Genomic DNA, 121172 nt, shown 5'->3' with positions numbered 1-121172 from the left:
GATAATAAATAATGTACACCAAGTAGATTACGTCCAAGTAGTAGTAGTTTCTACATCATTAGGTTGACATTGGTCCCAAATTACCTATAAAAGAAACAATACATTATTAATGAAAATTAAGAGAGGAGGGTTGATAAGGGCGAAAAATGACTCCTACTTTATGTAAAGTGCTGAAATTGCAAGTATTTAAAAAATAGTACCTACCAACCAAGTGATGCCAGGAATGCAAAATATTTCAACCATGCTGCATGCCGCATGCCATCAATATTTCATCAAGCTACGAACCATGCATTTCAAAGATATGAGTTGATCCTGAAGAACACTTGTAAATGTTTACTCTTAATTCAAAGGTAATGTTATTAACTATAAAAAGGTATTCTTTTAATTAAAGATGCGGATATTTTGTATAAACGGTTGTAACTTTACATTATTACACTAGTATTCAAACCCAAGCAAGGAAATTGGTCGAGATTGCATTTATAATTATTTACTTTTCTTCACGTTTATTCCTAAATTACATTATGCATAGTTTAAAGCTAATGCAATGAATCCTTTTTTAATAAGTGGCTAAACTAGGATTTTTTTAATGCAATTCAATGTACTCTGTGATTTAACGGTGCAAGTGTTATTGAATATTGTTTTGAAATTGTTTTTGTTTACGTTTTGGCGTTTCTGTATTGTTTGACTTTGACCACAGATTATTAACTTATACTTGTATATGATGCTTTTCCAGTTACGATAATAAAATATTTAAATATTTAGATCAATGGTTTCACAATGGTTTTCAATTAGTGTTGTTACACATAGTTCTTGCATCTGAGGGTATCCTCAGATACAGGACCTATTATAGTCAAATAGCTGTAGTATAATAATTTTATAATTATTTTAATTTTTTCATTGATTTATATCAATGGATTTTCATTTAAATTTTCAAGGCCGGCAACACAAATCCTCCGACAGACAGGAGTAGAAAACCGGTTCAAACCAGTATTGGTCATTAAACCCGAATGGAATCATTTCCATTAAGGTTTCGATTCGGTCTTTTAATCGGTTAAACAGAGTAAATCGTTTTTAAGCAGTTGAAATCAACCACATTCCTCAGTCGCCGAAACACAAATATAAGTGTCCTGAGCTGAGGAACAATAGAGTTGCCTCCAGGTCATAGAACCATCAATTGTTACACCTAAGTACTTGGTGCTGGACAGCGTTCAATCGGTTCACACTTTCAATTATAATTGTCATTAAAACAGGAATAGGCACGAATGGTGGTTATAGTCGGGGCTTGGGATGGTGAAGAAGAAGCAAATGATACGAATTTTGTTTTAGAACTTACTATCACAGTTATGACTAACTATACTAACTTTATTTACAGATTAATAGAGATAATACGAAAATATTATCTCACTGTTTGTATCCTCGATTATTCTATTAGGGTTACAGCAAGTCCTGAATCTGAGTCTGTAATATAAAATGTGATAGTGGGTACGCTAAGATAAAAGCAATCCTAGTTAACAGTAAATAAAGACGGCTTTTTGATGAATTCGTAATATAACTGAAGGCCATGGCTATTTTTGCGGAAATACAAAAAATATATAGAAATATCGAACAAATATCAATCGATTAATGGATGTGTCGATACATCGGTGCTTTTTCATAAACCTACGAATGGTACTGACCATTGACATCAGCTGTCAAAATTTCTGTCAGACTAAAAATAAATTTCTTGTTACAAATTATTAATTAATAATTAAAAAAATGAGAAATTATCATAAAAATCGTAAAGAAATTTAGTATGAATATTTCATTGGTTTTTAAAAGTACTGAATGATTAACTTAACGAACCAATTGATAGCAGTTAGAAATTTGAATCATTGCTAAAATTCATTTATTTTGAAAAATGTCCACATCTGTGAAAGATTTTGGTAAAGCATCGTGGGTGGAAGTGTATAACCGTATTATTGGTGCGGTAGTTTTCTTGGATGACTACAGTGCTGAGTGCTTACATTGGGATGGCGGACTCTTCAAACTTCTTAGTGGAGGGGCAGTTGCTGTTAAGCGCTTAGCGTCAGTAGAGGTAACTTTGTGCAAGTAGTTTTATATAGTTTTTTAACTTACTTACTAACTTTAACTGTTTACTTGCAAACTGAAAATTAACTACATACTTTATTTATTTATTTTATTACTCAAACTACTAAAATTAATATTCTTCTCATTCTGAAGCTCATCTTATATCTATTTAGTTTAGAAGTAATATTAATACAATTCCGCACAATACCCAATATCCTTTAACCTTAACCAAACCAAGAGAAACTTATTGGTGGGGTGTATAATTATTACATACTTACTTATGAATAATAATATTAATAAATATAAAAATAATAAACAAATATAAACTACAATATACTATAAATAAGAGTAAGAATAAATAACCTCATGCTTTAATGCTCAAGATTTTACAGCATATTGGAATATGTCTAGTGACATTGACTGTTGTATGCTTATTGTGAGTGCATTCCACAGTTCAGGAGCTTAAACATATGTTAGGTTTATTTCATGGTAATACTTTTTTTAAATGTGTTTTATGTTACTCTGTCACAGTCCCTGAACATGATGGGTAGATCATTTAATAGGCTAGGTAGCAGATAGCAGATCAGAACAAATAAAAAAAATAATACATAGAATTAAAATATATAAATATAGTAAATTGTAAGGAACTTTGTTTAGTTTTATATATATTATTTGAAATCAATAGAATGAGTTCTACAAGTCTTGGTACATTTTTATATATTATCTATTGTAAATCTTGTTTTTACAATGAACATGTAAGTATAACTGTAATATCCAGAGTTTTAGTTTATAACTTTCTTATCTAGATTAAAATATCTTAGTTATGCAAAGGTTAGTTATACTTTTATTTAATGTCACAAGATTTAATTCAATTCAATTCAATTCAATTTTATTTATTTGCTGATACAGGTAAATAGGTGTTACAGGAAAAAAATATATTAAGATCTTAACTGTACCACACCAAATTGGCATGCAAATTGTTTTTAGGGTAGTGTTTAAAATTTTATTTTGTTACTAGGTACAATTAAGATATTGGCAATCACAATTCAAATTCAAATTCAAATTCAAAATTCATTTATTTCAAGTAGGCCTAATATAAGCACTTTTGAAACGTCAAGTCTGTCTGTTTGTAGTGATTCTGCCACCGGTTCGGAAGGCAGTTTCTACCGAGAAGAAGCCGGCAAGAAACTCAGCAGTTGCTCTTTTCCAACATCAACAATTTACATTTTGTATTTTAACATTTATTTTTCTATCTTGTGAGAGCTGAAAGCGGAGCCGGATGCTTCCAAGCAACCTTGTCATTAAAAAATTCATCAATTGGATAGTAACCTCGCTCTAATAAATGTGTTTTAACAAATTCTTTAAACTTGTGCATTGGCAGGTCCAAAATCACCTTAGGAATCATATTATAAAAGCGTATACTCAATCCCACAAATGATCCCTGTACCTTACGCAGACAATATGCAGATGACACTAATTTATGACCATTTCTTGTAAGTCGACTGTTTATGTCCACTTTTTGTTTATAAAGACTAATATGTTGTCTTACAAATACTATATTGTGAAGCTACAGTAAGTATGCCTATTTCTTTAAACTTCTCACGGAGGGATTCGCGTGATTTAAGTTTATATATTGACCGTACAGCTCTTTTCTGCAATATAAATATAGTTTCGATATCAGCTGCTTTACCCCATAACAAGATTCCATAGGACATAACACTATGAAAGTACGCAAAATAAACTAGCCTAGCTATTTCAACGTCAGTAATCTGTCTAATTTTTCTGACTGCGTAGGCAGCCGAGCTTAGTTTACCCGCTAGTGAATCTATATGGGCACCCCACTGTAGCTTATTATCCAAGGTCACGCCCAGAAAAACTGTGGAAGTCTCTATTTTTAGTGATTCACCATTTATCATTATATTTTTATCAATTTTCTTTACATTTGGTAAGATAAATTCGACACACTTTGTTTTTTTTGCATTTAAAAGTAAGTTGTTAACTGTAAACCAGTGCGACACATGCGACATAACACGGTTTACTTCGTCAGAGTTATCTTTACTCCTATCAGTCTTAAAAATTAGAGATGTATCATCTGCAAACAATACAATGTCGCATGTTCCACTGACATGGTACGGTAGATCATTTATATACACTAAAAATAGAAAAGGACCCAAGATCGAGCCTTGTGGGACACCCATTGAGGTATTTGAACCCTGAGACTTTGCATCATTTATGCAAACTCTTTGGGTTCTATTGCTGAGATAAGAGGCAACCAAATTTAGTGCAACGTTTTGGATACCATAGTGGCTTAGCTTAAGAAGCAAGGTTTTATGATCAACACAATCGAAAGCTTTAGATAGATCACAAAAAACACCCATGGCGTTCTGTGAACATTCCCAGGCATCATAAACATGTTTTATAAGTTTAGCGCCTGCGTCCGTTGTGCTACGACCTTTAGTGAAGCCATACTGCTCAGGGTGTAGTAAGTTATTTACATTAAAATGATATAAGAGTTGATTTAATATAATTTTTTCAAATATCTTACTAAGAGCTGGTAAGATTGAGATAGGTCTGTAATTGTTTATATCATTTTTATTACCAGATTTAAATAGAGGAATGAGTTTACTATGTTTCATTAGGTTCGGGAAAGTACCTAAATCAACACATTCATGGAAAATTATGGCTAAAAGAGGAGCAATGACGTCAATAATTTGAGATATTACCTTTACCGACATTCCCCATATATCACCTGTTTTCTTTAATTTTAACAACTTGAAGTTTTTACTGATATCCGATGCATCTATATGTTTGAAATGAAATAAAACTTCGCACTCATTAATGTTGCCTCTTAATAAATTCTGAGCTGCAGTAGGTGAGGAATTTAGTGAATCTGTTAACAAAATAGGAACATTCTGAAAAAAGTTTTCAAAAGTACTAGCAACTTCTGTATCAGTAGTTACCATATTATTATTAATAATTAATTCAAAATTTCCGTCTCGAGATTTAGTTTTCCCAGATTCATTATTAACAATTTTCCAGGTTGTTTGTATTTTGTTTTCAGATTTTACTATCCGATCTTTAATGTATAGCGACTTAGCTTGTCTACAAACATTTTTAAATGTTTTGGAGTAACTTTTTACATATTCAAGGAAAGTTGGAGTCTGATTGTATTGTTTTTCATCATATAGCTCATACAACTTATCCCTGCTTTTGTAAATGCCTATTGTCGCCCAATCACTAAACCTCATTTTTTTATTAGAATCTATGTATTTAAAAGTAAATACTTTATTAAATGCACTTTCTATTTCATTGAAAAGCGTACGATAAAGATTGTCGGGATGACAGTTTTCAAAAAAGAGAGCAGGAATTTTGGCTGATATTTCACCTTCAAATCGCGTCAGTTTACTCTGAGTTATCGGCCTGTACTTAACAATATGTTTATTTCTATTTGTACCAACAACAGTAATTTGTTGGCCACAATGATCTGACCTTAAATTGTTTAATATCGATTTACCTAAGATATCACAGTTAAAAAAAATATTATCTAAACAAGATGCTGAAGTTGCTGTGATTCTAGTAGGTTCATCGAAAGCATTATTCAAATTAAAGCATTTAAATAAGTTTAACAACCTAGTCGTAGTAGTATTATGCAATAAGATATCAACATTGAAATCCCCGCATACTATTACATTTTTAGTAGACATACACAATCGCTTAAGGACATCTTCCATTACATCCTCGAATTGGTTGAAATCACCTGAGGGGGGATGGTACACACACACTATTATAAAACGCTCCAGCTCCACACAAGACAGTTCAATTATGCGCTCTACAGAAAGACTAACTATATCTTTTCGCTCCTTACATGTTATATTATTGCGTACAAAAATTAAGGATCCACCATGAATAGCAGTCTTTCTAAAGAACACACTTGACATTTTGAAGTTATTGATGTTAACTGCTATTTGTGCTCCAGTGAGCCAATGCTCAGTTATACACAATATGTGTATATTGAATTTTTCAACAAACAGTTCTATTTCTAATTCTTTGCCGGAGAAGCTCTGTATGTTTTGATGTACAATGTTCATATTACAGAGCTTCCCCGTTGTCTCAATGTTTATAATCTATATATATAAAAGAAAGTCGTGTTAGTTACTTCACTTATAACTCAAGAACGGCTGAACCGATTTAGCTGAAAATTGGCAGGGAGGTAGTTTAGAGCCAGGAGAAGGACATAGGATACTTTTTATCCCGTTCGACATCATTCCCGTGTGACTTGACATGTAACGTCAGTCACTATAAAACGTGGTATAACAAAAAAGAATCAGACTTGGAATAACAAAATTGACGTATAATGACAGCTATGTAATGACGTATGGATGACTATTTGATATTTGTAAGAAATCAATAATATAACTATTTCTATTAAATAAATAATTAACATTATTGCCCAATTGCCCATTCGTATAAACAGTGAAGTGAACTATAAAACTCGGTATGGTTAAAAATTTAAGTTTTTAGGTGAAGTGAAGTTTAATTAATAATGCCGCGACCAAGACGATCGAATCTTTCCCGACAAAGCCGTGATGCAAGAAGAATACGAAATACTGCAAATGAAAGGACTGAAGAAGAACAAGAAATTGCACGTGAACAGCGCCGCGATAGTATGGCTCGACTTCGTGCTTCTCAATCACGAGAGCAAAGTGAAGCAGCCCGTGAAACAGCTCGGTTGGCAATGCAGAATCGTCGAGCGAACAACAGAGGTCAACAAATAGATAATTTGCGACGCAGAACAAGATATTTATCAAGTGCTGATTTGAATCGAGCAGCGTTTCAATACGATTGCAGCAATGATTACAGCTTGCATCCTAGCGTTTGCATTGGGCAAATGGACGTAGTTTGCGAGTATTGTGGTGCATTAAAGTTTTCCGGAGAAACGCCTGGATTATGCTGCCTTAATGGTAAAGTGAAATTGCCATTGTTGACTCCGCCACCTGAGCCATTGTATTCATTGCTTTGTGGCGAAACACAAGAATCACGCCACTTTCTTGCAAATACTCAAAAATACAATGGTTGTTTCCAGATGACGTCATTTGGGGCAGATATTATCGAAGAACGGGGATTTAATCCGACATTTAAGATATTTATTTTTGTACTTATATAGAATGTAGTTAAAGAATAACTTACTTTATCTATTGGTACCTATGTAGTATATTTGCTAATTCTGAACTCTACTCTCCCACCGAAAAAAGTGTTTATAACCCAGTTAATACTGTCTGGTTTTTATTTTGTAGATACAAGGACAGATTCATCATCGAATTGGATCATTACTACCTTTCGAAGATACACAGAATAAATTTTTACAAATATATTTCATGGGCAACATGGAAGAACAACTTGATCGACGCCTAGAGATCAATGCAGGAATGAAGCGAGCAATTCTTCAAGACTTGCAGTGTCTGCTTCATGAACATCATGCGTTGGTCAGGTTGTTTAAGAGTGCTTTAGAGCGCATGCCAAGTGATGACTATAAAGTTGTTATCAAAGCAGATAAACGACCATCTGGAACACACGAAAGGACATTTAATGCTCCAACAGTAGACGAAGTTGCCATCCTGATTGTTGGTGAACAATTGGAAAAACGCGATATTGTGCTTACACGTCGCGATACTGGGCAACTGCAACAAATATCTGAAACTCATCGATCATATGACACATTGCAATACCCGCTGATGTTTTGGCAAGGAGAAGATGGATATTATTTTAATATTAAAATGAAAAATCCATTGAATGGTGAGTATCAGTATCATAATTTATTTCATTTATTTGTGAAAGACACTGATTTAAAATAATGCTTATTAAAAAAATGGTTAATGTCTGTATTGTTTGCCTTTAAAATTTGCCTTTGAAATGGTTAATTATCAAATTTTTAATTTCAGGTGAAGAAACTACAAAGAAAGTTAGCTCAATGAATTATTACGCATATCGTTTGATGATTCGTCAAAATGCTGACAACTATTTGCTGCGGTTTCGTCGATTGTTTCAGCAGTATTGCGTTGACATGTATGTAAAAATAGAAACGGAACGTTTAACATTCATTAGGTTGAACCAAGCCAAACTGCGTTCTGAGGAGTACATCCATTTACGTGATGCAGTTAATACTGAAGGAAATGCAGCTAATATTGGTCGATTAACTATTCTGCCGGCGACATACATTGGTAGTCCACGTCATATGCATGAATATGCACAAGATGCAATGACATATGTTCGTCATTACGGTCGGCCCGATCTCTTTATTACTTTTACCTGTAATCCAAAATGGATAGAAATTACTCAATTGCTGCTTCCCGGACAAACATCAAGTGATAGACACGACATCACAGCACGTATATTCAGGCAAAAAATTCGGTCCCTGATGAACTTTATTGTTAAACAACGCGTCTTTGGAGATACTCGATGCTGGATGTATTCAATCGAATGGCAAAAGCGAGGCCTGCCGCACGCACACATTCTTATTTGGTTAGTGGAAAGAATTCAGCCTGACCAAATAGATGATATCATATGTGCTGAGATTCCTGATTATGAAGTCGATCCAGACCTACATGATGTTGTTACTACTAATATGATTCATGGACCGTGTGGTGCCATCAATCCCCAATCACCTTGCATGGTCGATGGAAAGTGCTCTAAACGATATCCACGGAAATTAACGGCGGAGACTGTCACTGGCAATGATGGTTATCCGCTGTATCGGCGTCGATCACCAGATGACAACGGTCGAACTGTCACAACGAAAGTGAAAAGAATGGATTTCGTTGTCGACAACAGTTGGATTGTTCCATATTCGCCACTTATTTCTAAATCGTTCAAGACACATTGCAACGTTGAATACTGCAATTCAGTTAAGTCCATAAAATATATTTGCAAATATGTCACGAAAGGCAGTGATATGGCGGTTTTTGGATTGCAATCCTCGAATACCAACGATGAAATTTCACGCTATCAAGTTGGTCGTTATGTGAACTGTAATGAAGCGATTTGGCGTATATTCGCATTTCCCATTCACGAACGTCATCCTACTGTTACGCATTTGGCGGTGCATCTGGAGAATGGTCAACGAGTATATTTCACGGCTTCGAATGCTACGCAACGTGCTGAAACACCTCCAGCAACTACATTGACCAGTTTTTTTGCAATCTGCCAAAGCGATCAGTTTGCACGAACTTTGCTTTACTCGGAGATGCCACGTTATTATACTTGGAATGCTTCATCGAAGAATTTTCAAAGACGGAAGCAAGGCGATGCGGTTCCTGGGTATCCAGATGTGCGTTCTACTGATGCTCTTGGTCGTATGTATACAGTTCATCCAAAGAATAATGAATGTTTCTATTTGCGGTTGTTGCTGGTAAATGTGCGTGGGCCAACGTCATTTGAGTCACTACGAACTGTTAATGGTGTAATATTCCCAACATATCGTGCTGCATGTGAAGAATTGAAGTTATTAGAAAACGATAGTCATTGGGATACGACAATCGCTGAAGCCATTATCTGTGCATCTCCAAGTCAGATACGCACATTATTCGCTATCATAATTTCGACATGTTTTCCATCAAACCCATGTAACCTGTGGCACAAATACAAGGATAATATGTCAGAAGATATTTTACATCAAATTCGTGTCAGTTCCAGAAATCACGATATTGAGATGAATGAGGAGATACATAATCGTGCTTTACTCTTGATCGAAGATATGTGTTACCTCATGTGCGGTAATTTATTAATCAGGTTAGGAATGCCAGCACCATATCGTGAAATGAATGACGCATTTAATCGAGAATTGGAACGGGAACGTGAATATGATCACCAGGAATTAGATTTAGTAGTTCAAACGAATGTACCCCTGTTGAATTACCAACAAAAGAAAGTTTATGATACTTTAATGAAGGCAATCGATGATGAAAATGGTGGTTTATATTTCCTAGATGCCCCTGGTGGAACTGGCAAGACATTCCTCATGTCATTAGTTTTAGCAACTGTTCGGGCGAGATCTAACATAGCGGTTGCAGTTGCTTCTTCTGGAATAGCAGCCACATTGTTAGAAGGATGCCGTACGGCTCATTCAGCATTCAAATTACCGTTAAATCTTCAAACTATTGAAGAACCAACGTGTAATATTGCAAAACACTCAGCAATGGCCAAAGTTTTAGCGGTATCGAAAATCATCATCTGGGACGAATGCACAATGGCGCATAAACGTGCATTAGAAGCACTTAACCGAACATTAAAAGATTTACGCAATGACTCGAGATGTTTTGGAGGAGCAATGATTTTACTTTCTGGTGATTTCCGCCAAATACTGCCAGTAATTCCAAGATCTACGGCTGCCGACGAAATAAACGCTTGCCTCAAATCGTCAAATCTATGGCGCCATGTGAAGAAACTGCAACTGACAACAAACATGAGAGTTGCATTGCTTAATGATACATCTGCTGAAGATTTCTCGGAGCAATTGCTGACTATCGGTAATGGTCAAGTACCTGTCGATGAATCGAGCGGATTAATATCATTTCCAAATAATTTCTGTAATTTTGTCTCATCAAAAGACGAACTTATCAACAATGTATTTCCAGAAATTATTTCTAACTACAAAAATTATGAATGGATGAGTGAGCGAGCAATTTTAGCGGCTAAGAATAAAGATGTAGATGACCTAAACAACATAATTCAAAATAAGATCATTGGAACAATGCATTCATTCAAATCTATTGACTGCGTCACAAATGAAGATGAAGCCACCAACTATCCAATTGAATTTTTAAACTCTTTGGACGTGCCTGGCTTACCACCGCACAATTTACGCCTAAAGGTTGGCTCCGTAGTAATCATGCTTCGAAACATAAACCAACCAAAACTGTGCAACGGTACGCGTTTGGTGGTTAGAAAATTGATGAACAATGTAATTTACGCTACGATAATGATAGGAAAATTCAAAGGTGAGCAAGTTCTCATTCCGAGGATACCGATGATCCCAACCGATATGCCGTTTGAATTTAAAAGACTTCAATTTCCGATACGTCTTGCATTTGCCATGACCATCAACAAATCACAAGGCCAATCCTTAAAAGTTTGTGGTTTAAATCTAGAACATTCATGTTTTTCCCATGGTCAATTATACGTGGCATGTTCACGGGTCGGAAGACCATCTGCGTTGTTTGTTTTTGCGCCTGATAATAAAACAAAAAATGTCGTGTATCACAAGGTACTTAAATGAAGAGCAACCTATGTACTAAAATACAGAAATAATTATGAATGATTGATGTAGAAATTTAATTTTTTTTGTATTTTTTCCAATAAAAAAAAAATCTGCTTATTTATTGACATTAAGGCGGAACAAAGTTCGCCGGGTCAGCTAGTAACACAATAAAATTAATAAAGTAATTAATTACAATTTAGTTTATATGGGCACATGTCAAAGAATACAAAATAAATTAATAATTACTAACAAATGTAATTTTAAATATTCATCAATAGTATAAAAAGAATGTCTATTTAAATATTGAAATAACTTCTCTTTTAAACATTTCATGTCATTTACTAGTGGCTTCATTTCGTCAGGTAATTTATTGAATATTTTTATGGCCATAATATAAAAACTATTGTTATACACAGCGGTTTTATGTGCGGGATATCTTAATCTATTTGTATGACGTTTATTTTCAAATTCGGTAAACATTTTTTTGTTGGCGGCCACAAATAAGACAACCTCATAAATATATAATGATGGAAATGTTAATATGTTAAGCTTTGTAAAATATGGCTTACAACTATCTCGCTTGCACAATTTACAAATAATTCTCACACATCTTTTTTGGGCTGAAAATATATTTTTATTGTTGGTACCGTTTCAATAAAATATTATTCCGTATCACATTAAACTAGTTATTGCACTTATTGTAAGGAAGGCAGTTCAAAAGTTATTTTTTTATATTATATTCAGTTATGTATTCTTAAAACTTAGCTTAAATCTTTCTTAATAGAGTATTATTCTTTTCAGCGTTGTAAGAATGACCAACGAAAAGCAGTTTTCATAACTCAAACAAATCGAGATCAACTAAGAGCTATTGGTGAAATCATACGCAATAGCAATTTCACACATTGCATTCTTGTGTCCTGTGTGAGCTTAGATGTTGTTTACTTGGAGCTAAATGACGGACTTAGAGATGTGACGGATACCTTAGCTGCAGGGAGAGCAGCAGCCGAAGGAGCTCATTTGTTGGAACAGATGCTTCTTTCGTGGAATAATAAAAGGGTAAGCTATCATCTCTAGTATACATTTATTTGATATCTTAAAAAAATGTATTATAGTTCTGTAACATGTTTTATATTATAAAAATACTGATTTAGGTGATGATAGTAAGGCATGCTTTTTGTTCAGTAATGAACTTGTGGTTGATGCCATTTTATGATATTCTAATCTATTCTATGCGAATATCATAAAGGGAATTGTCCACTTAGTATGGGGATTTTGGCCTGAAGTGAACAAAGTCAAAGTCAAAAATATCTTTATTCAAGTAGGCCCATAGGAGGCACTTTTGCGTACATGAAAATTACACGGTAGTGAGATGATAACCATATTCATAAACATAAAACTGAAACTACGAGGGTTCCAAATGCGTCCTGGTCTAAGAAGAAGCCCACAACAAATGTAGCCAGGTGTTTTTTTTTTGTTATCACCATCTCACATTGCCATTTAAAATGATTAGAAGAGCAACCTGGTTAGAGCAATCATTCACACCCAAACTTTTTTATCGATCACATAGTCCTTTATAATATTATAGGACTTTTCTTCTATAAGCTTACTTTTAATACATTGAACTTTTAAACAGTTACTAGGAATCAAAATATTAAATTAAATATACAGCATTAACCAGAACAAATAAAAAATAATAATTCGGTTTTGTGTCCTCACTAGTTTTAAACTTAGCCTTCATGGTTGACTATGGCCTAAACCCTTCTTATTCTTTGAAGATACCTGCACCTTGTATTAAATATAAAAGTGTAACACAGCACCAATTGATCCTTTTAACCTTTTCAGCAATCTGTCATGGAAGTTGTATACATTCCAATATTCACCATAGCACCAACAAACGTTGTATTCCTGACACCGCCATACCAGAAAGTTTACCCCAAGTTTGATAAAAAGCTAACAACAAATATGCCAACTTTAGATTTGTATACTCTAAGCAGCGATGAAAGGTCTCAGATGCGGAGGTTGGCAAGTGCACTGAACACAATGTTTGAATCAATGAATCTGAAGGAAGATATCTTTTATATGGGTCCGTTCAGTTTACTGCTTGCTGGTGTGTTGGAAAATTCTCCTGTCTACATATCTAGGAGAAAGGTAATTAACTTATTATTTAACATCTTTATCTTTTTATCCTAGCAGATTAAGAGATTGATAGGTTATCGGAAAGTTTGCTCAGAAACACCAACATCATAATCAACCTTGTTCCCACTTTACCATCACACTACAATATATTAGCCATGCTTTCATCCCCTCAAACTCGCATAATGCAATTTGCATCTTATCTTACGGCTAGATGGCTTTGAACAGTGCTATAACTTAGAAGTTCAGTGTGTGCTGATTCTTAAAACTTTGATGGTACACATACACACACACACACACACCTTCAAAATATTACTAAATAGGCATTTTCTAGTCAAGCCTATCTCTTCTTAGGCTACATCTACATAGTCTAATGGGTGAGGGCGAGATCAGAGGCGCCTCTATTTCTAATTTAAAAAAGGCCTATTTATATTTTAATAGACAGTCAAAGTCAAAAATATCTTTATTCGAGTATTCCCAAAGATGGCACTTTTGATGCGTATTTTATATAAGAAATGTGTACACGGCATTGAGATGATGACGATAACCATATTCGTCAACTTAAAACAAAATCTACGAGGGTTCCAAACGCGTCCTGGTCTAAGAAGAAGTCAACAACTAACTTAGCCGGGTGTTCTTTTTTGTTATCACCATTTCAAATTGTCATTTAAAATTATTAGAAGAGTAACTTGGTTAGAGCAATAATTCCCACCCAAGCTTTTTTGTCGATTGATATGATATACTCCTTTATACTATAATAGGACTTTTCTTTAAGCTTACTTTGTACTTTACTTTTTAAGAGACAACTCCAAGATATTAGACAATTTCCTTTAAACGAACATTGAATTTCATGTTTTTCACTTTCATAGTAAATAAATATTTTGACTCTGAATTTTATTGTAAATGTTTGTATAGGTTTACTGATAACCTACCAAGTCATAGAAAAATATAGGTGTACCTACTTAACTCAGAAGTTTACTTATCTTTCCAGAACTGTACAAATCCAGTGTCTTTGATCATCGTTGACCGCACTTTGGACCTATGTGGTGTGACCAGCCACTCCATGGAGTCAATTCTTGACAAAGTTTTGGCAGTGCTGCCGAAGTTCCCAGGACATTCCACTGACGTTGCGGTAGATATGTCTCCAATTTGTGAGGCTAACGTGTAAGTTTGGGAGACCTTATATACAACGTGTAACAGAATTACGAAATACTGTTGAAGGCTGCATAAGTATATTTCATAAGGAATAACCCTGTAAAAATATTTAATCAAAAGAAACCTAAAAAAGTGACAGGAGTCACTTGATTTTACTTTAACACTTAATTTTTCGAATATTGAACCTGTTAATTAATGATTTATAAATAATGATATACACTGTCTCTCTCCTACCTCCTGTTAGCTATCAAAATTATCATCCTAGATTAGACAAAGCAATAAGGTACAATAAACAGACTTTTGCAAAGCAATATATTTTTTTTTTAACTACAAATTAGCCCTTGACTGCAATCCCACTTAGGTGATGATGCAGTCTAAGATGGTAGCGGGCTATCATGTTAGGGAGTATGGTCATACCCCTAATCGGTGTCTACACGACATCACAACGGAACACTAAATCGCATAGCGGCACGTCTCTGTCGGTAGGGTGGTAACTAACCACGGCCAAAGCCTCCCCAGACAAAATGATTTTGAGTTAGTTCGTTTTTTTTTTTTTTTTATGTTTATAGACGAGCGCTTGACTGCAATCACACCTGATGGTCAGCCTAAGGTGGAGCGCGCTTGCCTAGAAGATGCCTATTCACTCAAGTGGGGAAAATGAAAGCTGGAAGAGCATTCCAGATCCTAGCGGTGCGGATCAGAAACGAAGATGCGAAGCGCTTCGTACGCGTCCGCGGTATATCGACCACGGAGGGATGCCGATCCTTACGGTACGCGGTTCGAGGGTAAAAAGGCGAGGGGGGAACTAGATCAAATAGTTCAGTTCTTGAGCACACTCTCCAAAATATATCCTATAGAATACCGAAAGGCAGGCAACCTTGCGACGATGTTCCAAACTCTTAAGTATCGTATCGTATTTGTGATCAAACAACTACCATTTCAGTGTTAGTCATCCGGATGATTTGCAACTTAGTCCCGGTTGCCTTTACCATGCTGACGATGAATCGTGCGTGCAGACGTACGACCACATGATCAATAAGTCGCAGAAAGAGGTGATGTTCGATCTTTACAACAAACTGTCCAAACTTGACGTTCAGAAGTCACCGGGGCCGAAGACTCTGTTGAAAGTTACACCTCAGAGCGTTGAGAAAATAATTGCGGCGTCTAAAGGTAAGCGATAAGGCCGCCTTTTTTTATTCCATTTCTACTATATACTGTGTAGATGTAGATGCCCGTGACTCACTCCCAGCGCTACAAGGAATACTCTGCCGTGGGAAATCCGTTATACTGAGTATATCCATATTTTGACGGCCGATTGGCCCAGTTTGCAGCGAGCCTGCTTTCTGAGTCAGTTCACTCAGGTTTAATTCAGTGTTCAAAATGTCTAATCGTATTAAGACAGAGAAAGGATTGCAATGGAGAAACTAATAAGTATTACCTAATAATCCTTCCAGAATAGTCTTAGACATCAACTTTTCTTAATGAACAAAAAGTAGGTTCTGCAAGAAACCCCATGCGATCTTCTACAGCTATACTCTATGGTTAATTTATTTATTTATTTTTTATTTATTTATACACTTTATTTGTACACCACAAATAGTAAAAAAGAACAATGGACACAACAAAAATAAACTTAAAAATTAGGATACAAAGGGCGGCCTTATCGCTTAGTAGCGATCTCTTCCAGGCAACCTTAGGATTAGGAAAACCAATTGCACGGTGCTTGTAAACAACGCAACTTACTGGGTTACATGCACCATGTAAATTACCTCACAGGTAAGCCAGCTTGCGTACAAACACAAATCCTGCCTTTGACATGTGATATTGTTACATTGTTAACAACGCACAAAATGGTATCGCTTCCGCTCGGGTTCGAAGGCTAAAGAGCTCAAAATGACAGATGCTTCTAATCTGTTTATGCTAGAAACATTTATATTGTACTAGCGGACCCCAGCGCCATCTGCCGGTCTGATTTGTGAATCTAAACCATCCAAGGTGCCACCAAAACGCATACCGAAAAATTCATTCAAATCGGTCCAGTCGTTTAGGAGGAGTTCGGTGACATACACACGCACACAAGAAATATATATATAAAGATATGTTATTTAGTAGGGTTGATCTTCAAGGCCGTTCGAAAAACGAGAATCTCTATTAGGATTTTAATAATTTCAGGAAACTATGACGTAATTGCCAATCATCTGGGCGTTTTACAACAAGCTTTGGGTGTCGTGCACGCTCTGAAGTCGCCCAAAGGTGTGCAGTTTGATTTGCTTATGAGTTTGGAGAAACAAGTTATGCAGAGCTTAGCGGCTAGCAGGGAGTCTACTAGTGTGCTCAATCAGGTATTTACTTGTACAAAACTTTAGGTTAATAAAATTAAATAAACAAAAATACCTTGTTACATATAAAATCAAGAGTAAAAAGGCTTTTATGCGGGCGAACCACTTTAATTTTTCGTCGACCTCCCTTGCGTAACGGTTCGCGCTGGGAATTTAAGTAGGAGGTCCCGTGTTTGATTCCCAGCAGAGGCAATTTTGGAATTTATTATTTCTGAAGATTCTCTGGTCTGGTCTGGTGGTGAGTGGCTTTGGCCGTAGCTAGTTACCACCGTACCGACAAAGACGTGCCGCTAAGCGATTTTAAGCGAAACCTTTTAGGGGTATGGTTACCATACTCCCTAACAGGTTAGCCCGCTACCATCTTAGACTGCATCATCACTTACCCCCAGGGGAGATTGCAGTTAAGGGCTAACTTGTAGTGGACAAAAAAAACTTCAGCAGAGATAAAAATTATATGGAGATAAAAATTATATTCTCCGATTATATGGGATGGGATTAAACCTAAATTTACCTGCTAAAGAACGGTAACAGGGAATATTAAAAGTGTACCGCCTTTTATTATTACACTATAACATTTTCACTTGTGCGCCAATGATCGGAGAGTAATAGTCAAAGCTGGTGGGAGTAAAATGTATTTTTCCCACTCTAGTACAGATATAAAATAAGCCGAATCTGTCTTCATTTTCAATTAATTTCAACTAGCTATGACCCGCGAACTTCGTCTGCATTTATTACGGTTGTTTACAAATCCCGGGAGAATTTAGTTAAGCTTAAGTTTTCCTAACGTGACAAAAAAAACCTATTTTACTCGCCGTCCTTTCAACTTTGCCAAAAGTTAAGTTGATTGGTCGCTTAGGTGAAGCGTGAAGAAACGACCAACAAACAAAAATACTTCCGCATTTATAATATTAGTTACAGTGGCGTGCACCTCATACATTCACAAAAGCGCTGCCTACCCTAACATTTTCATATAACTGGCAAAGGAAGAGGATTTTGGCATTATATGTCATTTTACTTCTTTATGCTCACCCTCGTCAAAATTCCTGTGCACGCCACTGATTATTTAGGATTAAGAAAATGCACAAAGATGTTTGGTCCGTCAAACAGTTTGGTCAATCATCATATCCTCAAAATTTAGATAGGCCAACAAGTAAAAAGTTTTTCAGTTTCAAAAAGCCATTAAAAACTAATATAGATTTAATAGAGATATTAAGTGCCATTTTGACATGTATTTTCTGATTTAAAGTTGCTTTATCCGCTTAAAAACACCAAAGAGAGCTTCTTAATTCACCAGAAATGTATGTATTGTGTTAAGTTAATAATTGGATAGAAGCAGGCGTTACTTTGCGGAAATCCATGATATATTATGAAAAGCTTAATTTGTTATAGTCAATGTACCCTCTACGCACGTTACGCTCCAAACATTACATTGCCGAAGATCTGTTTTGTGTGAAGTATATGGATTGAAGAAATTATAACTTACACTATACAGGTTCTCCTGCTTTTCGCGGTCTATAGCAAATTAATATTAATTTTCATAATTTAAGTTAATAACTTTATTTCTTTTACAGTTAAGCCAGCTGATAAGGAAACGTAGAGAACGGAATCTGTCGCTAGAAAGTCTGTTAGCCCTCCTTATACATGTATACTCTTTGTCCGGCTCAGAAGTTGCATTTAACAGTCAGCACGAAGAATATCTACAGCAGGCGCTTTGTGTGGCCATATTTGAAGACCATAATACTTTATCAATCGAGGGCGAATATATTGCATCACCGGAAGTATGTGAACAGAAATCGAAAAATGTAATTTGCCAATTGAAAGAGATTTCGCAAATGAGAAAGGTTCTGCAAAAGTAAGTTAAAGCTGTATCTAGTGTTAGTAATGATTATAGAAATAGTGTAGGAGGATATTCATCTCATATACTTAGAAGTTCTTTAGTCGGGTTTTAAGATAAGTCGATTCTCTTAAAAACTTTGATGGCCGATTGGCGCAGTGGGCAGCGACCCTGCTTTCTGAGCCAAGGCCGTGGGTTCGATTTTCACAACTGGACAATGTTTGTGTGATGAACATGAATTTTTTCAGTGTCTGGGTGTTAATCTATATATAATAAGTATTTATGTATATTATTCATATTATAATTATTCATGAGTCATCTTAGTACCCATAACACAAGCTATGCTTACTTTGGGGCTAGATGGCGATGTGTGTATTGTCGTAGTATATTTATTAAAAAAAAAAAAAAACTTTGCTCTGAGTACGTAACCATGTAATAAAATCAGAAATGGAGAGAAAAAGAACCAGAGTTACCGACAGAGCACTATGAGTCGCGAAGGTGAATTGGCAATGGGCAGGGTATTTATTTATTTATACTATAGCCAAACTCGATGTGGAATTTATGTAGACAAACCAAAAATCACAATACGGCTGTCAAACTTTTAATAATCAAAAATTGTAATTTCAACAACATTTCCAAGTTAAACATTAAAATGGTAAGTTTGTGGTTTGGTTTCTGAAAGCTAATTTAACCAACCGCCCAGTGCGTAATACGTAAGAGAAATAGCTTAAACTAATTTTATTTTTATTTTTTTATTACTACATGTCTTACAACCTTATTAGTATAGTCCAACCATTAGTATAGTCTGTTCAATTTTTTTATGTCAGTACCTGTTTGTTTCATTTTTTTTTTCATTTTATTCATATGGTATTATAATAAATACGAATATAAATAATGAAGGCAAGTTAAAGGAAAATATAAATAAAGATTATGAGTAGATAAACAAAAGCACTCTTTTCACAAGGCAGTGGAATTAGGAACTCGGCAGGGAACTTACTATCATAAACTAATCTGATTTAATATTTCTCTGCTGTAGTATATAAGATATCGTTTTCAGGTACACCTCTGTGCTGAAGCCTTGTGAGACGGGCACCGGCCACGAGTACCGAGGAGTTCTGCAGCAGCTGGTAGATGATCTGGTTAATATGGACAGACCAGAATTGACTGACCTGCGGCACAGGAATGACGGCATCAAGGACTTCTTGAGGACCGGACTGAAGTATGTTATCGAAATATTTATAAAATTTGGGGGTTTTGAATTACTTTTTTATGAGTTTCCATATAAAATTTCATCTGCTAATATTCACAATATATCCCGATCCACCGCGTCGCGTCGCCTAAATGTGCTTTCGCTCAGCTCTTAAATATTACAGCAAGTGATTTACAAACCTATGATCTACAATAAAGACGGTAAACGATAGGTAGTTTCAGAGATTCCTAATAAATAAACTTCCATATTTAACCTCCCCACAGGGCTTAAATGGAATTTTAACAAAAACTGAGACCTTATATGTTAATTAACATCAATCTAAATACCTACCAATTTTTTGTTTTTTTTTTTTTAATTCTTTTTAATTCTACTACAAGTTAGCCCTCGACATGCTATCTCACCTGATGGTAAGCGTGTTAACCTGTTAGGGAGTACAGCAGCTATAAAATTCAAAAAATTCAAAATTCAAAATTCATTTATTTCAAGTAGGCCTAATACAAGCACTTTTGAAACGTCAAGTCTGTCCGTGTGTAGTGACTCTACCACCGGTTCGGAAGGCAGATTCTACCGAGAAGAAGGCGGCAAGAAACTCAGCAGTTGCTCTTTTCCAACATCAAAAATTTACATTTTATATTTTAACATCCATTTTTCTATCTTGTGAGAGATGAAAGCGGAGCCGGATGCTTCCAAGCAACCTTGTCATTAAGAAACTCATCAATTGTATAATAACCTCGCTGTAATAAATGTGTTTTAACACATTCTTTAAACTTATGGATTGGTAGGTCCAAAATTACCTTAGGAATCATATTATAAAAGCGTATACTCAATCCCACAAATGACTTCTGCACCTTTCGCAGACGATATGCAGATGTCACTAATTTATGACCATTTCTTGTAAGTCGACTGTTTATATCCACTTTTTGTTTATAAAGACTAATATGTTGTCTTACAAATACTATATTGTTATAAATGTATTGTGAGGCTACCGTAAGTATACCAATTTCTTTAAATTTTTCACGGAGGGATTCACGTGATTTAAGTTTATATATTGACCGTACAGCTCTTTTCTGCAATATGAATATAGTTTCAATATCAGCAGCTTTGCCCCATAATAAGATCCCGAAAGACATCACACTATGAAAGTACGCGAAGTAAACAAGTCTTGCTGTTTCTACGTCAGTAATCTGTCTAATTTTCCTGACGGCGTAGGCAGCCGAGCTTAGTTTACCTGCTAGTGTATCTATATGGGTACCCCACTGAAGCTTACAATCCAAGGTCATGCCCAGAAAAACTGTGGAATCTTCCATTTTTAGTGATTCTCCATTTATTATTATATTTTTATTAACTTTCTTTACATTTGGTAAAATAAATTCCACACACTTAGTTTTTTTTGCATTTAAAAGTAAATTATTGTCAGTAAACCAGTGCGACACATGCGACATAGCACGGCTTATATCGTCAGAGTTGTCTCTACCTCTATCAGTTTTAAAAATTAGAGATGTATCATCAGCAAACAGTACAATGTCACAGGTTTCACTGTTACTTCACACTTATATTTAACCCATTACCCCTTAATCGGTTTATTATTTTACCAAATGTAAAGAAAGTTAATAAAAATATAATAATAAATGGAGAATCACTAAAAATGGAAGATTCCACAGTTTTTTTTTTCTTCCACAATTTGGATATGCAGTGCTTTTGTGCATGTATGGAGTGCACGCCACTGTTTCTACTGACCAATAATTGTTAGGTATTAGCTTTTTCTTTTAAGAAATTCTCAATACCAGCTGCTCCAATTACAGCTTTGAAATGTCAGCTTTATATCATGTGGCATAAAGTAAGTAAAGGTATGACCACTGACACATAAATATTGTAAAATTTGCTTTAAGTCATATAAAATAAAGCTCACATTCCAATGCTTCTATTTCAGTAGAGTCGAGGTTGAGTTGATATGATGTGTGAAGGTCATTTTACACAATATTATTTTAAATGTTTGCATATATAAGACAAAGTTGTTATATTATATATATAACAAATCTTTCCAGCATCCTAACGAGTAAGAAGAAGGCACCAAAGCATCCATTAGACAACCCAACCGTGATACTATTTGTGGTGGGAGGCATCACAGCAGAAGAGTGCAAACAGCTGCACCGAAGTGTTATCACCAGCGGAGTTGACAATGTGGTTCTGATAGGTTCCACTAAGTTTGTCACCCCTGTCGAAGCCATGAGAGACGCGATAAACTTATAGCGGTGTCGATACCGGGTTGTTGTCCCGCGTGAACAACCCGAGGTTCGACGGTCTTCGCACGCGTAGAATCTTGTTTATGTATTTTTAAGTGTTACAGTACCACTGTTGACAATGTGGTACCTACTTATAAGTTTGGCTAAGTGTCACTACTGTCGAAGCCATGAGAGATGCGATCAACTTAAAGTGGTGTCGATATCGGATTGTTCACCCGCGTGAAAAACTAGAGGTAAGGCGGTCTTTGCACGCGTAGGATCTTGTTTTGTATAAATTTTATAAGGGGCTGAGTTCGATGATTTTAGTATAGTATATATGTATTTATGTATATTTATAGCGATTTCTAGGAAGGTAATTGTTACCTATTACCGCTACACCACTAATGGTTGACATCTTGATAGCTTAGACTGAATAGTATAAATAAACATTTTATTATTAATATTTCTTTGTAAAAATCTAGAAAAGGTTAAGGTAAGGTTAAGGTGAACTGCGCAAAATATATGACTTTAAAAAAAGGTAAATGCTATTCATATAAACAAATAACATTGGTAACATTGTGTACCACTAATTTTAGGATTGGTCCCATGAAATAATAATTATTTTTACTCGTTACATCCGTTAGTAACTGTTATACTATCTGCTAATAGATATTTTGTTTGAACTGTTAATGTCAACCAAAGTTTATAATCGGAAGGTTACACTGTAATTAAAATATCGATAATAAAATAAAACTTATTGTAAAATCGTTTACAATATCGTTTAAGCGTCGAAAGATGCGTAAAGATATGTATGTAACCCTGTCTCATTGTGGGAGGAGACCCGTGCCCCGTAGTGGGCCGAGACCCGTGCCCCGTAGTGGGCCGAGACCCGTGCCCCGTAGTGGGCCGATAATGGTATGATATGATGATGTTATGTACATATGAATTTAGCTTAGTTATTTTATGTATACAAAGAACATATTCATTCTTTGTCGTATAAAAATTGAGGTGTGTTGTTGATATCGTGAACTTCTGGGAATATCACTAAATTTCAAATGTAATTCGTAATTATATTTCATTCCACATCAAATAAATATAAAAAGACGATGAATGAAATTACAATGAATAAATGTTATGTAATTATGGTTTATGATAATTTATAATGCGCAAAATAAATTCTTATTAAAAATGTATTAGATATAGATTTAAGAAATTGTATACTTGTCGCATGAAATGAAGTTAGTTAGTGATATCGAAAATATCCCACGGATATTACATATTCCCAGATGGAATGGGTAGTCTTTCTATTAAAATTAATATTGAATAATATTTAATGAAATTTCAATGAATGAATGTAATTTTATGATGGTTAATTGTACTTTGTTATGATGAAAATAAATTCTGATAAAAAAGAACGTAGATGTAAATGTATTGATTTAATAGATTGTAAATATGTCGTTGAAAATAAAGATATCAGTGATATCGCGATATTAGGAAATTCCAATGCGTAAAATTAAGATTCATTCCATTTCCTCCTACTGGAAAAAAAAATTATGAAATGACAATGGATGAATGTAATGCTTAATTATGTCATTTCATTTTCTCCTACTGAAAAATATGCAAATGTTAAAAGATTGTTTATAATGCTGAAAATATATATGATAAAATAATAGGATGTTGTAGTTATAATTGTAAATATTTTAAAGTTTGTCCTTGTAATATAACTATTTAAAATTTAAATATTGAATTCATTTTACTGAAAGTTGAAAAAGTCTATGGTATAGCTTTCTTTGACCTGTGAGTTTGGCTCGTTTTCTCTAATGCCCTCGGTACCTTTAATCGGTCATATTGTTACGATGCATAGCTTTGACTGCTCACTGCTTGGCTGCCTAGTACATCATTGGTGGAAAAGCAGCCTTAGGAGCCATAGTATTCAAGTATCAATACACCGAAATGCCAGAGTAAAATGGAACTTGTGTGCCTTGTTTTAAAACTCAAATGAATCCATCTTTCTATAGCCAGCGAAACGTTAGTAAAATAATAATCAGTATTATAGATTTCGCTACAAATTCGAGTTTTAAAGTAAGTGGCATCATTAGGTCCATCTCACATTGATGTTACATCTTTTTTTAATCGAGAACTTCGATTGTTATCATGCAATTTCATTGGTGATATCCTAAAATCAACAATTGCGCTATTTCAACTTTCGTGACGCGGTCTGCGATAAGTTAGATTAAGAATGCTATAAGCAGGCGATGCAGAGGGTAGGTTGGTTTTTTAATTTATGTAGTTGTAGACAAAAGCTAATCTATATATACTAAAATCAACGATGAGGATTTTTCAACTTTCGTGACGCGGTCTGCGTTAAGTTAGATTAAGAATGCTATACGCAGGCGATGCAGAGGGTAGGTTGGTTTTGTAATTTATGAAATTATTGTAGACAAAAGCTAGTCGATACATTTAAGAAAAAAACTGCGACTAAGCTCTAAGCTGAATTAACTGACGCTTGGTTTAGTAGTAGTTCATATTTTCATTAGTCCTGTGAATTTATGTCAAAAATATCGTTATTGTGGTTATACGTAAGTAAATAGTATTTAAGTATTAAGGTAAACCCATAAAAAATAAATTTAGGGTTAATGCAATGCCATTACAATGCAATCTATGACCATCGTACATGTAAAGATTTAAAGCCTACTCGTCTTAAATTTTAGCATTGAAATATATTTACAGATCGTCTGAAATAAAGTATAGGCGTCTTAAGCGCGAGCGTGTACGGCGCGTCCATATAGCATGGTACTTACTGGCACAAAAATATTGAAAAGTTGGCTTTCTTTCACTCATCATAAAGCTAACTTTCCAATGCTATAATTCCAGTCGAGCCGTTGTTAAGTCGACATTGTGTGCGATGGTCATATCTACGTAGCGACCGGCGGGGTTATGTTGTATGATTTTTGTTTATTTAGAAACTCGGCGTTGTGACGGCAATTGTCTTCTTTCACAAAAAAAATCGAAAAAGTTGCTTATCATCGCAGCCTGTCATATTGATTTGTGATCTTTCGTTATTGTACTATTGATGATAAGTATACTCTCTAAGATCAATGAATAAAGAAATACCATAAGATAATATAGTGATACTATATACTATAGCTAGAGCGTGCCTATTCGCCATTATAGTATCCCCTGGGTTCCCTAATTTACTGAAATTGTGTACTTCATTGTTGAGCAAGAATAAAAATAGCAATAATAGAATGCGATAGCGTAAGTCGCCATTTTAGTATCGAATGCATACTTAAGATGGGATGGGTCGTGATTTACTTTCCTTAGTCATTGCTTTAGTATCGATCTTAGACAATGACTAAGAAAAGAAAACCGGCACTACCTTGGAGGTTTGTTTGTGTTTGTTTGTTAATGTATTTTTTGTAGTTAATGTGGAGGTGTGAATGAAAGGTTGCGTCTGATTATCAACGAACTTAGCGACGTTGTAAACAAATTCTCAAGTATGGGCTTATGCTTAAGTCAGGCCTTAAGAACCTTTGTACTCATTGTCGGCTTATTAACACGGACCTGAGTCTTGCCCGGTTCGCTTGCGATCGAGTCTTAACAGTTTATTTGCTAAATCTCAAAAAGATACAGCATAACCCCACCGTATGAGTTGATTATGTTATGTGATTATTTATTAATTTTGCTACATTTTTATTTAAATAAAGGCTTTCTTACTGATGTTACAAATATTTTCATTTGCCTACTAATTATAAAGTTTTCGTCACAATCATCAAAAGCGAGTTGGAAACGCAATTGAAATCATCATCATCGTCATATCAACCCATTACCGGCTGGTACCAGTGGTAGGGGTTAAGGTCATAGTCCATCACGATGGCCCAGTGCGGCTTGGTGGACTCCTGACACATTTGAGGACGATATGGAGAGCTCTAAGGCATGCAGGTTTCCTCACGATGTTTTCCGGCACTGTTGAAGCAAGTGGTATTTTAAATCGCACATAACTTAGAAAAGTTAAGAGTTTTGTTCTGGGTTTCGAACTCCCCCCCTAAAGTGAAATAGCTCTCCGATTCCAAATTGAATAAAGAAATATAATAATTTTGATTTTACTTCTAAGAAGGCCCGGTTAACGCCGTGACGTGGTTATTGATAATCCCACATTGCATTGATATATTTAAACTGCTGGACTCACGTTGGTTTCGTCATAGTCCCAAAGATCGCCAACTGGCATTAGAGCAGGATGATAGGTACTATGAAGCCTAGGCTTAGTCATGATGACGACTATCCTTCATAGAAAAGGTAAAATAACCAGAAGGCAAGCTCCATACAACGAGCGAAAACAAGCCTTTGCGTGCATACAGTAATTGCCCGTGAACCCTCGACACAAAATGACGGTGTGATATAAGATTGAGTGTCTGCCGTGTGTTTGCGTGCGTTCATGCGAGCGTGCACGTTGGCGAGCATGCATAACTGCGTGTGTGTGCGTGTGAAAGGGCTGGACTAAACTCTGAAAGTCGAGAGTTTTTTAAGGGTTGGTAAGAATGAAAATAATAGTATAACCTACCTATTATATGAAAACAAGTACATACCTACTTTCTGATATGGGTAGGTTATAACAATAAAATTAAAGTTAATTCGTATTTTCTTTATTTTATTTAAATAAATCTGCTTTCTAAACTAACTGTCCTCTCAGGTATTCACTTTAGATGCGTTCAAAGTTGAGGCAGCTATCGATACCATATAGATACAATTGATGTACCGGACTATCAAAAGACTATCGAAAGACTATCGGCCAGCAGGCCAGCAGCCCTGCTTTAACGCATTCATAATTATTTACCTAACTTAATTAATAACGACATCAAAGGATAGGTAATCCGAATGAAAACTTAAAATAACGTTTTGAATAAACAAAAATTACGGTATGATACGGTATAATAGTTATTCTACGCGCGCAATTTTTGATTCATTCTAGGAAAATAATTGACATCTTTTTTTATAAAAACTTTAAAATTGTACTGTAACTGACGGCAGAAACGAACAAATCACTTTCAGTTGCGACAGGGTCACCGACGGACAGGAGCGAGTGCCAAAGCTCGCAAGGTGACTGAAACCCCGGTGTTGACGTTCTCAGCAAGGCTAGCGTAGGCAGGAGACAAAAATAACCCCCCCGATTATATCCTGACAAGGGATAAAATTAACTTGTCCACCTGCCAAAGCACGGCAACAGGGACTAAGAGAATATAGATAGATAGATACTTACTACTTTATTGCGCACAAATACATTAAAAAAACATCAAAACTAAATTTACTCACACATTGGTATGCAAAGACGGTCTTATTGCTGAAGCCAGACAATTTCCAGACAAACCTTTGGGATCAAATGATAAAGAGTAGGGGCGCAATATACAAAATATACTATAATCATAATATAATTACTACTACTATTATTATTATGTTTAGATATAAATATATATAGTATACATGCACATATTTTTTAAGTATAGGTACTTATATGTTTATATGCATGAGAAGTTTACGCCTCTGTATTATTAAACGTAAGTATATTATTTCCACTCGTGCACCAATTGATAAAGCTGTGGGAGAAGATTAAATTTTTTCCTTTCCCCGGATAGAAAAATGTATCCTGCCCATGCTGGTAATGGAGGACGTCGACTTAGGGGTGCCTCATGTGAGGTGCCTCGGACCTCAGGTTAGGAAGACGTCGTGGATGAATTTGGCTTTTTGGGTTAGAGGTTAATCTGAAGGCCCCCACGACCGTGGTTCGGATGACGTCAGAAATCGGGGCCTCGCTGTGTTTTAGCCGGCGAAGACGAGGGCCCGATTTCTGTTTCTTCCCGACTAAAATATAGGTTTGACAACTGCCTATATCGAAGGATGTAGTCCAGTGGGGCTACGTATGCGCGCCACGAGATAAACTCTACCCGTTACTTGTATTTTTCTTTAGGGATAGACATAACACTCTCGTGGCCCTACACACTAGCCCTACTGGTTGGATTGAACAGTTGGACTTAGGCTAAGCATAATATTCGTAAAACTGTCCAGTGGCATATACTATACGATAAAACACACTATACTACAAATACTATACTATAACATATATTAGAAAATAATTCATGTTTAATGCCAACGTAAATTAACTGACAATAAAAACCCACATAAAATAATTATTTTAATTAAATAAAATTAATATTCTAGTCACGAAAAATACATTAATGCACAAATTCTGTTTTATGTTCTTCATTATTGTCGTTCCTACTCTTTACATTTTTGTCATTACAGTAGATCTATGTTGCTTAAAGTAAGTATAATGCTCTTAATCATTTATTTGTGGTAAACTTTAGTTTTTGCCCACCTTAAAATAATATTTTTAGTCGGCCAGCAAAAAACTTCATGTTAGAGCTGAGAGCATAGATCGTCACATCCTAAGTATATTATGCCCGTTTTCACTTACCAAGGCAATGCTTAAATAAGTAACACCTAATCTAAGATGATTCCTTGGTAGGTATACAACCCTTCAAAAATAGTTACACTTCAGAGTTTTTTCTATAGACATCATTAGGCATCATATTTAGGCAATGCCTGGGTTTAGTGAAAACGGGCATTAGTGGCCTAATAATGGAAGTCGTACTTTTCTTCCACAAGTGCTAAGGAGCTTAGACACTCCTCGCTGCTCCAATGCTAGATGGTGGTCTTTAAAGATGGAAATTGATACTAAGCGGTATTGACGGCTTACAGTATACTCTGTGACAGATAATGTAGGTATGTGCTTTAAATAACTAAGCATTAATAAAATTATGTAAGTTTATAGCACTTCGCAAGCAAGTATTCATAAAAACTTCATTTTCCGTCTTCGTTTCAATTGCAATCCTATATTTACATAGTATTTCATAACATTAACTTCTGGGTTTTGTTACAACGTATACCTAACTAAATAATAACTTTACATATACAAACGTAATATGTGCCTATCTAAGTATTACCGATATAGAATGTTTATGTAATACTTAGGCAGTATTCATGTTTAATATTATATAGATACCTATTGAGAATGTATATTTTTCTCAGTAACTTGTACTGAGGCATTATATAATAATATCGTAAATGGTACATTATTTAACACTTCTGTTTGGGTGAATTAAACAATCGTCTAACACAAAATAAAATTATCGACGGATGAACACATGTTGATATTTAGCATTTACTATGGAATTTTTTAGGAATACCGAAGTATTATAATTTATGACGTGAATCGAGATTCGAATAGTCTTATATATAAAATATATATAATAAAACTTCCATCCTGCATCCATTTATACTAAACTAGTACTACTAGTGGTACACTGGATACGAGCAATAAGCTGTACGTGTGGTGTACACATCAATAAATATAGTTAAAAAAAGTGTCTGCGAAATAAGATGTCGACCACGATTTGGGATCTTATCCTTGATAGTTTCCCAGTTAAATAACCAATGCGAGGTGTGCGAGGCGTTCAAAATAATAATTAAAGTTGCGGAATGTCAGTTTTTAAAATAAGAACTTTTAATTTTATTATTACGTAATTTTGTTTTTTAAACAGGTCGAAGCCGTTTCTATTTTACAAAGACACGCTTTCTTAGCATTATGTAAATTTTGGATGTTGGAAAAGAGCAACTGCTGAGTTTCTTGCCGGCTTCTTCTCGGTAGAATCTGCCTTCCGAACCGGTGGTAGAGTCACTACACACGGACAGACTTGACGTTTCAAAAGTGCCTACTAAGTATTAGGCCTACTTGAAATAAATGAATTTTGAATTTTGAATTAGATAAGTATAATGCTTTATAAGAAGACAGAGAACCAAACTTATTAAAGTAAATTACTACACTTAACCTGTTTACAACTTACAAATTTTATAATAAAATAGTTTTAACTTTAAAGTCAAATAGAATAAGAATGTCAAAACTGAAGTGACGAGAGGGTGGGTAGACCAAACCTCTCTGACATGATTGCGGAAATATAAGTACAATTTAATTCTAAATTAATCTGATGCGAGCTTCATTTATCTAAGATATACAAATCTTAATAACAAGACAGAAATTCCCTTTAACACTTTGAGTATGAAAAATACTTGTCGCCGAACGACGGCTCCCATTGGCCGTACCACTAAAAGTTTGGAGTTAAATTTTTTCAATTCTTTTTTCAAATTTATTTATTTGCTGATACAGCTAAATAGGTGTTACAGGAAAAAAATATATGCAGATCTTAACTGTACTACGCCAAATTGGCATGCAAATTGTTTTGAGTGAAAGTACTACGAGCTAGGAGTCATACATTTCTGTTTTCACAACGGCGTACACTAGTTGTTTTAGAGCGTTGGAGGCAATCTTCCGCTACTTATTAACATCCCATTGCTGAGCAGAGGCCTCGACTCTCAAAGGAGATACGGTTTTTAAGAGCATAGACCTACCACGGTGCTCCAATGCGGTTAGGTGGGCTTTCAAGACTATTACCACAATTAAATGATAATGGCCGGAACCGACGGCTGAACGTGCTCTTTGAGGCACGGGGTTGACGCGGCCAAGAGGCATTGTAGTTAAAAAATTACAATAAAGTCTGTTAGAAAAAACTGTTTATAAATGTTTTTCTAGAAGCAAATAACAATTCGAGTTCCCTGCGTCAGCTCAGTCATGTCTTTTAATATTACTGACATTCACGGATCTTCCACGGCGTCTGGGTCCAGAGCTAACCTTTACGACAGTTGTGCTCATGTGGTATTCGGGAAATGACATTTCTAGTAGGTATCTTATTATTAAGATTTATATGATCGAAGGTTATCACGTTATCACAAATAAATTAGAGCTATATTTTTGAGTCCGGCCCAGAATAAATTCCTTATTTAAAATGTTCTGCAACTTAATCCATCCCAGCTACGTCGCCACCTTTCCTAAAGTCAGCGTTAGCGAAGATGGCGGTTTTGTTCCGGAAGAGTGCGCAAATGATAGAGCCTCTGCCACGATACCGCTCCATACCGTGTCCTTTCGCACGTAAACCTTGTACTATGTCCTGATGAAAAAAAAATCGCATCAAAATCGGTTTATGAGGGTTTCGTGAAAGAGTAAACGGATTAACAGTCGGACTGGAAAGCGATTTTTTTCGAGAAAACTATTCATTTTAAAAATGACAATTAAATCAATAAACTACCTGGCACATTATTCTTACAAATTATACTTAGTTATTAGAAGCCTAATCAGAGCTGAGTTCGAATCCCAGCACGAACTGTTAACTTTTCTAAGTTATGTGCATTTTAAGCAATCAAAATATCACTTGCTTCAAAGAAAAACAGTAGAAAAACAGTGTGAGGAAACCTGCATGCCTGGAAGTTCTCTATAATGGACTATCGTGGTGGACTACGGTCTTAACCCTTCTCATTGTTGGAGACCCGTCCTGTGCCCCCTGTAGAGGGGCGGTTATGGCTTAGTGTGAATATAATGATTTATAAGATAATTTTCACTCTACAAAATTGTACTTATCTGTATCACTTGTGCTCAACCTCAAAATGTAATCTACCTCTTAAGTCACTCAAAATCTGTTCAGCAAAAAGGTAAAAGAAACACAGAGTTACTGTAGAATTGATAATATTGGTTAGTCACGCCACGCACTCTCTGTATGGGAAATACAGCCTGTTGAAAATAATATTGAACTCACCTCAATAATTCCAAACTCATATTGAACGGTCATGGGGAATATCTGATGGTGTATTCGGGCTTCGTCCACGGCCTCCTTGATCGTCTGTCCGAACCACAACTTGCGCATTGTTACCTGGGGACAAGGGTAAGTTAAGCTACTTGGAAATATAGATGCCCACAGCTGGGCATGGGGCTTATTTATTTATTTATTTAATGGACAATCAACAGGTTACAATAACTCTTATAAAACTAAACAAAACATGAAAAAATATATAAATGTAATATTGCAAACCCACTTAGAGACTGCCACCACTTGCGAATAAAAAACTAGATTGTCAGTTAGGAGAAAAAAACGATTAAGAGAGACATGAGAGTATAAGCTGTAAGACTGACTGACTGACTTATGTAGGTATACTAATATAACACGATCTTTTGCCCCGTTTAAACCTAGTCTCCGACGTCGTATGCAGTCTACCAAGGCAACGTTTAAATAATAAAGTACCGAGTACATACGTAACGCCTAATCTAAGGATATTCCTAGAGATCCAACAACTTTACATCAATAGTGAATAGTTATCAACTAAGAGTTGGTGAAACTGAATTATTAGGGATTCGATTTTGGGCTTTTGCTAGGTTTAGTGAAAACGGGCGTAAATGTTTCAAATAAATCACATTTTGTTAAAAGTTGAATTTTGCAAAAGAAATATGGCAATTCAGCCGAAAAATGAAATTGTAATAACAAGCAAATGAGGCTAGGCTATGTTTCATAGACACAGGGCTGCACTTTGTAGTACCAACTTGTTTCTTGCATGCCCTGCGAGTGTTGCTCAGTTTTTTAGGCCATCTGCTTTGTCCGACAATTATGAGTAGCCGCATTTCGGTGAACGCTGTGGTTGTCAGTGGGAGGTCCCGGGTCCGATCCACCCCCACGGCAGGGAAAATTTGGGGATTTATAATTTCTGAACTTTCTAGATACCATTGACCGTACTGACAAAGACGTGCCGAAAAGCGATTAACCAGTCCGGTGCGATACAGCGTAGGAACCGATTAGGGATGTGGATTCAATATATGTGGATTGTATAGTCAGTACATATTTGAAAATTTAATGTACGTTCATAAAAACATTTCTAAATTTAAGAAAAAATGTGACTGCAATAATTTAAACATTAGAAGTAAGAATAAACTTACAGTGCAATATACTAGGTTACATAAAATTCATAATTCGTTTAAAGGAAATTGCATACAATTCTACAATAAACTACCAATTGTCATCTTGGAGATGTCTCTTAAAAAGTTCAAAGTTTGTATTAAACGTAAGCTTATAGAAAAGTCCTATTATAGTATAAAGGACTACGTAAACGATAAAAAAGCTTGGGTGTAAATAATTGCTCTAACCAGGTTGATCTTCTAATAATTTAAAATGACATTGTGAGATGGTGATAACAAAAAAAAAAAAAAAAAAACACCCGGCTAAGTTTGTTGTGGGCTTCTTCTTAGACCAGGACGCGTTTGGAACCCTCGTAGCTTTAGTTTTAAGTTTACGAATGTGGTTATCGCCATCATCTCACTACCGTGTGGTTCTTATGTACGCATCAAAAGTGCCACCTGTGGGCCTACTTGAATAAAGATATTTTTGACTTTGACTTTGACTTTGACTTTATAATTGCCATACCCCTTACACATAAGCCAGTTATCATTTAGAATGCATCGTTACTGGCTGAGGGGATTGCAGACAGACTAAAATTGTGGTGGAATAAAAATAAAACTCACCTGAGCAATAGCTGTAACGATTTTAGTCCCACCCGATGCTCCAATGACAAGCTTCGCGTTGTTATACCTATCAACGATGATGCTTGGACTCATTGAAGACAGTGGCCTCTTCCCTGGCGCGATGAAGTTCGCCGGAGAGGGCTTCAAGCCGAAGGAGTTCGAGAAGCCAGGGGAAGAGAAATCGTCCATCACATTGTTCATGACTATACCCGTGTTGAGTGTTGAGAAGCCTGCACCATAGCTGTGAAGAAATTTCGTTGTTTTAAGTTCCTATGCGATAGTATCTTTCGAGATCCGCAGGAGAACCAAAGTTACTGATATAGTTCAAACTATTAGCTAGATGGAATGGCAATGCGTGTCGTAGATGCGATGGCCGTTGGATCAGAAAAGTTCTAGAGTTGAAACCACGGACAACCAAGCGTAGCGTGGGACGCCCTCCAGCACGATGGACCGACGACATATAAGCCGGTTTTCCACCGTGTAAGGGAACTGATTAGGCGGCACGGGCTCTGTTTAAAAGAAATAGATTTGCATTTCCACTAACACGGAGTTTCGTCTTTTGTTTTCCACCGCAAAAGAGATAAATGAGCGGAGAGAGCTGAACAGAAAATGAGAAATGAAAATTGAAAATTGATCAATTTCCACCGATAGTTAATTCATTTGGTGTTTTAAACTGGTTGCATTTTTTCCACTGCAAAGGGTAAGAAATGAGAGGGGAGAGCTGAATATAAAAAGAGAAATAAAAATTGAAAATTTGATCAATTACCACTGAGAGCGAATTCAGTAGGTGTTTTAAACTAGTTGCCGAGACCTTGACACGAGCGGCCTCTTTTCAAGTAGTTTTTACTCTTCCGATCCACCCCTCTCAGCTCTTTCTCTGTGGAAACACTGCAATGTATTTTGTCATTGCGAGTCTTCTCCGCTCCCTCCCTAGAACTGTGCGAGTTTGTCTCAACTCTTTGGGCTTGCTCAGTCCTTTCCGCTCGACTGTTTATTGGTGGAAACACAAGTATGAAGTTTACTGTTGCGAGTTAAACGGAGTCCCTAATGGGTTCGCTCCGTTCGCGGTGGAAAACCGGCTAAAGAGAGTGACAGGGAGTGGGAGGATGAGGAAGGCTGATGACCGGATGTGGTGGCGCTTCTTGGGAAAGGCATATGTTCAACGATGGACGTCCACAGGCTAAAATGATTATGATGATGAGTATCTTTCGATGCGAAACGAAATTCAAAATAGTGAAATGTGAGTAGATGCAAAAAAAACTATGAAAAATGTCACAATCTCCAGCAACCAAAACATTTGCACTTCTAATTTTTATACTGTCTATAATGATAGATAGATTGGATAAATTCAGTGACGAAACACTAATGTATTAGTAGGAACTTCTGAAATGCCGTACCTATTGCTTAGAATACGACCTTTTTGATGCTTTTACCTACTGTCGCCCTCAATGAGCCCATCGTTAATGTCACAGCACTGCTAGTATGGGCCGGAGACAATTATATCCCTTGGGAAAGGATAAAACATTTTCTTCTCCCACAGATTTATCAACTCTCAGAGCAATGGTGCACAAGTGGAAACACAAATAATATATGTGTAATAATAAACGGGGGTAACTTCTCCTATTCCATGTTCCCCTGCTTTAGCAGACATGTATTAACATGTCTGCTAAAGCACGGGAACATGAAAATTATTTATAAAGAAATTTCTTTAATAAATATACCCCTTAAAATCAAAACATGACTATAAGGCTTAGTAAAAGACAATTTTTTGTTAATAAATTTACAATTTATCCCTTATCAGGAGATATAATGTTTGTCTCCTTCCCGTGCTAGCCCTGCTGCTCTGCCTGAGCGTGACCCGCGCACCCTAGCGTCGTCGGTTGCTGGAACTATTTGTCGCTGTATCGTCACGTATCTAAAGTTCTACGCGCACTTCCATATATTTCTATAGCACTCCACATGGCGACAATAAGTCACAATGAGCGACTTACTGAGTAACTACCATTATAAATATTTTTTTGTACAGCGCCATCTTGTATGCAGCGGCAGAAGGTGTTGTAAGTTACACAAAATATTATGAGTCTTATACTCAGAATAAAGAATATTTATATAAAGTTAGGGCTACGGCCTTGTAAATAAACATATTCTTTTCTATTCTAAGTTAAATAGCTTTCTAACTACTTTATACGTAGTGTTTCACAATGATATAGGTACCTATCCCGTGGAATAGGATAGCATTTTTTAGGCCATACAATTTAGTTAGATAGTATAGATAATTTAGAATTTAAACTATCGTGAGTAAAGTTAATTTTTAACGTGTAATTGATGGCAGAACTTATGTGATTTTTCGTCGGAGTTTGGCCGACTAGTTTGGATTTGGCTCGTACTCGTACCCATTGGGCTCGTAGTTTTGAACTTGTTAACTCTTTAAAATAGTATAGAGATGCGAGTACATCAGTATTCGCACTATTTTTTATTTTTGAAGGAAGGAAAGTACTTACTAAAAGTTAATAGAGCTGGTCATGGAAACCGCGTCGCCATTATCAGCGATGACAGAAATGTGTGCGGTCCCCGAATCCGGCTTGTTGTACTCTGTCGCCCCGTAGTAGTTTGTGTCATTGCTGGTCGAAGAATCGTTGATCCTCAGTCTGATTTGTGCACCATATTCTGGCGCCGTAATATTTTGGAGGAACTGCAATATACAAAAAGATGGTTGAACATTCCTCCCGACATAAAGATTCAGCTTTGCTTTGGGGGAGAGAAGTTTGAAGCCCAGCACGTTTCGTTCACCTATAATTTTTCTAAGTTGCTACGTTTTAAGCAATGAAATTTCGCTTTCTTTAACGGTGCAAAAAAACATCGTGAGGACACCCGCATGCCTGAGAGTTCTCCGTAATGTTCTCAAAGATGAAAAATTCTACTAATCCGCACTTGGCGAACGTGGTGAGCTACGGCCTCAATTCTTCTGATTCTGAGAAGAGACCTGCGTCCTGTAGTCCTAGCTTATTGGTTCAATAAGCAAAGCCTTTCGTAATAAACTAATTATTTTCATTAAAAAAAAAATATTTTTTATATATTTTTATTTTTTTTCTGTTTGACTCCATTCTGTTAAACTACGTTATAGGCTTTTAGTCAAATATGAAAAAAAAAACGTAAGAAAAAAGGACAAATATCGGAAAACTGATTATGTTGTTCGAGCTCCATTCTCGCGTGTGAAACTTAGTTGACTAACCTCATTCAAATCCAAGAAATCAATATCCCCTAACTTAGTCCTCGCCGCGTAAGCATACTTGAAGGCTTCTAAAGTCCTGTGGTACGTCAGTATTTTGTTATCTGTGCTGTTTATGCTGTCCTCATTGAAGTTGTATCCGCTGAGGATGTTCAGAATGTTCACCAGGATAGCGCCACTGCTCGGGGGCGGCGGTGTGTAGAGGATGTCGCCGCTGCTCAACGTTACTGCTATTGGATCTGTGATTTTTGCCCTGAAAATATATTTTTTTTAAAGATACCTGTAAATAAGACGTGCACGGATCATGTGATCGTTGGACTCCGCTGTAAATACGTCTTTTGCAGTGCCGGATTTGGATTAGCTACTTGAACGTATTAATTACGGGTTGGATTATTACGTAAGTAACGAACGAACTGATATCTAATAAGTATTTTAAAGAAATTAAATAACCAGAATACCGCTTATTTTGTTTTCCCTTTAGGGCCTATAGCATAGCATAATTAAACAAAGGCTAGTACGTTGTTTAATTAGTTTACTTTGTCTCTGATCGATAGCTGCCATACCTTTATAAGGTTAGCCCTTTACCATCTTAGGCTGCATCTCCCCTTACCACCGTGAGATGGCAGGTATCAAGGGCTAGGTTTTAGTGGTATAAAAAAAATCTAAGTAAGTAACTAGGTACCTATATTCATTTTATAAGTACAAATATATATTTATTTTTATTTTGTATAAATCAATACTAGTTTTACATAGTAATAACACTATATGTGAAAAGGCCTGAAATATATATATTTTTTTATAATATTTATTTTTATTTTGCTATACTAGTTCAGAACGGTCACAATGATCAGAATGTTTGCAGTTTATGACAATGGTGTTGTTAATGGAAAAATATCTTTATGAGATGGAATGGATCTAATATTATATAATATATCGATTTATCGATACATCGATATTTTTTCAGCAAGCCCCTCGTGATTCAACGTAAGGCAAATATTTCATCATATTTGCTTCAAAACATAAACACACGCTTGTGTTTAATTATATGTAAATGACTCACAATTATTGTTCTTTTTTTCTACTTAATTGCTCAGCTGATACAACATTATCATTCATTGTTGTTTTTCTATGAATATAGTTATTATTTAAACATGTGAAATATTATCAATAAAATGAGTCATTGAAAAATAACCTACTCGTGTCAATTAAAAAAAATATTACTTAATTAATTTCAGGAAATTTAGACAAATAAAATTTGAGTTTTAATTTACCTATCTACAAGGTTTATTATTGAGTGTAGTTTGATTCAAATGTAACTTATTTTTATTCACGAGCGAAACAAGTAATAAAATAAAATGTTATCGGTGAGGAATTTTAATCTAACAAAGGAATACAACGCTCTACATTGTACCTTATGATAAAATAAAAAAATAAAAATAAAAATATTTATTTATGATGTATTAAGACTGTTATACCTATTGAAGCATATCGAAGGGGAACAATCAATTTAAAATAACTTAAAACTTTAAATTTATATTCGACTCACTAGTTTAAAATAACATAATTACATTGCGTGAATTTCTAATTTTCTAATTTCCATTGGTTAGGCGCCATATTGGATTATTGCAACAAAATCTTTTTAGGCATTTAAAAATGATGGTGGAATAAAAAAGCTCACAGACTTTCCATTTGCAAACAAATACACATGAGCCCTGAAACACACTCCATTTTGGGCAGTCGTGTAAATATTGTGAAGCTCCAAGTATAAACAAGTCATGAAAGATATGAGACACATTATTTTTATTTTACGAAGGTTATGACAGATTTCCAATATCAGAAATGATAGACATGTAATTTTAAGGTAAATCTCTAACTAGTGATGAATCTATTTTCCTACTACGTAGGGTTATTTTCAATACATTTTGTTATCAAACGTAAATTGCGGTTTTATACGTAAAATCCCGAACCTGTGCTGAATTTTCTTACTTCCTATTAGTACCTACGGAATTTTCAATCAGGTAATCGCAGTTTCAACAAGATTCGCTTTTATTTTTTAAACATTTTTAGAGCATAGAGCGCAGTGCTTAAAGCACGGCGTTTTAAACGTAAAATCCCGGACCTATGGTGAATCTACGTTCCCACTAGGTAGGTAAGAATTTTACAAACAGGAAATTGCAGTTTTAAAGATTCGCTTTTATGTTAAAATTTTAGTGTAGTGTTGGAAATATGAAAATACAATTATTTTTTAGTTGGTTGACCTTATCAATAAAACAGCGCGCATTAGAACACCTTAGGCAGGCTTCTTCTTCTTCTTCTTCTTCTGGGCAGTTTCCGCACGTAAGCGCTTCGCTTGTTGTACGTGAAATTTCCCAATGTTGCTCGCTACTCCAGCCATCCAAGCTCGTTCCAGAATCCCAGCATGCCGCCCAGGTTGCTGAGGATTTCTGGGATAGTGGCTGGTGATCCCAGGTAGATCTCGCGTTGCTCTGTCACGCCCGTGCACTCCAGCATCACGTGCGTAGGTGTTTCATTCTTCTCCATGCATGCTCTGCAGAGAGGACTGTCGGTGACACCTATAATGGAAAGATGTCTGTTTAAGGAGCTATGTCCTGTTATGAGTCCCACCACCTTCCTAAGTTTGCTTCTATCCAGGCGGAGTAGTTTGTTAGTTAGGTGTTGGTTTAGGTTAGGGAAAGCTATTTTGGTTTATTTGCAATCTTTTGCATTGGCCCAAAGTAGGGAATGCTCCCTATGTGTTTGTTCATGTAGCCATGTTTTGTACTCACTGAACGGAATCGGTACGATCGGTTCTGGTCCTACTACCTTCAGTGTTGTGGCTTGGCGAGCTAGTGAGTCCGCCGCTTCGTTGCCTGGGTTCCCGTCATGCCCTTTGACCCACCTTAGGGTGATGTCATTAGAGGCAGCGAGTGTTTCCAGGGCGTTGTGGCAGTCGTATATGAGATTAGAGGTTGTGCTGCTGCTGGCCAGGGAACGGAGAACCGTTTGGCTGTCAGAGTTTATGATTATTTTATTGTTCATTACCTTTCTGTTTGTCATCGCTATGGCTGCAGTGGTGATGCCGACGCACTCTGCTTGGAAGACAGAATTGTTCTTACCAAGTGGGTAGCTGATCCTCATGTTTAGCTCCGGGCATACTATACCGGATCCTGTGCCTGTTTTGCTTTTGGAACCGTCCGTGTATACTTCGATGGTGTTTTGTTCTGTTTTACTACTTTGTTCTTTTCCTATGTTTATTTTGTATTGCCTGTCTAATATGTAGCGTTTGCTAATTTTGTCGCATTTCCACTCTAGTTGTGGTTGTCTTTTGTACGCCTCTTCCAGGATTTTGGTGTGTGCTGTGCTGGTGTTCTTCCAGAGTCCTGAGGCTTTGAGTCTCAGGGCTGCAAGTGTAGCCTCCTTTTTGATATATAAGTGGAGCGGCGGGATGTCCAGTATGGTTTCAAGCGCCGTTGTTGGTGTCGTGCTCATGCCGCCAGTGATGGCTAGGCACGCTTGTCGTTGAAGTTTTTGTAGTTCTAGCTGGGTGGTTATGAGTTCTGTTCTTGGCCACCATATGAGTGCAGCATATGCCAGAGTACTCCTTACTACTGCTAGGTAAAGCCAGTTCATTATTTTAGGTTTTAGTCCCCAAGTTTTACCTAGCATGCGTTTACATTGGTGTAGTATAATAGTTGCTTTGTTTGTTTTGTCTTCTATGTGTCTTTTCCAGCTGAGCTTACTGTCCAAGGTGACTCCTAGGTATTTTACTTCATTAGACAGGGTGAGGCTCGTGTTGAACAGGGTGGGTAATTTTGGTATGTCCGGTTTCCTTTTGTTAGTGAAGAGAACCAGCTCTGTTTTCTTAGGGTTTACTGAAAGATCGTTTTCCTTACACCATCTTTCAATTAGTCGCAGAGCTCTTTGCATGATTTCGCATAGCGTGCATTCTAGTTTACCGCTGATGAGAATAACAATATCATCTGCGTACCCTATAGTGTAAAATCCACTTGTGTTGAGCCAAGGCAGGCTTATTTTCAATATATTCTATTATCAAACGTAAAACGCGGTTTAAATCACTTTGTTGATAAAACACGAGGACCTACATATTTTGTTGATACTTAATTTAAAGATAAAATTATTATATTTTTTGTGACATAATAATGTAGGGGTTAACCGACCTCAAAAGAAACGCACAACGTGATTACTGAAACTGATTACCTACTTACATTTAGGGCCTGTTTCGCTATCTTAAGATAAGTGTCGGTAGCTTATTAGCACATATTTCGTCCTTGTCACTTGACATAAAGTGGGAAAGTGCCAAAACTTAAGACGTTGACGCTTGTACTTGAAGTCAGGTGGTGAAACAGGCCTTTACATTTTAGACAAGTACAACTGCGGAGGTTAAGATAACCGTTCTAATAATGCTGGCTTTTTTAGTATACCTAATCATATTACGGCCCGTCATTGACACATATTGATGTTTTTTTCAAACTTTCTATATAAACAATTTTTTTTTTTTTATATTAATAGCGGGCAAACGAGCAAGTGGGTCAACTGATGATAAGTGATCACCGCCGCCCATAAACATCTGCAGCACCAGAGGAGCCACCGATGCGTTGCCGGCTTTTAAGGAATTTGTTTATCCGCCCCTTGAATAACCCTAGATTGTATTTTTGAGGAAACACATCAGATGGGAGATTGTTCCATTTGCAAGTGCGCGGTAGAAATGATCTGGTATTTCGAACAGTAGAAGAATACCAGGCATCCAAATGATGAGGGTGGAATTTATTTCTACAGCGTGAGGTGCGGTCAGAGAACAGGGTTGTTTGGAGAGGTTGGTTGGAGAGTTGTTTGCGTTGATACCCCCGTATCAACGCAAACAACTCTTCAGAACATTCTCCAAAAATTATAAACAAATCAAGAGAACGTCCTGCAACATGCCGTCCTGTGTGCATCAACTTGAGGCAATTAGATGCACACAGGGTGTACCTGTAATTACCGGCAACCACGCCCTTCAGAACGGAACACAGCATTGCTGCTTAGCGGCAGAAATATATGTAATTGAGTATTATGTAAGTTTATAACATCATAAATATATATCATAAACATCTATTACAGTATATATAAGTTTATATCGGTATATTTGTTGTTAATATGTAAATAAACTGTAGTACAGGTTTTTACCTAAATCAGGGACAGTAGATTTCAAAATTGCACCATTACATACATTTATTACAGACACACCAATATAAGTTGTGAGGTACGGCATTTGTTTGTATAATTATTGTAATTACTTTACGTTACTTTACTTGTACATGTACATGTATCTACCTATGATAAATAAATAAATTAATGTAGTATAAAAAAAAACTTCAATGAACATTTCATTGAAGTTTTTTTTTTATGGGATAGGTATTTGTAAAAAACATGCAACAGCTAGTCATATTTAGCGTTCCGGAACGATATCGCGTAGAAACCGATTAGGGGTATAGGTGTAATATAACTTCTTTACTCCTTACAGACCAGCCCATTACCATCTTAGACTAGATCATCCTTACCAACCGGTAATATTACAGTCAAGAGCTTGCAGTGGAATAAAACAAATATATAAATATTTAGGATTAGAAATGATAAAAATAGTTCAACTACCTACGAGTCTGCTTTTACTATGTTATAAGAATACTTAATAAGTACATGGAGTTATTAAAGATGAAAATATATCATTTTTATAACCAAGATATGCAGGCTATTATTATACCTAATAGATGTCAGAGGGGTCTAGACGGGGAGATTTCGTAAACAAAACTATTTATCAATGGAAATTAGCATAATCGCAGACCTCCAGTAGCCTCAGCGGCACCGTGGTGGAAGTCCTGGTATCATTTTCGACTCGATTTCAACCGATTGATGTCCACTGTTGGACATAAGTATTTTGTGCTGGGAAGTTCAGAATTCACGGTCCTGGGACGCTTGTTTCCTGCGGTTTCGACTCGACTGATATCATATGTACCTAAACCTCGTTGGTTTTCGACCAACATTTTGTTTACCGGTACCGGGTCGCCATTCCAGCACCTTGGTACTTCAACTTCCATCGGTTCTCCAAGCTATGTGTCTCACTACTATGTGCCAATTCAGCTTCGCGGCTGGTTGAGCTATCTTGGTAGCTCTAGTTCTTCCTCGGAGATCTCCTCCGTAGGAAATCTAGAGTCCTCAACATTTAGTATCAAATAGATAAATTGGCATAACCTTCGTATTCAGAGATATTTCTGACAAGTAGCAAACTGGTCGTATACATACAAACCCCATTATTCGATATAACAGGTGTGTAACCTCTCTTCCTAAAAAAATTTGTATGATGATCAAATTCAGCTACATAACCTACTCTCTGAACAGAGTTATGACGTATCTTCATAAAAACTGATTGGTCCATACATTTATGTGTTTATAAATAAACGTTGATATTAATGTTTTGCAGTAAAAGTAGATAAGAAATTGAAATGTGTTTACAAAACAAAGATATGAATCGCATTTAAATGGTATTTAGATTTATGTACATACGTACCTACTTTATATTTTGTTATCACCTCTAGACTTAGAGATATGTATAAGCCCTATTAAACTTATGTATGGTATGGTATATAACCTTAACACTAGCGGACACGCGCGACTTCGTCCGCGAATGAGTCGACTTAAAAAAATAGTCGTATGTCCAATATATATGATTCCGAGAATCCAATATAAATGAATCATAGCTAGATCGATTTATCGAACCAGAAACCCGCTGTATACAAAATTTCATGAAAATCGTTGGAGCCGATTCCGAGATTCCAATTATATATATATATGTATATACAAGAATTGCTCGTTTAAAGATATAAGATTATCTATGTAGTAGCTACATAGATAATGTTAAGGTGAAATATTAATCTTCCATAACACTATCAATGCAAATTATTAAGTACTGAATTCTAATTACTTAACCATAACACTATCAATGCAAATTATTAAGTACTGAATTCTAATTACTTAACCATAACACTATCAATGCAAATAATTCAAATACTATCAATGCATAACACTATCAATGCAAATAATTCAAATACTTAATTATTTGCATTGATAGTGTTATGGCAGATTAATATTTATAATAAAACTAGCTGTTGCCCGCGACTTCGTCTGCGTTTGATTTTGTTTTTAAAGTATTCAGTATCGCTTAGCCTTAAGTGCGTATTGTAGTATATATATACATATATATACCTATATATAACATGTGACCAATAATTTGCAATAAAATAAAATTGCGACTATAATTGAAGATCTAAGATATCCTATCTCTTAAGTTGGACCAGACTGCTCACGGTGAGCCAATTTTATTTAAAATCGGTTAAGTAGTTTAGGAGTCCATCGCGGACAAACATCGTGACAGGAGATTTATATATATTAAGATAATGAATATACTACGACAATACAAACATCGCCATCTAGCCCCAAAGTAAGCCTAGCTTGTGTTATGGGTGCTAAGATGACTGATGAAAATTTTTATGAATAACGTACATAAATACTTAGAATATAAATTATGAAAATTAAGCTTAATTTGCTATACTCCGCGAACAGCAGTATAATTACTTCAATCCGTATACTCTACACCAAACAGATTTCGGAGCGAAACGTGCGTAGGGGGTACATTGGCGAGGATCTATTTGGTGTGGAGTATACGGATTAAAGTAATTATAAATTACACCATACAGATTCTCCTGCTGCTCGCGGAGTAGGAGCAAATTAAGCTTAATTTTCATAATATATTATGGATTTCCGCAAAGTAACGCCTGCTTCTATCCAATACTTAGAATATACATATAAACACCCACACACTGAAAAACATTCATGCTCATAACACAGACATTTTCCAGTAGTGGGAATCGAACCCACGGCTGCGCCAATCGGCCGTCTAAAATTATGTAATAATTTTAAGTAGTCCTACAGTTTTTTGTGACTGGGCTCATCCGGATGAGTACCTAGACTATCTATTACCGCAAGGAGCCATGTCTACTTCTGCTGCCAAACAGCATTGCTTCAGTGAAGCATTGCTTCAGTGATCCAGTTTTAAAGGTCGTGGTTGCTGGTGCATTTACAGGCGCATGAGGCTTAACACCTACGTCTCAGGTTGATGGAGACGGAGCGGCATTTTGTGTAAGGACATATTCATTGCATGCCCTGCGAAGTGTTGCTCTGGTTATTGGCAATGGTTTTAAAGTTACCATCAGCTGGGTTAGTCCTTGGTACATCTATTCATATAAGAAAGTATGCCATTTAAATCAGTTCAGGCGTCTTCGAGTAATCGGGTAACATACATAAAAAAAGATTGCGACGAATTGAGAACCTCCTCCTTTTTGAAGTCGGTTAAAAAGAGGTACTTACTGGTAGTCCCTAAGGTCTTCAGCCGTGATGATGCTGCCTACACGCTGCAGATCTTCTAAAAAGTCCACAGCAAGGGTTCCGTTATAAAGCACGTCGCCCCCTTTCTCCGCGATGATTCTGAGTGTGTTGCACAAAGCCTCCGAAGGTTTTACTAGAGTACCCGGCTTATGGAACTTGTCCTTCGACGTGTTGTAGTACGTCCTCCTGAAAATAACGGTACTTTTAAAGGAAGCCAGAATAAAACAAGTAAACGATCTGCTTTATCCAAGTGCGCTGACTAAATGGTACGTCATATTGTGTATATATTATGTACCTGCTACAAAAATATTGGTCTGTAGTCGATCTCGTATCGGTCCGAGGAGCCATCTTTTATAGATGTAGATCGCATTTTAAGGCGAAAAATAACATGTCCTTGCAATTGTTATTGTTAGATAGGCATACAATAATAATCACTATCATCCCATAGAAACCCATTATCGGCCCACTAAAGGGCGTAGACCGTAGTCCATTATACCGCGCTGTCCCAGTGAGGATTGGTGGACTCCACACACCTTTGAGAACATTATGGAGAGCTCTCAAGAATGCCGGCTTCCTCACGTATTTTCCTTAACCGTTGAAGCAAGTTATATTTTAATGGCATAAAACGCACACAACTTAGAAAAGTTTGTGGTGCGAGCTGCGATTAAACTCGGCCCCCCGGAAGTAAGGCCGAAGTTCTACCCACTGGAAAATCACCGCGCACACAATCATATGAAAATAACCTACTATACTCTTTGTAGTATTTATTGTATGCATAAAATATTTTTGGAAATTTCGGTAGGATGTATCCTATGTCCTACCGAAATTTCCAAAATTTAAAATAAGTTGTTATTAAATCTTGGGTGCTCGATCGCGTGGTTTGCTCTTAGTGGCACTGCGATCTCGGGCGGTAAGTTTACGTCTATGAGTACTCGGCTCTTTAATTTATAGCATTACCATCCTCCATCGACGTTATGAGACGTACCTTAGTGAACAAGTGAAACCGCTTGTTGTGAATCGATCGATATTTATATTACACCTAGACTCAGTGAGCTTGAAATAGTAACAAATCTAAATCTAAATCAATCTAAATCTAAATCAATATCTGGACTATAACATACTCTAGGTCCTAGATAATATTACTGACACTATATAAAAGTTACCCAGCCTTTGAGTTGCTGTTATATGTGTTTTACAGCCTGTCGGAACCTCTCTGATAGTATTTAAACACAAGCTAAAAAATTTATACCTTAGCTTACAAATTGAAGCAGCAAGATTTGTCTATGCAAAATGAGTACTGTTTGGAATAATTATGTATTTATTTTTTGCTTTTTCTACAATTTAATTTTATTTTCTTTAATTACTTTTATTTACTTACTCGTTTAATTTAAGTTTGTGTTAGTTTTAGTTTTATTGGCTCTCTTTTACAGTTTATTTGGTTTTTTTTTTTTTTATTATTTAAATTTCTTTCTAAAATTTAGTCGGGCGTCGCGGTTGTTTGCTCAGTCTGATACTGGTGCAGACTGAAAATCAGCGCTGAGCATTGTTGCTAATGCACAGCATAAGGCTGAGTTTGCGGCCATTTGCCATATTGTTAATATTTATTGATGATTCTTTTAGTTATTAATCTTGTATTAACAATAGTGTATGGCAATAAAGGATTTTTATTATTATTATTATTATTAAAAAATGCCTAAATGCTACGTATTCTACAGCGAAAAAGGTTTCACCAGATTGATAGGCGCAAATATACAAATATACAAAATATACCCCGACATACAACTTCATTGCATTAGCTCGTATTAGTAGGTATCTATAGATATAAATGAGTCTGTTAAAGTCATTTGCACAACACGGATATGTTTTTTACGTTCATCGTTTTAAAAGTTTATATGTATTTGGTCACCCAACAAGGGAAGTAACGTTTTCCTCTATTATTTCCTGATATCTGAACCAGCTTCAAGTTTAAATACTAACAGTAATATATAAAGCTGAACAGTTGGTTTGTTTGTATACTCGATGATCTCAGGAACAACTCGTTCGATTTGAAAAATTCTGTCAGTGTAACAATATATCATTTTCCTTTTGAGGGCTTCGGCTGCGTGCGCTGCGTAAACGGTTAAAGTTTCGATAAAATCATGTACTTATGACAAAGTTGTTGCCCTTTTTTTAAGGTGGAAGTCGCGAGGGACCGCTAGTAATCAAATAAAGACAGTACTTCAATGTTCTCAATCCATACTAATATTGTGAATGTGTTTGTCGTTTACGTATGTCCAGCCCAACCACTTTGCTATCTTGATCAAAAGCACAAATATAGCTTCCTGGAGATGGACACTTAATACTTTTTATCCTTGAACATAATCAGGATAACGTTCCAGAGGAGGGCATAGTATACGGCGAACTTGAAAAAAAAAACATGGACGAAGTCGAAGGCTACAGCTAACTTTATAATAATACCTATAAGTATAACAATACTAGAAGTTACTATGCTGTACCTATGGCTACAACATTTTTGCACTGTTTGCCAGTTATGTGCTGTTTTATTCGTTGAGATGATCTGTCCCCTATGTTCGAAATTCGAATATCTTGATTGGAGATGATGATAACGTTTTCGATATAAATAAAAGAGATTTCAATGAAAAACTACTGATAAAACGGCTTTAATGTTTTTAAGCATTTTTTTTTCTTAAATAGTTAGCCTGTAAGGGGTATACAATGTAAAATTCATAACATTACCGTTATGTTTATAATAATTTTAAGGCATTGTACATGCCAACGTTGGCTTCCTAAATAAATAAATAAATGTCCTTCATTTAGTTTAATAGATTTTAGCCATTACGTAAAAAGTTTAGACAAAATTTGAGTAAGTATAAATTATTATGGAAGCGTCAACAGTAAGAAGGTAGGTATCTAATTCCAGTTTTAATGTTATACGATTATTTCCAATGAAAAGGTTTATATAAGCGAAAACTGGTGGTCACCTTGAAATCCGACCCAAGTGTTTAGTAAACATTTATATTATGGACAATGTTAACGTGTTTACAATATGTCTAGTTATTATCGCCTCGATACAATGTAAATATCATACAATCCGTATTAATAAACCCATTTTACGTGATCTAAACTAGTGGTCAGAACTATTAAACTGATAAGAATACGATGGCCAGTTTGAAGAATACGATGGCCAGTTTGAAACGCATATATGCCGCAAGTACTCTTGTGATGTCAGAACTACTAAGATCTACAGACTGAAATATTGATGGACTGGATGTTTGGATTGGGTTAGGAGCTTCTGCTGCTAATTGCCTCCGGTTGAGAAATTAGTTTCACCAAGACTCGTACAAAAAACGCCATAGATACTTCTAACGAACCCTACTTGGTTTTCAAAGTATTTTTAAAATTATAAAATATCAACAATTTATGCACGAGACACTAATCATTTTCGTTATGTTTAAATTTATTTAGACAACTAGTTTAAAAAAATAGGTGGAAATGAAAAAGTGTGCGGAGCGACCAAGTTGCTGAATAAACACATGGGTTTCGCCGATCGCCGCTTCGTTGGTCGAATGTCCCGTGGCCAGCTCGCTAGGTCGGGTATTACTTTGCAACGTTCTGAAATCTCTCTTGAGAATACATTTGACTTACTCACTTCAAATGAGGATCATTCTTGACATACGGGGCGGTTTCCAATCCGTCGTGCAAGGCTTTGGACATGATGAACCCGTATTTGCAGAACTCTAACGTGGGTTTCACGAGGCTCTCCCAGGGCAGCTTGCCCCACCGTTTGTGGGCAGCCCACATGCCGCGAAGCTCGCCGGGAACACCAACGGATAGAGGACCTAGAAAAAAAACATGAAAGTCTTAACTGAAGAGTCCTAAATTCATGTTTATTAACACAGTATAACATAAACGACTTACAAGATAAGCTAACTCAAAATCCCCAAAAAATTCAGCTCAAGGCATAATTATTATTTTAATTATATTAAAGCAAAAGTACAATGAATATATACCTACTTATTATAGCATAAAAAAGTACAAAGTAATAATAATTACAAACTAAAATTAATATTCACAATAAATATAAGCCGTCTAACTGTTCACTTATGGGCATGGTACCCAAAATGCTGGCGATATTACCCCTTTGAGTTGCTAGACTTAGCCGTTGGGCTAAATAAGCGCCAGCTCTTGGGTCACCAGACGTCAGGACCAATTTTTGGGACACGATGTTAATTAAATTTTTCGTTCCCGAAGACCATGGGCCCAGAGTCTCAAACGCAAGCGCCGCAAAAACGTAGCCATTACGAATACCGGATTATTTACGACGCAAGTTGTTTTAATAAAAGCTGATAGCTTCTCAGCGCATGCTCCCAACACAGGTAAGAATGACAACCATGAAGTTTGAGTTATCGTGACATTGGTAAATAATTAGTTCGAAAATGTATCTGCTTTCCCCACCGTTTGTGGGCAGCACACATACTCGTATGTGGATTTGTAGTTCTGCCCGCTTAGGCCCATGCAATCCTTTGTCAGCACCCATTATACTCATATGAGAAAAAATATTTTATAAAATATAATAATATGTACAAAATGGATTTAAGGAGATTATTGACGAAGCGGTGTGCGGCTTAAGAATAATTAGGCACATTGAGTTATTTCTTGTTTTTATCAGTTAATTCATTGTCAAGCAAATCCGCCACTGATAGAACACACATTTTCCTATTAGTATGAATTTGCTTGGTTATTGAACTCATGGAAGCATGCTAGCCTAGAAGGGTTATAGCAGTTTATTGAGCTCTCAATGGGTTAACTAAACGGCAACGTACCAGAACGCTTAATCGCTTGGCGATAAGCGTATTGCTGGCGGTAAATACACTTAGTCTTACCAAGTTCATTACCTTATACAAAAATTGAGGGCAATACAGGTCGTTTATCATCATCATGTCTACCAATGGACGTCCACTGGGCATAGTTCTTTTGTAGGGAGTTCCAAATACCACGGTCGTCATTTAGTTATTATCTGTCATGTAATTAACGTCATATATTGTTTTTATTAATTATCTATTGACGGCCGATTGGCGCAGCTTGCAGCGACCCTGCTTTCTGCGTCCAAGGCCGAGGGTTCGATTTCCACTACTGGAAAATGTTTGTGTGATGAGCATGAATGTTTTTCAGTGTCTAGGTGTGTATATGTATATTGCTATTATTTATGTATATTATTCATAAAAATATTCATCAGTCATCTTAGTACCCATAACACAAGCTACGCTTACTTTGGGGCTAGATGGTGATGTGTGCATTGTCGTAGTATATTTATTTATTTATCTATTTCCATTAGCCTTTGTTAAGTTGTCGCCCTCATTCGCATGAAATTGTATTTTAGAAGTTTATTAAATAATTATTTAATTATATACCCACAGAATTTGTAATATACAGAAAACGTGTATATACTGATACTGAAGTATCAAAAACTTTTATAATGTTTCTTGAATAGACGGTTAGTCATTTCACTATATTTAGTAGTTGACAGTAATTATTTTACCTCTAATGTTCGGAACGTTTGCCATAAAATGGGGAAAATGCGAAGTTTGTGAGCTAGCAACATTAGTGTGAAGTGGGACGTGCGCGGGGCGTTTTTACCGACCACACGTTTTATAACCTACCCTGCATTACACTTTTTATATGACATCTATAATACCTATTACTTCGCAAATTAGAAACTACATGGCAACAAGCGTATTGCTTCTGCAGAACCAGATCGGGTGAAAGCTTCGGAGAAATTTCGCTTGAAAGTATTAACAGATACGCGAACTTTTAAAAGCACGTTCGCCGGTAAAATTTTATCCCTGCTTATTTTTTATGAGCGAAAGTATATTTATTGGTTTGTTACTTTGCACTTACTTTATGCAACACAATGGCAATGGATAAAAGTATTTTTTTTAAACGATCATCCTTCAAATAATTGCCGCGCTTTGAAAGCGGCCGCCAGCTCATGCCAACAGTAGATACGTGCGGATTGGTGGACTCCACACGCCTTGGACAGCATTATTGGGAACTCTCAGGCATGCAGGTTTCCTCACGATGTTTTCCTTTACCGTTTAAGCAAGTCATGTTTTAATTGCATAAAACGGACTTAACTTAGAAAAGTTAGTGGTGCGTGCTTAGTAGCGTGCATAGAAGGTATGCACAGGGTATGCAGATGATATAAACGAGTTATAAAACTTAAGGATAGGCTTTCTAAGAGTTATAAAAAGCCTACCTTTAAGTATTTATAACTCGAACCGGAGATTTTCTTCATTTAATAACGAATACGGCGAACTTCGTACAGCGGATAATCTTTTTTTTATGAATATTATATTTTAATGCGTATTATCCTATTTCGGTCTAAGAGGAATCCAAAAAAGCAAATATCATAAAAATTGGTCTAGCCTTTCTTGAGTTATAAATGGTGTAACTAACACAACTTTTATACTTATATATAGATTATCTGCATACCCTGTGCATACCTTCTATGCACACCACTGTGCGTGCCCCCCCCGGAAGTTAGGCTAAAGTCCTAACCAGTAGGTTATCATCGCTTCTTTTTATTTAATCAATAAACAATAGACATTAATTTAGTTATAAATGATCATACACCTGGTAAATTTATTTAATGGCAGTACCTAGGTATCAAACCTACTGTACAAATTATAAGTAAGTCAACCTAAATCCCGGTCAACGGTCTGAAAAACAACTATTGTGTTGTAACTATAATACCTACGTATAAGTTTTGCATTGCTTTGTTTAAAAAGTGCGTTTGCAAAAATTATATTATTGTCGGGTAGGTAACTTCTACCTTACCTATTTACCATAACGGAAATATTTTATACTGAATACAATTATTTTGTAATCCCAACACATTGTTTGACGGCCGATTGGCGTAGTGGGCAGCCACCCTGCTTTCTGCGTCCAAGGCCGTGGGTTCGATTCCCACAACTGGAAAATGTTTGTTTGATAAACATGAATGTGTTTCAGTGTTTGGGTTTTTATATGTATATTATAAGTATTTTTGTATATTATTAAAAAAAAATATTCATCAGTTATCTTAGTACCCATAACACATACGCTCTAGCTTACTTTGGGACTAGATGGCGATGTGTGTATTGTCGTAGTATATTTATTAATTTGTTATTATTTTTAATTTCTTATAATATTATTACAGCGGTAGTGTTTGTTGGTTTATCGCTCCTTGTAAACCTATGCTAATCATAGATATTTTTCCTTGCGAAGGAAACATATCTTTGATGAGCATAGGTTCAGTTAATGGAACAGATTGTGGAATAGGCTACTGTTATTATTTATATAAATTAAGTTTAATTTGCTATACTCCGCGAAAAGCAGGCGAACCAGTATGGTGTAATTTATAATTTCTTCAATCTTTTTACTTTATACTCCACACCAAACGGATCTTCTGCAATGTACCCTCAGAAATTATAAATAACACCTTACTGATTCTCCAGCTTTTCGCGGAATATAGCAAATTAAGCTTATTTTTTTATTATATGTCATGGAATTCCGCAACGTAACGCCTGCTTCTATCCAATATTTAATACTGTTACTTTTTATAATACCAAGAAAAAAAATACTAGGACAACATCGCCCAAAGTAAACGTAGCTTGTGTTATGGGTACTAAGATGACTTATGATTATTTGTATGAATAAAATGCATAAATACTTATAATATACATAAAAACACCCAGGCACTGAAAAACATTCTTGCTCATCACATAATCATTTTCCAGTTGTAGGAATCGACCCCACAGCTTTTGACTCAGAAAGCAGTGTCGCTGCCCACTGCACGAATCGGCCGTCAAAAATAGTAAGCTTCAGAATTCCAAAATTATAACACATCTGCAACAGGTTCGCCTTTGGTATATACTAATATTATTATTATTATTATATACTAATTCATATATCAATTGAACAAATTGATTTATCCTGGCAAACTACTTACATATTGATATATCAAACGTTATATCCTGGCAGAAAAATATCATGCTTCTACTGCAACTTTTTCCGACATGTGTATGCGGGAATCCAATCCAGGACCTTACGATCTATAATAAAGCACGCTAGCCACTAGGCCTATAGGCCGTAATTTACACTAAAAGTATGATATGAAGATATTGAAAATATTTTTATTTTTTTTCCATTACAAATTAAACCTTGTCTGCAGCGGGCTAACCTGTTTGGGAGTATGCTAGTTATATTAGGCCAATAACCCTTTACGGTTTGAACGCGACATCGTACCGGAACGCTAAATCTAGCGGCACGTCTTTGTCTCCCATCAGACAAAAGACAGGTAAGAAAAAAAAAGATCATACACTTTTTGATTTCTTTGATGCAGCACTTAGCTTTATCTCTTCTTTGTACTGTCAAAATAGTTGGTACTTACCTTTAGATGCTCTATCAAAGTTCCCGTTAAACATGTCCTTCGAAGCAGCAGCCGGTGCCTTGTCCCGAGCGTTCACTGTGTAGGCTTTTTCCTCCTCCTTTATGTAGACCGTCATGAAGAACCCCCCACCGAGCCCCATGCTCTGCTGATTATGGAGGCCATTGCAGAACATGGCGGCGATCGTAGCGTCCACCGCTGACCCATTTACGGATAGGATGCGTCTATAAAAGAACAAAATTCAAATTTCAAGTTCATTTATTTCAAGCACTTTTGAAACGTCAAGTCAGTCTGTTTGTAGTGACTCTACCATCGGTTCGGAAGGCAGATTTTAGGATCAGAAAGAGCCCAGAAGAGCCCGATAGTGTAAGAGATGGTACGTGATGATGTTATCTAAGATGGCAGCGGGCTATCATTTTAGGTATGGCAGTTGTATAAAACTCATGGCCCATCGTATCGGAGCGCTAAATCGCTTGGCGATACGCCTATGACGGTAGGGTGCAAGTAGCTAGCCACGGTCAAAGCCCACCAGACCAGACCAGAAATTATACACACTCAAATTGCGCCTGTCGGGAATCAAACCCTTAAAACCACTCGCCTACACTATGTAGTATATAAAACTATGTTACAGACATCAGTTAATCTTCATAACAACATTAGCGGAGTTTATTTTTAAATCATAACGTCAAGGGGAGTCGACATCACGTGCAGGTACATACTACATACTCGACTACATATAACTCACGTGGCGGAACTGTTGAGCTATTATAGATATGTCGTACCTTGTATTAAGCTCAAGTACGTACCTTTATGTAATGCTGCACTGCTAGCATAAACTAGAGACATTTTTCTCTCTGGGAAATGGAAAATTTTATAAACTCTCCAAACATTGGCGCACAAGTAGTAATATACGTGAAACATTAAACGGAGGTAAACTTCTCCTATTCCCAGTTGGCGTGCCAAAGCAGGTAATACGTTAATTTTATCCCCTGTCAGGCTAAATAATCGGGGAATGTAATTTTAGCCTCCAGCACGGCTAGCATGGAAAAGAGACAATTATCTCCACGGGAAAAGGATAAAAATTTATCTTCTCCCGCAGCTTTATCAACTATCAGAGCATTGGCGCACAAGTTGAAATAATATCCATAATCCAAATAATATGTGTATTATCCAAATAATAATAAACGTGGGTAAACTTCTCCTATTCTATCTTCCCGTGTTTTAGCAGGTGGACGCGTTAACCTGTTAACCGTTCCTCTGTCAGGAGATATATTTTTTGTCTCCTGTCTGCGCTAGTTTTACTGCCCTCTTCGGCTAGCGTTCTGAAAAGTACACCTCGATGCATTGGATTCGGTGGATATAGGTGGTAGGAGAACAGCCTTGAGTTTAGTAATTCAGCCCCCCTTACGAGAAGTCTCAGTTCGATCCCGGCACTCACAAACAACTTTTCGGAGTTATGTGCGTTTTTTTAATTTACGCAATAAAATGTCAAAGGAAAACATCGTGCGGAAACCTGCATGCCTTTGAGACTAACTATTTATCTTTCTGTATTTCGGAGGGTGTTCACAAGAACTAATACAAAAACAACCCAGTTCCTCACTCAAATTTTAAACCATTGAAGCATTGGGTATCGGACCGGTAGTAGTATATTTCATGGACACATAGGTACCATTACAATTAAGCGCATTACTTCCTCATGTGTAGAAAGAAGCAGCGCTCATATACGAAACGATTCCGATATACATAATTAAGGTAAAAGGTAACTAGATAGGTACCAATCTATCTACAAGGGTAGTCCAATAAAAGAAATAAAAATCCCTGATCGATTTCGGTCAATCTCCGGAGAAATATTTGAACCACGCGACACATAATACAGTGCACAAGTGTGCGCAAACTCTATTTTCTCAATATTATAATCCGACACGACCATAATGAAGTCAGGCGCAGGCCCGACACTCCTATAGGTACCCCCGAAGCCGCCAAAAAATAATTTTTAGTTGAAAAACCCAATACATTGGCTCGACTAGCTGATCGAACTGAGGACCTCGTGATTTGCAGCCGAACATTCTAACCACTACACCAACGAGGCAGTAGAGTACTTTGTTAAAAAAGAATATAACTGGCCAGCAACGCCGGTTTGTCATATAGACACAAATAATAAACTTACGTACTTATATTTGTTCATAAAAAATCAAAGTGTTTTTATTATTACTTTTTTATTAAGCCTGTGGGCGAAAGTTTAATATTCGATTAAATATAAAAATATCTATATTTTATTTCACTAAGGTATATCAATAACACGAGATATTGTGTACCTACTACCCTTACTGAACTCAAAAAGCGAGTAGGGTCACCATAAAATATTTTAAAAATATATTTAATTAATGATTCCTTTAAAAGATGTATTATAGGTGACCTATATTGTAATATCTATTGACCTATATAGTAAAAGTATTTAACTATTACTTACTAAATTGCACTCAGTTTAGTATCCGATTATTTCAAAAAATGTATTTATGATACCTATATTGTAGAAAACAGATACAAGGAATATACAAACTTCTTAAGTTCTACAAGTTTTATTTAATTAGAAACCTACATAATCATTATAAGACTGATAATCAAAAAAACAATATTCTATGCTGCGTATTTAATATAGACAGGTTGCTGATAAAATTCTGATAAAAAAAATATATCTTGTAACATGCGCAGTTCTGTCAAACAAGTTTTAAAGGTCAGTTATGTAATTCCACGTGATATAAATAAAGTGGTACAATATAATAAAATTGTACATATATTTTCTTTGTTAGATAAAGACGAAACGACGTAATAGTGTTAGCTGATTTAAATAATATACATAATAGATGGTGCTAGAATTCCTTTTTTTTATTCACCCATAAATTAGACCTTGATTTCAATCAGACTCCGTGGTAGATAATGATGCAATCTAAAATGGTAGCGGGCTCACTTGTTATGGGTATGGCAGTTATATTAAACCCTTAACCTTGGTTTCTAATTTGTTAGGGATATATCAGTTACCCTAAATCCTGGTTTCTTTCTACACGGTATAAAATCCAAAAAAATCCAAATTGCCCCTGTGGGAAATCGGAACCACCCTCCATAGCGTTCACCACTGCGCCAGGAAAGTCGTCAGAAATGGGGAAAAATCTTAGAAACTTAAGTATTGTGAGGCACTGAAAATATACGTTAGACGATTTTTAAAATTGATAGTGATTATAATTATTGTGAATCAAAATTATAATAATTCAAATACTAAGTAATAATAAGTAAGTTATTACATGCAATTTTAAATCGTTGAATGAATGAATGAATGAATGAATGAAAGTAAATATAATGTATACTTTTATTGCACACCACAAAAAGTAAATAAAAAAAGAAAAGTATAATCGTTCATAATTATATATTTTTCTTTCTTTTGTCTGGTGGAAGGGTTTGGGCGTAGCTAGTTACCACCCTACCGTCAAAGACGTGCCGCTAAGCAATTTAGTGTTCCGGTGCGTTGTCGCGTAGAAACCTATTAGGGGTATGACTAGGTACCATATTCCCTCACAGGTTAGCCCGCTATCATCTTCGACTGCATCATCACTTACCACCAGGTGAGATTGCAGTCAAGGGCTAAGTTGAAGTTAAATAAAAAAAATGTTGTTTTGAGGTTTAGTATAAATTTTATTAAAAAAAAGGTCTTTAAACTCATGTGATGGTATGTGGCGATGCTGCCTAAGATGGTGGTGTGATAACCTGGAAGAGGTATGGCAGTTTAGTAAACCCCTAACTGACTTTCGACGTTGCATAACAGAACGGCATGACATACCTAACAAAACTAGGAAGTGATGGATGAATTATACATTTTAATTTGATAAAGGCAATAATCAATTGCCTTTATCAAATTAAAATGTATAATTGGTTGTGATAATATAAATTTTTATCGTACAATTCAATCAGAATGTTTATGTTTCTATTACTATCTGATCGATTTATACGAAAAAACTTTATATATTAATACAATGAAGTCTTACAGCGTATCCAAACCGGTAGTAAATCTTATTACGATTACTTAGCGAATGCTGTTAATTCCACCAATGTTATCATTGAAAGGTAATAGATACACCTCTCAATAATACCGTTATGATAGACATACTTACTTTATGATCTTTCAATAATGTCAATAACGGAACACTGTGCGTTCAAATGCACTGTTAAACTTCATAGTAATGTTTGTAAATACATGTAAGTGGTAATAAAACTGCAAAATGGAACAAGAAATAGCGCGGACAAGGTCATACGGCAAGTAAGCCGCAGTCTGCCTCGCCTCAAGGTTGTTTTTGTGTATAAACAACAGTCAAATATTCGTCGCGCGTAGGTGACTACACGCCACCCAAATACCTCTTTAAATTATCATACAAACAATAAAACGATACAACAATTAAATTAAATAACGTTTATTTACCCTCAATTAAATTAATTACAGTCATGAGTACCCCGAAATGATACAATAACGTAATATAATCTACCTAGTAATTAATAACACAGAGATTTGAGCTCTACAACAAGCCCAGAGAGTTGAGATCAGTCATTGGAACGGTGTTGTTTAAAATAGATTTTCATCGGTGTGCACCGGCACGGTTACGAAGCACGCTCCGCCACCTCATTCTTCCATTGTAGTGTCCATAGTAGAATCCTTGCGTGAGCAAAAACCTCCTTGGCTGTTCCACTGATCTCAGTGGCGATCGACCCGTGCGTTCTTCGGGTATCCGCCATAATATCCTCCTTTCGTTTGGCATTAAATCAACGTCCCATTCACAAGCCATAGTCGTCTTTTATTCAAAAACCCATTTAATTCTTATTCACAACCTTCTTGTTAGTTTCAGTATTAACAAACTTCTTAACGATCTTTCTCGAATGGCCGGACGGATCGAAGTGATTAGTGTGCTCGCTCACCTCCTTCTTCGTGCGTTGTTTGCCACTGTGACTGGAGAAAATGTGCTTGTCCTGTTCAAAGTTGTAGTAATCGTACTCGTCAAAGAAAGCCTCAGACATATTTCTGACTAGAATAATGTTTCACAAAGAAAAACACTCTTAATATTTCGCGGTAACGCGTTCACTGATGTATTTTGTTTTACAAAATGTTTCTCTCCACGCTGTGCGCGCCTTATATATAGGCGTTGCGGCTCGCGAGACACGTCAGTGACCGCATGCGCGTAGATATAATTCTCGAATCGTGATTGGTTGGAGCTACAGCTTCGACCCGGTTACGAAGGATGTTGTTTGTATACAGAGGTTCTTTGTGTGAGTCAGCCAGTTTGGGATGCCGTTGTAAAATATTGTTAAACTACGTACTAGAATTTTCGACGTAATTCGAAATGCATTTTATCCGTTGCAACTATTTGGTAGGTAGGTAGGTAGGTATATATGTAAAATTGAACAGGTAGTACCGTAATTTCGCCCTATGAATGAATAATAATACGTTTCCGAGATAACCTTGTAGCACGGTTGCCCTAATTTTTGTCAGAGATATTCATAACATTTATAAACTCAATGTAAGTAAATAGGAATTATATCTAGCAACATTTACTATTAACCTACTATGTATTATACTTCATTTTAAATTAAAAATTGACATCTGTCATTTTTATATGACAGAGGAAATTAGCCAAACTTTTATTAGTGGCACGAAAAAGCAAAAACTTATTATTATTATTTTTGTATCATGGCACGTATTAAATCAAATAAATTACAAATTAAGTTTATGTTATATATATATATATAACAAAAAAAAGAAAATTTTATTGACTACGGTCTATAAAAACTGTGAATCATTTTATGTCCGTCAATTATTTATCCTATTCTTTGAACATAGCATTTTAATTTTCCTATCTGTGTGTCTGTCGTGGCCAATCTCCGGAACTGATTTTGACGTGACTTGATTGTTTAAAAGTTACTTATGTTTTCTTTTAAGTTACGAATCATACTGGGGTAAAATACGATTGAAAGTTTGTACAAAATTAAAATCAGTATAAGATTTATACATCATAAATATAATACCTCTTTTTATGCATAAGGTGAATCTTTTGTGTGAGATTATTTAATTTTTTTTATAAGTAGGAACTAGGAGCGTTGACGGTGGCGCCACTACCGCTTGTTTTTAATAATTAGGTATGATTTGTGCGCAGAATATTTCACATCAACCCATTCAACCCGTGTAGTGGCCCACTACCACAATGAGAAGGTGTTAAGGCCGTAGTCCACCACACTGGCCCAGTGCGGATTGGTGGACTCCATACACCTTTGAGAACATTATAGGCATTCTGGTTTCCTCACGATGTTTTCCTTCACCATCGAAGCAAGTGATATTTTAATTACTTAAAACGCACTAAGAAACTCGGCCCCCCGAAGTGAAGTCAAGTTCCCATCCAAGGCGCTATCACCGCTTCAAAATGGTAATTTCATAAACATGATAACATTGCAGTGACTGTGTAGGTGTGAGCTGTATTTCTTTACACATGTATGTACGTTTGTGTTGAGCTGAAGCCATAACAAAGGTAAAAACATAACACTGTTGATAACGCGATGATTTTTTCTGGTTTTAAAAGAAGATTTACAATAAAATTATTAAAATTGTAGTAGGTAGGTAAAGGTACCTAACTACTAGTTGTCTGGAAGTGGTGGTAGCTTCTACTACTTTTTATTTTTGCACCACCACGTCATTAATATACTTACTCAAAAAAAAACAGTAGCATGAAGAGAGAAGTAGAATACGAAAGGCGGCCTTATCGCTTAATAGCGATCTCTGCTAGCAACCTTAGTGTTGAGAAAACGAAAATGAGGAGAACAGACTGCAGGTGGTACAATCTATTTTAAAAATAATGCGAATACCTACATACTAATACATAAAGTAATTAACAAAAATACATCATAAATATAACTAATAACTTTAAACTAATATATACAATGAAAAACTAATTTAAATTTGAAGACTGTAACATACAATAAATACTAATGGAAGAGTGAATATATACTATAGTGGTGTAGCGGTGATTGCCCAGTGGTTAAGACTCCGGATTTACTTTCGGGCGGCCGAGTTCGAATCCTAGCACGCACCTGTAACTTTTCTTAGTTATGTGCGTTTTAAGTAATTGAAATATTACTTGCTTCAACGGTGAAGGAAAACATCATGAGGAAACCTGCATGCCTGAGAGTTCTTCATAATGTTCTCAAAGGTGTGTGGAGTCCACCAATCCCCACTGGGCCAGCGTGGTGGACTACGGCCATAACCCCTTCTCAGTGAGGGATGAAACCCGTGCTCTGTAGTGGGCCGGTAATGAGCTGATGTGAAGTATTCAGCGCACATATCATGCCTTATTATTAAAAACAAGCGGTTGCTGGCGCTACCGTCAGCGCTCAAACTACCTACTTTATAAAAAAAAAAATCTCAAACAAAAGTTTCACTTTACCGATAAAAAGAGGTGTTATATTTTATGTTGTATAAATCTAATACAGATTTTAATTTTGTACAAACTTTCAATCGTATTTTACCCCCGTATGATTCCTAACTTAAAAAAGTAACATAAGTCACGTATTATATTCAATCAAGTCACGTCATAATCTGTTCAGCAGTTCCTAAGATTGGCCACGATAGACAGACAGATAGGAAAATTAAAAAGCTCAAAGGATAATCGTAGCTTGGTAAAGAAATCATAGGCGGACGTAACACGATTCACAGTTTTTATAGATCGTAGTCAATACAATATTCTTTTTTTGTTTATTATTATTATTATTTTGACGGCCGATTGGCGCAGCGGGCAGCGACCCTGCGTTCTAAGTCCAAGGCCGTGGGTTCGATTCCCACTACTGGAAAATGTTTGTGTGATGAGCATGAATTTTTCAGTGTCTGGGTGTTTATATGACGTATATTATAAGTTTTTATGTATATTATACAAAAAAAATATTCATTAGTCATCTTAGCACCCATAACACAAGCTACGCTTACTTTGGGGCTAGATGGCAATGTGTGTATTGTCGTAGTATATTTATTTATTATTTATTCTGAACAAAAATTTTGGTTTTTTCTCAAAATATCATCGCGGTGGACTAAGCCTTAAACTCTTCTCATTGTCGGAGGAAACCCGTGCCCTGTAATGGTTTGAAATGATGATGATGACAACTAGGTGTCTACCTACTAATTGAAACGTGGCTGAATAATGTACATACACGACTTATGCATAAGATTTATGTGTAGATAAGGTATAAGCCTAATTTAATTATGTAATACTCGTACATAGCTTTAATATGTACCTACTTACCTAATAAGGCTGACCTAAACTACACTTTATATTTTTCTAGTTGTCGTTTACGTGCGTTTCTTTTTTTTTTTAAATTAATGTTTTCGGGGATAGAAATATCCTGTCTGTTTCGAGGTTTCACGCTAAATATAATTTTAATTAAATAACATTAAATTTTTAGCTTTGAAGCCTGATAAATAAATAGTACCTACCTAGAAAAGGCTGTTTTTTTATTGCGTATTGAATTTTTCCCGGGTTTAAAAGTAGGTAGGTATCCCATTACCAGCACCAGGATGCATCATGCAAGCTATAAAAATGCAGTGGTTTGGACGAACCACAGTTTTTAGAACATAAATAATCCTCATTGAGCCATTATTGCAAGCAGTGCAATGTCTTCGTAAAAATAGAGAAAACGCCCCGAGCAGAATCTTGCTGTCTCACAAACTTTTCCCATTTTCCCCACTTTAAGGTAAACATTAGAAGTAAAATAATTACTGTGAACTGCTGAATGAATGAAATGGCTAAACACCTGCAGGGCTAGCACGGGCGGGAGATAAAAATTATATCCCCCGATTATATCCCCTGACGAGGGATATAATTAACGTGACCACCTGCAAAATCACTGGAACATGGAATAGGAGAAGTTTACCCCCGTTTATTTATACACATATATTATTTGGATATTATTTCCACTTGTGCGCCATTGCTCTGAGAGTTCATAAAGCTGTGGGAGGAGGTAATTTTGTATCCTTTCCCCGGGGAAATTGTCTCCTGCCCATGCTAGCCGTGCTGTTCGAGAAAGACTACTAAAGTGGTGTGGTTTTTGATGCTTCAATTTGGTCGTGTACACGGTTTCTGTAGGTTCTTAAATATGTAAGACGAACATAAGCAACGTACTAACAAATGGACTCACTTTCGCATGTTTTATATCATGTATATTTAGTTAATTCATGAGGAGATCGGCAGATACCTATCTTCATAAAGTAGGTATCAGTTTAAATTTTATGTATAGCGAAATCAATAAATAACGACAGAGTTTTGATGTGAAACATCTATAGGCGGAGGGTATCTGAACCTGATTTTTGGCGTGGCGACACAGTCCGTGGCGACGCTTCGCCGCGCTATATGAATGAATTTTTGTATTTCCTATGTAACAATAAAAATGAATAGGTATTAATTTTGTAATAAAAGAATCATTATTAACCGATTTACAAAAAGGAGTGGTTATCCATTTGGTTGTATTTTTTTTTTAATTTGTGGAACAAATTTGTAATGCTTTATCTTTTAATTATGCAATATCTGCAATAACTTACAGGAAACAATTTCGATGTTTCACATCTGCCAGACGTCCCGTGACGGCTCACACGTTTTTTTTAGAAATAAACATCTAAGGAATAACGCCATCTTGTGGGCAATAGTAACATCACGCCCTCGGCCTCATAAAGCGAGGTAAGGCCGAGACCTAACCTCATTAACTCACTTGCCTAAAATGGCTCGAACCACGCTCGAACTTACTCGCCTTTAAAACAAATTAATAACTAATACTCTTTTAACCACTATTAAGATTCTCATCTCTCTCTTGTAGTTTTAAGGATCGGTTCAAGGGGTTGGTTGGAAAAAAACCTTTACTTAATAGGTATTATAAAATCAAAGGTGTTTTTGGTTTTGATTTGGAAAATTTATTTGTTTGTATGTACATCCACGCTTTACGCCGTAGTTAATCAACCAATTAACTTGATTTTTGGCATATAGTTAGTTGAGAGTACGCAGTATTGTATATATTGTGTTTTCTGTCAAAGAATTCTTATTAGGTTCCTACTACCTATGTTGGAGTTACCTGTTAGGCGTCGATATACAGATTTTGCGTTCGGTATGATTCCGTTTAGAAACCGACTAGGGTGCCATGCTACAAACAGATTAGCCCGCAACCATCTTAAACTGCGTCAACACTTACCGCCAGGTAAGTTAGCACTCAAGTAGCAGCTTGTGGCGATATAAATAACATGTTACACCCAGGTTATTATCTCAGCACCTTTTATTTGTTAAAGTCCAAATGGGGGAAGTGAGGAAGTCTAAATATTTAGTACCTCTCTTATTGTGAGAGAGGAAGCCTTCAAGCTCAACAGTGGGATATAAATATGCTGAGGATGATGGTATAGCTAAGCAGCTAGGTTTTCAATATTTGCAAAAAATCATTCGTTTTTGTTTTTAATCACCATCGTCAAATTATCGGTGTCATATTTTGTCAACGGATGCGAAATAAATTATTGCACGAGAAATAATAATAATCTAGTCGTATCTACTGGCGTTATACTTATATGGATAATGAATGACGAAGCGCTATTTCTTTACTAGGAACTCAACATTTTTTGACGTGACAACGTGTTATAATTCGATGGAGCCGGCTGTACGCACGAAAAAACATGACGTATGCGGCGTTACCTCGATCTGAGACGTTCCATTCAAGGCTTGAAGTGTAAGGAAAGCGCGGAACGAGCGACAAAGAGGCACAGTCGGCCTCCACGTTCGACATCTCTCTCCTACTTGAGTGAGCGACGCGTCCGCGTGGACAGCTTCTATACAAGGCAAGGATGAAGTGCAGTGAAAAGTGAATGTGGTGTCAATTGTTTATAGCAAACAAATAAAATTAAAATTTTCTTATGAAAAATGCAACCATTCCATCAGCATTTTCTTACGACGTTGTCACGTTCAACTATCGTCAGTATGCCGACTTTACAGACAACCAATTTTTTTTTTAGTTCAGGTCGTGCTACTTATGGATCTTGGGTGCTTGGGAAAAAACAGGTCATTCCAATTTTAATGAGTTGCAGTTTTTACCTTCAGTTATAACTAAAAACCAAAACCAATGTACATCAGCATCTTTTTCCTGTATAATTGAGGAAGGCTGATTACTGAAACACAGTTTATACCTACTAGTTCAGTAGTCAAGAACAATTGGATTGTTTTACAATTAAACATAGGTATTTTGCGATGTAAATGTACCTACCTAATAACTATCCCTACTAATATTATAAATGTTAATGTAATTTTTTTTTTTACGCTTTCACGCAAAAACTACGTAACCGATCCTCATGAAACTTTGTACACATATTCTTGGAAGTGTTAGAAGTAATAAAGGATACTTTTTATCCCGACATTAAGCTCGGTTCCTTTGGGTGATTGGGATGAGTGTTTGGCGATTTTACACCATAACTCCGACAAATTATAACCGATTTGAATAAATATTTTTGTACTATAGAAGTTATAATATGAGTTTAATTTTGCCCAAACTGTGGTTGGAGATAGAGGACAGAACTCCACAGCGGACAGCAGCAAACCCCTCATTTAAGGCTTAGCGATACTGAATACTTTAAATATTTTTAGATCTACAACTAAATTTAATGCTACATCAAAAAACAAAAACAAACGCAGACGAAGTCGCGGGCAACAGCTAGTAACCTATAAATATTATATATCTGAATAATTTATGAAGTTTTTACAATTTTGTATTTTGTAGTTGCTATGTGAACAATATGTAATTAAATAAATAAATTCATCATCAACCCTTTAGCGGCCCACTACAGGGCACGGGTGTTCTCTCAGAATGGAGACATGGGTTTAAGCTGTAATCCACCACGCTGGCTAAGTGTGGATAGGTGACTTCACACGCCCTTTACATTATGGAGAACTCTCTAGCATGCAGATTTCCTACATCGATGAATTACTTACTTAAAACGCGCATAGCTCCGAAAAGTAAGAGATGGGTGCCGAGGATCGAACATGGTTCGCAGTGGAAAGTTTTTTTTATCATGTCGTCATCATCTTCATCACATTATTAAAAAACGTGGCGTAACGTCTGAATGATTATCCACTGCTTAGTTACACTTCAACCTTCCAAATGCCAGAACATGACCACACAATGCGTACTGCGTAGCTATTCCGACGTTATTCCACGTTAATTTATAAGGGGTTAAGACTATCGATGCTACTTCAATCCGGGCTGGCCTAACTATTCCCCGGAAATGAGTCTTACGATTACGAAAGATTACCACCATTTTGAATAGATCATAAGTACGGACGAAAATAAATCAAGTTGGAATTAAAGTGACTCACATTATTGGTACGGCGTCATACAAGTAATCTAAGAATTCGCGAACGTAATTTGATAACCTGTTTTCAACACATTTACGGGACCACTACACGTTTGCGGAGTTACTGCAAGCGAGTACAAACGTAGAAGTAGCAGCGAGTAAACGTCGGTACCCACTTAGGTGTATTGATAATGTCTTTAAAGGTGGTAAACGTTAAGTTTACATGACTATGAGCACATAAATCAGAGATAATTTTTATTTTTTCACGTGCTGCAGCTTTTTTCCGGGATAACATGTCCTTTATGTGTTTTTTGGAAGCAAGCTATGTCTGTGGCAATTACCGTCACGATCGGTTCAACAGTAGCGCAGTGCATTGTCAACATACAAATTACTAGTACGTTCCTACGATAAGTATATCAAATTCAATCAAGAAACATTTGGTTGAATTTGAAAATGAGCTTGGATAAAACACTTGGTTTATATTTCTATAAAATAAATAAATAAATATACTACGATAATACACACATCGCCATCAAGCCCCGAAGTAAGCGTAGCTTGTGTTGTGGGTACCAAGATAGCATGATGAATATTTTTATGAATATAATACACATAAATACTTATATTATACAGATAAACACCCAGACACTGAAAAACAAACATGTTCATCACACAAACATTTTCCAGTTGTGGGAATCGAACCCACGGCCTAGGACTTAGAAAGTAGGGTAGCTGCCCACTGCGCTAGTCGGCCGTCAATTAATCAAGTAAGACAAAAATTCTTGTTTTTGATTTTGACTTCACCTTAAAACAAATGAGAGCTACCGATGGTTTGTGATGTCTTGTATTAGTATACCGTGATATAATATTATACTCGGTCTGCTCGACCAGCGTGTAGCGGATGCTTTAGAGATTAGAGATCAACATTCATATCGAGGAAATAAAAAACTGAGTGCGACGTTCTCCTGACAAGCACAGTTCCAATTAATTTATATCACTACAATCTGGTTCGGTGCGTCCGTATAACTTTTATATCTAGATAGATCGCATCTCATTACAAATATCTTTTTAAAAAGTCAAAACTATTTCTATTGTTAAAGACTAATAAGGCAATTAAAATGTCTATAGATCGTTCCTTCTTGAGGTATCCTTATAGAAGAAAAAAAGGAAAATCGGTGGAAAACTTAAAAAACTCGGTAGGTGAGTCGCATGCAAGCATCGAATTAAGAACCTTCGAGTTATTGTGGATCTAGTGTGCGATGTGTGCGAAAGTGTTCCCTTGACCCAGCCACTAAGGGCATCAGGCAACGAGTTGAAACGCCGTGGGGATTGGTCGGTATATGCCCGACATAAACACCGTACCTCCCATGGTGCAAAGTTATTCCGACACATATTTTATTAGTCTACCAAAATAATACAAAACAAACTTAGTCCTTATACTACATTTTTAATGAACTTCGTGGGTAGGTTCTAATAAAATGGTCACCAGTATTTTAACTAAGCGAACCCTCAAAAGCAAGTAAGGCAGGTCAGAATCTCTGAGTCATATTATCAAAAGTTCCACCGAATCTTGGCAACGGAATTAGTCACAGTTCGCAATATAAACGAATATTTGGGTCTGCTCTAAATAGTTACACAAACGATAACCTCGTTCGAATTAGTTGCGTTTATTGTTTTACAAAACACGCACATAAAACGTATCTAGGCTTATAGAAAAATGTATCATAACATCAAGGATTAAATGTCGATAAAAAACTGGGTATTGATTGCTTTACCTAACTAGGTTTAGCTTAGTTTGAAGTGGCACTGTGAGATAGTGATACGATAGAAACATTAAATCAACGAAATGATAACAAAATTAAGAATATCTTTATATTCTTTAAAGGCCGTTTTGAACCCTCGTCGCTTTAGTATAAGGTTAAGGAAAATTATGTATGAACATTTACTTATTACTTATTTTAATGAAGAATTTTAGATTTTTGTCAACGGAAAAGAAAGTAAATTAATTACTTACTTTGTGTTTCCTGGTCCAGCTAGACAAAACGTTGTAGGTACATTGATCTCTATGAACTAAACAGATCTATCAGATCTGAGTATAAGGCTATCCTTTTCTAATATTGGTGCTTATTCAGTTACATAAGAGCTTTGTGTACTTTCTTAGTACACAAAGCTCTTAGGTACAAACTAAATAGACTCATACAAAAGTTATACCTTGCCATCCTTGGCATCAATGAACTTAAAATAAAAGGATGGGATTCATCTCTACAAATTGTAGTTTCGGAATTTGTGCACACCGATGTTGACCATAATGATATGCGTTGGCGATTATAACAGTTAGAACTCTTGTATAGCCTAAGAGCGTGTTCATCATCATCCCATCCAATGGACGTAAACTGCTGGACATAGGTCTTTTGTAGGGAATTCCAAATACCACGGTCTTGTGCCGCTTGGGTCCAGCGGCTCCCTGCGACTCGTTTGATGCCATCCGTCCACCTCGTCGGGGGTATACCAACGCTGGGATTACCCATGCGAGGTCGCCATTCCAGCACCTAGAGACCTATATACAGTTTGCTAACGAGTGTGCGTTATTGCTATTAAATAGTTCTAATAGCGTTCAAAGCCTATTGGTCGCGCCGTTGGTTTAATATCTTACTATGCTATGTTACTATGTTTGTGTTGTTTCCAATGAGTTGTAAGTATCTCTTTTTGACAGTCTGCCAGGTGCAATGGTCACCGCTGTGGTCTTATTAGTGCGAGGTCTCGGTGGATCCCAGGCAGAGGCAATTCGGATATTTATAATAACTAGTTTTTCTCTGGTCTGGTCTGATGGAAGGCTTTGGCCATGGCTACTACAGACGTACCGCCAAAGATTTAGTGTTCCGGTACGATGCCACGAAAAAAATACGATTAGGTTCAAATTTCACTGCTATACCCTGCCTGTTAGCCTGCCACCATCACGGACTGCATCATTATTTACCACCAGGTAAGATTGCAGTCAATGGCTAAATTCTAAAGTAATGAAAACGTAAACAAAACTCACCTTCCTATTTCCGAGCATGGAGGGGCGTCTGTGCAGACCGCCGCTCTCTTGAAGACTTGGAGCAACGACGGTGAGGGTTTTAGAGGACTGATTGGGTCCAATGGTTCAGCTAACTTCCACGCATTATAATCTGCTTTGCCGATGAGATATCCGCTTAACGCCGATATTAATATAAGAATGACTAATCCCGATATTATAAGCTTCGTCCTAAATTTGTAGGGCCTGAAACAAACGAAACATCTTTCGTAAGGTTCGGAAAACTTAGATTTTCACAAAATTTATAAAATGAGTATTCGTGGTACGCCATCTAGTATCGAGTAGCAAGCAATGTGCGTTATAATTTTAATATTCTAGTCACAGATAATCCAACGCTTCATAATGTTCCAGTATATTCGACGTTCGCTTACATTAAGGAATAAGTCTAGATTTTTTTTGATATTTTCTTTATTTATTGGCTACTATCTACTAAGAGTAGACTCTACTTATAATAAATTTACATACCTACACTTATATTTATTTACCGACTGTTATATGTCCAATACTCTTCACCATGTACCTACCTACCTATATAAAAAGTTAGGCACTTGTTATCACCTATTTTAAGTAGGTGTTTACTTAGAGTCATAGAGATAGTTTTTATTTATTTGTTTTCATACCTTTCGAATGTCTAGGTGGAACATACGAGTAGTTATCCTAATGGACAAAATATCAACACTGCTACATTCACTTTTGCTAATAAAATCGGTGAGGTGAAATTGAACTGCATTGATATGATTGTGTTCAGCTTCGGATCTGCTACTTACTTTTCAGGATAATTATTCTCATCATTGCTGAAGTGCCCTTGCAATATCGCAAACCTGTTTATCGGAGAAACTAATCGAATGGTATCCATTGGAATGTCATCCACGTGGTTACTAATGAAATGCCGACGATGCAGACCACTGTTTAAAGAATTATCCATGTTTTAATGTTATCACTCCAGTTCCTGACATCGCAACTTGGCAATAACAACATAACCTTTAAACATCTTCAAAAACCGCTTACATAATGTTAATTCATACGTTTAAGAAACCACTGGAAAGTTTAAGCGTTTTGCACTAATATAACGTAATAATAACACTCAAGAACAGCAAATATGTTAAGTTGTGATTGTATGCAGTGAATTTGGTTGCGGGCTTTGGGAAAATCGATATGAAGAACAGCTGTGCATGCCCGTCTACTTAGTACAGTTAGGTTTACTAGCATTTGCGCTAGATGGCGTGGTTCAAACTTTCTTGTTTTGATTTTTTTAAATACACCATATTATAACTTATGATTTTTAGCATCAAATAGCAATATTTTTTATCAACTTCTTTGCTATTAATGTTAGCAGGGTTTTTATAGTCATGACATTTGTGTTCATTTATGAAGAAGGACCTACCTAAAGAGAAGAGAGTACTTATAGAAAAACCATAATAGGTAGTTGGTTTGAAGTGTAGTTTTATAATTTGGTAAATTAATAATTAATTGAACTAAATATGAAGCTTGTTTTTCAGGAAATCAACACAATAACCTATCTAGTAGGTATAGCGCTGATGACCTTTCTCATGATTAGCAAATCAGACGTTTATAGCAAAAGGTGAACACGTTTGTTAATCTCACGGTTATTAAGAAAAGTCTGAGGCCATTTTATAGTATATAACTGATACCATTTCATATGTACAAAACGTTTTTCTATACTGACCATGATCTTGAAGAAACACTTCAGTCTTGATGCTCAAACCTATTCGGTGCCTGGTGTCCGAAGGAATCGCTCCGTAGTCCTTAATGCATTTCGTTCAATGTAGAGTTGATAATAGTATCACCATATAAAAACGTTTTAAAAATCTTCTTCTAGGCGGATTCTAGAGATACTATCTCTAGAATCTAGATAAGTAAATGTGAAAATCATTCCATTTATGATATTTTAGTGGACAACTGTTCAATAAGAGGAGCATAGGCCACGCAAGTTTTGTGTTTGTGACGCTATTTTATATTGGTTTTCGTGCATTGTTTCTACTTACGCATTTGTAGATCCAAAATTACCGTAGGAATCATGTTAAACCTACCTACCTACCTATCTCTCGCACAAGTTTTCCAGATCTCACTTATTTGTAATAGTTTCTTAGAAGTTGATTGTTTTTCTGATAATATAATACTTAAACAATTGTAGAGCTACCAAGCATTCCTATTACTTTAAATGTTAAGTAAGGAAAAAAAAAAGATTAGTGTTTCTAAATTGATCGTTAGAATATATAAGCAGCTTTGCCCATTAACGTATCCTGTACAATATTATACTATGAAGATACGCAAAATAAACAAGCCTTAACAGTTTTAACTTGGGTAAGCTGCCTATTTTTTTTTTATTCCGTTGGAAGCTGAGTTCACGTGCTAGCATCTCTATATTAAGGGCATCACATTGAATCTTACAATCCAAGCTCACCTACCTAGAAAAGCTCCACCTTTAGACGTCGACGTTCTATTTTTAAAAGTCAAAGTCAAAAATATCTTTATTCAAGTAGGCCGTAGGTGTCACTTTTGATGCGTACATAAGAATTACACGGTAGTGAGATGATGGCGATAACCACATTCGTAAACTTAAAACTAAAGCTACGAGGGTTCCAAACGCGTCCTGGTCTAAGAAGAAGCCCACAACAAACTTAGCCGGGTGTTTTTTTTTGTTATCTACATCTCACAATGTCATTTTAAATTATTAGAAGAGCAACCTGGTTAGAGCAATAATTTACACCCAAGCTTTTTTATCGTTTACGTAGTCCTTTATACTATAATAGGATTTATTTATCTTTTTTATATTCAATAACATTAATTTTATTTAAAACACTTAGTTGTTACACTCAGTTTAATACATTCGCTTAAAAGTAGGTTTAGGAACTTATCTTGTCAAATTTTCTTAATTCCTGCCACTCTCAAAAATTTTAGTTGTATTATCTGTTAACGGTAAAATTGGCAATAGTGCCATTGATATGGTGCATTCAAATACACAAAAACACTTGGGCATTAATTTTTAATAGCATTTAAAAACAAAGTGTTCTGATAAAAACTGATCAAGTTATTTTGCTATTAGACAATAATGCATGGATTATTATTATTTACACTTCCGTGTTTTTTTTTTTTCAATTTGAAATATTAAGTGTCTTGATCAAGAAGCGTATATCATTTGCCGGAAAATTTTTGCTACGCTGTAGTTACCTTCACTACGGAACGAAATGTGATTTTAAATGGGTTACGATTAGATTCGTCTTTTCGTTACACTTATTATTGCACACGTAGGTGAAGTTGCTTGTTATCTTTTGTCGAGTGCGGCATAGCACAGTAGCCTTGGTACAAGATTTGCTTCCTCGCAATCCAGGAGTCGTTTTCGAGTATGGAAATACTTGAACATTGGAGTAAAATAGATCTTATTTTAATTGTATTAAAGATCAAACTGTACAGAACGTTTTTAAAAACAAAAATCAGAAGTAGTACTAAGGCTAAAGGCGTAACGCTACAATTCACATCTATTTGACAATTCTCTCCCTTTCATTCTCATTAGATACTTTCAAAAGTAAGGTTATCTATTCAACTTGTTATTATTCGACTAAATTTAAAAAGGTTTATCGTCTATGGTTAGTCCTATTGAAGTATTTTGTAGATCCATTGAATATCTTTTGAGTTGAGGAATGATAAGTATATTATCTAATCATCAGTACAGTGCTTACCTAGTATATACTCACTATTAATACCACAACAAACGATTTTTATTTTATTTTTCTACGTACTAGCTGTTATCCGCGATCTTTATCCGCGTTTTTGAAATTATACTTCTTTAGCGGCGTTAGGAAAAACTCATGGGGAAATTATACGATCTAACGAAATGCGCGCGCACATGGCACATTACGCGATTTTAACAGGGTGAAGGTAGTTGTAAAACTGAGTGAGAGGGGAATATATGCTCCGTCAGCTCACTTTTTACGATGCGCGCGCAAACAGTCACAAAAAACGACACCCTGAATCCACGCTATATTCGACATTTTAGTTTTTCGAAAAAAGGTTTGACAGTGGTCTCTTTTAAAATTGTCAAAGTCTGCGGGCTCATTCCGGTGATTCAATTGATTAAATAGTACAAAAATCTGAAGTTTTAATGTTCAGTGAAACTTGGTGGTCCGATTATGAGATAACTAGATAATGCGTTATAGTAAAACTTTCAATGTATCTACTTATTAAATACCTTTTTTAGAATAAGGCTAATAAATTGTTTGAAAATTTTTTTATCTTGTTACGAAGTATATACTTACTTACTTATTGTATTTTAAAGTATTTAAATATGTAAGTGTTGTTATATATATATATATATAAGTTTATTTTTATATTTATTAATTTATAATATTATGTATTTTAAAAATTTGAACCACCAGCTGTCTATTCTCCTTGAATTCTACTTCTTTATGTTTCTGATTTTATTATATTTTTTATATGTTAATGTTGTGGTATACAAATAAAGAGTTTCATAATAAGTTAACTTCTGCCTCGTCTACATAAGATCACACACATTTTTTTAAAGCACGGTACGAGTTTTTCGCAAATCCCGTGGGAACCGTTTGTTTTCCTGAGCTAAAAAGTAGCCTGTGTTCCTCCCCGTCCTTTCAACTTGCGCGCCAAAAAACCAAGGAGGAGAAAGAAACAAATGCACTTTAGCATTCATATATAAGTAATATGAGTAAGGATAGTAAAAAGTAAGACCTGAATGTAATTTCTTTATCCTTCCGGTTTTGCGTAACTTATTTCCAATATAGATATTATTTAAAGATATTATTTTATCTCAGTGTTGGAAATTAACATCTAAGTGACCACCTGAATTTTTATTTTAATCCTAATAGAAAAGGAATCCAATTGTCGAATTTATCAACTCTCGATTTTTTTCGTTTTTTACTGCTATTTGATACGTGGAACGGATATATATTTACAGATGAATTCGTTTTTCATATTACTTATTTATTTATCTATTTTATCTCATTTTGGTTCGGAAAATATTTTACATAAGTCACTAACCTGTTGCGATCCGAGTCCGGCAGTCGGATCAGGACATGCCGGTTTTTCCGCTTCACACTGTCCGTTCGACCAGGTTTCTTTAAAGAGCTCCCTGGCAATAATTCGCGGTCGCACATCACTATTACACCAAATCACAACGCGGCATATATCTAACCTTCCCTAAAGGAAGTCGGCTTTATAGTGTGGTATATACAAGTCAACAAATCTGCTCAAACGACCTCGCACGTCATCGCATAAGGTCTGTTCATACTTCAAAGTTTATTGATGTTTTCTTATTTATTGTATTACTGTGTCTAAGGTACTTCTGTCCATACGTAACTGACCGAGACTAATGAGTTAATGACGGATGTTAAGGTGAGCCATGGTTTATAGTTGTATCAACTCATGATTTTCTAGATATAACTGGTTCTCGTAATTACTTACAATTAAACGGAACTACGCTTTCGGAGTCCAATCAAGTTTCCGTGTGTCAAGAAATTTATATACCTACTTTAAGGTCTTTGAGACTTCACAGGTATATAATTTCAATATTACCACTACAGCAGGGCGTTCCTAGGGTCTTGAGGTAGAGCAAGCCCAGCTACATATAGGACTCATCGTATGGCCTATACAAGGCAGGCAGTGTTTGTTGTGGCAAATGACAAACATCAACTCATCTTTTAAAAACACTACGATGATGGTCCGAACGCGAATTATGATTAGAAATTTCGATTGATAATTAAAGCCTGGCTTTTCGGCTTCTATGGTAGTACCGACACTGCACTACAGTTACACTATATTACACTTACACTATATTAATATCTTGTCTGCATTAAACCCTATACAATGCCATCTTTTACTCATTTGTGATATAGATATCCATAATAGTTGTTCCATCTAGTTGTGACTCTGCCATACTAACAAGAAAAAAAAAAATATTTAACTAACATGTAAAAAATAAATTAATAAATAATCCAGGTAGGTTCCTTAATTTCTTTTTTGTATAATTTTTTACGGCAGTCATTTTTCAAATATAACTCATGATATAGTATAAGTACCGCACTATAAACCATTGATATCACCTTCCCTTTGATCCTTGCCAGTCTTGTAAATTGTGGGAAGCATCAAAGATGGTAGCGGATATATTCGGTGAATGGAAAACGCCGTACTGTTAATAAACTTTTTCCATAAATTTATATTAATGTTTATTATTTAACACATTATGACCGAGGCCTAAACTTTACCGGCGATGCATATATTTTTAGGATTCCAAACATCATCGTGGAAAATCTAAACCCTTATAGGCTAAATTGCGGTATGTTTGCATGTCTGTCTGTCTGTGTGATGCACTGGTAAGAGCAGAAAGGACGATGTGCCAATACTACAGTAGGGAAGAGAAGTTACGTGGAGGTTATCTGGATTTTGTTAAGGGTAATCTTATTACTAGGAAAAATTAAAATATATAATTTTGCTTTTAGCGCAGGATATCGACCCTGCGAATATGAGCGGCTTTGTAATTTTTTTTTAAAGTAGGTAATTAATTGACAGACCAAGCAAGATGACTCACTATGCTGTTGGAATGCTATCACTTATACACAGAAAGTCACTTTGTAAAGAAGACGTTTTATTTATTTATTATTTATTTTAACTCTTTATTTGTACACCACTATACAGGAAAATAAAGGACGAATAGAGAGAAATACAAAAACTGGAGTAGAATACAAAAGGCAGCCTTATCGCTTAAAAGCGACCTCTGCCAGGCAACCTTAGGATTAGGAGACAACGAGAGCGAGAACAAATGGGTGGTGTAAAATTATTATAAACCTACATTCTAAAAACACAAAATAATAAGTTTTACAAAGTGCCTTGTGCCCATCCACCTGAGGCGTAGGTATTATGTCTATTATGTCTCATGTTCCTGTAATTACACTGGCGACTACACCTTTCAGACTAGAGCGAGGAACAGAAATTAGCATAGCAGTACTACTTCCTCCAGCCAGCTCTGTCATTAAAAGCTTCTTTTGGTATCTTGCCAAGGTGCTTCATTTATGGTAAATTAAGATATGTATTAGTATATTTATTTTTTATATTTTTCAATAGTATTTTTTTATTTGTGTAGTCTGGTTTATGTATTAGTATGTAGATATTCGTATGTATGTACTAAATAGTGTACCCCACCCATTTGTTTTCTTTTTAGTTTTCCTAATCCTAAGGTTGCCTGGCAGAGATCGCTACTTAGCGATAAGGCCGCCTTTTGTATCCTGCTACATTCATGTGTTTGTTCTTTTTTTTTGTCTCGTTTTTCTGAGTGGTGTACAAATAAAGAGTATAAATAAAAAATTTGGAAAATCCAAAAGTGCACGACTCATAATGCTCATTTAATTATCAAATATTGAAAAAAAAAAAAAAAAGTAAAAAAAAAAAAAAACAAAAATTTATACAGCTGTACTAGGAAAGTGATGCACCGGCGCCCCTGGTGGAATAAAATGTACATAATACCTATAGATATAGATATGTATATCACCATCCATGTTTGATGTTAATTTTACATGGATAAATATAGATATACAGTCTTGCAGTTTTCGTTTTTTATTAATTGCAAATAATTAAACTACACTGAATTAATTAATCATTCGCATTCAGTGACCTACAATCGTCGATTAGAATTAAAAAAAAAAAAAAATAACTCAAATAATGGATTTTTTCACAAGTTTTCGGGTTTCACACATGACGGACAGGAAATTTTTTTGACCTATTTTGGTGTTTTTTTCCAATTCTATTGCAGTAAATCATTTTTTTAAAAGTATGGAATTAATCTCCATTAAATTATCTCGACAATAGTATGCAAAATATCTTGATTCCGTGAACTAACAAGGCTATAATAATAAAAATAGCCGCCGAAATGAGGCGAAAAAAATGCACTCTCTGATGCTTCGCATCATGAGTCGTGCAAAAATAAGGTATGGGACACTGGTACAGGGAGGGTGACCTCTTCGTGATTTACAAAGTGGCGGTGTTTAGGTTGTCCTAATTCCTGTGAAGAGCACTACTGTGTAGTTCTCAATGTTTACCTCGATCCTCTGTGAAACGACAAACGACGTGAACGGTTCTGACACTCACTTGGCCGGTTTTTTGTTTTTACTTTATTATGAAGATCCACAATAAACGATTGATTAAAAAAGAGACAATATTGACTGAATACATACAAAGATTATAAAAATATATGAACACAATTGATTATTCAACTTATGCAGGTACCTAAATAGAATGTTTATTTATTAATATATATATATATAAAATGTCGTTTTTTTTTTACACCATCAAGTCACACTTGGTATCAAATAATCAAATTATACCATTTACCTACTGAATTTTTTTCGATTACAGGTGTAACACATGAGACCAATACAAATATTCATTAGTTTGATTATGTAATACGTAGATTCAGATAGAAAAGTAAGGGGAAAACAAAACAAACATAAGGAGTAAGTACTGACATGTATACCAACTTACGTCCGCTGTCCATACCCAATCCATCGGCAATCCGCTGATAAGCCGCTTAGCAATGTTGTTATTTGTTAAAAATTGTAACATTATTGGCGACAATAACAACGTTGCCAAGCAATAAATCTGCAGATTACGGATAGATTGAATACTGAAAATGGAAGTTAAAGAGTTATTACAATAATACATATATTATAATTTTATCACAGGGGTAGTAATACGAGTCTTAAAAGAAGACTTCAGCGATATATTGGCCACCATCACATGCCACTTTGTTTCTTATCGAAATCATTTTTTTTTTATTTATGTATTATGTCTTATATGATTGTATGAAATCTAAAATGAAATATATTAATGCAACATATTGGAGTCTGTCAAAAGCGCAATCGATGTTGGGACCCGTATGTCGGTTGTTTGGGTTTGCATTGATGTGTAATAATCAATCGTCCTACTTTAATGTATCTGTATCAGTGGCGTACACTGGGTTTCTTACCAGGGTATGTATACAGTAGGAAGATTGCAAAAAAACTCCAAAAGTCCCCTTCCTATACGAGTTACATATTAATTTTAGGGTGGGCAGTGTTTTTGTGCATGTATGAAGTGCACGCCACTGATCTGTCTAATATTAAATTAACTGTTAATATAACCATTAGATGTATAGCATAACCACACAAGTTTTTTTTCTTCAATTTCTCGGTTTCTGTCTGTTCTTCAAGCAGCTTAACCAGTTTTGATGAAACACAGACAGGTAGATTAGACATTGCGAGAAGTGATGTCCGTATTTTACCTCGGAAGGATCTCAAAGAGGAATTTTCAAGGAGTGTTCTTTACTACTCCATACCGTGACTAAATCTAGCAAGATAAGTATGAAAAAATTTACTCTAAAGTTATCGTATTTTATTAGGGCAATTATCGCATAGCTTCTAAAATATGTGAAAGAAAACAACTTTAAACACCTCCTTATGTAATTTGAGAAACGGGTTGTTTTATACTGAACGACATTATGATCGAAGGTGACGACACGATATCGATTGACGTGAATAAAGGCTTGTTCCAATATACTATAATATGTGGCTTTATTTAAAAAAAATATGAGTTGTATTAAAAAATGAACAAGTGTGGCTGTGGTAAGACTATAACTAATTACTTTCCAACCTATTTTCCCTCAGTTAATTTACCTATTATTTTAAGGCCTGTCTAAGGTTCTACCAATAGCGGTAGTAAGTCCAACATTATGCCTAATTTTCCACATGGAAGGAGATTCAGATTTCCGGCTTTTTAAGAAAAGTTCAATAGGAGTAATCATCGTCACAGACTCACTAAAATATATAATGAGAAGAGTTTAGGCCGTTTATTCCACAACATTGGCCAATTACGGATTGGTAGATTTCTCTCGATGGATAACTCTTAAGCAAGTTTCGTCACGAGGTTTTCACAACATAACACAAGTTACATACAGTTGTTTAAAACGAACCTACGCCGGGAATCTAACACGGTTCCTCTAAAAGGTAAAGCCCAAGTCCTAACCACTATGCCTTCACCACTGGTAATGATAGCATGTAGGAAAGATTCTCCCATGTAACAACGAGAGTTTATAGAACCTACTGCTAATTTATAGATAGTTTAATATTCGTATTTGAATGTGAGTTGTCAAGCTACCTTATATAGAAAAAATGTTGATATCTAAACATTCCGACTAACTTATTGTTACTGTATCGATATCGTGTAGCAGTCGTTGTTTATAAATTTTACAATTTATGTTGCTAAGTAACAACACGATTGACCGTGAAACCATGAAGATATATTATTCAAGACTATGGAACCTTATATATTTACGTTAAATTCAAAATACTTGCCTTAATTTTTTTTTCTAAATTAATATTTGTGGTTCTACAACTAAATTATTATAGGGTCGATATAAATGACTATTATACACTATTTTCAGTTGGTTTTCATTGTAGGTGCATGGCAAACCTTAAATCTTAAGGCCCTCTTTGATTTTTCTACTTCAATAAAATAACTTGAATTAAATTTCGTTTATATGCCTTTCACATCAGTCTTATAGCGACTGTAGCGTCGTCATGTAGATCAAAACTGCAACGTTTTCTACTAGACGACGCTACAGTCGCTATAAGACTGATGTGAAAGGCATATACTAATTTCGGCATCGACAGTAGGAGAGCCGTAGCTTATTTGGAGAAAGCGCTCAGGCCGCGATTGCCAGAGGGTCGAAGTTTCAAATGATGCATTATTCTGTCGTAGTATAGCCGGTAACAGGTTGTTAAGATATACAAATAAATAATTTGTATATCTTAACAACCTGTTACCGGCTCAATACGGGGCACGGGTCTCCTCACACAGTAAGTAGGGTTTAAACCGTAGTCCACCACGCTGGTCCGTTGCGCATTGATGGGCAACCTCTCAGGCATGCAGGTTTCCAAGTGATATTTTAATTGTTTAAACCGCAAATAGCTTATTTGTTTTTCTTTTTAGTTTTCGTAATCCTAAGGTTGCCTGGTAGAGATCGCTACTTAGCGATAAGGCCGCCTTTTGTATTCTGCTTCATTCTTCATGTGTCTGTTCTTTTTTTTCTCGTTTTTCTGAGTGGTGTACAAATAAAGAGTATAAATAAATAAATAAATAGTTTAGATAAGTTCGAGGTGCGCGCTGGGATTTGAACTCGGCCCCCCGAAAGTGAAGTGAAGTGAAGTCTTACCACTAGGCTGTCACTGTTTCATACTATATCTAAATTATCTCTGATTTGCGATTATGGATAATGTTGTGGTAAAACACAGCAGTCTATTGTATTTAATTCTATAATGTGTATTGAACTGTGAGTAGTTTATTGTTTTAACAGGAATTACGCATTATAATTTTGCATAAATGGAAATTATTTCAAAACAATGTCAATATTTGTTTGTTGTATAGTGGAGCTGTGATAGCTTAGTGGTTTCATTAGGCTGCCATTTCGGGGCCACCGAGTTTGATTGCCGGCACGGACCTGTTACTTTTCGAAGTTTAGTGCGTTGGTGGCGTTCGTTCAAAGCGAATGTTCATGACATATTTTTACTTTTTCGGAAGGTCACTTGCCGATAACCACCTGAGCGCGAGAGCTCTCTCCATGAGAAGAGCCTCAGGGCTCGATGACATCGGGGGGGGGAAGTCATAACATAGAATAATGACGGATATATATACATAAGCGACTAGCTGTAGCCCGTGACTTTGTTGTTTGTAAAGCTCATTTTTCCGTTGTATATTTGTGTTGTGTATATGTTAGTATAGTGTATTCTTGTGAAACAATCTGGTGTAGTTTCTAATTTTTTTAAACTATCGATAACTACAACATTAAATGTAAAATTGCTCCGGGTGTTAACCGTTAGACCAGCGAGCACTCGAATCTTATATCTTTAAACGAGCAATTCTTGTATAATATATATAATTGGAATCTCGGAATCGGCTCCAACGATTTTCATGAAATTTAGTATACAGGGAGTTTCGGGGGCGATAAATCGATCTAGCTAGGATTCATTTTTAGAAAATGTCATGTTATTCGAGTTTTCTGGTAATAACCGATTTGGTGCAGACGAACTTGCACGGGTCAGCTAGTTATCGTTATATCTCGTGGCCAGCACGACTGCTGGGGTGATAAAAATGTAGAGACCACGAACAAACGAGCGTTAGACGGTGGACCGACGACATAAAGAGAGTGACGGGGAGTGGGTGGATGAGGAAGGCTGAGGACCGGGTGTGGTGACGCTTCTTGGGAAATGCCTATGATCAAACAACGGACGTCCGTAGGTAGATGATGATGACGATGGTGAAAATGGTTGGTTTATGAGCAAAACAGAAATAGGCGAGACTCAGGTCAGGTTCTTTCAGAATGGCCGTAGTCCACGCTGGCCTAGTGCGGATTGGTAAAGTTCACACGGTATGGGAACACTCAGGCATACAGGTTGCCGCGCTATATTTCCCTAGCCATGATATTAACGCATGCATTTTTTGACGGCTGATTGGCGCAGTGGGCAGTGACCCCGCTTTCTGAGTCCAAGGCTGTGAGTTCGATTCCCACAACTGTTGAAAATGTTTGTGTGATGAACATGAATGGTTTTCAGTGTCTGGGTGTTTATGTGTATATTACAAGTATTTATGTATATTACTGAATGAATTCTTCCAGAATTTTTGCACTAGTTAAGACGCAAGAAATAATTTGACGTAATAGCAATCATTGCAGGAAAAGATCGATAAATAATTACAAAATTATAGCATACGTAGTAATAATGTAACGAACATCGGTACTATAGGTAGATATAATTGTTAGATACCTACATAGATTTATAACAGGCGGTTATACGAAGATGGTGGTATTGCATCCGTACAAATTGAGTACGTTTGAGAGAAAATTCTGAAATGTAAAAAACATCAGGATATTTCAATGGAAATCAGGCTTTTTCCGGACTTTTTTCAATTTTGCATCGTAGCCCCACATTCTCAAAGGTATCTCGAGAAATAGTAAAAAGTTTAATTAAGAATTTACCCACTTTACAAAACTACTGTAGCATTCCCGATTATCCAAAATTGAGCCTTAGCTTATTGCATAGTTAATCTCAAGGTGATAAATATTGCAGTAGATTAATATATAATACTAGTGTACCCAGCCCGCTTCGCCGGGCTAGATTTTGCTTTATTTTATTTAAACAATAAACTTACAACATTAAATTTTTAATTTAAGTCTCATATTATATTAAATCATTTATTTCTCTCCGTATTCATTCTCTTTTATTCTTTTTTCGAGCGGGTGAAGATCATTATCTATACCCATGTACGCCCAACAATAGAATATCATCATAGTAAATAAAAGCTGTAGATACCTATTTGACAGTTCAAAAATAGGAGTGCTCCGATCGTCACCAAACTTAACAGGATTACTCGCCAGGTCAATCCTGAGATTCCCTGAAAGTTTCATTGAAATCGGTCCAGCCGTTTCGGAGCCTATACGGAACATACCCACATACTTTCTCTTTTATATATATAGATAGATAGACGAGTTGATCATAATCATGCAACCGGCATATGGTTAATTTCGGGATGTTATTAAATTTCGGACATGAACTTGAAGATGATTAATTTCGGGCATACATAACTACGTTTGTTAATTGAATGTTATGATAACATAACATTCAATTTCAGTAATCTACGAATTATTAATGTTGTTTCTAGAAAGTGAAGATTCAGCAATTGGTTTTGGTATTACAATTTTGGTGTTCGGTTATGTTTTTCTTAAGGAAAGTGCAGCAAAGAAACTTAACATAGGTACATAATATTACCACGCTCCCATCGTCGTTAAAAAAAAAAAACATCGTATCGAATACTTTTAAATGGCAATGTGATGGTGATTAAAAAAAAAATAAACAACCGGCTAAGTTTGTTGCGGGCTTATTCTTAGACAAGGGCGCGTTTGGAACCCTCGTAGCTTTAGTTTTAAGTTCACAAATTTTGTTATCACCTACAACTACTTCTATGTACATATTTCACATGTAATGTAAGCCTCAAAAGTACCATCTATGTGCCTATTTGAATAAAAGTAAAACGGAAAAAAAAGTTTAAATTGTTTTCACTATTCTAACCACACTCGGCTGTCGTTTGATGGAGTAGTTGACGATGTATACGTTATTTTTGGATTTAAGTCAATAATATACAATTCATGTCATCATCATAATCAATTCAACCGATTGACGTCTACTGCTGGGCCTTTGGAGGGAGTTCTAAAATCCACGTACCTCAGTCGCTGGTTTCCAGCGTCTTCCAGCAAATAACTTTATGTCGTTTGTCCACCTCGTTGGTGGCCGATCTACGCTACGTTGACTGGTGCGGGGACGCTCGGTTCTCCGAGCTGTTATCCCCGTTTATTGCTACCTCAACTTCGCGACTTGCTGAGCTATGTCGGTAACTCTAGTTCTTCTACGGGTCTCCTCATTTCTGATTTGATCACGTAGAGATGCTCCCAGCATAGCCCGCCCTCTCCATCGCCCGCTGAGTGACTCTAAGCCTTCTTATATAAGGTCATAGTTTAATTCATGTATCACCCACCGCAGAATTGAAAAACATAGGTGTTTTTCAATTTTAGGCAGCATGTTAAATAAATTATAGCCTATGTTTATTCTGATATAACCTTCCGCCTTTCTCGATAGACGAGAAATCAAGCACTGAAATAATTTTTCAAATGGAAGGAAGACAATTATTATTAATCAAATTCAAATTCAAAATTCACATTCGTTCCTGATATCATCGCTAGTAAACAAACAAACTCTTCAGCTTTATATATTAATAATGTTGGTGTGAGAAGTGGTGGCATGCGCAGGGCCGCGCGCGGTACTGGACTAATGTCCAGTACCGCGCGCGGCCCTGCGCATGCTGGAACGTTGCAAAATTACTTTATTTTTCTAGAATAATAGAATTTTTCTACTGCTTATTACATCAACTGCCAATACAAGTCCCATCAAAATCGGTCTAGCGATTTAAGAGATTAGCCGGAACAAACAGACAGACAGAAAAAAAATGTAAAAAAAAAAAATAAAAATTTTGGTTTATCTATTCATATACCTACATGTAGTAAAAAAATGTTTTTTAAATATTACAAACAGACACCAATTTTATTATAGTATGTACAGATATATAAAAAAAAGACTGTTATTAAAAGGATTGGAGAGGTTGTATATGGGAACAGTATGCAATACAAGATGCCGCATGTTTAGATGTTACTCAACTGTGGAGAACGAAAATGCGGATCAGTGTCGCGACTGCTTCGGTGGTCGTCAGTTTGTGCTGACGCCGTAGACGAAATTGTTGTTTACGAATTGGTCTATGCAGTCACAGGAGAAAATGCCTCTGAGACAATGTTTGAATCGTCTCACATAGACTACAAGGCCTGTATGATGAGTTGGTATGTACGCAGGATGTAAAATAATTACATTCATAATGAATGAAAACACGAATCGCTTATGAAGCCAGCTTTATTATTCCATGAGTAACTGAATGTTTCGAATCATTTAGGAAATCTTATCTTAATTTAATCCTGGACTTGCTAGAACGCAAATATGAATTCTGATTATAAAAATATTGAACACTGATGTATTTATTTTTGCGCAAAAGAGAATCAATGGGGAAAGGAAGATATTCGGATGCGTAGGCTTTCGTTACGGCTGACCAGATTTGAATGCAATTTCCGTAGATAAGCTGTGCGTGTAACTGTGTTGTAAGTGTACACCAGTAGCGTGCATAGAGGGAATAAAATGAAAAACCTCCAGTACGAGTTATAAATACTTAAGGGATAGGCTTTTTATAACTCTCACATAGCCTATCCTTAAGTTTTTTATAAATCATAGTGGAGATTTTCTTCATTTTATATCATCTGCATACCCTGTGCATACCCTCTATGCATGCCACTGGAGACATGCTTTATTTTATAAGTACTGTAATTTGCTTTGCGATGTAAAATTTAATTTAGAAGATTTTGCATACATAACATCCTGGTTACATGGCATACTTTTCGCCTGGAAAAATAAACATTTCGGGCAGGATTCTTTTAAATTTTTAAACGCAGCCGAAAGCCGCAACAGTTAGATTGACAAAAATCAGATTTTTAAGATCTTACCCGCATTTTTTTGTGGTGGCTTCGTGGGCGTCCGTCACTGTCATACTGTGAATAGTCATCTTCACATTGGAAACTGCAACAAAATATATAAAACTAACTTCAAAACGCCTATAAAATTTTCAGTGAGTTTTGAAAATATATGGAGCCTTAAAAACTAAAAATTAACGTATTTATTCATCATCATCATCATCTCAACCAATTGACGTCCACTGCTGGACATAGGTCTTTTGTAGGGAGTTCCACAATGCACGGTCCTGGGCCGCTTGCCTCCAACGGCTCCCAGCTACTCTCCTGATGTCATCTGTCCACCTCGTTTGGGGCCGACCTACGCTGCGTTTACCGGTGCGGGGTCGCCATTCCAGCACCTTAAGACCCCAACGTCCATCGGTTCTCCGAGCTATGTGCCCCGCCCATTGCCACTTCAGCTTCGCAACTCGCTGAGCTATGTCGGTAACTCTAGTTCTTCTACGGATCTCCTCATTTCTGATTTGATCACGTAGAGACACTCCTAACATAGCTCTCTCCATCGCCCGCTGAGTGACTCTGAGCCTTCTTATGAGGCCCATAGTTAGCGACCATGTCTCTGATCCGTAAGTCATCACTGACAACACGCACTGTTCGAAGACTTTAGTCTTCAGGCACTGAGGGATTTTGGACGAGAAGATGTCACGAAGTTTCCCGAACGCTGCCCATCCGAGTTGGATTCGGCGGTTTACCTCTTTCTCGAAATTGGACCTACCTAACTGGATCGTGTGTCCTAGGTATATATACTCGTCAACAATTTCGAGTGCAGAGCTCCCAACAGTAATTGGGTGGAGCGGAACATGAGCGTTAGACATAATTTTCGTCTTGCTCATGTTCATACGAAGGCCCACCTGTTGAGAAACTCTGCTGAGGTCATTGAGCATCGCATTAAGGTCTTCCAGAGTCTCTGCCATTATGACTACATCGTCGGCAAACCGAAGTTGCGTGATGTACTCGCCGTTAATGTTGATGCCAAGCCCGTTCCAATCCAGAAGCTTAAAAACGTCCTCCAACGCAGCGGTAAACAGCTTCGGGGAGATAACATCTCCCTGTCGCACTCCTCGCTGCAGTTGGATCGGTTTCGTAGTCTGGTCCTGTATACGGACTGACATAGTGGCGTTTTTGTACAAACACTTCAAAACTTCGATGTACCGGTAGTCAATTCGGCATCTCTGCAGTGGCCTTAATACAGCCCAGGTTTCCACTGAATCAAAGGCTTTCTCATAGTCCACAAACGCTAAGCAAAGTGGCCGGTTATACTCTTGAGTCTTCTGTATAACCTGCCGCAGCGTATGTATGTGGTCTATGGTACTGAAGCCCTTTCGGAAACCGGCTTGTTCAGGAGGCTGGAAGTCGTCGAACCTATTCGCGAGACGATTCGTAATGACTCTTGAGAACAACTTGTAGACATGGCTCAACAGCGAGATAGGTCTGTAGTTCTTCAGCAAGGTATTATCACCTTTTTTGAAGAACAGAACAACCACGCTCCTGTGCCATGCCTCTGGCGTTGTGCCTTGATGAATGACGGAATTGAACAACCGCTGAAGGACTTTAAGTATCGGTTTTCCACCCGCTTTCAGGAGTTCTGCTGTGATTCCGTCATCACCCGGTGCCTTGTTGTTCTTAAGTTGTTTGAGAGCCATACTAATCTCGTAAAGGCTGACGTCCGGGATATCTTCAGTGAAGTGTCGGGTCAATTTGGCTCTAGGGTCTTTAGCCAAACTTTCAACAGGCTTTTGTGTTGAGGTGTATAACTGTCCATAGAATTTCTCAACCTCACTTAGGATCTCTGGTTTAGAAGAAATGAGACTACCATTGTCAGTCTTCAGGCGAGTCAACAGGCTCTGTCCGATAGACAGATCTCTTGCGAACACTTTCGAGCCTTTGTTGCGCTCAATGGCGACTTTAATTTTCTCAGTGTTAAAGTGTCGCAAGTCTTTCGTCTGCAACTTCGAGATCTGTCTATTAATACGCCGATATTCAGACGCATCTTTTGAAGACTCTAGTCTCATTTCTTGTCTCTTCTCCATAAGCCCGAGTGTATGGGCTGAGAACTTTTTGGTTCTATGTTTACGGTGGGTCTTAAAGAACTTGGACCCAACCGTATGGACAGTTTCCACAAGCCTGTTGTTAAGATCGTCCACAGAATCGCAGTCCAGGCAATCAAACCGGTTTTGCAGCTCCAGTTGAAAGCTCTCGGGGTTTTGGATATGAGCACGAGTAGGCCGGAGCGTAGACTTTACCAGTCTGACCCTTTCCAGCTTTACATTTATATTCAATGTGCCTCTTACCATACGGTGATCGCTCCCGGTTTTCACCCTGTTGATCACAGAGACATCATTGAATATATGCCGTTTGGTCGACATGATAAAGTCGATCTCATTTCTCGTCAAACCATCGGGGCTCAGCCAGGTCCATTTCCTGCGCGGCCGCTTTTCGAAGAAGGAGTTCATCATAAAGAGGCCCTCCTTCTCCATAAAGTCGGCCAGCATTTGGCCCCGTTCGTTCCGTTGCCCATATCCAAATTGCCCCACTCTCAGCTCTGCACCGCTTCGCTTGCCCAGCCTCGCGTTGAAATCCCCCATCACAACACTGTAGTAGGTTTTCGAGGCATGTATGGCTTTCGAAATATCCTCATACAATGCCTCTACTTCCTCGTCGGAGTGCGCAGTTGTGGGTGCGTAGACCTGTATAACCTTCAGGGAATACCGTTTGGTTATTCTGAGTACAAGGTACGCTACCCTGCTCGACACGCTTTCGACTCGAACAATGTTGTTGACAAGGGATTTGTGGACGATGAATCCGACACCACCTTGGGACTGTTGTTCGCCCTCCCGGTAGTAGAACAAGTTGCCGGATTTTAGGATTATCGTGTCCTCCCCCTCTCTACGGACTTCAGATAAACCCATGATACTCCAGCGCAACTTGCTCACTGCTTCTTCCAGCTCGACTAACTTCTCATCGGTCCTCAACGTGCGTGCGTTATACGTTGCCAGGTCCAGTCGTCGGGTTTGGCAGCGGAATCTCTTCCGGAGATTCTTGACAGCCCTTGCCCCGCCGTTACTATAACCGCTGCCAGAGCCAGGAATAGCGGGGCTGCCGGGGACTAGGGGCTGTGGCTCTCTTTTCTCCATTTACAAAGATTTGCCCGGTAATGACCACGCTGGGCAGGCGGGTTGGTCATCGCAGGGCTAGACTGATCGCACCGGCATCGCTGCTGCCCGGCACCGGTCTGTGCCATTTATTCAGTCTAGCCAATTTGAAGTAGTTATACCGCCACTTGTCGGTCGCCAGAGCCTCGTCGGTTAGACGGCAGGGTGCACCACGTGCAGGTGAGGTTGGCATTTTGGGAGGCTGACTGGTACTAGCCTCCCCCTTACACCCCCCTTACGTATTTATTATGGTCGCCCAATTCACAAACTTTTCTGACTGTTATCCCTATACAAATTATGCGATGAGTTCACAACTGTTGCTATCAAATTATGCGTTTTGTATTAAGATGGCGAGTTGGTCCTTTTTATCTTAGTGAAGTACATGTTCCTACCTTTTTTACCCTTAAATGAACGAAAAGTGAATTTGTGCCTATTTTATGATTCTTATTTGTATCATATGTGATATTGCGTGCGTGGAAAGTGACGGCCAGAAAATACTCAAAGCCCTTCAATATTATTGAACGTTTGTATGTATGTAGATAGATTATTTTGTAAAGAGCTAACGGTGTTTTATAACTCGTCTCTTGTTGCTGACTCTAGAAGTCAGCGGCTACGCAGGAAGTATTCAATTCACGTCCATTTACTAAATCATTGTTCATCTCTAAATGTTCATCAGTGTACCAACGGGCAATACACAATTTGTTCAAGTTCACCTCCTCTTATTGCAAGGAAATATCCTTTTTAAGCGTATCGTTTATTTCTATTTTATATAATTAATGTCAAAAATAGTTGATCAGTATTTGATTAATTGGGATAAAAATAAAATGTTGCTAAGATTAAAATTACAAAATCACTGTAAGTAGAGCTTGTTATTACGGCATAAATCTCAAAAGATGGTTTTTAAAGTTCACATTTCAATGCAAAAATTTCAGTCAAGTTGCTGTCAACTCGATATTATTCTGCGAAGGCAATAAGTTCCGCCTAAATTCAAATTCAAATTCATTTATTTCAAGTAGGCCTACTTTATAAGCTCTTTTGAAACGTCAAGTATGTATGTTTGTGTGACTCTACCACCGGTTCGGAAAGCGGTTCTACCGAGAAGAGCCGGCAAGAAACTCAGTAGTTGCTCTTTTCCAACATCAACATTTACAATCATTTTGCTATCTTGCGGGAGATGAGAGCGAGGCTGGCTGCTTCCATTCTACCTTGTCATTGAGGAATTCATCAAATGTATAGTAACCTCGCTGTACTAGATGCGTTTTTACACATTTTTTAAATGTATGCATTAGTAGGTCAAGAATTTCCTTAGGAATCATGTTGTAAAAGCGTATACTCAACCCCACAAAGGAGTTCTGCACCTTTCGCAGACGATATGCAAATATCACTAATTTATGACCGTTTCTGGTAAGTCGATTGTTAATTTCAGCTTTTGATTTATAAAGAGTAATATTTTGCCTCACAAAGACTATATTATTATAAATGTATTGCGAAGCTACTGTAAGAATACCTATTTGTTTAAATTTTTCACGAAGCGATTCGCGTGATCCAAGTTTATATATTGATCGTACGGCTCTTTTCTGTAGTATAAATATACTTTCAATATCTGCAGCTTTTGTCTCCACCGCGATCGGATCGGAGAGGTAAGTAGCGGGTCAGAAGTTGGCAATATGTTTTTCTTATTCAAAACGTTTTTAAAATATGAAATTGGCTTTATTTTTACCTTCGCATTTGCTGGAGATAAACCTTTCAGCGATAATCTTGCGATTGCCCGGTGAGGAATGAGGACAGTTGTCATAATAGGAGCTGGCGGCGATTTTGGTGACACAATGATTAATTCTGACGCAGAAACAGGATGAATCCAGATTATTTTATTCCCTTTAGTATTTATTGTTAATAATGCGCAGTTTAAGTTACCTTTCTTAAAATGTATCGCAATATATACCAGGTACGATATTAATGAGACACAGGGTTATCCAGAGAACCAAACCGGATAAAAAAAGTCGAATAAAGGGTTGGCTGTACGAGACTGCCACAGTATTAAAATCTTTTGTCCCTAACCGAGAAACAAGAAACCTGGAGTAGTTTCTATGTTTCCCTCCTCCTGGATGGATTATAGACCAATGCTAACAAGTTTCATCTGCCCGAAATCTTAATATAATTACATTTGAATTTATGTACTCATAACATAAATAAAAGTTTCTGGAAATATTTTATTCCTTTTGTTTCTGTCTCTGAATTTGAGTGGGATAGAACCACACTAGTTTAGACTTCAACTTTTTTGAGCAACATTTACACCCAGTAAACAAACTTTTCGGAACAAAACATTTTAACTGATAATAAAGAAACATTGTTGTTAAATATTTGACGCACAAAACTATTTAAAAATGCATATTTTGTTACTGACCATTCGAGTGCTCTCATCATTTCAATCTCGTGATATATCTTTTTGTATGTCCTTCTTTATTATTACTTCTGATGAAGTTAAAAAGTAACTCAAGTATATACTTGTAACTTATATTGTAAAAATCTACCACCAGTTCTTTAGCTATGTTATTACACTTCTGAAACTATTTATAGCGTGTCAGGAGCAGTTACCTGTCTCAATCTGCGAATAAAAATGTCAGTAGGTATCTATTTGGTTGCAGTTAAGAAGATTCTTTAAGATATCCATACTTATATTATAATTGCAAAAGTGTGTTTGTTTGTTTGTTAGTCGTTACTTTAAGCCCTAATAAATCGGATTGATTCTTGGTGTCAAAGTTAGTTTAAAGGACGGAGAGTAGTTATAGGCTTTTTCTAGCAAAACAAACGGTTCCCACGGGATTTGTACAAAACCGTAATAATGGAGGACGAAAAACGCGGGAAACATCATTATTATATACTGTGTAAAGAAGATAAATATATTTTAAGTCACGTAATATTGAACTAGATACCTAGGTACCTTAACAGTGTAAAGCAACAGTGGAAGTGTTTGTGAAGCTAGCTTTTAAAGAAATCCGGTAAAAACCCGTGTTGTAAATACTGACAAGTCTCTGTGTTTTCATACTACAAAGAACGTAAAGATAACATTAAATCTCCCTCAGACCTTGAAATTGCGCAATGTGCAGTGGTGTTTCGACTTACTTATAACTGATTTTTATCAATTAGTGTTGAAAATTTAGATTTATCACAAAAAATAGTAGTTCATAGTAATACTATTAAACATATTCAAAAGTGGGTAGAAAACTAATCCCATTACGTGGCCTGTCGCTACGAGACCGGAACATCATCCTGGCCAACTATTTCGCCACTTTTAGTACGTGCATCAGTAGCGAGTTTGGTACTACAGCTGCCTTAAATTCGCATAACACCCGGTTCGAATCCTACCAACTACGTGCCGAGATTATTTTCGTTTTTAATTTCATTTTATAATTTCGTTACAACAATGGTTGGTACTTGTGAAGCATGCAAAGAGCACATCAGCGTAACCGTAAAGCGGATAAAATGCAATCTGTGTAGCTGTATGTATCACTCTGACTGCGTTGGATTTACGGGTGACTCGACGCAAGCGAGGACTCAGTGGAAGTGCCCGAACTGCGTTGCTGCAGCACGAAAAGGCGGGGACAACAGTAACACGCCAGTTCGAGTTGACAAATTAAACAAGATCCAGCGCTCGGTTTGTGACGATTCTGATGATGCGTTGTCCAAACGTGACGTCACAAAAGAGTTAACTGATAACTCAAAGTTACTCTGTCGTTTTGAGAACATCTTAGACTCTAAGCTGAAAACAATCAAGTTCGAAATAGTCGAGGAACTTAAAACGACCATTTTTGCGGAAATAAAAAGCGAAATCGCATCTCTGTCGTCAGAATTCTCCCAACTTCAGGCCTCTTACAGTCAGCTCCAGATAGAAAACGATCATCTCAAAAACGACTTACGCGTACTACAGGAGCGCATCGATGCATCTGATGATCAGGTATCGGACCTGCGCGCCCAGTTCGGCAGACAACAGCAACAGGCAAGAATTAACAACTTAGAAATCGTAGGGCTGCCTCAAACGAGTAGTGAATCGCCAGTGGATCTTGTTTTAAAGATTGCCAGGCATGCGGGCGTTGAACTCAAGCAGGGCGATATCGAATTTGCACACCGTGTCCAACCACAAAAGACCATAACGGGAAGACCCAAGCCCATTGTAGTAAAAATGAAAAACCGACTGTGCAAAGACAATCTACTCTCCGGATTAAAAAGAAAAAAGGGCGTTTGTACGAAAGACATAGGCATCGAAGGCACGGAGAAAAAAATTTTCGTAAACGAGCACCTAACACCGGAAAACAAGCAGTTACTAAAAGCTACTAAAACTCTTGCACAACAAAAGGCTTACAAGTATGTATGGGTACGTAACTGCAATATTTTTTTAAGAAAAAACGAGGAATCACCTGCTTTGAACATACGTCTCGAAAAGGATCTATCCAAAATAAAGTGACCGTAAGCGTTAAACTTTCCTCGAATTATCTTTTTATAAATGACTTTAGTACCTGTACTAAATATTCGCAACATACACGACTATTCCATACTCGACACAATAACTTACACACTCTAATATTTCATTCATCATATTATGCACTACACATAAATAAATTTCAGCAAACTAAACCACACATCCTACAGTTCTCTTTTGCACCTCATACTACACTCAATAAAACAAGCACACACTACTTTAGTAACTCTGTTTCCAAACTTCCTCTCCATGCTTCAAATAATTGCCTTCTAGCCTACACTTACCCTTTAAGAGCAACACGTCGTAAACCACGTAATTCTTCAAAATACAGTATATATTATAGTTTTATGTTTGTATTGACCACGTTATGTCCACAGGCGCTAGTCCCATAGAACTACTTTACCAAAATGTACGTGGTTTGCGTACCAAAACTGAGATGTTTCGACTAAATATTTTAAATCACAGATATGATCTCATCTTAATCACAGAATCATGGTTAACAGAAGGTATTTACGACCGTGAAATTTGCGATGATAGATATGACGTCCTTCGGTGTGATCGAAACTCAAAGACATCCACTAAAAAAAAGGGTGGCGGAGTCTTATTATGTGCGCGTAAAGAGTTAAATATACAGCTCCATCGGGAATGGACGTGTCCTGGCGTCGAATCTTTATGGGCGACTATACCCGCTCAGTCCCAGCAAATTCAAGGTACTCGTAATATTCACATCGGGTTAATCTATGCGCCACCAGACAACATCTTACCGACTCGACTTGAATCCATTTCCTCTCGACTTGCTGAGCTCATTGCCCAGTACCCTAACGACTACATTATCTTAGCCGGAGACTTCAATCTACCTAACGTAACGTGGTCTGACTCCGGACCCACCATCCGCAAACGCGGACCAGTTGAGTTACATAATGCCTTTATGAATATAATAGATATATGTAACCTATCTGGACTAAAACAACTTAATACTATTCCTAACAGTAAGCATAACACCTTGGATCTTTTGTTCAGTAATATTGACTTCGGTGTGAACCACTGCCCAAATCCTCTAGTCCCCGAAGACATGTTTCACCCGTGTCTCCAATTCAATCTCTCTAATCTGCTTCTTCGTAACACTCGCCAAAAACCTGTCAAAAAACCCAACTTTTTCAAAGGGGACTACAGGCAAATCAACGAGCATTTGTCCAATATCAATTGGCACGAAGCACTCTCAGCTAAATCAATGAACGATGTAGTTGAAATATTTTATTCCATTCTAAACGAAGCAATTAAGAGATTTGTCCCAGTAAAAGTAAAGTACAAATCTAATTTTCCAGTATGGTATTCTAAACCTTTAATCCACATAGTGAAAGATAAACTCCGTAAGCACAAAGAATGGAAAGTGTACAAAAATCCCCGCGATTATGATGAGTTTGCTATTCTAAGAGCGAGACAAAAACAAATACAGAATAAGTGTTACACCTCTTACATCCAAAATATGCAAACTTACATCGCAAAGGACCCTAAGCTTCTCTTTTCCTTCACTAAATCTCTTAGAAATAGTAAAAATGGATACCCCACCAAGCTTACATTAGGCAACACCGTATACACAGATGAAGAGTCTGCTTGTTACGGTTTCAGTGAATATTTTGAGAGTGTTTTCGCAAAACCGGCAAGTTCCTACGACGCTATGAGCCACTCAAATTCGAGCTATAAAGAATCCATCTGTAAAATCACCATTGACGAGAATACTGTACTCAAGCTTCTCAAAACTCTAAAAACTAATAAGGGAGCCGGTAGCGATGGTATTCCTCCAATTTTTCTAACCAAATGTGCTACGAATCTGGCGAAACCTCTCACGATCATCTTTAACCTCTCTTTAAATGTCTACTGCAGTTTCCCAGACATCTGGAAACAAGCACTAATAGTCCCCATTCATAAAAGTGGATCAAAAACTCAAATAGAGAATTACCGACCTATCTCTATTCTTAACGTAATGAGCAAACTTTTCGAATCAGTTATTTATTCATACATATCCCCAATCATTTCGAGATCTATCCCTTACGAGCAGCATGGCTTCATGAAAAATCGTTCCACTGTTACCAACTTAGCAGTCTTCACGGACTATGTATTGCGAAGCATGGATGAGAGATGCCAGGTGGATGTGATCTACACGGATTTCGAAAAAGCTTTCGACCGTGTGGATCACGTGATCCTACTCCACAAGCTAAGCGTCCTAGGAATAAGCGGGAACTTGCTCCGATGGCTGACTTCATACATCAAAAACCGTATGCAGGCTGTAGTAACGGGCAGTGCTAGGAGCAACTTTGTAACCATACCGTCAGGGGTACCCCAAGGGTCTATCCTTGGTCCCCTCTTATACAACGCCTATCTTTATGATATTGGTAGCTGTTTCAGCCATGCGCAACATTTAATGTTTGCTGACGATATGAAAATTTTCCTTAAAATACGTTTCCTTGAGGATTGTTCTCGGCTGCAAGAAGACTTAAACAACCTGAGTAAGTACTATGCCAGGAATAGAATTATTGTTAACGTTAAAAAATGTCACCACATTACTCTATCCCGTAAAACTAGCTCAATAACTTACGACTATCAAATCAATGGTTCAAACATTGCTAAAGTCCAAACCGTCCGAGACCTGGGTATTAAAATTGACACTAAACTATCGATGAATGACCACGTCGAAGTTGTGGCGGACAAAGCCTACAAACAACTAGGATTTATTAAACGAGTAACACGTAATTTCAGTAATATAGAATGTATAAAAACCTTGTATTTTGCGTATGTTCGTAGTATTCTCGAATATGCATGCAACATTTGGTCACCCTATTATATTATACATACTCATAGGCTTGAATCAATACAAAAACAATTTCTTAAGTACCTGGCCTTCAAAGAATTCAAAAAATTTAACAGTTACAAAGAAGCCTGTACTCATTACAAAATTGACTCCCTGGAACTAAGAAGAAACCAAAGTGACATGCTACTGCTACAAGCTATTTTGACTGGACGAATTGACTGTCCTAGACTGCTGTCTGCATTTTCACTCAATGCTTCCTCCTTTAGGCCTCGAAAACCGCAGCTATTACGTGTACCAAAATCAAATACAATCTACGCTCGAAATTCCGTGCTTTTACGCCTGGCACGTACCTATAATAAAACTTACTCAGATATTGATCTTTTTCACTTATCCAAAATACAATTAAAAACAGAAATATCTAGCCTACATCGGAAACTTAATAACGTGTAAGTTATAATATTTATATTAATATCTATAATAGTACATAAATACATATTATCAATGCATACTCTCTCTCACACACACGCGCACACACACACACACACACACACACACACACACATACATACTCACACACACACACACACACACACTACAAACACACACACACACACTTTTGTAATTATCTTACTACTCTTTTGTATTATTAATATCTTGTTAAATTGTAAAGCTTGTTTAAATTGTTTAGTTTCTTCAAATTTCCAAACCTGTTGTAATTAGTAGTTTAAGTATAGCATTTAAGTAAATTGTCAAGCTAAGGATTGTAATCCTATTTGGCCTTATTTTAGCATTAAGTCTAAATGTAAAATTATATTGTATGCAACGCTGTTGATTACAAATAAATGAATAAAATAAAAAAATAAAATAAACAAAATTTTCTAAAGTTAATTTTGCAATACTGTCCTTAATTACTTCACCGTGTTGTTTTATCTGTGATTTAATACAGGGTTTTCCTTTTGCTATTGCCTAATAACGGGTAAGTATGCAGAAATATTTCCTTATAATATTCTAACTTTGAATTATTTGTATGTGAAACCAATCATAAATCGCTTTATATATTGCTGAAAACTGCATGAGAAATTCTTTGAGAAGTTTAAAAGATCTAAGCGAATGGCAGGCCGTTTGATTTTGACAATAAATACTTTGAAAGATGTTTACAATTAATATAAATATCGGTCATACATACCTATTATTATAACACAACTGTTAACTATCAAAAAGTTGGTATCCCCAAACCAAAACACACGTTTCTGTACGCTACCATATCATCAGCCACGTCAATATGGATATAAAGAAGGTTTTTGATATAAATAATGTTTGTCATAAGATTATTTTAACCATTATGAAACACTAGCCTATATATAACCCTCCTCGACAACTGAACTGTTCAACACAGAAATATTTTTGCTGTTCCTGCTATTAGCGCGTTAAACCAAACAAACTCTTCGGCTTTATGTGACAGTGTGTGTCTAGCTTTACTTTTGCTATTACTGAGAACTTATTATCAGAAAAACCCAATTTCCGAACGACCGCATGGTTACTAGCCGAACGTGCTAATTCCCGGACCAACAAAGCATCTTTACTACTCGTAATAACAATTAGCGCAAAAGTATGCATACTTATTTGTTTGTTTCTAGCGTTTGGCACATAGGTACATTTTAGATAATATTTAAAGTATTTCGGATCAACCGTCAAACCGATCTTAAAGAAACCTCGTGTGTTGGACTTCGGACACTATTATGCCCAGGAAAAAAAATCATATAAATTTAAAAAAAAAAAACAAAAACAGGATGTGGAAGATATTCCCGACAATAGTAGTTAGTAATTTCTTACAAGCATTTAGTAATAGTTAAGTGTTCCAGCTTGGTTAATTTTTTGCATGAATCTTGAAATACAGTAAAACAAATGAGTGAAGGTAATATATTATTTTAATTATGTTAATGCCAATGAAGTTAATGTTTATTTGTATAACTAAGTACTTTTATTGAATATTCAAAGTTAGCCAGTAAAAAAAATGTAGAAGTTTTATTTTAAACTGTCAACAGTGCTTGTAATTTATCTGTTCAGAAATTTCTATACTAAATGGACGTTAACATTGAGAGCTCTGGTGCTATATCCACAGAGAATGAACACAGATTCTGAGTAAGCTACTTTATATGAATAATTCCGAGCGAAATAGAATGACACTGGGTAGGTACTATTAATTAAATTTAGTTTTGTTTATGCCTGAGTACTATGTCTACGTTAACGTAATCTTTGTTTTCTATATAAGTACTAAAAATCTACATTAAAACAATAAATGAATATTCCGTGTATTGAAAAAGACAGAAAACTATAAATCATTTAAACCTCAATCAAATCTCCAGCCATCAAAGTCGAAATAAATGAATCGAATACAATCGTAAATCAAAGCTCACTCTTACTTACTTTCTTATCAAAGCGGGGAAAGCATCACAACACAAAACTGATGTAATAGGTACCACCAATAAACACAAAACTAACACATAACACACGGGAAAAACTATAAACGATAGAATAATTAAAGTTTCAGCAGCGTTTTGCAGTAAAATACCTATGTTTATTGATATTTACGTAAATAGGTAGGATTGTTAGTCGAATATACGCGCGCGTATAAACACAGCGCGGGCTAAGTGAAGACGAAGCTGTGACTCCGCCGTAAACTTTTTGTGCTACTCCTTTTAGAGATCAATGATGCATTACTAAATTACAGAACACGTGCGTGACAGAGCACGCGTTAGTTAGGGTTCCGTATATTCGTGTTGATAGTAACTTAAAGTAAGCGGCAATTATTGGAATAAAAAATAAGCGAGTAAAACATTTATGTTGACCCTTCAAATTGTTTTCGTCCGCTTACGCTATCTGATGAGTAAATCGCTCTCAAATAAAGGGTTCATTAGTGTTTTATTCAAAACTATAAATCTAACGATGATTGAGGATTAGTTTCGAGGAAATTAAATTCACTATAACGTGGATGTGACGTTAGTAAAAAAAATTACAGTAATTCCATAAATTGGGTAAATGAATAAACTTTTGACAACTGTAAGCAATTAAAATGTCAATTGCTTTGCTTTATGTGCGCCAGAAATTTAGTAGCATTTTAATTTTAACGAATGTGCTAACAATTCTTATTTAATCAATGAATAGTTTTCAAGAAATAATTAAAATTATATTTGAATTGCCAACAGGTTATTTGAGACTAATCCGACCGTAATGACTAAGGCACCCTGAGGTATCTTTGATAACATATTGATTTGATTGTTTCTATCACAAGAAAACTTCAAGCTAGTCAACTTTCGGGTTGCCGGACTTCCGATGAAATAGGAACTTTAAGAAGAAATAGAATCTAGTCGTAGATTTGAATCTTTGCTAGCTTAGAATCACAATAAAATAAGGATTCATTATTTATTATTTGGAGTAAAATAAGCTAATTAAAGGTTATATATAGATGCATAAACAGACATACAGACTACCAGATAGACAGGGTAAAGCTATGTCTGACTACGGAACCCTAAATAATAATGATGGAAAACCCGTTCCAATACAAAGGTATGTTTCGATATACGAGTAGGTGAGTTGTAACGATACGATGTTTAACAATCAAGTTTTATGCATGTACCTTTGACAGCCGTCGCATTAATTACGAAACATAGCTAACACTGTACGTTTTAATTTGCTTTTCTTATCTTTATTAGAAACTTGAGCTGACTCAAGTTGTCTGTGTTCCACATATTATTTCACCGTCGGGATACCATTACACAATTTCAGACGAGATTTCAGTCAAGGGCTAACTTTAAGTGGAATAAAAAAAAAACCCAATCTGTCAACTGAAGATTTTGGATTGGATTTATCATAGGGTAAATATTTGCCTGAAATTTTAATGAATCTACGTTATGTATTTCAGGACGAAAAAGTCATAGATAAATTTAAAAAAATTACGATATTTTTGTTTAATAGATACCTATATAGAAACTTTTCATCATCCCTATCTGTAATAGATTCCACGTATATTATCTTGGCCATCTTGGAACAAAAACCTTTGATACAAAAAAAAATCAAAATCGGTTTATCCGTTCGAGAGCAACGGGCAGACACGCACACCCACACACACAGGTCCAACTTATCCTCCCGTTGTATTTGCGTCCGGGGTTAAAAAAGCATAATTTGGTTGCGAAAGTTGTTTTTTGTGTGCTCATCGGATTTTTTGTATGGGGTAAACAGATGGGCACCGCTTAGCAGCTGGTAGAAAAGTTGGTGTATCGGGTGGCAGGCCTTACTGCTTATAAGAAAAAGAGTATAGACCCGCCATGTTCCAATTCTGATTTGTGCACTTTAAAGAATCGTTAAAAGTGCACAAATCCGAAAATGTTAAAATGTGTTACATTTTATAATTGAAAATAACCCCCGACAAAAAGATTTCCCTTTTAGTGTAAATTGATACCCATATTGAGCGAAATATATTAATTAATAATATATTAAATGGCGAAATATATTTTTTTCGCCATTTTATTGTCGCTTCCACCTTGAATTTTATCATAATACATAGTGTTTTAAAAAAAAAATGATCTGTTGAAATGAACAGACACGTCAAACTTATAATTCCCCGTCTTTTTGTGTCATTTACCTAAATCTCTCTTTGTTCTCTTTTTGTTTTATTTTATTTTGACATAATTATCATCCTTAAACTATTAGGAATAAGGTATATAATATAAACCGCAACTCATAATAACGACCCCCTCTTTTATAAGAGGGGTTATTCGTCCTCTCACTGTTTCCATCTCCATCTTATCTTAACAATCTACCTTACCAGCCCACACCATGACCCGGGTCTCCTTCAAAATGAGAAGGGTTAGGCCGTAATCCACCACGCTATCCCAGTGCGGATTGGTGGGCTTTACACGGGTTTGAGAACATTATGGAGATCTGTTAATTGCTTAAAACACACATAACTTAGAAAAGTTAGAGGTGCGTGCTGGGATTCGAACTCGGCACCCTGAAAGTGAAGCCGAAGTCCTAACCATACATAAGTGCAGTGACAGGACTACATGAATAAAGAATATTTGAATTTTTAATTTATTACAATTTTTCACTCATATACCTACAAGTAATTCACAAGTAAGCAAAAAAACTGCTTAACACAGATTGTTTGTTAGGTTAATTGGATTTTTTTGCTGAGGTAGATTGTTAGCAAACATGTTGTATTGTGCAATACGAGCCTCAGCATGCCTATGGGTTTCGTACATTGTATATACCTACTACTTAGTGCCTCATGCCGCTCTAGTACGTTTACATCATCTTTCGTTCAACGAAGAATTATCAATAGCTTATAACAGTCCACTGTTGGACTTAGCGCCTCTCCCAACGGGAGGGTTTGTTATTGCATTAAATGGTACTCGTAACACAAAGTACGCTATTGCCCATTTTTCGTTATATACTCTTAGTCGCCTCGTACGACACCCGTGGGCAGAGTGGTGGTGAAAACTGTATTCTGCCGTCACCACACGGCAAGGAAGGAAGTCTTGATACTCTGAGAATATTGAATGACCTTAACTTCAATATTCGCAGAGTATCACTATAGTAAACTCTATTAATCTCGTGTCTTGTATAATGTTTTATGTCATCTTTTATTCATTTGTCTCATAGTTCTATCTAGTTAGTGTAAGTGGCCCTGCCGTACTAACAAGATGTAAAATAAATAAATAAATTATGGAATGTAATAAATGTAATATTACAACACATTCTATCATTACACCGTACGTACCTTTCTTATGTATAAATATAAATAAATTCGAATGTTTGGCAACGAATACGAAAAAACTTCTAGTAAGCTTATTTAAATTTCTATCTGTCTAGAGAGTCACACCTTTCATACGCTTGAACCGATTTTGATGGAACTTTCACAGGCATGTAGAGGTTGCTTAAAGTAGTGTTAGCAACACCGAGTTCCGTGAGTGACGAGCGATGCTGGCCACCTTGGGCAGCTTGTCTTGGGTGCAAAACTGCGCGTCATCGGAAAAACCAAAAGCGATTGCAGCCTGGGGCTTGAGGAATTGCTGGTCTTCTCCGCTGGGTTCCCGAGCCGAATAGACGTCTTCAGACTTCTAAATCTAATGCATTAATAATAAACGTATTATTTATACCGACTTTTATTGAAGTAAGAAATAAACGCATCGCTTATCATCGGTATACGAACATACAAATTCTACGTAGACGGTTTCGTCCATAGTCATCTATGCTACTCCATAGCTGATTTTTTAAACGTAACCTTACACCAGAATTAGTTTCGTAGATTTTTTTATAAAACGTCAAATTGGTTCCTCAGAAATTTGACATTATGACCATTTTTGAAAAATGGTTTTTATCAAATATAAGAATGTCATTTCCATTTTGTTATACAAACTGTCAATAATGAACAAAAAATCAAAATGCGATCACGCTTGGCGCGTTCTTTGTCGAGAGGTTACTATTGTTCGTGTATTATGAGACCAAGTATGCTTTATTGAATGGATGTTTACAAGTCAACCACTTTCTAAGCATTTCATTTATAACCGACTCCGAAAAAGGCGTGATTGAAACGGGAGATAAGAGATAAATTCTCACACAGGTCGATTGAAGACCAAATCCCAGGACCAATAAACTTTTTCGGACGGCCGATTGGCGGTTTGCAGTGACCCTGCTTTCTGAGTCCAAGGCCGTGGGTTCGATTCCCACAACTGGAAAATGTTTGTGTGATGAGCATGAATGTTTTTCAGTGCCTGGGTGTGTATGTTTATTATAAGTATTTATGTATATTATTCATAAAAATATTCATCAGTCATCTACCCATAACACAAGCACAGCTACGCTTACTTTGGGGCTAGATGGCGATCTGTACGTTGTCCAGTGGCGTGCATATAGGGTATGCACAGAGTATGCAAATTATATAAAACGAAGTAAATCCCCAGTAAGAGTTATAAAAAACTTAAGGATAGGCAATGTAAGAGTTATAAAAAGCCTTCCCTTAAGTATTTATAACTCGTGCTGGAGATTTTCTTCATTTTATATAATCAGCATGCCCCGTGCTTATACCCTCTATGCACGCCACTGGCGTTGTCGTAGTATTTATATTATATAAAATAAATTTTTTGTGATCAAATTGTTCTTATTCATTTTTGTTTTAAATATGAGTCTGAAAAGAAGTTTAAATGTTTTGTTGCCTTACCATTACATACGGGGCTAGGCGGGTTTGTACCCAGGGCTCCTAATTGATTAAAAAAAACCATTCTTACTTTTTGGCCCCTAACAAACAAGCCTCGAACGAGTGGAATTGAAATAAAAGTTATTCGAAGCAGTTTTGCACCTTTAAAGTACTTCGTCATCAGCCTGGCCTTAAACTGCTCCCTGAGGTGCTTAGAAATTTTACAGCCACATACCTGAGAATTCTTTTAAAGTAGGTATTTATTGCCTATTTCAATATAATCATCATCATCAACGACTCATTACCGGCCCACTACAGGGCACGGCAGGGTGATTGCGTATCCCGAGACGGGCTCGCGACAGGCGTAAATCTTGACTGCTGTCAAACGTCTCTTTTTCATACAATAAATAAACAAAAGTGACGTTTGTCAGCAGTGATTGCAAGATTTACGCCTGTCGCGTACGTAATCACCTTGCGGGTCTCCTCTCAGAAGAATATAGCTTTAGAGCGTAATCTATCACTTCGGTAGGGATCGGTAGACGCCTTTTGAGAATGTTATGCAGAACTCATATTCATAGACTCATATACAGAGACATCATATTTTAGTTAATTAAATGCCCTAACTAGTAGGCTATCACAGTATCACATAATCACCGCTATATAAAAAAAAATCAAAATTCATTTATTTCAAGTAGGCCTAGTTTATAAGCAATTTTGAAACGTTTTACGGTTCAGATAGCAAAATAAGATAAAAACTGAATAGATAATATTTTTGCCACAAAATTTTATTATTACATTGTCGCTTTTGAAAGTTGTTTTTAGACCTTTTCTTCATGTATTTTATTCTTAAACGTGCCCTTTTTCTTAGAAGCCCCATATCCTTTTTATATCAAATTTATTTTTTGTCCTTTCCTGGGCGTAATGACTTCGAAGGGCTTTCTGTAATTACAGAAAAACGGCCAAAATGGGGTCCGTAATTTTACGCCAAAGAAGCGTCTGTAATTTTATCCTTAGGTGATTTACATTGTGCAAAAATGTATGATTTTGAGTAAAAATATTATTTTTGCAATATAATGATATATATCTTATTGTTTTTTACCTATGTTCAGTGTTACCACCTATTAATAAAATTTGGCACATATTATATAGAATCCTGGAGATGCACAAAGAATACCTTTTTTCGGAATACACCAGGCTAACGTTCCCGAAATATTAAAAAAGAATCTTTGTAACCTATTATTGTGATATTCTTACTCACATTTAGTATTGCAAAAAAACCTAACCTATGCTGAAAAAGATAAATATATAAATATTCTATAAAAATACACACATCACCCCCCATCTAGCCCCAAGTAAGTGTCGCTTGTCTTGAGCATACTAAAATGACTGATGAGTATATTTTATGAATAATATACACAAATACCTACTTATAATATACAGATGAACACCCAGCACTGAAAAACAACCATGTTTATCACACAAACATTTTCCAGTTGTGGGAATAGAACTGACGGCCGTGGACTCAGAAAGTTGATCGATATAAAAAATCAGTACATAAATATTTTTTCTGCATAGAGGATTGTAAGTTATACCTGAAATGCCTATCTACCTAAAATTATCATGCCTACTACTATCCTTAGTTTGTCCTGAATTAGTTGTTGTAGTATAGTTGTCAGTCGTGTATTGGGGTCTGGCAAGACCTCCTTTGTGTTAACACTCATTTGCTTTCCTAGCTGCGTATAGTGTGTGGATTGCGTTTTTGTATGAAGAGGTGTATATCGAAGATTACTTAATAAATTAGTTAAATGTGTGGAAAAGGTTGTACGTTTTCACACACATCCTCACAGCACCACAAAAGAAGTAGTACTTATCGCAACCATGTTCCAAAGGCGGCCTTATTGTCCTTAAATGACAAAGGTATACCGAGAGTGTACCAATACGAGTAAATACCCCATTCCTAATGTGGTCTACCCAATTTAAAGCAATAAGTACGCCTACGTCAATTAATCATTTAACGATTCGTCAATTTGGTGACTTGGTGTGTGGCATTGGAATATTATCCCATATTGAATCAGGTTAAGTACACCTATACTGTATGTCTGTGCGTATGTACACTCTTATCTCCACAGTTAGGAGACAAATTTCAATGTAGTTTTAATTCAAAAATAAAAGTAGACGCCTTTTGTATCTGTGAATTCTCTTTCTCTTTTATAGTGTGAAATGCCATTCAACGGAGCATATAGCTTAGAGAACCAATAGAATTGGGGTCCTATGGTGCCGAAATGTTGACCCTTCACCGGTAAAAGTAGCGTTGGACAGACTAGATCAAACGAGCAGAGGCCAGACGCTGGATCCAAGCGGCACAGCACCAGCACACGTCAAATAAATATCCATTTGTTGATATGATGATGAAGATGATGAGAAAACTGACGTGGACGATTTCGCGAGTAACAGCTAGAAAATAATAAAACAAATATTAGGTAAAAAAAAACATTTATTGAATCATTATAATTGAAACACGACGACAGGGAATACCAAAGAACAATTTGGAAGGTAGAAAGAAAATAAATAAAGGTAAAGTACGTTACATAAACATAGAATAAGCAAACAGGTTAACGAAGACCTGGGTGGATGCCTAAATCAAGACAACGATTTGAAGAAAATACAATGCTTGGCTCGTAAAAACTATAAAAGTCACAACCTTTATAGTTTTTTTAGCCTTAGTGCCCAGATGAAAGTCTCAGAGATGTCATAATTTTCACGAGTTTGTCTTGTCCGTCTATATTGTCGTACCGCTCAATGGGATGGACAGATTTGAAGTGAAGATGCAGTTTTTTGCAATAACTTTGAATAAGTTAAGCGCAGGTTCCTAGATGTCGTGACCAGGTTTTAAATTTTCTATTATTCACAAAACTAAGCTGAATTCGATGCATTTTTTTTGTCTTACACAGGCATATTACTCTAGGAAGACTTTATAGATATATATATATAAGCCACAAAAAGTTCCTGTGATTTTTTTTTTATTGAACCGTCAAGAGTTTTTGAAATTTATTTTCAATGCTTTCCTTTATCGAGATGTTAGATTTCAGTCCTGGTGAGCAAGAATGGTTATCACTCAATATCTGGTGTCCAATTCTCATGATCGTTTGGACTAGTCGGCTGGAAACAATCGCCCTGTTTATAGAATTATCTTCTGCGGCGTCTCCAAGGGGAACGTTGAATGTGCGAATATCTTGCGCCTGTGAGATATTACCTGTTGTAAGCATACGGATTTTAGAATGAATAACTTTTCTTATTTCAATACAAGCTTATCAAAAATAGCGAATAGCGGTAGCGAGCAAAACACTCTTTGTCTCAAAGAAACACCTAAGATCACGTCTTTAACTCAACATTAATATGAGGTGGCTTTATACAAAACCCATATTAGTCTATGGTATTGAGTGCTGGACTATTAGTAGGAAAGATGAAGAAGCCCTGGGAATTTTTGAAAAGACTAAGGACCATATATGGTGAGGTGGAAGTGAATGGTCTGTGGCATATCAGGTACAATCACGACATTTATGATATCTTTGGGGAGCCAAAAATAATCCAGCCCATAAAAATCGGACACGTTCAACTCATGGATGATGGACTAAGGAAGATTATGACGTACAGCCTGATGGGCGGAGATCCATCAGTAGGCAAAAATTGCGCTGGATAGATTGAGTAGACAGAGATGCACAGATAGCTTTATCGGCGTGAGAAACTTGTGGACATGGCACAAGATAGAGATAGGTGGAGAAATTAACTACAGAAGGCCCGGGCCTACATAGGGCTGTAATGCCAATGATGATGATGATAGGCTAATCATAATTGCAACTAAACCTGGTGGTAAGGTTATGATGCAGTCTGATATGGTAGTGGGCTAACCTATTAGGGCTTTAGCAAGTATATTAAAGCCACAGCTTTAATCGGTTTCGGCAGCTTATCGGAATAATTAATCGCATGGCTACACGTCTTTGTTGTTGATAACTAACCACGGCCAAAGCTTCATACCTGATAATATTTTATCTGTTCAATTATATTATTCAAATCAAGTTCTATGGTACACTCGTATTACAGCGTCCCAGACAGACATAAAATTGGAGACGAAAAATAAGATTGTAGTGATAGCTGCCTGCCCAGTTGTATTCTAGAGATCAGTAGATGAGGACAAAAAGAAAATGAAAATAATATATTAACTGATTCCTTGGTCTAGTCGATAGCATATTGAACTACAGATAACGAGGTCCTATATCCCAGGTCGGGCCAAAAATCATATACTTAAGATGTTGTTTATTTTCTATTAAAAGACCCGCCCGAAGTTAGGAAATTAGCGGTGTCAAACTCCGAGAACATCAGCCGTCGGGTTCCTGTTATTTTTACTTATTTGTGGTGATAGTCGGTTAAAACCCACCAATCCGCACTGGAGCAGCGTAATGCCTGGTCTATGCTGTTAAACCGACTTCTGAGACGAGACCTGTACTTAGCAGTGCGACGTTAAATTTTTGGACTCTAGCTTGAAATCATTTTTGTATATAACGTGTCTCACCTGCAGATCTGAAGCCGGTCCGATGTTCGACATAGCAATACGTGTAGCCAATGAAGACACCAGCTGCAGTCGCTGATAACGTCATTATGAGGAGGCCTGCGGTGAACACCATGCATATCATCCATCTTGGTTTGCTGCAACAAAACGGAGTGTTTCAGTTTGTATTATCAACCTTCCGACTTCCTTCCCGGTCTTATAAAAGGGAGGTCTGAATTTTCTCTTGTAATAAAGACTAAGACAACAGGAGGTATGTTTGTATCGTTCGAGTCCATAAGGGACTGAAGTGTCAAATATAATTTTTATTATTTCTTGAAAAGTATGTATTAATTAAATAAAAGCATTTGTTAAATTACTAATCAATTTAATAAAATATTTGGGACACGTATTAGAGTTTACGAAAGTTTTATTATTTATCCTTTTTATAAATTTACTGTAACATTTGTCTAGTCTAAGACATTTTGTATTTCGGTGCGATGTCGCGTAGAAACCGATTAGGGGCATGATACAATACTCCCTAACAATAAACCTAACCTGGGCTAACCCAGGTTAAAGTGTTCAAGTGTCCACTCTTATAGGAGAGTTAGTCGACTTCGTTCCCGGTCTTATAAGTGGAAGTTTCCGGGTTCGATTCCCGGTAGGGGCAGTAAGTATCTGATTTTTTTACTAGTCTAGTCTGGTGGGAGGCGTCAACTGTGGCTAGTTAGTCACCACCTGCTACCAGTTACCGTTCCGGTACGATACCGAGTAGTTACTAGTGTTTATAGTATCAGTGTTTCAATTAACAGGTTTTTAATAATGAAATCTATATAATACTGAATAATGAGACAGCAAATAATGAACAACTGCTAAACCATTATAACGCCTGATAAATGTCTTATATTAAAACCATCGATCCAAGAAATCGATATGTTCAAGTTGATCTTTTATACTTTTAGCTAGCGAATTTAAAATGGACAATCGGAATTCGGATTGTGAAAATCTCATATATTTAAGTCTTAAGATGCTCCGGATCTTACCCCTTCAAAGAATCGGGAAGATTCTCTGTTTTTAGAATAGTGTACCCTGTCATTTCGGAAAATATAAATATTTAGGTAATTTAATAATTTGCAAGTTTTAAATGGAAACAGAAGACAATAATATTAAGTAAATTAAATTGTTGAATGTGAGAACAGCTGTTCCTTCATTGTTGTTTTTATTATTGTCAAAGAGTATATAAAGAATGTTGCCATACCCATTAAAATAAGCTAGAATGCAAAAGATTTTTTGTTAAAAAAAGGTTTTTGTTTTTTTTCATATAGTTATAGATGCAATCACATAAGCCCATAAATGATGATTAGATAGAGCGCGATTGGCTATAATATGCCTATTTATATTATAGGTAGTGGAGAAACCGAAGAGCATTCCAGATCTTTGCAGTGCAAACAAGATAATATTAAATGGTACCCAAAGGTTTTCTTAAAATCGAATAATTTAATTTGCCATCGTCTGTGAAATGCGAACCTCATCGGGTAAGCGAGCTTGGTAAATAGTGGGCGCTTTCCAGAGATATAAATCCCTATATAAATCACCATCTTTAGTGCTTACCAAGAAGCGAAGGTTTCTAGTGATTATAAACCTTATAAAAACACTAGACGCACGGACCTATATTATACTATTAGAGGCCTATTAGAGGCGTGGCATTTGCGAAGTACAATGTGCCGATTTGGCACATCTAAAAGCCAAAAAGAGCAAAAGAAGAAGCAAAATCAAAGCAAAAGAAGAACACTGGACATCATAAGATGCATTGTCTTTGATTTTTCTTCAATCCGTATACTCCACACCACACAGATCCTCGGCAATGTCTTTTCGCTCCGAAACAAGAGCATCATAATTGTTAAGACTTAACAATTATTAATTGTAAATTCAACATCTCCTCCATCTTCTTGATGTTCTAAAAACTATTACTAACTACTGTTTACTTGATGTTTGTATTGTTATTGTCACAGTGCATATTATTAAAAATAATGGAGTTCATTATTTTTATCACATTTATTTTTATCAGTAATCTAGGATACTTACTCTATCCAAAGATAATGACAATTAGGAGTTACGTTAGGCTGTTTTCTTATGTTTACATTTTTTGAATATTTTTATACTTTTACATTTTTTGTATAGTATCTTATTGTATATTCTTTTTTACACTATTTTAAAACTCTAGCTTTATCTGAACTACAATGTGTTGTTGCCGCAAGTTTACTTATTGTATAGGCAACATGCTGTATATATGTGAGAGGTCAGTAATAATATAGATATATAAATGAATAGCTATGGACCTACGGCTTAGCTCTAATATGGATTTACTTATATAACTAAGTTAAACGGCATAACCTAATAAGAAGCTATATGAAAATTATTACCGACAGGTCTGGGGTCGTTATATTCAGTTATTTTTTTCTTTCTGTAGTCCGTTTTAATATGTAGCGCATAAAGATAAAGCTTTTGTTTACAAAGCTCAATAGAATCAGAACTGTAACCCTTTAGTCTTCAATGAAATTGCTTTACAAAATTACCACTTGCAACTTGGCTCTGAAACTTTAAGTAAACAGTAAGTTCCCAGATGATATTTATCTACGAGCCTCATAAGAAAGTTCAGTCTTAAAACAAAAGCCTAAAACAAACAAGGAGGGAAAAGTTTAATGTAAATTTTAAATAACCAAATAACCCGAAGTCAAAATGGCTGGCCTCTTTTTAGCTTAATTGATGTCAATTTTAGTTTACAGATATCCTTCTACACGATACAAGGTAAGGATAGTCTTACCTAGTATCTTTAGTAGTAAGTAGCAGAGCTTTGTGACAGAGTTCGTCCGGGGAAGTACTGCCACCATGTTTATTTCTGTCGCTAAGTATTATTATAGGGTAATTATAGGCACACAAAGCTTAACACCTACGTCTAAGGTTGATAGTCACAGGGAAGCACGTCGTAGACCGTGTTCCTAACATGGCCTGTGAAGTGTAGTTTTTTTTATAGGCCATGGTTTTCCATTTACCATCAGGTGGGCTTTACCATATTCTTTGTCTGTCAATTATAAATAAATAAATAAATATAATATACTACGACAATACACACATCGCCATCTATCTCCAAAGTTAGCGTAGCTTGTGTTATGGGTACTAAGATAGCTGATGAATATTTTTTTATGAATACAGATAAACACTCAGACACTGAAAAACATTCATGTTCATCACACAAACATTTTCCAGTTTTGGGAATCGAACCCACGACCTTGGACTCAGAAAGCTATTTTTGGGGCGGTTGGTAGACGTCTGGGAAATATACAACGGGTTCCCCGGACGTCCAATAAAGCCAACGAGAGGGACATGCCGTGGTGGTATTTAGTTCGGGTAAACGAGTCCCACATAACCTCTGTCCTGCCCAAAAGGACCGAGGTAGCCATAAAGTTTTTCTTCAAATTATAACTATAAAACATCGTCAAATTATAACTATAAAACATTACTATCGTTTTCTTGGTTAAAAGTTGGATACCACCAGATATTTAAAAAAATCAGGTAACATTTATTAAAGAGATTGCAGACAAAGTATAACTTGAAGTGGAACAAAAACACAAACATGATGACGTTGTTCAATCTTCTTTACACTTGATTTCACAGGTTGGTATCATGTTGCGCTGCGACGTCGGTGGTTACGTGCATAGTCACCACATTGCTTATAATGCTGGCCCTTGGCATCGGACTCGGCTATAACTACTGCTACGTTGATATGGAGACCGGCAGATATAAAGAGGGTAGGTACCTTTTGTTAGCAATACAGCAATATTATAAATTTAAAATGCATATCAAAATTTTCGGAACCGACAGGATTTGAAGACTTGAAAGACTGTTGTAAAAAGGCATATACTAATTTCGGCATCGACGGTAGGAGAGCCGTAGCTTAATTGGTGAAAGCGCTCAGGCCGCGATTGCCAGAGAGTCGCAGGTTCAAATCCTGTCGGTTCCGAATTTTTTTTTATGCATTTTAAATTTATGAAATTGATAATTCCTCCAAGTGTAGGTAAAAACACTAATAAAAATTATAACACAGCAAAAATTATTTTGTTAAGCACTATCGTGGTTAAACACTACTACTACTGCTCACACCCTAGCGATCTTATGTAACTTACGGCAACAGGAAACTATTAGGATAATATTTATCAGGATTCAGTGAATTCAATTGAAAAATATAAATAAGCTTTTAAATTTTTCAATTTAATTCATGGAATCCTGATAAATATTGTGCTTCAAAATAAATATCCGAGAATAATGCCAATTACTATTGGAGTGCATAGCAATTTACAATAATTGTATGGGTATATGCTGAAAAAAAAAATGGTTTAGAAAACTTTACAGAACTTATATAGGTTATACAAGGAGTTATAGAAAAAGCATTACAGAACAGCACAAAAGCTAAGTAGAAAAGCAAAAAACTCATGACTTGATCCTCACAGGTGACGCCTTTTTATTTAATATTCTGGGATAACTGATGTGATCAAAATATTAAGCCTTTAAATTTTTCAATTTAATTCATGGAATCCTGATAAATATTGTGCTTCAAAAACAGAGAAAAGCCACATTGAAAATTATTTCCTCCAAAGTTGGTCACCTATCTAATTTTTCATTTCCGCTTCTTGCATGCTTATCAGAGTATTACTCTGTTTTATAGTCGATGGTTTTCTACATACCATTAGATAGGATATCGGCTTGGTCCGTCAATTATTAGTATCAATTAAGCGAACTTACTGAAAATCTTACGTTACGATAATTATCAGCATTTAGTGATGCAAAACGGGTTGAACGCCTTTACATATTCTCCAAAGATTCGGAGAAAAGATACTTACTAATATGGAAAATTAGTTCCTTAAAATTTGGTTACCTATCCAATTACAGATAATGATCAGCGCAAAAAGGAGCCTTTGAGCCGACATCGTCTAGAGCGTGGCACTAAGGCTATTCAATGTCCTATCACTCCCAGCACTGACAACACTATTTGCCTGTCTAGATGGCTTCGTTGAACCTCTAAACGATTATCCTTTCTTTTTCTATGTTGTTTACGTGTAAGACTTCTACCAGGTTCTACCTAAGTCTTTTCAAAGTTTAATACTGTTTTGCAGATACTCTGTTTGCAACATTGAAGCCTATCGACATTCACGCAACGACGAGCAAGTCCGATTTGATTGTGATACATCCAACGCCCGAGGGCACTACACAACTATCGGTGGATATCGCACCAACGATGGTCGTCTCGTTATTCGGTGGGGTCGACTTCTCTGTGCTCATACAAAAGTTGAAGAAAAAAAGACAAAATTGCACGCTGCATTTGATAGTTTAATTTGCAATCTTAAATATTTTGAAGGTGTTCTTGGACGTGCGCAAAATATCACTTATAAAGGTCAATACTTTGATAGGTGATATTTGTAATGCGTATTTACTTTTCCGGCCGAGTAACGGAGTACGCTTGTAGCCGAAACTGATTTATAGAAATGTAAAACTCAGGACGGTTCTTGTTGGGGTTCATCTAGTTGACCTGCTACGTACGTACGACGTACTTGGTCTTAGGTTATAATTATTACTCAAATAGTATAAGGTCAAACGACAATATATTTACCTTTATTAATTAATTCTTGGCTTTTTATTGGAATGTTTTCTTTAATTAAATAAATAATTGTATACAAGAGCATGTATTTTTTTGTTTTCTTTCTACGTCCTTCTGTTCCCACTTGGCTCCCCGTATTGCCTATTGACAATCTTCGTGCCGCATTGGTGAGTACATGTGGTCTTATAACTTAAAAATCTGGGTTTATGGCGTTTGCCCATAAGTGGGAAGTTAATAGGGTGTGGATGATGATAATAGATAGATGAAAAAAGAAACAACAGGTGCCAAGACAGTACAGTAACCGTTTTATTTCTTTGTTTTTCTTCCTCAAACAATAGACATGATATATGGGACTCGGAGTCACTTATGTATATCTCGAACTCAAATCTAGTCTCTCTAAATTTTTAATTTTTTTCGGGGTTTGGTTCGCATCCAGTCTGTGGGAATTTAGTCATTAAAGTAAGAAAAAAATTCTTATTCTTAAAATTCTAAATTCCTTTATATCACGTAGGTTATTCCTATATATAAATATAAGCACTCTTGAACTGTATAGTCTGTCTGTTTGTCGTGACTCTACCACCGGCTCGGAAGACAGATTCTACTGAGAAGAAGCCAGCAAGAAACTTGGCAGTTGGAGCTTATATTAAGTGCCAAATTTTATCAAGGTGCAGTTCTTCAGAAAAACATGTAACAAGCAAAGACTAACTGACGCACTTTCGAAATCTGCATTTATAATATTAGAAAGAAAAACAGAAAAAAGTTTATTTTATAAGTTAAAGTTAAGTTAACTTTGCGCCACACATTACAATATCAGCGATACCACGTATGTTATGTGTGGTATAACCTAGAAAAGGTGCCGGTTCAGCATTGTGCTGCATGCGCCAGTGGGAGCATACATCGCTGATTTTTATTGGATGAGTAGATATAGGTTTATATTTGAACTAGCGGTTCTCAGTATTTTATTATTATTATTGTCGTACTTATAACGTTTCTTGCGAGATTCAAAAACCGACATATTTGTCTGGAAGACTTCATCAGTTGATAGTTACCACACAACCGACGTGCCGCCAGGCGATTGAGCGTTCTGGTACGATGCCGCGTTGAAACCGATTAGGGGTATGGGTTTCAATACCTGTTATAGCCGTAACATGTTAGCCCGCCACCATCTTAGACTTTATCATCACTTACTTCGGTGAAACTGCACTCGAGGGCTAACTTGGTCCTAATAGAATCGAACAAAAAAACACGTAAAAAAACTCAACAGCCAATTTATCTTCTATCTATATATACAAAAATTCAAAGTCCTGACTGACTGATAATTAAAAAACAGCCTTTACCTAAACTGAGAACATGGACTTGGGTTAGATTAGCTAAGATTTTCTGAAAATCCACTCCCAAGGGTGTTAAAGAGGGTTTTACGTTTGCAAGTCTGTAATTTTTCAAGTGATATCCATGAAATTTGGTACTTTGGCTATTAATTAATAATATATTGCAAAACTATATACAATACAAAACAGGTATATTACCGTGGAACTGGCCTGGAATAGAATTGAAATATTTCCAAGATCTCGGTGCACAGCATTCGGGGTATTTTTTAAATATTATATTCCAGAAAATATAATATCCGAGAACAATGCCAACTACTATAGGAGTTAAGATGCATAGCAATTTACAATAATTGTATGGGTATATGCTGAAAAAAAAGTTTTAGAAAGATTTACAGAACCTAATATAGGTTATAAAAGGAGTTAGAGAAAAAGCATTACAGAATAGCACAAAGGCTAAGTAGAAAAGCAAAAAAAACGTATGACTTGATCCTCACAGGAGAAGCCTTTTTATTTAATATTCTGGGATAACTGATGTGATCAAAATCAAAAGTATAATCAAAGTAACTGTAATAAAGCTATGTAGTTTTACTTTTACCACATAATGCCAAAAATCCACTTTGTGAATTCGTTGTTACCATTTGATTTTTTTTATCATTAATTACAGATCCTTTAACATTTAATTTAGGTATAAATTTTCATCGTTCAAAAAATTACATATATTACATGCCACGATATACGAGTACTTTGACGCACTTAATAGTGTTTTTAGTATTCTCTTTGGGTTTAGAGACACATAGTGTCATATTGTCTATGCTAGCTGACTACATTTAGTTTATATCCTCTCTGATTACGTTGTATATATTGTCTTACACGCTTTGCTTACTTATGTTTATCTTCTATACTTATGTTTTGTCTAATTAAGGATAAATATATAATTTTGGCAGGTGCTCGCCAGTAAAGTTTTGTATTCTTTTCCGGTGAAACGTAATACAGATAATTTCAAACTGGGCCTGAACCTGGGTAGAAAACAATTATATACCCAGGGAAAGGATAAAAATTTACAGACAGAGACAGAGGAATTATCCCTATTTCTTTACTCACCATCGAGCCACAAGGCATCAAAATGTTTTGTATCGTTACGTAGAAAAGTTTTGTATCGTTTGACATCCCTTCAACGCGTACCCAGCGCTTAACTTCCTCATTTCTAATACGTATCGCAAAGATCCGGAACAGTCTTCCGGATTCTGCCTTTCCCGTGAAGTAAAAAGGCCACTTCCAATTACGACTGAATAGGCATCTTCTAGGCAAGCCCACTCCAACTTAGGCTGCCTATCCGGCTGCTCCATCAGGTCTGATTGCAGAGAAAGGTTAGTTAACTTATAAACAAAAAACTAAAAAAAACAAGATTCAGCTACCTCTGACTCTAACCTCTGTCTCTGGCTAACCGAGCAACTCTTATCTATCCATTGGTCATTAGTCAATGTCCATGCTACGGACTATCTCGAGTAGAGTAGGTGATGTGAGTTATGAAATATTTTTCTTCGCGTCGGATACCTTTGTCAACTTTTTGTTACGTTTGCGAGTCAATTCGTTACAAAAAAGGTCCAGAGCTACTTTGCCGTAAGATTGATGTGGATGAGAGTTCATGCAGCGAGCAGCGATCCTCAGATATACTTTATCCCTTAAATAATCACTCACGGCCAAGTACGCCTACTTTTTATTTGTACGGAATTCAATTAACTAAAATTTATTGTTCAGTGTTTTACTTCAGTACCTTTTGAAGTGCAACCAATTTATGCGCGGAGCAATGTGGTAAACAACTATAAATTAAACTTAACCTTTACAAAAGACTAACATTTTTAATTTTTTTAATTTTACAAAAGACTAAAATGTTGTTAGCCTTTCCCTAGGCGAAGTGTGGACAGTAATCCACTACGTTAGCCAGGTGCGGATTGGTAGACTTCATAAGCTTTTGAGAACATTATAGAGAACTCTCAGGCATGCAGGTTTCCTCAAGATGTCCTTCACCGTTTAAGCAAGTATTATTTTAAAAACTAACGCACAATAACTTAAAAAGTCGTAGCCCTAACCACTTTGCTGTCACCGCTTGAAGATTACACTAGAAACTAATTCCCGCGGCAAAACAAAGTTCCACACAGAGGAGACAAACACAATATAGCTAAATAAAATGAACTTTGAGAACTCTGTTGAAAAATCCGATTTACTTTAGAAACTTGTACAAATATGTAATAAACTACGTAATCCAAAACACGTTTATATTTTTCCCCCTTGGAAGCTTTCTGTCAAACAAGGATTGTAAACAAAACATAACTTACAATTTTGTTCGTCCTATCTTCCAACTTACAAAACTATTTTACTATTACAAAAAAGGATTCCACAAAACTTTTCTTTAGACTTTATCTTTCTAAAAAGAACACCCAATTAAAATATTTTAACATGTTCGCCATGCTTTCTTTCGTTGATGTTTATGTTGGAAAAGAAAATCTGCTGCTTCCCGGCGTTTTTGCAGAACCTGAATGAATGAATGAATGAATGAATGAATTATTATATAAATTTGCAGAACCTATCTGCCGACTCGATTTATTTCTGGTTAGCTCTTTTGAAACTGGAAGTCTGTAGGGACTCTACCCACTTTGGTCCACCGGTTCGAAAAGCTGATTCTACCGAGAAGAAGCTGGCAAGAAACTCGTTAATTTAAAGTCGAAAAGACCAAACCGCAAACCGAGCTCAGTTTATTTTGTAAAGAGTTATTTCTGTTTTATAAAAAAAAAAAACTTGTTTTACACGGTGTTCTTGGTGGCATTTTTCATGATGATTCAAAAACTATATAAGAAACTGTGTAAATTAGATATAATAAATAACTTAATTATTCCCTAAATTATAATAATATTGTATTTACTTGAATTTCAATACAGGATGTAGTTTTATTAATAGTGTTTCTATGTTCTATTTTTAAATATTATAGATATATTTTAATGGCGATGTAAAAGTGATATTTAATTGATAAACTTAATAATATGATTTATAAATATTATTTACACAATAACAACATACTTTGATGATTTGTAATGAAATAGTAAGATTATTGACAGCTGTCAATAATCTCACTCATTCAACGATATAAAAAGGCGGAGCTCGAAGGGGATTTATTATCTTGTTCTACCGTTATTTTCTAATAACTATTTCGACCTATGTTTATGGTTGAGTGGTTGGTTGGTTTGAGTGGTAGTAGAGATTGTTGTTCTCATCCGGGGAAGTACTACCGCGTTGCGTATTTCTGCCGTCAATAAGTATTGCTGTGATTCAGTCTAAATGACTTGTTTGTCGGTGTAAATACTTTCACATAAGGCTTAGCACCTACGCCTCATCATGTCTTAAGGACACAGGGCCGCACTTTTTAGTACGTGTTCCTTACCTGCCCTGCGAAGTATTGCTCTATTTATAGGTGATGGTTTTCCAGTTACCATCAGGTGCTTTATCCATCTAGGTTTGAAGACATTTATTTCCATATAAACACCTAAGTCACTTACATAGGAAATTTAATTTTCTATAATAAATTAATACAATTCGCCATTAGAATAAACTAAATACAATTTTACTATTATCTACTCATTCAATGTATTCGTCTTTAAATTTATTGGTATTACTTAATATATAAGAAGCTAATTTAGTTTTGAATACATTGAATGAGTTTACATTTTTTATAGGTATTTTATTATAAAATTTGGTGGTAAGGGATTTTTTACCATAATTTGTCCTAGTTCTAGGTAAGGTAAGGAAACTGGCTCGACGAGTTTTATTTTTCGTTTTTGTGAAAGTGATATTAGTGTGGATTGTTTTGTTTAATGATTTTCTTATAAAGATGCACGTGCTTTATATATATAATTGATGAATGTTCTTTATTTTAGTATCACTATAGATTTTTTTGGTTGAAAAGGTTGAGGCCATAGCCATTGGGAAAGGGTTGAGGCCATAGTCCACAACGTTGGCCCATAGCGGATAGGTGGACTCCACATACCTTTGAGGACATTATGTAGAACTCTCAGGCATGCAGTTCACCTTCACCGTCAAAGCAAGTGATTATTTTAATAACTTAAAACGCACGTAACTTAGTAAAGATAGAGGTGCGTGCTGGGATTAGAACTCGGCCTCCCGAAAGTGATAAGATGGACGCCAGGTCCCAAGGTGCTGGAATGGCGGCCACCAACAAGGTGGCCGACATCAAGCGAGTGACTGGGAGCCGTTGGAAACAAGCTGCCCAGGATCTCGGATTTTGGAACTCCCTGCAAAAGACCTATGTCCAGCAGTGGAGGTCAATCGGTTAAAGAAATGATGGTGATGATAGTATATACCTAGGTACCTACTTAATACGTAAATTAATACGAACTGCAAAAGTAAGGTGACGTGGTATGGCATACTGAAGCAAAGCCCTTACAGTCCTATAAAAACCATTTTGCTATCTTATAGTTAAGGATGTCACTAAACTAAATTGGCAGTTCTGAAAATAGTTATGCATCTAGTATTCGGACGTATATCGTAAGTCGTAAGTCGATAAACTTGCAATAACTTCGGCAAGCTAAGCTGCTACGGAAATTCCGGACTAAAATGATAACTTACATATCACTTCGGCGGCAAACAAAGCCAGTATAACGAGTAGTCCTATAGCAATGACAACGAAACGTACTGTTGTCTGTGCTACATACAATGCTTGATTGCTAATAATAATATTATCCCAGCTGTAAACATTACAAAACAAAGTTACCTATATGCGTATAAAACCGGCAAGGTGCAATCCGGTCCAATGTCGCTACGCCAAACGCTACAAGATATTAGATATTAGACTTAGCAAAAAGAAACATATGCCATATAATCAAAGGGAAACCCCTTACGTAATTGTGATAGTTATTAACTTCTTTTATTTGCTTTCCTTTGGAAAGGTCGAATTATGTTTAAAACTTGGAGAAAACTATGTACGTACCACATAACTTTGTTACAAAATAAGCCTTTCCTAAGGTTTTATGCAGAAAATTAGGTATACTACCGTGATATTGTTCCTAGTGCTAACTTTAGAGTATATACCTAGAGTATTTCTCAAAGAATAGAAAGATTATCATTATGACAGATATGACAAAAGCGAGATCTATTCCTTTTATCATACCTTCTTTACTTTCCTATTTAAAGCATTATGTTAAGAATGAGGATATAAACATTACGAAGTACCTATACCTACTTAATTATACGTGTGGGCCTATCGACGCATGCTGAAAATAAGTTGGACTCAAAAGGTTACCAATGAGGAAGTCTTGCGACGAGTTGGTTGTCAGCGCGAACTTTCGAAGACCGTCAAAAAGAAAAAAGTTGCTTATCTAGGGCATGTGCTTCGGCATGATAGATACAGGCTACTGCAACGGATAAGATAAAGTTGCTGGAATAAGACGCATCGGTCGCAAGAGGAAGTCTTGGTTCGCAATATTAGGGAGTGGACTGGGATCGCGAGTGCCGCCCAACTGTTTAGCCTCGCGAGAAAAAAGGAAAATTATCGAAAACTGACGGCCAACCTTCACTAGTTGGAGAGGCACCTAAAGAAGAAGTTTTTTATCACAAATCACTGTTGCAGGCACAGGCATGCAGTTTTCCTCACGATATTTTCCAAGTGTTTTCTAGTTGTTAAAAACGCATATAATAATGGAGAATTATTAGAATGTTTTACTACGGATCACAAGGTCCGAGGTTCAATTCCCGTAGCGGGCAAAATTTTCAAAATTTATCTGACATGTTTTTCCTGATCATCACTACTAACGTGTTATAATAGTTAATTTAACGTAAGTACCTTAAGAGGTGAAAGTAAATAACTAACGATTAAATTTAAAATTTGAAATACCCCCTACACAAGTGTTCCTCATTCCCTTTCAATATATTGTTTATTATCAAGCGTTTTCATTTGATAACGATAAAGAGGGAGTTGTAAAAATATGTAATATGCCATGTTATGGTGGCGGCCATCTTGGATTTGAAATTAAACACACTGTATAATACTTTACTAGAGAAGCCCTTTCATTTGGTACCCATAATGCGGGAGTTGTGAAATAATACATAACCGCCATTACATTCCGTTCTGGAACCTTGATGCCACAGACAGACAAACAGATAGTAGACACACACGCACACTCACACACACACAAACACAAAAACACAAACGCACATAATAACGCGTATAAACCCACACGCACGCACATACACACGCACAGAAACGTGTAACTTATAACACCCCGTAGTTTTTCGTCATTTAAGCTCATTTAAGGTTTTTTTTATCTGGTGATTTTTCTGTACGTTAGTACGTAGCTAAAAATTATGTACATGTCATACGAGCTTATTGCATAGCATATGCTTGGTTATTTTCTATATTGGCTGCGCTTAGTTTTGATTAAAGTTATAAACAACAAAGTAACCGCATAGAGCTATAGTTAAAGCGGTTTATGGTCAAGCTTGAGCATCCTTAACGTTTAGGCATTAGAAACTCAAATAAATCTATATATGAGAAAACCGAACTTAAAAGAATTAAACTAAGTTGAAATGGTTTTATCGA

The 121172-nt window shown here is 36.3% G+C and overlaps 5 protein-coding genes across 7 annotated transcripts; 2 read left to right on the top strand and 3 right to left on the bottom strand.

Moving 5' to 3' along the window:
• The first annotated feature begins 1762 nt into the window (after positions 1-1762).
• Positions 1763-23327, top strand: LOC120628962 (sec1 family domain-containing protein 2-like). The gene is made up of 9 exons (XM_039897665.1): positions 1763-2074; positions 12122-12376; positions 13163-13468; positions 14445-14617; positions 15552-15778; positions 16781-16950; positions 18519-18799; positions 19839-20000; positions 22037-23327. The coding sequence occupies exons 1-9, from the start codon at positions 1898-1900 to the stop codon at positions 22239-22241; spliced, it is 1956 nt and encodes a 651-aa protein (XP_039753599.1). The 5' UTR covers positions 1763-1897; the 3' UTR covers positions 22242-23327.
• A 7593-nt stretch (positions 23328-30920) lies between these two features.
• On the bottom strand, positions 30921-98531 carry LOC120629031 (glutathione hydrolase 1 proenzyme-like). 3 transcript variants are annotated; one of them, XM_039897771.1, is made up of 11 exons: positions 98274-98531; positions 85385-85457; positions 69184-69405; positions 53759-53979; positions 48977-49166; positions 45310-45513; positions 36895-37144; positions 36164-36354; positions 33663-33903; positions 31912-32025; positions 30921-31269 (listed from the first exon to the last, which is right to left on the bottom strand). In XM_039897771.1, the coding sequence occupies exons 2-11, from the start codon at positions 85441-85443 to the stop codon at positions 31120-31122; spliced, it is 1842 nt and encodes a 613-aa protein (XP_039753705.1). In that variant the 5' UTR covers positions 85444-85457; positions 98274-98531; the 3' UTR covers positions 30921-31119. The 3 variants fall into 3 exon arrangements, with proteins under 3 accessions (XP_039753705.1, XP_039753704.1, XP_039753703.1); XM_039897770.1 differs by lacking the exons at positions 85385-85457; positions 98274-98531 and adding an exon at positions 74251-74393; XM_039897769.1 differs by lacking the exons at positions 85385-85457; positions 98274-98531 and adding an exon at positions 69987-70350.
• On the bottom strand, positions 58522-58915 carry LOC120629033 (nuclear protein 1). Its single transcript, XM_039897772.1, has one exon. The coding sequence runs from the start codon at positions 58811-58813 to the stop codon at positions 58610-58612; it is 204 nt and encodes a 67-aa protein (XP_039753706.1). The 5' UTR covers positions 58814-58915; the 3' UTR covers positions 58522-58609.
• Positions 98532-106061: 7530 nt separating the features above from the next.
• On the bottom strand, positions 106062-108685 carry LOC120628785. The gene is made up of 3 exons (XM_039897405.1): positions 108628-108685; positions 107612-107745; positions 106062-106294 (listed from the first exon to the last, which is right to left on the bottom strand). The coding sequence occupies exons 1-3, from the start codon at positions 108678-108680 to the stop codon at positions 106062-106064; spliced, it is 420 nt and encodes a 139-aa protein (XP_039753339.1). The 5' UTR covers positions 108681-108685.
• A 1106-nt stretch (positions 108686-109791) lies between these two features.
• LOC120628971 lies at positions 109792-113255 on the top strand. Its single transcript, XM_039897678.1, has 3 exons — positions 109792-109883; positions 111260-111393; positions 112756-113255. Exons 1-3 carry the CDS (start codon positions 109825-109827, stop codon positions 112971-112973), a joined length of 411 nt encoding a protein of 136 aa, XP_039753612.1. The 5' UTR covers positions 109792-109824; the 3' UTR covers positions 112974-113255.
• The last annotated feature ends 7917 nt before the right edge of the window (positions 113256-121172 follow it).

This window comes from Pararge aegeria, chromosome 13 (assembly GCF_905163445.1).
Source record: "Pararge aegeria chromosome 13, ilParAegt1.1, whole genome shotgun sequence".
Taxonomy (NCBI): domain Eukaryota; kingdom Metazoa; phylum Arthropoda; class Insecta; order Lepidoptera; family Nymphalidae; genus Pararge; species Pararge aegeria.
The sequence above is the reverse complement of the archived record's forward strand: the minus strand, read 5'-3'. Positions and strand labels throughout refer to the sequence as shown.

What these genes read in the sequence shown, in the direction of transcription:
- LOC120628785 (XM_039897405.1), bottom strand. Translation starts at nt 108,680, where the DNA reads ATGACAGGGTACACTATTCTAAAAACAGAGAATCTTCCCGATTCTTTG. An exon ending in CTTCCCGATTCTTTGAAGGG is followed by an intron (nt 107,746 to 108,627) that starts GTAAGATCCGGA and finishes GTTTTGTTGCAG; the next exon opens with CAAACCAAGATGGATGATAT. An exon ending in GACCGGCTTCAGATCTGCAG is followed by an intron (nt 106,295 to 107,611) that starts GTGAGACACGTT and finishes TGCTTACAACAG; the next exon opens with GTAATATCTCACAGGCGCAA.
- LOC120629033 (XM_039897772.1), bottom strand. Translation starts at nt 58,813, where the DNA reads ATGTCTGAGGCTTTCTTTGACGAGTACGATTACTACAACTTTGAACAG.
- LOC120628962 (XM_039897665.1), top strand. Translation starts at nt 1,898, where the DNA reads ATGTCCACATCTGTGAAAGATTTTGGTAAAGCATCGTGGGTGGAAGTG. An exon ending in TTTCGTGGAATAATAAAAGG is followed by an intron (nt 12,377 to 13,162) that starts GTAAGCTATCAT and finishes TAACCTTTTCAG; the next exon opens with CAATCTGTCATGGAAGTTGT. An exon ending in ATGAGAAAGGTTCTGCAAAA is followed by an intron (nt 18,800 to 19,838) that starts GTAAGTTAAAGC and finishes TATCGTTTTCAG; the next exon opens with GTACACCTCTGTGCTGAAGC.
- LOC120629031 (XM_039897769.1), bottom strand. Translation starts at nt 70,144, where the DNA reads ATGGATAATTCTTTAAACAGTGGTCTGCATCGTCGGCATTTCATTAGT. An exon ending in CTTTGATAGAGCATCTAAAG is followed by an intron (nt 49,167 to 53,758) that starts GTAAGTACCAAC and finishes TTTTTTTTCTAG; the next exon opens with GTCCTCTATCCGTTGGTGTT. An exon ending in ATGAGTTTGGAATTATTGAG is followed by an intron (nt 31,270 to 31,911) that starts GTGAGTTCAATA and finishes TTTTTTCATCAG; the next exon opens with GACATAGTACAAGGTTTACG.
- LOC120628971 (XM_039897678.1), top strand. Translation starts at nt 109,825, where the DNA reads ATGTGTTGTTGCCGCAAGTTTACTTATTGTATAGGCAACATGCTGTAT. An exon ending in ATGCTGTATATATGTGAGAG is followed by an intron (nt 109,884 to 111,259) that starts GTCAGTAATAAT and finishes TTGATTTCACAG; the next exon opens with GTTGGTATCATGTTGCGCTG. An exon ending in GACCGGCAGATATAAAGAGG is followed by an intron (nt 111,394 to 112,755) that starts GTAGGTACCTTT and finishes ACTGTTTTGCAG; the next exon opens with ATACTCTGTTTGCAACATTG.